General features: G+C 39.1%; 5 protein-coding genes across 26 annotated transcripts in view; 3 read left to right on the forward strand and 2 right to left on the reverse strand.

Moving 5' to 3' along the window:
* Positions 1–16,771: 16,771 nt before the first annotated feature.
* On the reverse strand, positions 16,772–52,555 carry LOC105241517. 20 transcript variants are annotated; one of them, XR_004625800.1, is made up of 9 exons: positions 52,353–52,555; positions 51,841–51,929; positions 49,998–50,113; positions 41,631–41,674; positions 40,578–40,655; positions 31,227–31,328; positions 27,139–27,238; positions 21,472–21,703; positions 16,772–18,266 (listed from the first exon to the last, which is right to left on the reverse strand). XR_004625800.1 is itself a non-coding variant. In XM_034661488.1 (2 exons), exons 1-2 carry the CDS (start codon positions 22,381–22,383, stop codon positions 21,494–21,496), a joined length of 618 nt encoding a protein of 205 aa, XP_034517379.1. In that variant the 5' UTR covers positions 22,384–22,505; the 3' UTR covers positions 20,304–21,493. The 20 variants fall into 20 exon arrangements, 1 of the variants encoding a protein (XP_034517379.1); XR_004625802.1 differs by lacking the exon at positions 16,772–18,266 and adding an exon at positions 48,565–48,605 and having other exon boundaries at positions 20,312–21,703; XR_004625801.1 differs by lacking the exon at positions 16,772–18,266 and adding an exon at positions 46,452–46,622 and having other exon boundaries at positions 20,316–21,703.
* A 28,048-nt stretch (positions 52,556–80,603) lies between these two features.
* FGG (fibrinogen gamma chain) lies at positions 80,604–88,919 on the forward strand. Of its 2 annotated transcripts, XM_002913851.4 has the most exons (10): positions 80,604–80,762; positions 80,864–80,908; positions 81,110–81,293; positions 81,405–81,498; positions 83,148–83,278; positions 83,637–83,770; positions 84,693–84,877; positions 86,371–86,648; positions 88,015–88,184; positions 88,702–88,919. In XM_002913851.4, the coding sequence occupies exons 1-10, from the start codon at positions 80,685–80,687 to the stop codon at positions 88,714–88,716; spliced, it is 1,314 nt and encodes a 437-aa protein (XP_002913897.1). In that variant the 5' UTR covers positions 80,604–80,684; the 3' UTR covers positions 88,717–88,919. The 2 variants fall into 2 exon arrangements, with proteins under 2 accessions (XP_002913897.1, XP_011234120.1); XM_011235818.3 differs by lacking the exon at positions 88,702–88,919 and having other exon boundaries at positions 88,015–88,664.
* Positions 88,920–99,543: 10,624 nt separating this feature from the next.
* FGA (fibrinogen alpha chain) lies at positions 99,544–107,626 on the forward strand. The gene is made up of 6 exons (XM_011235810.3): positions 99,544–99,693; positions 101,794–101,919; positions 102,409–102,592; positions 103,723–103,868; positions 104,466–105,990; positions 106,715–107,626. The coding sequence occupies exons 1-6, from the start codon at positions 99,556–99,558 to the stop codon at positions 107,440–107,442; spliced, it is 2,847 nt and encodes a 948-aa protein (XP_011234112.3). The 5' UTR covers positions 99,544–99,555; the 3' UTR covers positions 107,443–107,626.
* A 10,611-nt stretch (positions 107,627–118,237) lies between these two features.
* Positions 118,238–126,081, reverse strand: FGB (fibrinogen beta chain). Its single transcript, XM_019809049.2, has 9 exons — positions 125,948–126,081; positions 125,694–125,714; positions 122,894–123,085; positions 122,240–122,423; positions 121,082–121,309; positions 120,438–120,551; positions 119,958–120,083; positions 119,474–119,759; positions 118,238–118,874 (listed from the first exon to the last, which is right to left on the reverse strand). Exons 1-9 carry the CDS (start codon positions 126,017–126,019, stop codon positions 118,643–118,645), a joined length of 1,455 nt encoding a protein of 484 aa, XP_019664608.1. The 5' UTR covers positions 126,020–126,081; the 3' UTR covers positions 118,238–118,642.
* Positions 126,082–134,377: 8,296 nt separating this feature from the next.
* Positions 134,378–144,179, forward strand: part of PLRG1 (pleiotropic regulator 1) — a 17,376-nt gene continuing 7,574 nt past the window's right edge. Inside the window, exons 1-9 of one of the 2 annotated variants that reach the window (XM_034661489.1) lie at positions 134,384–134,501; positions 136,224–136,330; positions 136,627–136,698; positions 137,372–137,514; positions 138,194–138,247; positions 139,081–139,174; positions 139,382–139,469; positions 142,152–142,253; positions 143,543–143,635. In XM_034661489.1, the coding sequence (XP_034517380.1) occupies positions 137,385–137,514; positions 138,194–138,247; positions 139,081–139,174; positions 139,382–139,469; positions 142,152–142,253; positions 143,543–143,635 (561 nt within the window). In that variant the 5' untranslated portion in view covers positions 134,384–134,501; positions 136,224–136,330; positions 136,627–136,698; positions 137,372–137,384. Of the gene's footprint in view, positions 134,502–136,223; positions 136,331–136,626; positions 136,699–137,371; positions 137,515–138,193; positions 138,248–139,080; positions 139,175–139,381; positions 139,470–142,151; positions 142,254–143,542; positions 143,636–144,179 lie in introns of both variants that reach the window. The other variant, XM_002913849.4, reaches the window with a different exon arrangement.

Below are 144,179 nucleotides of genomic sequence, written 5' to 3' on the forward strand. Positions count from 1 at the left end.
TCATAGCAGTGGAGCCTGATGTGGGGCTCGATCCCATAACGCCGGGATCACGCCCTGAGCCAAAGGCAGACGCTTAACCGCTGTGCCACCCAGGCGCCCCTGAGCTTTTTCTTGTTTGCATTTCTCTTTGATCCTACCAAGGAGCACTGAGATTTCTTAATCAGAAAGTGTGTTTATATACATGAAAACCAAGCATTACTGGGTCATTAAAAGTTGAATTATTTTTCTAGTGCTACCTATGGATTTCCACCAGTGCGTATCTTCATCCAGTCTCTTTTAAGACCAAGTGAGTACCTAAAAGAAGTCTGGGTGGAACTGGGCACAATTACTAGACATGGACACCAATGAATGGCCTTTGTTGTGATCTAATGTTTAACTTTAATCAAAAATAAGAGGGTCAGAAGGAAATCTAACTACCGAATGTGGACAGACAACAACGTATAAAGAAACCTCACAAAAGTTATCAAAAGGAGGGCGCCTGGGTGGCTCAGTCAGTTAAGTGGCTGCCTTGGGCTCAGGTCATGATCCCAGGGTCCTGGGATCGAGTCCCACATTGGGTTCCCTGCTCCGTGGGGAGTCTGCTTCTCCCTCTCCCCCTCCCCCACACTTGTGCTCCTTTCTCCCCCTCGCAAAAATAAATAAAATCTTTAAAAAAAAAGTTATCAAAAGGAACACAGACATAGAGAAGGCATTGAAAGTGGATGGAATTAACCAAGAGTTGAAACTAGGGACAAAGTATGTTATTATATTTTCTGGCTTGTAATATTAAGTTTATGTGACCAAATATCTTGGAACACTTAGACACCTTTTCCTTAGACATTTTTATAGGGAAATATAATACTCACAGACAAAGATTCAAGGAAGAGACATGTACAGCTCTGACCACTTATCACAAAACCACATCCATGTAATCAACACCCATGTCAAGAAATGGATTGCTGCTGGCACCTGAAAAGACTCCTTCCCACCTCTCCCAATCACTCTACCATCTCCAACAAAGGTAATCAGTATCCCTACTTTGTTGCAAATCATTTTCTTGCTTTTCTTTATAGTTCTTCCACCTAAGCATACATCCCCAAACACTAGTTTATTTTTGCCTGCTTTTTGAACTTGATAAATGGAATTAAAGTACATATTCTCTTGTTTCTGACTTATTTCATTCAACATGATGTTTGTGAGATTTCACATATGTTGTTGAACATTAGCTGTAATTTGCTCAACTACATGTAGTAAATTTTCATTACTGTACAGTATTCCATCGAAATAATATACTACAATGTATTTATCAGTTCTATTCTTAGAGGTCCTAAAAAGCCAAAGAAATTTTCATCTCTTTTTCTAACTACATAGACTCTCATTATGGTGAAGATATGGACTCGCATTTTCATTAAGTTGATTCTTGAAGGGAGAGAAACAAATAAGTTTCTCAAATTCAGTGTGCTTCAGGAAAGGGGTAATCGGAGACGGCTGATTCTGATGGGCTGGCAGAGATGGAAGGTGAAAGGAGAACCAAGAAGGTTACTTCTCCATTTTTTCCAAAGAATAAACACTTGAAGCCATGCTCCAAACCAAATAGCTCTGTCCTCTGTCACTGACAAAGGAGTAAGGAAATCATTGGCTACGTGGGCAGAGGGTGTGTGCTTGGTAGGAAGAGAGAAAGAGCATATGTATGGACACGTGCACGAAAGGGTTTCAGTTCTAGTTGTTATTCCATTGATAATTTGCTGTGCGGTGGTCATGAAGGCAAAAATGCCCTATTAATCATAGACTTTAGTTTGTTACAAAAAGGATTGCTACTTTGCATTGGACTGGAATATTGTTCAGCAAATATTCAGCCCCCTCCACCTCTCCCTGGTAATGAAGTCTATTTTCCTATCTTTGGGCTTGGCCATATGGCATGCTTTGGCCACCAGGAAATCAATGGGTGTGATAGAAATAGCAGCTTTAAATATGCTTGAATGATAGACTCATGCTCTTGTGCTCCAGTGATCTGTCAGAAGAGCATGCCCTGCTTGGCCTCTCCCTTGTGCCCCAGAATTAAAAATGTGGGGCAGACCTGAACCCACACCATGGCCAACCAACTTGCAACTTGGAACAGAGCTGTCCACCCCAGATGAGCCTACATCAGCCCCGCTGAAGTTGACCAGTGCAAGAATAAATGTTTGTAATTGTGAGCCACTGAGTGTGGAGTAGTTTGCTATTATGATGGCAAAAATTGTTTTATAGCTGTCATCAGAGTTATAAGTATAAAGGTCAGACCATTATCACTCCTTAATAGTAATGGACTTGGCTCCATTTACCTCATTCTGCATTTGCTCTATAAAACCAGGGATTCATATTTCAAGACTTTTTTTAGTGCAAATTCTAAATGCCCAGGGGACAATCACCAGATCCCTTTGGAATTTGAAGAAGGGGGCTCGTAGGAGATGGAAATAGATATCCTTAAGGTCAGTGGAAAGGAGCTAGGATCAGTTAGGGATGTTTTGGGCCCCCGCTATACCACTTGGGGAAATGGCAGGAGAGACCACACCTGCATTCACATAGCAGGAAGCTGTCCTGGACTTATACAGAGAGGTGGGAGATGCCCTACTTGGGGGGTGGGGCAGTATTCAAAGAGTTAGGACATGGGTGAGTTATGTTTTTTAATAGCTAACTGTTGAGGTCAACAAAGCTATACCCTAGCACAAGTGTAAGTTTCGAGGTTAAAAACTGCGGATATGTGGGGAAATGGTAAATTTCATATCCTGCTGGTTAGATTGTAAATTGATCTAAACACTTTGGAGAACTTGGCAGTAATTGGAGGTTACTTTAGAAAACAAGTACATATTAAATAAAGTTGAAGATGCTGTATCTTTTTTTTTTTCAAAGATTGCATTTATTTGAGAGAGACAGAGTGAACAAGTGTGAGAGAGAGAGGAGTGGGGGGAGGGGCAAAGGGCGAGGGAGAAGCAGACTTCCCGCTGAGCAGGGAGCCTGACACAGGGCTCACCCCCAGGACTCCAGGATCATGACCCAAGCAAATGCAGATGCCCAACCGACTGAGCCACCCAGACGCCCCGAAGATGCTCATATCTTAACACCCAGTAATTTGGTACTGGATGTGTACCAACGGGTCTCAACGGGACTGCTGCCACACAGGTGAATCTCGTAAATAACACTGAGTAAAGCAAAAGACGTGCAGTTCGTACCATTTAACATAATAATACTGCGTGTGATTTAGGGATCCAAATGTAGCAAAAATATTTTTAAAGTGCATGGGAATCATAAACACCGAATTCAGGAGAGCAGTTATCTCTGGCAGCAAGGGAGGAGACGCAAGTGGAGAGGCATAAAATGGGGCTTACCTGCACCTAAAATGTTTTATTTCTTCAGGTTATAAGGTGGGCATGCAAGGATTCATTATTATTTACATATATTTTAATGTAAATAATAGATATTATTTTATGTCATTTTTATATATATGAAATATTGCAAAATAAAAATTTAAACAGAGGGAGTTTCACAAACTCCTAACACCATGGGGCCATGTTTTGCTCATCTCTGTAAGCTTCGTGCCAAGCGACGTGCCTGGCACAGAGTAGATGGTCAGTTAATGTCTGTTCAATAGTCAGCCAAACATACAAAAGTCCACATGATATTACAGTTTTAATTCTTAGACACAAAGAGAATGTTTCGGTCCGACTTGATCAGGGTATCCAGTAACACAAACTTTTCTTAAATCGTACATTCATTTTACAAGCATCTGTTAAGGGCCTACAATATGGCAGGCACTTTTCCAGCATTGAAAGTATAGCAGTGAACATAAACAAAATTTCCTTCCCTCAAGGGACTTATTTTGAGTGTGTTTGTATTGGGGAGGGTGGTGGCGGGAAGACCCAGAGTAGTATTAATAATGAAGAAAATAATTAAGTAAATTAGAAAGTAGGTAGTAGGGCAGATGAGATCAGTGCCCTTGAGAAAAATGAGGCTGAGAATGGAAGTGTTCAAAGATTTTAGGCAACATTAAACAGGGTAGTCAGTTTCTCTTTGAGAAAGTGACCTTTGAGTTAGGACTTGAAGTGAGGGAGAAAACTGTGAGCAGTTGAGTCAGAGAGAGGAGAAAGTACAAAGACCTTGGGGCAGCCTGGAAAGGAGGCCCGGGCAGCTGCCGCAGACTGAGTAGGAGGGGGTAGGGGCAGGAGGGAGATCAGAGATTGGGCAGAGCCTGCCAGACCATTTTCAGGACTTTGGCTTTTCCCCTAGGTGAGATTAAGGACTTGGAACAAAGGACAAGCCTCATTTGGTTTACATGTTTAAAGGATCACTTTAGTTGGGGAATAGATAATAGTGGGAAGGAGAAACTGGGAGACGGGTCAGGACATTATTGCACTAATTGAGGCCCAAGGTGATGGTGGCTGGAACCATGGTGGCGACAGTGGAAATGATTAGTCAGACTTTTGACATATTTTGAAGACCCAGGCACAGAGCTATTGCTGATGGACTGTCTATGAGGTGTGAGAAAAGGAACAGTCAGGGATGACACAAAGGTTTTTGGCTTGAAGTTGCCACTGACTGAGAAGAGAGGGAGCTGGCTGGCTGGGGGTGGGGAGGGGTTCAGTGTGGGACCTGTCAAGCTTGAGATGTTTAGTAGGCGTCCAGATGGAGTTGTTAAGTAAACTGTTGGTCTGTGAGCTTCAGGGTCAAGAGAGACATACAAGCTGGAGAAATAAATTGGAGAGCCATTAGCATATAGGTGGGCTACAAAGGTTAAAGATAAGATGAGATCATCAGGGGAGTGCTTGTGGCTCAGAAAGAAGGGAGGTCCAAGGACCATGTCTCAAGGCACTGTGGTGTTTAGAAGTCAGGGAGGAAGGGGACGGTCCAGTCCAAGGGGATGGAGTAGCATCAGCCAAGGAGGTAGGAGGCATCCCTGGAAAAGTAACGCCTTGGAAGCTCTGTTAAGGAAGTACGTAAAGGAGGAGAAGGGTGACTAACAGCGTCCAAGCGTCCAATTACGCTCAGGATCCACGTAAGATGATGACAATAACAGAGCTTTGTAGTAACCAAAGTGTTAGGGGAAACCTTGGCAAGGCCATTTCTGGAATGGTGGAGGCTGAAACCCTTCTTGTCGAGGGCTCAGGAGAATGAAGAGGAAGGAATAAACAGAAAGCCAACTCTTTCAAGGCTCTATTCCTGCCTTATCTGACTTTTAAACAGAAAGGGAATCCATGCATTCCTGATTAAACTGACACAAATGGATACTGGAATCCAGTAATCTAAACATATATCTTATCTCAAAAGAGTAGAACTTAAAGCAGCTAGAAAATTCCACTCACGTATGAGAATTTGCTTCATTTTCCACAAACGAAAAAGGACTACCAAGAGACACTGAACTAAGGATTCTGGTAGGGGAAGGACTATCCTAAACGAGGTGGCCGTCTTCCTCTAACTTTGCTATTTGAAGCCAAATTCGTCCTCTTCACTTATCAATAAGTCAGATTTCTCCCAGTGTAAATTAGTGGTTGGAAACAATTAGCTCAGCCTTAAAAGCCATTTATCTCATGAAAACTTTAACCCCATGGACCCAGTCACCTGTCTGACTCATCCAGAATCAGCACAGGTGATTCTCAGACAAGGCCAGCCCACTGCTCAAGAATCACGGAGAGATTTCATAGATCTCAGGAGAGTTAAGGAGCAAGATGGGCCAGGGTGCTAGGCCTCTGACCCTAGACCTGCTGTGCTCTCACCCCCATCCAGGAAACTGTGCGGAGGGGAACAATACGGAAACGAATGGCTCTAGTATATCGTCAGTGAACGGACGCTTCCGGGTGACCTTCAACCCCTGCTGTCAGATCAGGTGCTAAAGAGAAAAAAAAAAATTAAAACAACTTCCTTCTCACAATATAAGGGTTTGCTAACTTACTATAATTGAACCCCAGTGTGGTCCATTATAACACAGAGTTAATTTTCTAATATAGGGTGCTATGGGCTTTTCAGAAAATCCAGGTTAAAACAATATCCAGAATTCATAAGTAGTAAGCAGTAAATGGAGGAATGAGTTGACAATTAAAAATTTCTATGGAACAGAGTCAAGTTATTATTATAACTGAGGAAGCCAAGAGAGATAAGAAGGCAAATAATTTTATCACATTTATTGAATCAGATTGTATTTATTTAATATATTCCTCTAATTTATATATTCAGTTTGTAGAATTAACTATTTTAATAGCTAATAGAAACCTTAACATTGCAGAAAATCCTTTTTTGGTTGTGTTTTTTGTTTTTATTTTTGTGGTTTTTTGATGGGGACATCTTTTCCTTGCTCCCAAAACCAAAATGTAATCAGAGATTGTTAGTCTTCTTAAACAGATTCTTTGAATTTGAGCTATAAAGTAAAAAAAAGGAACTAACTTTTCTTTCTCTATGTTCATATACACCATCTAGTGGATTTATTTTATTACTTAATCAAAAACAGGAATGAGAAGAGTTATATGATCTAATAACTCAAATTATAGACAGTGCATAAAACTCATGGCTTATAAAAACATGGCAAGGAAAGTATTAAAAGTAAACAATTAGGGTTTGGCATGTAAGCACATCCTATCCGTACATTAAGTACACTTTTGAAAGTTATCTGAATCTCCCGCTTTTGATCTGATTGTGAAAGTTAAAGAAGGAATCCAGAAACAACACTGTGGGGAGTAATCAAAAGGTTACGTTACTCTGAAAAAGCAATTAACTAAACTTTCATTTTGAACAAAATTCTTTTATCCAAGCATGCAATATTCAGGTGTATTTCTCGTGATATAAAGAGTACACCAGGGGTGCCTGAGTGGCTCAGCTGGTTAAGTGTCTGCCTCCGACTCAGGTCATGATCCCTGGGTCCTGGGATCCCCGGGTCCTGGGATCGATTCCCGAGTCAGGCTCGCTGCTCAGTGGGGAGTCTGCTTCTCCCTCTCCCTCTGGCCTTTCAACCCCCCTCCCAACCGCTCGTGCTCTCTCTATCTCTAATAAAGAAATAAATCTTTGGAAGAAGAAAAAGGGTACACCAGCATTCAATGTTTATGTGTCTTATAGAAGGGTGAAAAGATATATGTGTTAGCATACTCATTATGGCATATTTATGTACATATGTTTATATGTGCATGTACATGTGCGTATGCATGTGTGTGTGGACCCTAAATGTCCATCAGTGGAGAAGTGATCTAAAATAAAGAATGGTAGGTCTATTCAATAGAGTACTATGTAGTTTTTGGTCAGCTCTAAATGAGTTGAGATGAAAAGTGCTCCAAGGTGGTTAAGGAAATAAAGCAAAATGCAGAAGAACGTGTATATTACTATTTCTGTAAAGAAAAAGAAAAGTAACAGTCTTTGGTCTGGGACAGAGAACTGGGTGGTTGTAGGACAGGAGTGAGAGGAGGTTATTTTTAACTGTATACCCTCTTACTGAATTTGATAATAGATATAGTTTACCCATTCAAGGAGGGAAAAACATTTCTTTCAAAAAGTAATCTTTAAAGAGTCAAAATATAAGATGCCTGAAGAATAAATTCTCAGAAATAAACAGGGAGGTCATAAAGGCTCTGTATAATACTAATCTTGATAAATTTTGCCAAATTGCTCCCCGAAGTCAGTGAATTAATGTATACTCCCACCAGCAATGTACAAGTGCCTATTATCCTAGACTCCTTGGTAACACAACGTATTAGCACCATTGGCGAAGTCTGCCAACCTGGATTATGGCACCTCACCAAGGTTAGCATTTGTCTTGTGATGGTAGCAGATCACTTACTTCACACGTGGAAAAGGACTTGAAGGAGGCAGGAGCCGAGGCAGAGAGACGTGAGAGAGGCGGCAGGGGTGCGGTGATGGAGATGGCGAGGCGGCGCAGAGGCCCAGCGTCCTGTGCAGGTGAAACTGACAGGGTTTGGCCAAGCACCGGATGCGGAGGAGAGAGAGAGAAGTGTCAGGAGTGACCCTGACCCTCTGGTTTTTCAACGACGTGGGAGGAGGGATTTTGGAAGTGACAGGAGAGACTGGGGAAAGCACCAGAACTCATTTTAAGAACAGGTCCTGGGGTTGAGCAGCCTGCGAGTCTGCGCGCAGAATGCCCGGAGGCATTTGGACCTGCAAGTCTGAAGCTCAGAAGGCAGGTCTAGGCTAGAGAGGACAGTCTTTACGTGTATGGGGCTTTACTCCATAAAGTGGGGGAAGGCTTTAAGATCACTCACACTGAATCTCCAGGTGACACTGCTTGACTGAAACATAAAATCTATAATAATGCAACTTCCTTAAGACCGCATTCAAGTGTAGCTGCGTCTAAGAATGCGAAGGATGCGTCTTCCGGGAGAAGGAATATACAATTTTTGAAAAGCGCTTCTTAAAAATAAACCATACCTCCATTTCCATGTTTTTCAATCCTTTTAAAAATAAATCATTTTTTTAAAAAAATAAACGGACTTGTAACGCATTTGGAAAATGCAAAAAAGCATAAACAAAAAACCGCAATCCCATTACTCAGAGATAATTATTGTTAACATTTTGGTCTTCCCTCTCTCCCATACATGAGGCTGTATCTTAGATTTAGGTATACATAGAATTCTAGGCCTAGACTTTAATTTAAACATCATAATGTGAATGTTTATGTACTGGTATCCTTTAAAATATTATTTTATTTCAAAATTATTTTTATAGTATATGTATTTTAAAATTAAAAATATATTTTAAACTATAACATAACAGTCCCCCGTACAGACGGACCTTTCATTACTTAACCACTATCACTGTGTATAATAATTAAAAAGTTTTTTCTGGATTGCACAGAAAAAGATGTCCTTTTCATTTTCATTTCTTTGTTCTGCAGTGAGGTTTCCCATTTCAGCATGCTTATTGGGTATATGTATTAACGTTATTTTTTTTTCATTTTATTAATAGTTTTTGAAATCAGTGATTAAAGCCGGGGGGGGTGTCTTCTCAATAATAGCTAGTTTTCCCTTAAAAGAACAGCAGGTCTTGCATGGGTCATCATTACATGTGCGGCTTACTCACTTTCATTAACCACTTCCTCTAACTTTGAACTTGAAGTTCTGTGAAGAATAGCACCCAAATACCAAAAAGCGTATTGCTACTTGCCTCAAATCAATCTATGGGACAATGAAGCCCTATTAATCTAAGTTAACTTTTATTCTCTTAACAATACCACCTCATGGCTATTTCTCTCTATCAAAATAAAGCAGCCTGTCCTCAATACCTCAACCTAATTAAGAGAGCTTTATTTTCTGATCCTTCCAGCCCCATCCTAATATCTTTGAGCAGAAATATAAAAAGAGATGACCTCATATGTATGAGGCTATGACTAAAGCACTGCTTATGGGACCAAAGGACTGGAAACAACTTAAACGTCCATCATAGGAGACTGTCACATCCATAGGACAGAATACAATGTGGCTGTTAAAAGGAATTGAGGAAATTAGGAGGAACGAAGCTATGATCTATCAGGTTAAAAAGGCAACGTTTAGAATAATATGACTTGCGTGAAAAATGGAAGCACTATGTGTAATACTACTGTTGGCATTTTTTTAAAAAAAATATTATGTATAAATGTTTGTCTTTGAGTAGAGCATAGAAGAATTTATAAGAAAGTGTTGACCTTCTGGAGGGGCACTGGGGTTTGGGAGCTGAGATAGGAAGCTGACTTAATTTTCATTCAACTTTCTGTTATACTGTTTGAGTTTGGTACCATGTGCATGCATTATCTTTTTAAAAGTTAAAAAACACAGAAATGGAATTATTCATCTCAACCTATGGCAACCACACCTTCTGCCTCTTCTTTCCCTCACCTGCTTGCCAGAGATCTGCACAGCCTTCTCTGTGCCTCCGACCTGCACCCCCAACCCTGATTAGATAGCCCTGGTCAGCCTTCACGTTCCTGGATTAATTCTTCACTAATTGATGCTAATGCCTTTCAGAAATGTTACAAGCCTCATGGGAAAGCTTCTGCCTGAACTCTGCACTGCTGATAATCTATTCTGTCCACTAACAAACTATATCATTCTGACTTTTGTTTATCACTCTTGCTTCCTAGTCTTTCCTTTCCGTCACCCCAAGTTTTCCTTGCCTACGGAAAACTGCACAGAAAATTCCAAGTCACTATGATATAAGGTTTGGGACAAACAGTAGCTTAGATGAGATTTTACAAAATAAGGTTGAGACAATTTTAAGGAGAGGAGGGTTGACAGTAGAGGTGCATTTCAGAATTCTGTGAGACCTGTGTGAAGGAACGGTCTGTCTGTGATATCTTTTCATTCCTTGCCCTAACATGTTCTGTTGTAGAAAAGGAAGTGGCAAAAATAAATCTTAAGTGATGAGTTTTCTACATACTACTACTACTGGCATCTCATCAATAAGGTTCATTGGGAGCAGTATCTGTCCTGTTATCGAACGAGAGGAACATGAACCATGGGTTTGTGCACGAAGCAGTAATTTACATTCTCAGGCTTAACCTCCAATCTTGGTTCTGTTGAGTTCAACTACATGTTTTTAATTTTTCTATTTCTTTTAAATCCAGAAGATAAAACTGTCTTTGGAGGGGGTGGTGATATTTCCCTTCGACCAACAGGGGAGAATGTAGGAAACGATTAAGCCAAGGACCTTTCTTAAAGCGTTTTCCAACACACTTATGAGATCAGTCATAATATTTATATATACTCAAGCACTTTGAAATCTCAAGCTGTTTTAACCAGCTGTCATTTTGGTGTCAAACTCCGGTCATTTTAATGTGAAACAAAGGTCAACAGAGGGTTTGTCTTATTCTTTTCCTATTAGCGAAATACTTTATAGTGATTGAACTCTGCTTAAACCCCCAACAGCAAGTTCCTGTTGCATATTCCTGTTATCTAGATCACATGGGATTTTATGATTGTTCACAAATAAAATATATAGAAATGGAGAAAAGTGAAAGTGTCAAATTAATATTTAAAGTATTATCCACAACCCAAAATATAGTCAGTGTGGTTCTTACAAGTTTGGCACTGATTATTAAGAAACACTTATATATGTGTTATGTTGATATCCAACACATACCTAATGCAAATTCAATTCTTTCTCTGTACCTAAAATAAGATGGCATAGTCGCTTTTTCATTGCTCATTTCAGAAACTACACTGTAAAGATCATTCCAAATTTTGCTAAATTGTTGGTCTTTAAAAATAGATTATTTCTTAAGCTTATTCTGTTTATTGTTTAACCCCAAAATAATATAAATAGTTGGCCAATATCTATTCCTGGCTTTTTTTTCCAGACTTTTTACTGTCACCTTAAAAATGTTTTTGCTTATCTGCATCAGGATAATGAATTGTATGGAGCTATTTTATTACAAGGTTTAGCCAACATACTGAAGAGTAGATGCTGAGACTTACACACTGAAATCATGACAAAGGAAGAGAAGTATTTGAAGGTATCCATTGGGTTCCCTGTAAGTGAAGTTTAGCCCTTCTGACTGATACATTCTCCCAATTCGTGTTTTTGCTGTCATTTTCACCTAGTTCATTCATCCATTTCTTGCTCATGTACTGAGCATCTACTATGAGCCAAGCACTGCTCTTGGTGCTGCCATGTTGATTTGAATGGTAACCATAACCTGACCTATGAGAGCTTATTTTTTTAAAAAGAGAGACAGACAGTAAAGACGTGATACATAAATAACATAATTGCAGCTAGTGGCCAGTTTTATGTAACAAGAAGTAAAGTAATAGGCTAGAGGATGGCTAGGGGAGATGCTAGTTCATTTGTGGTGATAAAGACAGGCTTGTCTGGGGGTCTACCATCTAAGCTGATACCTAACTCATCAGAAGATGTCAGGAGAGAGCTTTCCAGGGAAGATGTCAAGCTAGAGCAGCATAAACAAGAGGCCTGGGCTTGTCATGCTCAGCGAGGAGAAAGCAAGCAGTGAATGAGGAGTGAGGTCGTGGGATGGGCAGATCCCACAGGGGAGGCTCTGTGCCTTAGAAGGAGCTTCAGCTCTGCTCTGCTGGCAGTAGGAAGCGCAGGGGCTCTACTACAATGGGAAGATCACACCGGTTCCCATGTAGAGATGAGCTGCAGAGCGTTAGGAAGAATAGTGACAATGGGAAGTTAGAAGGCGTTTGGAACAATCCAAGGAAGACAGGACAGTGATTAAGATTGGAGTTGAGCACAGGATATGGTAAGAAGTCAGCCCTGGAGGGAGCCCTCTTTCGGAAACTTAGTCTAAAGAGGATAAATATTTCCTATGCTTGAGCACTCTCATTAAAAAGGAAACCAGGAGTAGCTAACAAAAAGCAAAGCACCACTTGCTTCTTCCTAAATGTGAAGAATCCGATTTCTCTAAAAGCACGTTACTCATCAACATGATTTAATCACGGAATATTAGAATTGGAAAAGATCACAGTGTAACACAGTCTAATTATCTGTTTTTGCTCCAGCTTGAACAGGCTGGAATCAGGGAAAGCATATAATGGTGGGAATATCAAAAGTGGCCATTAACGCCTCCTGCTGTAATTATAATAAAGATACTAATATACCAAGATAACAAACCATTTTTTAGGTTCACAGAAACATCCAGAATGGACAGGATTTCATTACAAAATATTGTTCCCTTGAGATGTAATTCCGTGGGCAGCCTGGACTCCTAAAATAGCAATGGCCTGACCATAACTACATCTTTCCATCAACTGTGAGTTTTTAGAGGCTCTTTAACTTAAAATGTGATTACCTTTTCAAGATACCACTATTAAACTACTCAAATTTCTAAGACTTTTTTTTTTTTAAGTAGGCTCCACAGCCAGCATGGAGCCCAACACGAGGCTTGAACTCACCATCCTGAGATCAAGACCTGAGCTGAGATCAAGAGTCAGATGCTTAACTGACTGAGCCATGCAGGAGCCCCTCAAACTTCTAAGACTTTCTTAATGAGACCCAAAACAAGGTCCTACATAATAGCTTTAATCATTAGAAAAATACCTGGTGTGTACCAATAAATCTTATATGTGGAAATGCTATCCTGGAACACAGAGCTGAGTAATATTAATACTGAAGTGTGTTTGCACTCACCGCTATGATCTAAAACAGTAAGTTTCTGAATGTTTTACTTTAAAAAGACCTTATAATCTTCATCTCCTGAAGATACTGAAAAAAAAAATGTGTGGAACAGAAGAAATGATTTATTCAACAAATATTTACTGAGTACCAAAAGGGGCCAGACATTGGTCTAGTCACTGAGGATACAGAAATCATCAAAAGAAAAAAAAAGTCCTTGCCTGCATGGAACTTACATTCTAATTATATGTGAAAAGCAATAAAAAAGTAATTAATTTATAATATGTCAGGTAGTAATCGTGCTATGGGGGAGAATAAAACACAGGAAAGGTGATGAGGAGTGTGGGAGAAGCGACGGCTAGTTCATACGTCCGGGGAAAAGCCATTCGGATAAAGAGCATTCCATCCAGGTAGAGGGAACAGCAAGGACAAAGGCCATAGGTAGAAGCATGCTTGGTGTATGGGAGCAATAACAAGAGGCAGGCTGGAGTGGAATAAGAGGTGTGTAGTGGAACGTAGGTCACAGTGATAGGCAGTAGACAGATCAGAGGTGCCTCGTGGGCCACTGTAAAGACTTTGGCTTTTACTTTGAGTAGGGGAGCCTTTGAAGAGTTCCAAGGAGAGGGGCAGCATGATCTGATTGAAGTTGGTTTAAAGGAATTATTCTGGCTGCTGTCTTGATGTTTGTGAGTGGGCGAGTGTATGAGCGTGTCTGTGTGTGCACACATCTGTGCTGGGGGCTGTGGAGGGAGCAGTGAGTGCTGTCAGGGCACAATTGCCAAAGTCCAGGCAAGAGAAGCTGATGGCTTGGACCAGGGTGGATGGCGTGGAATGGGTGAGAAGTGGTTAGATCCTACATACCCTCAAGAGATAGAGTCAATGCAATTGTCTCTAGATCCGATGTGGCTTATGGAAAAGAGGAGTCAGGGCTGACTCCATGAATTTCTGGCCTGAGCAACTAGAAAAATGGAGTTGCCCAACTGGCAGGAGAAGACTGTAAGAGGTTCAAGTTTGGGGAGTGGGTAAGATTCGGACACCTGTTTTATTTGTTTGTTTGTTTGCTTGTTTTAGAGACAGAGAGTACAGAGTCACATGCACGAAGGGTGGGAAGGAGGGGCAGAGGGAGAAGGAGAGAGAGAATCTTAAGCAGGCTCCATGCTCAGTGTGGAACCCTTTGCTGGGCTCAATCTCACGACCCTGAGATCATGACGTGAACCAAAATCAAGGGTTGGGTGCTTAACTGACTGAGCCACCCAGCTGCCCCCGGAGCCTGGTTTTTAATACAGTGGGTCTGAGGTACTAATGAGATAGTCAAGAGGAAATGTTGAGTAGGCAGCTGAATGTATGAATTTAGTAGCTGAAAAGGGAGGTTATGGCTGGAAATATAACTTTCAACAGTATTTAGAACTATAAGATTAAAGATTATTTTGAGTACGGGCTCTTAAAAAAGTTTTCGTGACATAAACCCCTTTTAAAGTCTATTAAAATCTTCAGACTCCTTCCCTGAATAATATTTTAAATGCATAAAATGAAATATCTTTGAAATATTTTTTGGTATATATAAGTCATATAAAGAAAACCAATTATAAGGAAACACAGAATCAAAATACCTTCAAAGTTGCACTATGGTAACAGTATTTTTTATTAAAACACTACACAGTAAGAACTAGCAGTAAGCATAATAACTACAGGAAACTTAAAGAAGTCAGGTGCATCAATATTTCAAGGTACCTGTAACAACTGTAATGAGATGAAAATATCCGTAATTTTTACTAGAGATAAAGTCATAGATACAGCAAATATTATTGTTCATAATTGCAGGAGATGCAAAGTTTCATTTAGAGGTTAGTGAAAATAAAGAAGAAATATTTTCCTTCCAAGGTCATGGACATCAGGTCTATGGACTCCAGGTTAAGAATCTCTGATGTGGGCGCGAATACAGCCAGAGGAAGGGGGTGGGCGAGGAGACTAACCAAGGACTCTCCAGCATGAAGGGGCAGGAAAGAAAGGAGAACCAGCAAAGAACGTGGGGAAAAGAAGACAAAGTGGAAGACGGACCAAGTGATCGACTATAAGAAGGGCTGCTGAGGACGCCTGGGTGGCTCAGTTGGTTAAATGTCTCCCTTCAGCTCAGGTCATGGTCCCAGGGTCCTGGGATCAAGTCCCACATCAGGCTCCCTGCTCAGCGGGGAGCCTGCTTCTCCCTCTGCCCCTTGCCCCCTTTGCTGGTACCCCCTCACTCTCTCTCTCAAATAAAAAAAAATTAAGAAGGAAGAAGTGCCGATGAAGGTTGAATAAGATGAGAGATGAGGACTCACGACCTTGTAAAGAGCGGTTTCTGTTCGGGGGTGGGGACAAAAGCCTGACTACTGTGAACTCGGGTGCCAACAAGAGAAGCTGAAGTTCAACAATTGTGCTAAGGAAGTCTTGCCGTAACACGAATTTTTAAACTACGAACTGGTAAGCAACGGAAGGGGTCAAGGGAGGACTTTTGTTGTTGCTGTGTCTATGGTGGGAGATCCCACATATTTACGGGCTGTGGAAGAGATCCAGGCGATAGGGAGAATTGAAAATGCAAGAGAAAAAGGGACAATTCCCCGCTTACTGTCCTTGCACAGTGAGAGGTGATGGTGAGAGAGGTGGAATCTAGCACCAGGTGCAAGGGTGGTCTTCAGAGGGAGCCTGAATCATTTATGCTTCACTTACAAAGGAGGGAAAACAATTAGTTACATGGGTCTTGATCAAGGTAAGTTTGAGGAAATGATGATGGGAGAATGTGGAAACTCTCCTGTTGCTTCCACTTCCCCAATGAAATATCAAGCGGAACCACTAGCTGAGAGTGAGTGAAGAGGGGTGTGGAGAGAAGGGGAGAAGTAGTGATCCAGCCCTGCAGGGGAGTGAACAGACCGGAGAAACAGTCAGACCTATTGGGCCCACAGGGTGCTGGTCATGAATTAAAATCCAGCCTGTTGGGGTTTGGCTGCTCAAGTGTAGGCACAGTTGGCAGACCGTGTAGGTTCCACCAGAGTGAATACCAGTACGTTCATCACAAAAAGGTCCTGAACAGAAGATGCTGAGATATACCTGCTTCCAAGTAGTTTTATGTCTGTGGTTTTTCTAATTCTAAGTAATTCAGACACTGGAAACTCACTGGTATAGTGGGAGCCCTGCAGGTCAGTGCTTGGGACTGGGGCCCAGGTCAGGGGAGATCGTGCATCTAGGGCTCCTGTGGCTGATGCTGCCAAGGGTGGGTGTGACCAGAGAGGTTTCCTTTCTAATGGGGAAATGCCTGGGCCCAAATGCCTGTGGCCCATCCAAAACCCCACACAAGACAATGCATCCTAGTGGGAACAAACACCATACTTTATATATTTGCGTGATGATGAAAATGCCCGGAAAATGTACTCAAGTCGGAATCGCCCTATTTTATTAACAGATTGAATCAGTGTGAAAATTAAAAAGACACTGTATAAATCAAGGAACTTATTACAGTTTAAATATTTTTTTTAAAGATTTTATTTATTTATTTGACAGAGAGAGAGAGACAGCCAGCGAGAGAGGGAACACAAGCAGGGGGAGTGGGAAGGAAGAAGCAGGCTCCCAGCGGAGGAGCCTGATGTGGGGCTCGATCCCCGAATGCCAGCATCAGGCCCTGAGCCGAAGGCAGACGCTAACGACTGAGCCACCCAGGCGCCCCCAGTTTAAATATTCTTAATCTTATTCCTGCATTTGGCAAACAGCCTCAATGTACGTGCTCCCTTTCATTATCAATTCTTTTATTTACATGTCTGTTTCCATGTTGTTTTAGAATTCCAACTCCTTGATAAGGAGTTATGTTTGTATTATATTTAGGCACGCCCCAGTGTTTCCTAGAGTATTCTTCCTCTAGAGGACATGAGTCACTAGTATTTCCAATTTTACAAAAGGTAAATTGAATTTCTACGTGAGATACCTTCCTCTGAGTTAGATTTTATTAACTAACAGTTCTAATATACCCATAAAACAGCTATCTTATCCACCTGGGCAAATATTAAGTCACATTTACCATTTGAACAATGAAAGGAACCGTTTATAATATATACACAAATACAGACTTTAACTGGTAGTTGAAGAAATGAGGCAGATGCTTTACATCTCTCCCATAATACCCACCTAGAGTCAAAAATGAAGGTTGGAAAGGTTGGTCATTAAACTGGGAAGGAGGAAGGTACCGCTTAAGTATATCAGGAAAACAAAAGCCAATACAAATGTAAGTTTTAGATGTATACACACATTTAAGATACTATACGTTGCCGCGTGCATCCAGAATGACAACCTAGAGAGATTGGAAAAAGCCCTGCCGAAGGCAACAAGATTTCAACATTAAGCCGACTGCTAAAGGGCACTTCAAAATTTGCTAAATTAATTTAAAATTTAGTTTTCAAATACTCTCCTTCAGACTGTTTGGATTGAAAGGCACTTTGGGGCCAAGTGGGAACCAAATATGAACTGAAGCCTCGTTGAGATTAACGTTGAGTCTCTAAGGGGTAAAAGTCGTGCTGCTGTGGTGACGTAGGACGACGCCCCAATTAGCCCGAGACGCAGGCTGAAGTCCTTAGCACGGAGGTGTCTCGTCGTCTCCAGCTTCAAGTTTCGAGGAGTTCGGGATAAAAAAAGCGAGTGTTTGTGAAAAGACACAGGAGACAGAAACTGTGGGAAGATGTTAATTACTGAATGTCCGTGACTGGCAGGAAGGTGCTCATTTTACTACTCCCTCAATTTCCCTACAGATCCGAAGATTTTCAAAACGAGCAATCTCCTACCACGTTACCACGTACTCCACAGGAGACATACCGAAAACATGCAGGTAATGATTTAGAGAGAATGAATAAAAAATTCTTAAAAAGAAAACAAGACGAATTTCATATAAACTCAAGATAAAAGTGATTAAACGGTCCAGTCATTCTATATGCATCGAGTGTACCCTTAGAGCGAGGCATAGCGTTTCCACGGTCCCGTGGTCACATAGGGTAGCCTCTGCGTAGCCACACCTTCCTCTAGTTGTGTGCCCTCTGAATCCATGATCTCGAATCGCAGTCGAACCTCAGGGTTGCTCAGAAATCAATCACTGTCTTTCATCGGTCCCCACTTTCTCTGTCTCCAGAAAAGGGCATTTCCGATTTTCACTACGTCCCGTGTTCCATTGCTCTCTTAGCAGACGAGCTTATTTCCAACTTCAAAAGAAAGCAGAAATCTCAGATGGGAAATGCTTCACCTGCATGCTGCCACACTTACCACATCTGCACTTACTTGTGGTAGATGCCGCCATCTGTCTGGTCTAACTGCCAGTCCCAAGTCCCCTGTCCCTTGACTTCCCCCACCATGAGCATCAGAGAGCTGTCGCAGGCTCCCACACAGTGCTGGCCAATCAGACAGAAGCAGAAGTTGCCTGGAAACTTCTGGTAACACTTCCTGATTAAAGGACTAAGTGTAGGCCACATTACCTCTTCCGCCTTTTCTGGCCTTGATTAGGGCGCGAGAGGAAAAGGCCAAGACGGATGCAGTGGTGTCAGCCTCTTGGTGCTGACATCTTGGACAGTGAAGTCATGCCAGCACTACTTACCTTGAATTTATTGTCACGTGAGAAAAAAGGAACCCCTGGTCGAATGAGACACTACTAGTGGTTGGGTTTCTGCTATTTGAATTGAAAGCATTCCTAACTGACAACGAGCTCGTTCTTCTGCCCCTGTTACAGTTAAAGAGAGACCCCTTATCCAGCACTGTGCATTCCATCTTGTTCCACCTTCCTCAAGGTCTCTCTCTGTTGACTGCACCCCCCTCAGTACCTTCAACCTTTCTCTCTCCACGAGTTGTTCCACATCAACAGTATTTAACACTCAAGTCTCTCCCACATTAAATACTAAAATTAAACTGTCCCCAGCCTCCCATCTTCCTCTAGCGACTGCCTTATGTTTAGCCTTCCTTTCACTAACATTCTTCTTGAAAGAGCTGTCTACACTCACTATCTCCCACATCCTTCTTCCCTATCCATTCCTCAATTCGTGGCATCTGGGTTCGGCCAGCAGCTTGACTGTAAGCGTTTGGGCCAAGGTCACCAACAACATCCTCACTGCAGAATCTAATAGGAATTTTTTCGGTTTTTATCTTCTTTGACCCCCTTGTAGCATTTGACACCGTGACCATTCAATCCTTTCAGAAATACTTTCTTTCCTTGAATTTTTAAAAGTGTTCTGCCCTCGTTTTTCTTGCTTCCTCTGGTGGATCCCTTGTAGGCCTATTCTAAAGGATCCTCATTGGCAAATCCCCTGCACATTGATATGAAATGAGCAGAGACGGATGCCTCCTCAGTCTTTCTCTCCTCAGCAGCCTGGACGTCTTGAAAAGTCCCACAGATTCCCCCAAACCTGCTTCTTGCCCCCACAGTCCTCCTCTGTGAGTGGCTCCACCATCCACCCAGTGTCCAAGCCAGAATGATCCTTCATGTTTTTCTCTCCCTTGTTGCTCAAATCCAGTTAATCATTAAGCCCTGTAAATTCAGTCCTCTAAGGTCCCTGATCTGCCCGTTCTGCTTAGTCCTGCTAATCTTATCCCAGGTTAGGCCTCTCCTGGCATCCGTTCCCAAACCTCTCTCCCCCAGCTGACCCCATCTCGCTCCTGCAGCAAAAGGGAACTTCTTTTAGTTGTTCCCAAACTGCCAACCTCTCTTTCACCTCTGGGCTTTCCTGTCTGCTGTCTGCTCAGACTGGAATTTTTTTTCCCAAGGCTAAGTATTGCTATTAGGAGTCTTGATTCTCAGTTGAAGTGGCCCGGGGCTTGATAGGCGGAGACAGGGCCAAGTACTCCTGCTGTGTGTTTCCACAACATCTTATACCCCTTGCCATCATTGTTTGTGTTCTATTGTGCTCCAGGAGGACACATTTGATCTCTGGCGATCAGTCTCCCCAAACAGATTTCTCAATTAGATTGTAATGCCAGGATTTTGAGTTTATTTACACCAATACGGCAATTCTTTTTAAAGCAGAATTGGCATTCATCAAAGATTGTGGGTTAAATCCCTGGAATATTAAACATCCCTGTTTAGTTTGAAGGGCCATTTACCCTACAATGAAAAAAGGACATAAATGCTGCAGCAAACAGTCATTTTCGCAGTCACTAAAAACATTATTGGGATGGGTATATTCTACTTTTAAAAGCAAGGAGTGATCCTCCGTGATTCCTGAAGTATATAAATTGGTTATTGCCTATTGCAATAGAAATTCTGAGAAAGAAATAAGCACAGTATATATGAACCACTAGCTAAATCTATATGGATTGCCCATGATGAAGAGGGTGCAAAATGCTTTCAAAAGCTGTGACATGACATCGAAGTATAAAATCTAATTAAACAAAATCTAATGAATTTAATTAATTTAATCGACAGAGAAGCAAATGCCAACAGGACTAAAACAATTTAAAAATAAGACCCTTATGCAACAGTGTTACAAGTAAATTCAGAATTAACAATGTGACATTATTGAAACATCCGGATTATTGCCAGGATTTACTGCAATTAGTTTTCTCTACTTAATATGCATGTGCTTCAGATTATAAAACCAAGAAACTCATTTGAATGACGAAGCAAAACATTGAAACTTTTCACACTTTTCCAACAATCTAATTGCCAACAGAATATAATTTAATATGGAAAATTCAATCCAGATAAATTTTAGAGAGAGCTACTGATTCCTTGATTTGAAGGAGAAAATAATTTTTTTCCTGTTATACGAGCTATGACCAGAAAAGATAAGACCAAAGAACCATACTGTCATATTTATTGCTAAAAGCAAAATATATTTCAGTACAATAATGTAGCTTTCCAGGAAAAGGCTGTCTATCTATATATCAACATAGACAACACCCAAGAAAAAAAGATAAAGGCCAAAACTTCAAGAAAAAATATCAATTTTCTCTTTTATCTATGATGTTTTGGTCATTAAGATCATTTGATCTAAAAATATAAATACCAATTGTATTTGGCTTGGGAATATGATTTGGGACAAAATGCCTGGCAAACATTGTTATCAATATAACCCTTCAAGTTCCCTATTCATCTGCTTTAGGATTTCTGCTCTTTCCGTAAAACCATTATATTGTTTACAGCTAGGACTTCATGTGCCTCTGTTTGCTTCTATCTCTTTCATTAAATCTTAAGTTCCCTGAATGCAGGCACTGAGTCATATGTGGTCGTTGTATCTCCTGCTAAACCCCACACAACATTGAGATTCACAAAAATAAACGAAGTTTATTTCATTTGAAATATCTGAAATGAAAACCAATGAATAAATCCCACATCACGTATCGTGGCCCCCTAACTTTTCGAATCTGCGCCAGTCACACTGGGCGCCTGACTGCCTCCCAACAATTCTCTGGCAGCCATACCTGGGGGACGTTCCTTCTCTGGTTAAAGACTCCACTCCTCTGGCCAGAGGAACTGGAACACAAGCCAAGTTTGGCTAGTAACAAAGGCCTCTGGACCTTTGAAGAAACCGATTCTGGGAGAGAGGAGTTCTTTTCCTTTATGATCTCGGAATAGTTTGGCTATGAGCCTTGGAGATGTCAGGGGCTGCTTCTCCAGCTTCCCAGAGAACGTGTGGTCTTCCCAGTCAACCCACTGAAAGCAGACGGAAGAAAGTGAGAGGCCAGATGAGCCCACACCCCTAAACCTCGCGGCATCTTTACTCTTCCCACGATTAGGCTATAAGAGCCAATAAATACCCTTGACTTCCTTGCACTAGCTCATGGAAGGGTTCCATCACTGGAAGCCAGAGTTCTAACTAGAGCAGACACAGATTTGTATTACTATAAAGATTCTGGGAATTTATGGCATCCAAAATCCTCCCATTAAGTATTAGGAAGATGGATTTAGTTAGAGAGGTTAAGTACCTTGCCTGAAGTCTCACAATGAATTTGTAAGGACGCAAGAAACTGTGGCATTCTCCGGGTTGGCTCACTCTCACTCGTTCTGACACCAACATGCCCCAGCATGGCAGCAAGGGTGCAGGCAGGGGGCCTAAGTTCCTGGGAAGCAGAGGCAACTAGCCAGGATTTGGATGAGAAACAAGCAATGAGAAGGGGCCACTGCATGCTCGGAGTCTGTCTCTTTTGGGGATCCCTGTGATACAGCCAAGCAGTTCCTCTGAGACAATGAAGGTAGACTCTGGCATACAGGGTCCTGCCTGCCGGGTACACTCCTGGCTCCCTAGAACCACTGTTTTTCTTTTTAACTGAAGTATAGTTGACATATCCTATTAAATTAGTGTCAAATGTACAACAGTGATTCAACAATGACATACATTAATGAAATGCTTACCATGATAAGTGTATTACAATATTATTGACTATATCCCTTCCCTAGGCTAGACTTTTCATCCCTGTAACTTCCTTATTTTATAACTGTAAATTTGGACCTCTCGATCTCCTTCACCCATTTCCCTCAGCCCCCACCCCTTCCCCTTTGACAACCACCCGTGTGTTCTATTTATAAGTCTGTTTCTCTCTTTTGTTGCTGTTGTTTGTTCATTTATTTGTTTTTTAGATTCCACATATAAGAGAAATCATATGGTATTTGTCTTGCCCTGGCTTATTTCACTTGGCGTAATACTCTCTAGGCCCACCATGTTGTCACCGATGGCAAGAGTCCATTCTTTTTTCATGGCTGAGTAATATTCTCTTGTGTATGTATATTGCATCTTTTTAAACCATGCATCAGTCATTTGGAACCACTGTTTTTTGCTCAATTGTTCTGTTTTCTTTGTTTATTTTTGACCGAGTGAGATCCAAAACTGGTTCTATGGCTCTCCCAAGATTCTGGGAGCTACTAAGAACCTTCGGTAAATCTCTCCACTTCAACAAGCTAGAATTCTGTTGGAAACCAAGAACCTTGACCTAAACTGAATGTGGTACCTGGACATGCAGTGCTGCAGCCTCAGACATGCAGTGGGATTGCCGAAGACGGACTTTGACCATGAAGGCACAGATACTGAAAGCAGAGAGCCAGGAACGCTTCATATGCATGATATTAAATGTTGCCCAACTGTCCCATGCCGTGCCTTCTGAAGTATGCTACGCTATGTGCTACTTTCCATTAGAAGAGTAAAAAAAATAAAATAAAATAAAATGAGCATAGAAGGAGGACATTTATTAGCAGTCCCCAGAATGCCTAAACTCCTTCCCAAATGTAATACCACTCTGACATGGTACCACTATAAAAAATAGTGACTGAAACATGGAGGATTTTATTTTTCTCACAATTGAAGATTAATAAACACTGAAGAGAGAGTTAGTCCATGCAGTTTATACATTCGAAATCGCAATCCCAAATCATCAAATAAGTAAAATGACGAGCAATAAGCTAAGAAGAGAGAGGAAGAGGCCCAAACTATAGAAATATCTCATCGAGATCACTTTGCTCATGTCTATTGCTTTGCAGCTGAAAACATCCTCTCACATATTCTTTCTCCCTGTCCCCTTTCCTTCCTGTCTGTTTCTCCCTCTGTCGTTCTTCTATAACCCTATAACCTTATGGGTTATCTGGGCAGGCAGTAGTCATTGTTCTTCTCGGAGAAGAGAAGAGACTGGCTTTGAAAACTTGTGTAAGTTCAAGTAGCAAGACTCAGCATTAATCGGCAGTGAAGCAGATCTAGGTTTCATGAGGCTCGAAGTTATTACAATTTGCAGAAACTTTTAAAGAAAAATCATAAAAATTAAAAATACAAAATCAGATAGGAAAGTGAATGAGAAAAAAATCACAACCAATTACAAATTTTATAAAGTTGACAAATACCACGAATATCACAGAATCTAGCAAAACAGCATAACATTTTAATTAATAAACTGCCCAACATCCTTCTCCAGTATTTTTTCCTACCTCTCTATGCTGCAAACTCTGCTCGTCTCTTCAAATGCAAATATTTTTTAAAATACACTTTTCTATTGACATAGTAAGATTTTCAGTCATTTCCTCAGCATAGCAGGTTGAAATGTATTCTTTATCATGGGGAGTTTTGAAAAAAGGTTTTAGCTTCACCACTCATTTATCTCATGTAAGCTTAAGCTTGGGAAGAAGTTTCTTCCATACATGAGCTGTAAGATTTCAGGGCATTTCAATTTTCTTGTGCAAGTTCACCTTAAATACTTGACGACAACCTTCCCTCAGTTTGTCATTGATGATTCATTGTAGCAGGGTGACTTTTATCCTATTTTGTGGATGTCAGTATTTGTTGTCACATCATCAAGAAAGTTAAATCTTTTTCCAATGTGTTCATAGAATTTATTACTCTTCATTAATTGGGTTCAATTTATCCTTTTCTATTTGAAATTTATCTCTCTTGATGAATTACTGCTTTTGATGGGGTCTGAAAATGTGTTACAGTTTCCTTCTTGATAGAAAAATATCTATTAATCTCATGTAGAAATACACAAAAAATAATTTTACTTTGGGATGTTACTGTAATTTAATATGTTTCATTGTCAACTATATTCTTGACGGGAGAACTTCTCGTTTTGACAGGGTGACAAGGAGAACGAATTTTACATGCCTAATGAATTTTATGTTTAATAAACTCTTACACATCTAATGATTGGAAGAATTTTCCACATATGGATCGGCTTCTGACTGCACATCTTTCAAACCTGTTTCTCCTCTACTACCCGTATCCTTCTGTTGCTCGGGGCTAAAGATCGTTCATAGGGCAACCAAACTTCTGGCCCCACCCTCAGTATCATGAAATTAGGTGAGCTGGTATGGCTGAGGTAGACATATTCCTGTGGTAGCACGGCCTCCTCCATGTTGTTAGAAGGCTAACAATAACACACAGAGAACAGCCTGGGAGGCACATAAGTATATCTGGAAAAGTCTGGCGAAAGGGTAGTTGAGGTGGAAAGAGATAATAATTGTCTTGCAGATAAAATATCTTACTCTTATCAAATTTACAGAAACACCTGACTAGTGAGCACCATGGTAATGCGTTGGAAGGGGCCCAGATAAGTGAGGGGCCTGGAGGTTAAACTTCATTAGCTTTATGGTGAATACGCCTCTGCTATTTCCATAACGTGTTTCTCGTTTTAATTTATATCCAGCTTTATTGAAATAGAACTGACATATAACATCGTGTAGTTTAAGGCGAGTAGTATGATGATTTGATGTTTGTATATATTGTGTTTACCACAATAAGGTTAGTTAGCACATCTTCCACCTCATGGAATTACCATTTTGCTGTTGTAATGGTAAGTAAAAGCTCTCCTCTCCTAGCAACTTTGGAGTATATAATACAGTATTGTTAGCTATTGTCACCACGTTGTACATCAGATCCCTGGAACTTGTACCATAACCTTAGACCAACATCTCCCCATTTCCCTCTGCACCTCAGCCCCTGACGATCATTGTTCTAGTCTCTATTGTTTTTAGGTTTCACATGTAAGTATTCGTCTTTCTCAATCTGAATTATTTCACTTAGCATAATGCCCTCAAGGTCCATTCATAGTGTTGCAAACGGCAGGATTTCCTTCTTTTTTATTGCTGAATAATACTCCATTGTGTATATATACCACATTTTCTTTATCCATTCATCTGTTGATGGACACTTAAGATTGTTTCCATGTCACAGCTATTGTAAATGCTGCTGCAATGAACACGGGGGTGCAGATATATCTTTGATATAGGGATTTTATTTTGGAATATGTCTTTGTAAGTGGGATTGCTGAATCATAGGGTAGCTCTAGTTTTAATATTTTGAGGATACTCCACACTCTTTTCCAGAGTGGCTGCACCAATTTACATTCCCACCAACAGTGCAAGAGGGTTCCCTTTTCTCTGTATCATTTGTTATCTCATTTTGATAATACCCATTCTAACAAGTGTAAGGTAATATCTCACTGTGGTTTTGATTTGCATTTCCCTGATGTTACTGATGTTGAACACCTTTTCATACCTTTATCAGCCATTTATATGTCATCTTTAGAAAAATATCTGTTAAAGTCCTCTGCCTATTTTTTAATTGGATTGTTTGTTTGTTTTTTCCTATTGAGTTGCAAAAAGTTCCTTATATATTTGGAATATTATCCCCTTACCAGATAGATGGCTTGCAAATATCTTCCCCCATTCCATAGGTTGCCATCTCATTTCGTTGGTCATTTTTTGCTGTGCAGAAGCTTTTTAGTTTAATGTAGTCCCACTGATTGATTCTGGCTTTGTTTTATTAATTTTAAGATACAAGTCTTGCATAGTCAAAATTCAATTCTCCCTCCATTTTTAAACATTGGTAGAGAAAGAGCAAAGAAGTGGAAATAGAAGAGAACTTTTTCCCATGACACTAACATTTCTAGAAAGTTTTATTTCTCTTCTTGGGAACCAAAGGAGGGTTCTTACCTTCTCTCCTTCTACCCACTTCACCTCTCTCAGTCTCAATTTCTCCATCTGCGCAGTGTAGGAATTCAAAGCCTTTCAAATGTTATGGCCCAATGAATGGATGAGTTCATTGGGTTAGCAGAACAGAAGCCTCGAGAGGCCTGTTCCTGTGATCATGGCAGGTCTGTTCCATTTGTGAGGGGAAGGCAAAAGCAATGTAGGAAAGAAATCCTGTGTGCTGGAGGCGGCACAGCACAGCACACCCTGAGACCTGCTCAGAGGGCACTAAGGAAGAAGGGACTGGTCTGGGGAAATGGGATCCTAATGTGGGGGTAATGGGACACAGGATGGGGGTGATGACATGGGCAGAGCAAATCTGAGATAACATTTACCAGGTTGCTCTGTTTGGGACTATTCCCTAAACCATACACGTAATGGGCAAATATATATGGCCATACTTAATGTCAAGACGTTTAAAAATTTTTGATCAACCTGAAATAAATATTATGAGAAAGAGTATGTATACAAAAAATGTTTAAAGGTATTCAAATCCTGAAAGGCAAAAGGGCTATGAATATGGCATGACCCTTGGCACACATTGCCAAGTTCAGAAGGGCCAACTAGTGAATATTATAGTTAATGATAGTGATAATAAAGTAAGGGATTCTTACAGCTATAACTGTAAAAATATGCATATTTACCCATTTTAGTCCCTGCTTGTGCAATTTCTCCTGAAAAAATTTCCACTGCTGCCTTCTGTTTATGATGTACTGAAAGTCAAAAGACTACTTCTCAAGGACCCTATTAACAAAGGGTAGAAATTAACAAATTTATACGTCAAAATATGACATGAGCCTGCATTTGCATACCATGAAAGAAGATATTTTTCTGGACCATATAATTATCTCTGATTTGCATGATCACTATAAAGAGTTTAATATTACAGGTTTTCCCAATTATGCCATGCATGTTCACAAAAATAAATACCTTATAAAGTGATAACACTCTCAGTCCTTCATAAATTAATAATAATAAGTTTTATCTGAGGAATACAACTTGACACATGGTAATGATAGCTTGAAAGAATCACTAAAATTGTATTTGTAAAATCCCTGTGTTTTTTTTTCCATTTTCCCTCTCTGTTATTTAATTGATGCCTACCATTTTCTTCATATGACAGATGAATTTTTCAAAATTTTATTTATTTGAGAGCGAGCAAGCAAAGATACAAGCAGGGGGAGCAGCAGGCAGAGGGAGAGGGAGAAATAGGCTCCCCACTGAGCAGGGAGCCTGATGCGGGACTCGATCCCAGGACCCTAAGATCATGACTGGAGCCAAAGGCAGATGCTTAACCGGCTGAGCCACCCAGATGCCCCATGACAGATGATTTTAAATGATATATATATCATGGCTACAGCTCAATTTCTGTTAAAGAACATCTACACCATATATGACCTATAGCCATTGGATAGCTTATTATAGGATGAGTCAGTTATCCTAGTTTGAAAGAATTAAAGTACATAAGTATGTAAGTAACAATGTCTTAGTTGAGAATTTTAAGGATTTAGCAATCGCCTTCTTTGAAAGGTGTGGTCATTTGGAAGGTCACTAGAAAGGAGTGGAAGTCTAAGGTCTCGATCTGCTTGTTATTCTAAAGACCTGCTTGTCCTTCATTAAGTCAGTTCGTTTCCCCATAACTTAATTTTCCTTTTTAATAAAATGCAGATCATATCAGCTTCTTAACTGCTTCCCAGAGCTCCTATGATGAAACAATATGGCATCAGATGTGAAACATTTCAAGGACAAATACGAGATATAATTATTTTAATGACCAATAATTAAAGCAAACTTCTTTTCCCATTATGTTTACTGTCAATTTCTCAGTCTAAAGCCAACTTAATGAATCTATGTGACAATTTAATTATGTGACTAAATTGAGCTTCATGGAAACACCATGAAAGATAGACACAGCTACTGTTTTCAACCATCCTTTAATGCAAAGCTCTTTCCAACAACAGATAAAAGTTGGCTTTCAGAGGGTAGCCCCACTTGTGGCGAGCAGAGCACCATGTATAGAGGCGTTGAATTACTCTGTTGTACTCCTGAAACACTGGACGTCAACTGTACTCCAATTTAAAAAATGTGATAAAGGGGCGCCTGGGTGGCACAGCGGTTAAGCATCTGCCTTCGGCTCAGGGCGTGATCCCGGCGTTATGGGATCGAGCCCCACATCAGGCTCCACCGCTATGAGCCTGCTTCTTCCTCCCACTCCCCCTGCTTGTGTTCCCTCTCTCGCTGGCTGTCTCTATCTCTGTCAAATAAATAAATAAAATCTTTAAAACCTTTAAATCTTTTAAATCTTTTAAACCCTAGCCACTAATAGAGCACATATTTCTCTGTAGAGTGAAATATCTACACTTGGACACCTGTTTCCTGTTTCTGGGTTTTATCAAGCATCTAAAATTTCTCAAATAATTCTAAATAGCCCTTAAGTTTAAATCTTCACCTTACCCCACACTAGTCTACAAAATAAAACACAGGAGTTCTTGGAATTGGCGGGGAGGGCTTTATAAAATGAAATGAATAACAGACTGCAAAAATTGTGAAACCAAGAATCCTCTAAAAAGTTTGTCAAAATGAAATATTTGGCCAATATCTTGTTGAGCTTTCTATTTTGTATAAAAGAGAAAATTCCTAAATAGAAAAGAGTGTCAATAAAGATTATGACACAGAAAACTGAGCCATTTTATTTTAATATATCTGGGATTATAAATAATAATATTGTTTTTCTCTTTTGAAAATTTAATAAATTATCTTTTTTTATGTTAGTCAAGCCGTCATAATTCAGTTACAAAGGTTGTAGATCTTTCTCAACGGTTCTACACTAAAATGAAACTCTTGCTCCTAGAGGTTAAAAGTTCAGAAGCTAGAACTGGACTATAGGGAGTTCATAATCTGGCCCTGCCCCTCATTGGCTGTTTGCCCATACACAAATTATTCCACCTCTCTGTGTCCAGTTTCCTCACTTACAAAACAGAAATACTAACAGATGTACCTAAAAGGGTTGTGGTGAGGGCTAAATGAAAACCCAAACAGAGAACTCGGAACAGTGCCTGGCACACATGGTAGCGACTTCTTTGATTTTAATCTATTCTAAGAGACTTTATTTTTTAATTGAGTAGTTTATAGCATTTACATCTATTAGTACAACTAACTGATTTAGACTTAACTTGTGAAAACTTGTTTTATCCTTTCTGTTTTAATGTTTGCTTTATTTTCTGATTTTTAGACCAGTCATTCATTCGTTCAACAATATTTACTGAGTAATATGTCTAGATATTGTGACTTAGAGCTATGGCTTTTATTTTATAAGTTTATAAGTTTATAAAATAAACTTATTTTATTTATAAGTTTTCATGGCTTTTATTTTATTTAGCTGCCAAGGAGGCGCTCATCTTTCAGCTTTCCTTGTTCAAACATCACTTAGTAAAGCCTTCCTTAGCTGTTAGAACTAAATTATGGGGGCGCCTGGGTGGCTTAGTCATTAAGCATCTGCCTTCGGCTCAAGGCGTGATCCCAGGGTCCTGGGATAGAGCCCAACATCGGGCTCCTCAAGATGGGAGCCTGCTTCTTCCTCTCCCACTCCCCCTGCCTGTGTTCCCTCTCTCGCTGGCTGTCTCTCTCTCTCTCTCTGTCAAATAGATAAATAAAATCTTTAAAAAAAAAAAAAAGAACTAAATCATGCTCCTGCATTATTCTTTTTCATAATACTCTTTAATATTTCTTCAAAGTATTTTTCAATTCTTTAGTTGTGGGTTATCAGCTTAATGTCTATCCATATACCAAACTCCACGAGAAAAGCTACCTTGTCTGACCTACTCATAACTATATACCCAGAAGTCACTACCATGTAGTAAGGGACTCAAAGGCTGAAAACAGAACTAATTAATTAATTAATAATGTAGGTAGTCTTAAAAATGCAGACTGTAATTATCTTAAATCTTTCATTCATATACACTTTGACTCTCTATGAAGTGATGGGATCACAGGGTATTTTCACTCATTTTCCTGCTTATATATTTTGTACTTTTAAATGTTTTTGATCAACATTGTTGATAAAGAATGAAATCATCTTATATGAGTCTGTCCCTATTAAAGAAAGTGTTAGCACTAGTTTGTCTTTTCATATCTGTCATCAACGCTTAAATATTTTTATTAATAGGGACTTGAATCTTTAACCACATGACATGGTAGGAAACATCACTACTGTAAGTAAGATGTAAATGATTTTGTTCCAGCATCAGAAATTTTATAAAAGTTGTTAAATATTTAAATTTGGCTACAAAAATATGACATTTCTTTATCTGGATATGTTTAAAGAAAAGAGAACTTTCTGGCACGAACTAAGTGCTCTCCAGAGACAAAAACTGTTGGATGTACCATATGATCTGTCGAAGGGGCTATTGCTTTATCACCTGTTACCTTTCCAAACATCATCTCTAGGTTAAGAGAAAAAAATGTGTAGCTTTTCAAGTAGAAGCTAGTATCCATAAAACTCTCCTAATCCTTACTTGTTTATCTGAGCATACAAAACTGTAAAACTGTGGGGGCGGGGCTCGTGTATCGGGAACAGCACCCCCCATTTACCATATAATGTACTGAGTGGATATATAAATACATTAGGGGAAAATGTTAAGTCATCATAACAATGATCCTTGGGAAATAATTTGATCATTAACATGCTTTAAATTTAAACTGGAAAACCCGTCTTTTTGTTTCACGTACAAACCTTTTCAGAATACATTCAGTCTTCCCCTTCCCTTTTCAGTTTCAGACCTCCCATTGCGCAGATGGCAGTTGCTCCGAACTCATCACAGGAACAAGCACGCACCTGCCAACACAAGGTTACGAATATGAACAATGATACTAATCCATCCCAACAATAATATGCCCGAGAATGGATCACATAACAGTTTTTTTTCATTTTTTATTTGAATTCAATTTAGTTAGCATACAGTGTATTATTAGTTTCAGGGGTAGAATTTAGTGATTCATCAGTTGCATTTAACACCCAGAGCTCATCATACAACGTGCCCTCCTTCATGCCCATCATCCACTTACCCTTTCTCCCTACCCACCTCCCTTCCAGCAACCTTCAGTTTGTTTCCTAGAGTTAAGTTGTTTCTCACAGTTTGTCTCCCTTTCTTTTATCTTATTTTATTTTTCCTTCCCTTCCTCTGTGTTCATCTGTTTTGTGTCTTAAATTCCACATATGAATGGAATCATATGGTATTCGTCTCTCTGACTGACTTATTTTGCTTAGCATAATACCCTCTAGTTCCATCCGCATCGTTGCAAATGGCAAGATTTCATTCTTTTTGATGGCTGCGTAATATGCCAGTATATATGAATAAAGAAGAGGTGGTATGGGGCGCCTGGGTGGCTCAGTCATTAAGCGTCTGCCTTTGGCTCAGGGTGTGATCCCAGGGTCCTAGGATTGAGGCCCGCACTGGGCTCCCTGCTCCGTTGGGAGCCTGCTTCTTCCTTTCCCACTCCCACTGCTTGTGTTCCCTCTCTCCCTGGCTGTCTTTCTCTCTCTGTCAAATAAATAAATAAAATCTTTAAAAACAAAACAAAAAACAAAAACAAAAAAAAGAAGAGGTGGTATATATATCCATTCATCTGTCAATGGACATCTTGGCTCTTTCCATATTTTGGCTATTGTGGGCATTGCTTCTATAAACATTGGGGTGCAGGTGCCCCTTAGAATCATTATTTTTGAATCCTTTGGAAAAATACCCAGTAGTGCAATTGCTGTGTTATAGGGAAGTTCTATTTTTTACTTTTTGAGGAACCTCCATACTATTTTCCAGAGTGGCCGGCACCAGTTTGCATTCCCAACAGTGTAAGAGGGTTCCCCTTTCTCCGCATCCTCGCCAACGTCTCTTGTTTCCTGAATTGTTCATTTTAGCCATTCTGACCAGTTGGATCACATAACTATTGATTAGAAACTATTTTGTCTAAGTGTATAAGTAAATGGAGTTATCTTTTCCTAAATGAAATAATGGNGTGTAAGAGGGTTCCCCTTTCTCCGCATCCTCGCCAACGTCTCTTGTTTCCTGAATTGTTCATTTTAGCCATTCTGACCAGTTGGATCACATAACTATTGATTAGAAACTATTTTGTCTAAGTGTATAAGTAAATGGAGTTATCTTTTCCTAAATGAAATAATGACCTTCATAGAGGTAAAGTGAAAGCATTAATAATAAATTGTGTGTGTGGGTATAAGATTATATTTCTAAATTTACAGAAATATTTTTGGGGCTTTAAAGTTTACTTCTAAGTTTCCAATTAGGTTTTTGCTTCTCCATGGCGGAGACTTTGGAAACACTCTACTGGAAACAATCTAAATGTTAAATAAGAATGGAATGGTTAAATAAACTACGATATATGCAGATAATGGAATGCTATAGAGCACTTCTGAAATAATGTAAGAAAGTAAATAAAAGAAGGTGAAAAATAAAATCATTTAATCATGAGGAAATGCTCCTAATGTTATATTTTTTAAAAAGATGCAAAAATAGTATACAATATAATCTAAATATGTGTGTTTATGTTTGCATGTGACTGCCACCCTTTTCTATGCTAGTTTGAATTACATTTCTGTCACTTGCAATTAAAAAAAATGGAACTAGTATACTTATAACTATGTAAACAGTATGCTTTTTAAAACTGTCACTTTATTTAGAGGGGCAGTATCATTTTATAGCTTTCAGAATCTGTTTTAAAGCAATAAGATAAAAAAGCATGTAAGGGGGCGCCTGGGTGGCTCAGTCGTTAAGTGTCTGCCTTCGGCTCATGGCATGATCCCGGCATTCTGGGATCGAGCCCCATGTCGGGCTCCTCTGCTGGGAGCCTGCTTCTTCCTCTCCCACTCCCCCTTCTTGTGTTCCCTCTCTCACTGGCTGTCTCTATCTCTGTCAAATAAATAAATAAAATCTTTTAAAAAAAAAAAAAGCATGTAAGCCTAAATTCTGTTTTCTGTCATGGACCTAGTATATCTAAAAAAGGAACATTATTTTTAATATACAGATATATGTTCTGTGAATTGATACTTCAATACCTACTCNCATGTAAGCCTAAATTCTGTTTTCTGTCATGGACCTAGCATATCTAAAAAAGGAACATTATTTTTAATATACAGATATATGTTCTGTGAATTGATACTTCAATACCTACTCCACAGTCCTTCTCTATGATGCTTGATAATCATGATGCCACCATACGCACCTAGTTTTGGACAAATAATGACTACCCTAAATCTAAGGAATTGCAATATTGTAAGTTTCGGAATTTACACATACCAAGTAGTTTTAACCAATATCAAGAAATCAAAGAGAGTCTGTGGACTTATCTCCCTACCATGTTTCCTGCCTACTTTCTACAGGAAATCATAACTTTATCCCTAACTAAATACCATATCTAATACAGAGGGAACTTTATGTGTTTTCTCCCCAGAACCTGTAAACAGGCAACAAAATAACACAGGAGAAAAGACCTTATATAGTTAACTCTTGAAGAAGACAGGAGTTAGGAGCACTGATCCCCCATGCAGTCAAAAACCCACATGGCTCAGTCGGTTAAGCCTCTGCCTTCGGCTCAGGTCATGATCTCAGGGTCCTGGGATCCAGTCCCACATCGGGTTCCCCTCGGTGGGGAGCCTGCTTCTCCCTTCCCTCTGCAGCTTTCCCTTGCTTGTGTGCTCTCTGGCAAGCAAACAAATAAAATCTCTAAAAAAAAACCACGTAGAACTTTTGACTCCCCCAAAGCCAAACTACCAATAGCCTCCTGCTGACCGAAAGCCTTACCAATAACATACACAGTCAATTAACATATATTGTGTTATCTGTAGAATATATTCTCAAAATAAAGATAAAGAAAATATTAAGAAAATTATAAGAAACAGAACAGCTACCTACAGTATTCATCAAAGTACTGTATTCATCCAAAAAAAAATCCACGTGTGAGTGAACCAGTGCAGTTCAAACCAGTGTTGTTCAAAGGTCAACTGTAAAAGGAAGAAGAAAGAGACCTTTTGCTCCTTGAATCTGCACTGCTCCACATTTACTACCTAAAAATTGGAGAGAAGAACAGGATCACTTATTTTAATACAAAATCTGTTCTTTACTTTTAATAAAAAGCTGCTTTTAAAAATGAACTAAAAAGTTAAAGAAAGGAGAGTATTAGAAATTCCCTTAAAATGAGTAACAACTTACTTTAACTTGCTATCCATTTACACTACATCGCTGACAAGATCACCATTGGCCTTTTAGGCTTCTGAGTGCATCCAGTGAAATGGAGAGATCTTTATTTGCCTCACCAAGTGCCAGGAAAGATGGGCTAATTACAGCTTAATACAGTTCGCATTCTGATCTTATAAATGCACTTGTGTGCTCTTTTACACATATCTATGTCCATTAAGTATAATCTCTCTCTGAACTAAACAACATCTAAAACACTACTCAAGATGAAGAAATTGTGGTCTGAGAATAAAGTGGGTGTTAGTAAGAATTGATTCTCAGCAAGGAGATGCATATCAGCGGATGAGTATTATACATGCCTACATTATTTAGTAAATGTAATAGATGCATAGTTTTTTGCAAACAACAGGAAATTTTCAGAGAAGCAAAAAATGTCAGTTACTATCTTCATGTCACTGAGAGCATTCTGAAAGTTTTATATCTAATCTATGTAACAATATTATGCAACAAATACAAAGAAATAAACTCTTTAAATTCTCAAAACAAAGCTTCTAGAAATCTTACAGCGTTATCACACTTTTCTCTTTAGCATTGATTTGACCGAAAAAAACATCTTGCTCCTGGGAGCATGAATGTGTTACAAGAGAAAGGAACTGGAAGTCTGGGAGACCCAGATTTTCTTCCCCAGTTTAGCTGTGCCTTCTCAGGCAAATTACTCAACCTCTCTGTCTCCCCTTCCTCTTGTGCAAAGTGAGTAAGATAACTACTTGGGCAAGAGAATTGCAAAGATGAAATACCTCTGAGCAGCCTAACTCATATGTTTGCAGTAGTAAACACTGGTTGGTGCTCCATTAATTTCCCTCCTCTTGTCCCAAATGACCATTCAAAAACCCTGTGGTTTTCGAACTGAATTTCTAGCAACAAACTATTCAAAGTGAAAGAAATTATAGCTGATTCATATTCTGAAATCTGAAAAGGGTCTTTAAAAGGCCCTCATATCTAGGATTTGAAGCAATATTATTTCAATAAGTTCAATAAAGTTCTCTTAATATTTGTTATATTTATGACCCAATTAGCTACATCTTTAAACATATATACAAGTACTGCTTTAAAATCAAGATGCTGGGCAAACAAAAATGTGGCTGAACACCTTAATTCAGGCATATAATGTAACAAAACAGCCTGCAATACAATAAAGTCAGCAAAGTAAACACTGGAGAGAGATAGTCAGCCTTGTTGTCTCTGTTAAACATGTCAAAGTACTGCATCTGAAAATATTTGAAAAATCTGCTTATTTTCCATCTGTTATATTTCTCAGAGGATAACTGAAAGTTCATGTGAAAGTTCACTGTAAGTTCAAATATGTCGTATCAGGTCATTTGCAGGGAAAAGGTTCACTGGGAGTTTATTATTATTTTTTTAAAGACTGAAGTGGAAAAAGAATAAATATATTAATTGAAGCTATTTTACACTGCATTATGACCACTACATTTTTAAGCATCATAAATAGAAATTATAAATTTTAAAAGGCCATGTGCGATGCTTAATGGCAATAACAACAAGCATAAGGAAAGTGCCTAAGATAGTATCCTTGGGATTCTTCTTAGAGAAAAGGCTGTAGATCAATTCTCGTTCTACATATTATCTAAAGTACAACAGTGGTTATACTTTACATTGTATTGAATGCTTTGTTTAAACTGTATATTTAAAAACAGTACACAGGGGCGCCTGGGTGGCTCAGTCGGTTAAGCATCTGCCTTTGGCTCAGGTCATGATCTCAGGGTCCTGAGATCAAGCCCCACATCAGGCTCCCTGCTCAGCAGGGAGTCTTCTCCCTCTCCATCTGCCCCCCTCCCCCACTTGTGCTCACCCTCTCTGTCTCTCTTTCAAATAAATAAATAAAATTAAAAACAGTACTCAGAGACAGAAAAAAGAAACATCGAAATAGTAAATAAATACAGTCTTACTGTAGCTGAATAGGGATGATTTTTAATTTGTAATTGCTAAGAATGTTGTTTGAGGTACACCATTTGTGGGCTGCTTATAGCAAAAGCAGGAAGCCAAGAAAAATATGTTTCATTTGGAACAAAATGACTAAATCATTGAAAAATAAATCTAAATTGAATAGACATTAGTCAATATTATCTGAATTGCTGAAGCAAAAATTAAGATTTGCTTTTTGATAAAATCTTCATATTTTAAAAAATGCTTAGAAGAATATAATTTTCAGGGAAAGTAACAGTGAACATATATATATATATATATGTTCAAATATATATATAATTTAGGACATAACTTCTGGATTCGCCAATTTAAAAAATTTTCTCTTTCTAACATACTGGTACATACTAGAGTTCAGCAAAGGATTCTAAATACATTAAGTAAAGGTCCATTCCACTCTTTCCTGTCAAATGCATGTTCTCAGCTTCATAATCTAACTTGCAGTCTGTATTTCGCTCCTCAAATTGAAAAGCATTTTTGTTTTTCTCTAGCATGTCCATATTCTCTTCATGATGTATTGCCAACTGGTTTTAATGGACTGTAGCATTTATTCATAGCATTAAAACATATACACATTAGGGGCACCTGCGTGGCTCAGTCGTTAAGCGTCTGCCTTTGGCTCAGGGCGTGATCCTGGTGTTCTGGGATCGAGCCCTATGTCGGGCTTCTCTGCTGGGAGCCTGCTTCTTCCTCTCTCACTCCCCCTGCTTGTGTTCCCTCTCTCGCTGGTTGTCTCTCTCTCTGTCGGATGAATGAATAAAATTAAAAAATAAATAAATAAATAAAACATATACACATTAGACGTATACATGTATCTAATGAAATTAATTTTTTTAGCTGTTAAAGAAGGAAATGTAGAGCACCTGGGTGGCTCAGTCAGTTAAGCATCTGCCTTGGGCTCAGGTCATGATCCCAGAGTTCTGGGATGGAGTCCAGCATTGGGCTCCCTGCTCTGCGGGGAGTCTGCTTCTCCTGTTCCCTCTGCCCCCCCACAATGCTCCTGTGTGTGTGTGCGTGTGCGCGCACGCACACTCTCTCGCAAATAAATAAATAAAATCTTTAAAAACAAAAAAAAAGAAGGAAAGGAATTCTGAGTAAGATGGAGAGATGAGGAAAAGGTTGAGAAATGACTGTAATGGGGGGGTGGGGCAGATCACTGTCTTCCTTGACCACTTTTGCTTATTATTTGGCACTCTTTAATCACAGCTTTCCATCTTAGAAGTTATTTTCTTCCTCCCACTATCTCCGGATTGGTTGGGTAAGAATTTGAACTATACTCTCTCCACTATCCTCAAATTTCTCCTTGCCTTCCTGAAATTCCCTGATTCTGCTGTGGTGGTCCTCCTCCCACTCCAAGCCACCTTAACCTTTCCCAAGACTTCAACTATCACCTCTCTCAGATTGTCAAGAAAAACTTTGTCTTTCCTTCACATACCCCCAAGCTGTTTTCAACTGCTGCTATGTTCCATACATACAAAAAACTAAATGAAATGCTACTTCTGTCTCCACTACTACCATTATTACTATTATCGTTACCACTACCATCACTGCTACGGCTGCCTCACTACTATTAATACTACCATTATTACTGTGTTCCTGAGTACCATTCACTTATGTGTTTACTATGTGTCAGGCACTGGATTCAGCCCTTACCAACAGCAACCTATTTATAGTAATCTTCACAACCACCCTATGAGTAGGTATTATTATCCTTATTTTATACTCAAAGAACTCAACAAGACTCAGAATTACATCACTGTAACAGAGAGGTGCAACAGATGTTCAGATAAAATCAAAGCATGCTTCTACTCTTGTGTTAACACAATTTATCTTTCATTAGTCTCCAAATATTTGATAAACATCGAAGTGTAAAACAATAAGATAATGCACATTTTATCGAAAAATTACTATATATTTTTGGTACTGTTCTAAGCACTTTATTCACTCCCCTTCTGCAATAATCACTGAGAATAGACATTATCATTTTCCTTACTCCATAGATGGGTGAAATTGAGGAACATAAAGGTTGAGTAACTTGTCCCATCTCCCAGAGCTGGTAAGTGATAGAACCAGGATTCCAGGCAATGTCTCGAGAGTTCATGCTTTTTAATTGCTATTCTGGGCTAAGTGATACATCCGATAAATTTGTACAAATGCAAAGATCCATGCCCTTAAAGAGTTTACAATCTGGTTGAACAGATAAGAGCAAGATGATAAAATCTAGGAGGTCAGATTTCTGGCACATCAACTATCTGTCTTACAGTTGCAAAGCTGTTACACTGGAAACAAGAGGCGAGGAAAGCAACTACAAGGCTTCAGAATTCACATAACCCTCAGAATCCAGGTAAGGTGTTATCACAGCCCTCAAATTTGGATGAGTATAAAATGAAGAAAATAAAGGATATTATGGAGTGAAAACTAACCATACTGGTGATTGATGAGATAAGGGAGAACATGGAAGAGAGCCAAGACCACCTGAGTCTACGTCAGTGGGAAACTGACCACAACACCATCAAAAATGTACAAGTCTTACATAGAGGCCAATGAATTTGAGGTAAGAATAAAATTATAGGTAAAAACAAATCTACCTGGATAAGTCCTCTGCTCCCAAGTAAGGGTAGCCACTGCAAAAGCAGATGATCATTCTGAGAGATAAAATACAGAGGCAGAAGAGCAAAGGGCTGAGGACCCATTTCCCGTTGGTGCTATAACCCTCATGTACTTATGCTTCCTACTCGTCTGGTACCATATGACAGCCAAGGAAGAGGAGAAGGAAGAGTTAGAAAGAAGAGTGTGCAGCACCTGCCTGGCTCTGGACAAGGACCAGAGAAAGAATGGGAGACAAGCCTGGAAAGACCACTGTCTAGATTGAGAGGGGCCTAGAATGTCATCTATAGATTCCTAATTTACACTAGAGGCAAAGGTCTAGGTGTTGTAAGTTTCATACTGGTAAGCTGGCTCACGCTGTAGGAGCTTCCTGGAGTCAGGACCAAGAACCTTCTCCCAACAGTGCCCTGGATGGAATGGGGTCCTGGTGTTTCAAGGTTCCATTACATTTAGTATATTTAGTTCTTAAAGAGAAAGACTCTATTTCTATTTTAGGTACTATATCATTTTCCTAGAGCTGTCATAACGAAGTACCAAAATCTGTGTCTTAAAGCAATAGAAATTTATTATGTCCGTTCTGGAGTTTAGATTTGAAATCAAGGTGTAAACAAGCAGGGCCATGTTCTCTTTGAGCTCTGGGGGAGAATCCTTCCTTTCTTCCCCTAGCTTCTGCTGGTTTGTCAGCAATCTTTGGTGTTCCTTGGTTTGTAGATGCATCACTCCAATCCTGTGTTCATGTGCTATTCTCTCTGTGTGTCTTCATGTTGTCTTCCCTCTCTGCGTGTTTTTCTCTCTGTCCAAATTTCTACTTTTTTTTATAGGAACACCAACCCTATTGGATTAGGCCCACCTTAATGATCTCATTTTGACTTATCTCTGTAGAGACCCTACCTCCAAATGAGGTAACATTCTAAGGTCCTGGAATTTGAACCTATCTTTGTGGGACACAACTCAACTCAAAACAGGTACAAAGGTCAGCTTAATAATAAACTAGAGACCATGAAAATAGGAGTATCAAATATTATATATTATCTTAGGAAAGTATGATTTTTAAGGTGCCAAAAAGAGTTCTCCTGAAACTTAGCTCTGGATCCTAATAAGATAATGATGCCTAGGATATAAAGTTTGTGTTTCACAATACAAAAACAGTACATAATACAAATAAAGAAACAGTATAAATTAAAAAAAAACAATAATGAAATACATAACAAACACATAATAAAATTTCTAAAACATAGATACTATAAGCCATGTTATATAAACTTCCCTACCCGTTTGGCATCAAACACCACTCCATGAATTTTCCATCAATACTCTAAGCACCACATTCAGTGAGCTGGACTGTAAGGCTGTGAAACAAACAAAAATGACAATATGGTAAGCAAAATTTTCAATACCCACCCAATTACAAAATCAAACTTCATTTTTCTTAAGTATTGTCATGAAAGTGGGGAAAAAATTGGTGACTTTATACGGGTGCCACTTTGCTTTTGTTTCAGTAAAGTAAGCCAATGATGCAGAAAGGCTAGCTTGGGATAACAGAAAAAATACTGTCTAAGAATTCAGAATGTAGGCCAAATGATAGACTTGAAGCAAAATGGGGCTAATGCATTAGCCAAGGTAGTTGTGAGAATTGAGTGAGATAAAAATATGTGAAAGCACCATGAAAATTGCCAAGTGCTTCAAAATGTAGGTTATTATCAGGCTTGAAGTGTGACATGAAGTTGTCATTATGTTATTTATAGAATAGGAGAGAAAACATATCGAATATTGCTATCCTATTTGATAAGTTAATGGACTAAAAGTTATCAATAAATCTATTATTAAAACTCAGTCTTCAAAAATCTAGAAGATCTAAAGCTCTTTATAGAGTTAAGAGCTGTAATCAGCACGTGATAATAAAATACTTTGAGTTTTAATTGTTTCACTTGTGTGAACCCAGCTTGTGTGAATACTTAACTCACCCTGGAACTTTGGTAAAGTTATGTAACCCTGTTGTATATCAACTTGCTCATCTCTCAAATGGGGACAACAACCTCTGCCTAATAAATGAATGGTGAGAATAAAAAATAATTTTAAGAAGTGCCTATCACATGGTAGGCATTCAACAAATGATGGTTAATTTGTTTCATAAAATGTCTTGAATCTCTGTCTGAGACATATTTCTTTAGCTTTAAAGCTCTGCAGTATTAAAGAAATGCAATTATGTTCAGTTTAAAATGACCTACCAGACACATATATCTTAATTTCCGAAATGCTTAAGTAAATTTTACTATCATGTAATTAAAGAGTAAAATTATTACTAGTATGATTATTAGGCTTACCTTTCAGGTGCTAATAAATCAAAGCCATTGCTTTTCCAACCAAACTATGAGAAAAAAATCCCACAAAAATTGATTACTTATTTTATAATGCATCCATTATAGGTAGAATCTTCACATAGTATGTGTTCGAGATAAAGTAATTAATTCCCTACTTAATCTAAAGTACAATTCAAGATTACTGCATAGATTCAAATACAAAATTATATGAAGAAACTAACAAAAACCTCTCATAAAAACTTGGAAGTAGAAATTCTGCTCTGGACAAGATGGAATAACCTGGACCCAATTTACACTAGTACCTGAAACAACCAAAAAACCAGGCAAAATATATGAAACAATAGTGTCCAAGACACTAGACATCTGGCAATGAAGAATAGTGATCCCTATGAGATGTAAAACAAATGAGATGAGACTATGACTGAGTTTCCAGACTACACACTGGGAAAGGGAATTTCAGGGGAGCCTGGCAGATTCCCTGAGTTGAGAAGCTGAGAGTCTAGGGAGACCGAGCTGATTAGAGTTCACAGGGCAGGTGAGTACAGAGGGAAAAAGCTGCACAGAGAACTCCAGATCTCTGCATAGGGCCTCTCTTGAGAACTCAGCTGAGAACCAGCCATGCATGGATCTGAAGAGGCTACTTAGTCTGGCAATAGTGACTATTTTCACTAACAGACTGGGAAAACCTCATTATTTGTAAGAAAGTGGGTAGAGTGTTCAGAAAAGACTTGCCTCAATTGTGGGAAATAATTAGTCCTAGACTATTTGTTACTCTGGTCCTGTTTAACAAGTCTGGAAAGCAAGACCAAAAAGAATCACACAATTTCAAAGTAACTTATCACATTCCAAGATAATAAAAATATTTACAGGAATATGAAAATACCCACCAACCCTCAAGGTAAATTTACAATGTCTGACATTCAATCCAAAATTACCAGGCATGCAAAAAATCAGGAGAAGATGACCCATGTTGACAGAAAAATCTATCAATTAAAATACACCTACATCAGATACAGGTGTTAAAATTAGCAAACAAAGACATTAAAACCATTACTATAACTGTATTCCATGTGTTGAAAAACACAAAAAAACAGATCTCAAACCCAAACTCAAAAATGATCCGAATTTGCACTTCTAAAGAGAACTACAAGCCTGAGAAGAATAAAACATTGCTTGTGACATTGGCAGAGTGAACAATGCAGAAGAAAAGTTAACATTAAGACCTTGCAATAGAAACTATCCTAAAGTTTAATAGATTAAGAATTTTAAAAATGAAGACAGCATCAGTGAGCTTCTGGAAAACTAAGTGACATAACATATGTATAATTGGAGTCCCAGTGAAGTGAGAGGGTCATGGAAAGTATTTGAAGAAGTAAAGGCTAAAATATTTTCAAATGTGACAAGACCATAAATTCACAGCTGCAAGAAGATCACAAGCACCAAGCAGAAGAAACATGAAGAAAAGGCACATCATAATACAATTGCTCAAAACCAATGGTAAAGAGAAAATCTTAAAATCTTAAAAGGGGGCCACCTGGGTGGCTCAGGCTGTGAAGTGTCTGCCTTTGGCTTGGGTCATGATCTCAGGGTCCTGGGATCAAGCCTGTGTCAGGCTCCCTGATCAGCAGGGAGTCTGCTTCCCCCTCTCTCTTGGCCCCTCTCCTCCCCCACTTGTATTTGCTCTCTCTCTCTCTCAAAATAAATAAAATCTTAAAAAAAAAAGCAGACAAGAAAACACTTCTTCTGTAAAGATACAAATGTAAGGACGACAGCAGATTTCTCAACAGAAGCAATGGTGAGAAGGCAGTAGAGCAACAACTTTAAAGTACTGAAAGAAAAATAACCTGTCAACCTAGAATTCTATACTCAGGGAAAATACCTTTCAAAAACAATGGTGAAATGAAGGTTTTTTTCCAGACATACAAAAGTGAAAGAATTCACCAACAGCAGACCCACATTATAACACTCTAAATGTTAAAGAAGTCCCTTGGGCAGAAGAAAAATTATACCAGTGGAAACACTATATACACAAAAGATTAAAGAGCTCCAGAAATGTTAACTACATGGGTAAATATACAAGATTTTTTTTCTTAGCATTTAAAGCACTTTAAAAATTAATTTATTATTATAATGCCAATAAAATATGAATAATAAATAATAACATAAAACTAAGTAATAATGATGTATGTTGAGTTTATAACATATATAGAAGTAAAATGTAAAAAAAAAGCACAAAAGAGAAGGGGAGAAATGGAAGCATGTGATTGTAAATTTCTTATGCTGTACTATACTATATGTGAAGTAATATAGTCTCACTTGAAAGTAGACTGCTAAGTTAAACAGATAAAAAAGTGCTAAGGTTACCACTGAGATAAAAAAACAAACAAAAAAAGGAGTTATTTCTAAAAAGCCAACCATTGAGATATAATGGAATCATTAAGAAAAGAAAAACCTTGGGGCGCCTGGGTGGCACAGCGGTTAAGCATCTGCCTTCGGCTCAGGGCGTGATCCCGGCGGTTATGGGATCGAGCCCCACATCAGGCTCCTCTGCTATGAGCCTGCTTCTTCCTCTCCCACTCCCCCTGCTTGTGTTCCCTCTCTCGCTGGCTGTCTCTGTCTCTGTCGAATAAATAAATAAAATCTTAAAAAAAAAAAAAGAAAAGAAAAACCTTAATCTCAAATAAGGCAGAAAAAGAGAAAAAGGGGAACAAAGATTTAGATGAGACAAATAGGAAACAAATAGCAAGATGACAGATTTAAACCTAACTATATCAATAATCATATTAAAGTAAATGGTCTAAATATCCCAATTAAAAGGCAGAGATTGTCAGATTATATAAAAAAAGGAAGACTCAAAAGAAAGTTGGCATGGCCACTTTAGCATCAGATGGTAAATTTCAGAGCAAAGACTACCACCAGGAATTAAAAAGGTCATTTCATAATGATAAAGAAGTCATTTCACCAGAAAGGCATAATAATTGATTATGTAAGTGTAACTGTCATTAACAGACGCTCACTAGAGCACTAATTATGAAGGAGGGGAGGTAACACCTCCTAGGTGCATTCAGAACGGTTGGGATGGGAAGAAGCGGAGTAAATGGTAGAGTATACTTTATAAAAGTTCCCTGCCCCTAAGATTTTTCTGGGGTAGGGGAGAGGAGAAATGGTCTACTGAGGATGCCTAATTTAAAACATAAAAGCTGTTAGGCACAGGATCAGAAAATAAACCCAACTCTGCAAAGTATATTTCACTCTCTTATTGCACGCACAATAAGACATATACATGTATTTAGAAAATTAGTTAAAGTTAAAAAAACACAAGACGGGATTTTTAAGAACCCGAATATTATATATGTTTATAATATTTATAAGCATTTACATATATGTATATGTGTGTGTGCTTGTGTGTGTGTATACCCCATGTTCAATAATTTGATTTTTGGTGTTTTTTTTTTTTAAAGATTTTATTTATTTATTTGACAGAGAGAGAGACACCCAGCGACAGAGGGAACACAAGCGGGGGGAGTGGGAGAGGAAGAAGCAGGCTCCCAGTGGAGAAGCCTGATGTGGGGCTCGATCCCAGAACGCTGGGATCAAGCCCTGAGCCGAAGGCAGATGCTAAAGGACTGAGCCACCCAGGTGCCCCATGATTTTTGGTGTTTTAAAAAGGAAATCACCTGTCAAGCTCTGTGGTTATGAAAGAATAGATAATATTTGGGTTCTTAAATAAAAATCCTGTCTTGTGTTTTTTAATGTAACCCAATTTTTCAAATGTTAAACTAAGCCTAAATATTTTTCCAGTTATAATTCACCAAAAAATTAAGTCAACAGAGGAAAAAAACTTCTCATTAACGCGGCACAATTCAGTAGAAATATATTAGTGCCACCATGTGGCAAACTTCACACTTTATCAAATTTTGTACAAGTGAAGAGGCTACATTTATTGGCTTTAGGTGTCGTTATTTAAAAAAACAATTCAGTTTTTAACCTAAAAAATTCTTCTGAATCCCTTATTATAATAGTACTTCACTGAAAACAATTTTGGTGTCTTTTGTATTTAGGATCCCCAATAACTGCATATGGCAGGTGCTCCATAAATGTTACTCTAATGAGCTGAATGTGATTATGATTTATTAATACTTAAAACTAAAAGAACTTATCTTAAAGAAATAACCAAGAAAATGAAGAAGGTTTAGCTATAAGGATAACCACTGTAGCTTGTTTAACATTGTAAAAAATGGGGGGGGGGCACCTGGGTGGCTCAGTCAGTTAAGCAGCCAAGTCTTGGTTTTGGTTCAGGTCATGATCCCAGGGTTGTGGGATCAAGCCCTGTGTCAGGCTCTGCACTCAGTGCAGAGTCTGCTTGGGACTCTCCCTCCCTCTCCCTCTGCCCCTCACCCCTGCTCTCTCTCTCTCTCAAATAAATAAATAAATCTTTAAAAACTAAAATAGTAAAAAAATAAATAAAAATAAGTAAATTGTAAAAATATTGGAACCAACATATATGCCAATTGTAAGTTGGTTAGCCCATTTGCACCATATACTAGTATAATACACTGCCGTTGAAAATGATATTGTGAAAAACATTTAATGACATCGTTGTTCAAAGTACATTATTTTAAAAATCAGATATTCATAGTATAATCTCATTCTCACTTGTGATATATATGTTAAAGTTTTTATGTTTATAATGCATATTGTTGTGGTTACCACGGGAGGCATGATGGACACCCCGACCCCACCATCTGAATTTGGTTCAGGTGTAGAGATTGATTTTGATGCCACACACACACCAACAGCATATGAAAAAGGTTTATTGCTCACATAATGAGGCTTTCTGGACATGCAGGGAAGGTTCTCAATCAGGTCCAAAAATGGCTTGAGAGAGTGGGGAAAGGAGACTGGCTTGGATTTTACTTCAATTAAGGGGCAGGCCGGCAGTGAGCGTTTCCACATATGGACTGCAGCTTATGTGTTTTGAACTTCTTGCTGGAGCTAAAGAAGGGAGAAATAGGTCTTTCTTATTAGCTTGTCCAAATGCAAGGGAGAATGGTCTCTCTCTCTCTCTCTGTTTTTTTAAAGATTTATTTATTTACTTGAGAAAGAGAAAGAGAGAAGGGGAGTTGGGGGGGGCAGAGGGAGAGAATCACCTGGAGACTGCCACTGATCTCAGGGCCTGATGTGAGGCTCGACCTCACAACCCATGAGATCATGATCTGAGCGGAAACCAAGAGTTACATGCCCAATGGACTGAGCCACCCAGGTGCCCAGAGATTGGTCTCTTTAGAACTTACATTGATCGTGTCATTTCTCTTCTTTTACCTTTCTTTAGTGTTTTTTCATTTGTGGTCAGGTGAAGTATAAAATCCTAACCATAATCTTCAGAGTCCTCCACCCTCTGGCTCCTGCCTACTTCCCCAAGGCCCACCTTTCACCACCCTCCAGCTCTTTCTCTCCATCCCACCATTTGGGACTTCACAGTTCCTATATTCCTTCAGGAATATGACTTCAGAACCTGGAATATGCATTCTAGTTTCTTCTACTTGGAACCTTATATTTTTTCCAGAACACAAATTATATTCACCCTGAACATCTCAACTTTAAATGTCACTTCCTCTGGAGGACCTTTATTGTCCCCTTCAGCACAGGTGAGGGCCCCCAGCTATAAATCTCCTAGGCTCCCTCAATATTCCCTTTCCTAATATTCATCATATCTCAAGTAACATGTTTATTGGGGCCTTCCAGACACTGAATCAAGTGTATCCCCTGCATTCTCTTATTTAATCTTCATAATAACCTATGAGGATGCAAAGAAGAAAAAGCAGATGCTCAGAGATCATGAAACCTCCCAAAGTCACACAAGTGGTAAGAGATAATGATAAATACCGGAAATCTCTTGAGTACCCATAGGGTACAATTTGCACAAAATACTGCAAAACCAAGATTACAAAGGACACTACTTCATGGCTGGAAGAAGAAAAGAGGAAAATAAAGGTCAATTTCAGTAAAAGCTAGGCTGTAAAAGATAAACTGATTTGAAAAGGAAGGGAAGGCGGAGTCTGCTGGGGGGAAGAGGCAAGACCCAAAGGGGACATGGATTTGAGAACCAGTATGAAGGGTTCTGGCTTCAGAAGCAGCCTCTTACGGCAGAGTGCGGACTTGAAACTACAGAGCACAACTTCATTATGGCAAAGTTGTGCCCTCGGTTCATTCTGGATGGTGAGTGGGGCGGGGGGATCCAAGAAGCGTTAAATATGGATAATATGGATCTTCCTTTTGACTATATAACACAATTATCATCATTCTCTCTCCACATGCAGTGGAAGAGGCTGCCCTACCCTTGAGAAGCTTGATTTGACTCGAGAATATATTACAACAAAGAACCTCAATTTCCTAAGAAATTAAATAGAGTTACACGAGGAATTGGCAATTTGACCAGGAAAAGGCTAATCCACCCAATTTTAGAAAAAAATGACTATATAGAAAAATTAATAGAGGCAATATAGTCCCCAAACATGCAGAAGGGTCCTCAAACTGTACTTTTCCAATGACCTGGATTCTAAAAGATTCCAAAGTATTGAGTATAAACCCTGGAGGTTTTAATATAAAGGTGCAGAAGTTATTACACCAACCATTATCAGCTTATCAATCCATTTCATATTGCATCTCTAAATAATTCAGTTAACAACTACAACAAAGTAGTCCACCTTTTTTTTTTTAAATGGAAAATCACAGTTCTACGAAATGGAATTTAAAATTCATTGTGTGCCTTTAGGTACACTAGACCTTATGAAGCTTCAAACAGTAAAGCAATTTATTTATTTAAACTTGCTTTTAATATTTTAAAGTTAACAAATTGGCATCTGAAAAGACATTCTGTAATGGCCAAAGAAAATTAACCGTGTGTTAGTAAGTAAAACAAAGCTGATAAACACACCTAATCAGAATGATGTCAGCACCAAGGTCCAGGGTCTTGCTCTTTGAGAAACAGGATGTGACTGTTACTGTTTTTAAACCAGGTCAGATTAAAGCTTTTGATTATAACCAAAAAACTGCCAATGTATCATTTTGCTCAATGATTCAAATATGCCTCAAGTAATGCCAGGCATAAAAGAATGTGGGTCAGGGGCACCTGGGGGGCTCAGTCAGTTAAGCATCTGCCCTCGGCTCAGATCATGATCCCCTGGTCCTGGGATGGAGCCCTGCATCTGGCTCCTTGCTCAGTGGGGAGTCTGCTTCTCCCTCTCCGTCTATCCCTCCCCCCCCCCAGCTGGTGCTCTGTCTCTTGCACTCCCTCTCTCAAATACATTAATAAATAAAAAAGTAAATAAATAACATTAAAAAAATAACGTGGGTAAAAACACTGTCCTAAATATATCCTTTATTTTTTTTTCCCTTAATCCTCTTTTCCTATATGTCTGTTCATCAAGTATTTGGTCAGCATAACCTCCATTCTGTAATGGTTTATCTGGGCACCCAATTCTAGAATGATGCTCATTTACCTCATGGATGCTACCTCACAATCTTCTGGCATCCAATAATTTTACTACTGGGAGGTTTGCTATCAGTCTAATTGTTGACCTTGCTATGTTGTCTTTTCCCTTACATGCTCTTATGATCTTAGTTTCAGGTTTTTAGACAGTTGCACTGTGATGTTTCTGGTATGGATTTCTTTTTGTTTAATCTGTTTGGGAGTGATCGATTCTCCTTGATTCTATGGATATATATGCTTCCTCACCTTGAAAAAGGCTCTTTGGACATCACTTCTCCCCATTCTTTATCTCCCCCTCTTCCAGAGCTCTAAACCACACAGAATGTTAGACCTTATTATTCTATCCACATATTTCTAACTTCTGACTTTCCATCTCTTTTCCCTGGGCTGCATTCTAGATAATTTTCTCAAATCCATTTTCTAGTTCTTTAACCTTCCATTAATTGTATCTAACCTGCTGTTTCATTGATCCACTGAGTTTTTACTTCAATGATTATGTACTTAATTAATGGAAATTCATTTGGTTTTTATCCAAATCCATCTAGATCTCTGTTTCTTGTTCTTTACTCAGGTTTTTATTCCATCTTTATATCTTTAAACATCTTCAACATGTTTATTCCCTTCTGCATCAAATCATTCCAATTTGTGATTTCCATAGATATTGATAGAGATTTTGAAATTGTGGACTCCTTTTAGGTTGGACGAGGCTTTATCTGTGGAGCAACCTCTTCTAAGGAAACATCTGGGATTTGCACCTGCTTCTGTCAGAGGTCCTGGTGCTACTAGCAACCATGAACTCCTATAAGTAAATTCCCAAATAAACGACTTGGACGGTAGTTTTCCCAAGCCATAGAAGTAGTATACATGGGATCACCAACCTGTGTGAAGGCAGGTCTATGATCACAGATTCTCAGGGGAGACGCTGTTCCCTCATTCCCCCACGATAAACCCCAGGCTGAGACAGATAGGTTTCTTCGTGATATTTCCTTCCTTCCTTAAAAAAAAAAAAAATTAAAGTCTCTGTTTTTGAGAACCAACATGTCCACGTATTTCAGGTACCATTTTATCTACTGGCTCACCACTGTCACTTTGAAGGAGTTCCTATATGTAAAAGGAAGTTAACTGTTGCTCTCAGAAACACCTGCTAGTCTGCTCTCTGCTCAATCCTAATCCTGCCTGATTGCATTTCCACAGCCGCTCTCGATGTCACGTCTCCATGATCCACCCCCCATCCTTCATTAGACTCAGCACGTACTGTGCACCGATGAGGTACAAGGACGCTGTGACCAGGAGCCAGGGACGTGGGTGGAGGGAGCGTGTCTTGTTATGTCTCCTCACTGGGAACCAAGTGCCCCAGGAATGAACGAAGTGCTATGTGAATTCAGGGGAGGTGCAAGAGGAAGAACTTCCACCAGACGTTGGAACATCTGTGGTTAATCAGAGAGAGGAAGGGGGGGGTATGTGTGTTAGGTTAAAATGAACGGCACTGAAAAACAGCCGCAGGCTTTCTACGAAACAAGTGTTTGTTACTCCCAAATCTACCCTCGGCTTTTCCGTCTATCTCACTACGCTTAGTTGTTTTGGTCAGGGTCCTTTTATCGCAAGCCTTCTCAGGACAGGCCCCTGTGGCAGACAGACAGGAGGCATTCGCAGGTAAAAAGTGTGGAAGGAGCCGAGATGCCCTTCAACAGATGGCTGGATTAAGAAGCTGTGGTCCATATATACAATGGAATATTACTCAAGCCATCAGAAAAACGATTACCCAACATTTGCAGCAACATGGACGGGACTGGAGGAGATTATGCTAAGTGAAATAAGTCAAGCAGAGAAAGACAATTATCCTATGGTTTCACTCATTTATGGAACATAAGAAATAGCAGGATGATCAGTAGGAGAAGGAAGGGAAGAATGAAGGGGGGGTAAACAGAAGGGGGAATGAACCATGACAGACTATGGACTCTGGGAGACAAACTGAGGGCTTCAGAGGGGAGGGGAGTGGGGGATTGGGATAGGCTGGTGATGGGTATTAAGGAGGGCACATATTACATGGAACACTGGGTGTTATATGCAAATAATGAATCATGGAACATTGCATCAAAAACTGGGGATGTACTGTATGGTGACTAATATAACATAACAAAAAATTATTATAAAAAAAAATAAAGTAGAATCCTCAGCTCACAGGGCGCTCGTGGGGCAGGGAGAGGCAGACAGAGGATCACAGCACATCTTCCTTCTTAGCTACACTACCATTTCCTGCAGGGCCGGCCCAGCAGTTTACTGACCTGTGCGTCCCCCGCCCACAGCACACACCTGTACCTTGCAGTCGTCAGTAAAGCAACTGAAGCATGAAATCCATGGAATCCTCCAACCTCTAGAACCAACAATCCTTAACTCCCAAGGGTTAAAGTTGAATTCCTTTTTCTGTCCTGCTATTGGTTTAGATATACCAAGGGGACACCATGGTAGCAACGAAGGGTTGTCAGAGAATTTCTGCTTCCTTTACTCTCAGTTCTGGACATTAAAAACTGCAGTGGTTCTTGAGAAAGTCCTTTTGATACTCCTAAGAGTTTCTGCTGTTACTGGGCACTTGGAAGAAAGGCTTTTTAAACGATCAATGCTTTGAAGCCACATGTGTCCAACTACATGCCAAAGGAAGGTAGGATGGAAGGGAGAGAGGGAGGGAGGGATGAATAAAGAACATAAAAGAAAAGCCCTTACCAACACTACACATTCATGCTTTTAATGGTGTCTGGACGCTTCTTCCCACTCTCCATATCTGTGATAGCAGATCCTTGCAGCGTCTCCCTCTATAAACAGTTTGCAAGAAAATATTTTAAACTTTCATTCATGAAGAGCTTACTTTTGATTACACAAACTAAAACAAGAAACACATGTGATATATAAGCAGAATCCTATACATTTCACTATTGGAATAAAGAAATTAATATGCATTGAAAAAGGTTTCTGTTTCAGGCACTTTTCACACAATGTTTCATTTGGTTTTCCAAACAACCCTGTAAAGCAGGTATTATAACTCCCATTGTATAGACAAGGAACCTGAACCAAAGAAAGGCTGAGTGAAACGTGTGGGCTTTTGACCCTAGACAAACCACTTGGCTTCTCCATGCTTCTCTGAGTTTCTTCATCTTTAAAACAGGACACTGACACTATCTATCTCATAGGATTGTTGTAAATACATAATCTCTTCTTGTTCTTGCAAAGTGACTTACCAAATTTGAAAGGTCCTTGAGTAATTTATTTCCAGCAAAGAGTCATGCTTCCCATCAAGTCAAGGTTAAGAATAAAAGTTATCGGGGCGCCTGGGTGGCACAGCGGTTGAGCGTCTGCCTTCGGCTCAGGGCGTGATCCCGGCGTTATGGGATCGAGCCCCACATCAGGCTCCTCTGCTGTGAGCCTGCTTCTTCCTCTCCCACTCCTGCTGCTTGTGTTCCCTCTCTCGCTGGCTGTCTCTATCTCTGTCGAATAAATAAATAAAATCTTTAAAAAAAAAAAAAAAGAATAAAAGTTATCAATAGGGGCGCTGGGGTGGCTCAGTCAATTAAGCATCTGCCTATGGCTCAGGTCATGATCCCGGGCTCCTGGGATCAAGCCCCGCATCGGATTCCCTGCTCAGCAGGAGTCAGTCTGCTTCTCCTCCTGCCTCCCTCCCCACCACTTGTGTTCTCTCTCCTCGCTCACTCTCTCAAATAAATAAATAAAAATCTTTTAAAAAAATAAATAAAAGTTACCAATACATTTCCCTGAAAGACATGAGTTTTGTTTTGTTTTTTGTTTTGTTTTTTCTCCCTGCATGATCATGAAGTTTTGTGCTCAGGAACTCCTGATGCAAGCATGTTTTCCCCAGCTAAGCACCAAAGCAGGAGAGAACACAGTGACAAGGTGATCTCTCTGCCCTCCCAAAAAAGGAGGTCAGGTTAGAGTTGTGGAAAATAGGACAAAGCACCTGAAATTTTGTGAACTCCCATAGCATCAGCTGAAGCTGCTTAGATATGGTTTCTCATAAAAAGAGCATGTAATCGAATTGCAGAGGCTCTAAAGCTGCCTTGGACACTTTCCATTACTCTGAAGCCTGACCATGGCACACAGCGGCGCCAAAGCCAAAAAGCAACTTCGCCAATATGCAGTTTGGTGTTACACTATGGTATATGTAATGTAAAACATATATGTAATATATAACACATAAGAACAGGTTATATATTATGACGAGTATGTTTTACACTGTGTTCATTTATTATTCCAACAGGGAGCAGGCAGGATTAAGGCTCTAAAGGTCCAACTTTGATATTCCCAGGCTGCGACGTGCTCCTCAAGATATTACGGTCTCCATACTTGTTTTCTATAAACAAATTAAACAAATTAAAATCTATTTTAATAAATAATAAAAGCTATTTTATAGCTTTAATTTTTTTAATAAAATTTAATTTTATTTAATTAAAGTTATCTTCCTTTCCATAAGAGAAAAACAGGTCTACAGTGGAATTCTCTTGGATAAGAGTTAGCATGTTTGGGGGCACCTGGGTGGCTCAGTTGGTGAAGCGTCTGCCTTTGGCTCAGGTCATGATCCCAGGGTCCTGGAATTGAGCCCCGCATCAGGCTCCCTGCTCAGTGGGGAGTCTGCTTCTCCCTCTCCCCCTGCCTCTCCACCTCCTTGTGCTCGCTTTCTCTCTCTCTCTCTCTCTCAAATAAATACGTAAAATCTTTAAAAAAAATAAAATAAAAGAGTTAGCATGTTTGTCACCACATGGGGACTGTTAAGGCTGAAGTCTGCCCTGTGCTAATGTTACATCATATTTAAAATATATCAACATGGGGCGCCTGGGTGGCTCAGTCGTTAAGCATCTGCCTTTGGCTCAGGGCATGATCCCGGCGTTTTGGGATCGAGCCCCACATCAGGCTCCTCCACTGGGAGTCTGCCTCTTCCTCTCCCACTCCCCCTGCTTGTGTTCCCTCTCTCACTGGCTGTCTCTCTCTCCATCAAACAAATAAATAAAATATTAAAAAAACAAAAAAATAAAATAAAATATATCAACAGAGAGTTATGGTGGCAAATTCACTCAGAGCAGTTACTTTCTTGTTAGTATAAAAATAAGAACCTCTTCTTTAGAAGAAGGAAACAGACGAATAAAAATACACTGTCTACATGGAAATAAGACAGCCCTGAAAGGTCACCTCCACCTAGCTGTCCCCAGTCATAACTCTGAGCCCTGCCGACAGTACCTTTAGGAGGCCCACGCGAGGGATGGCAAGGGCTCCAGGAAGGTAAAGCTAATTGGCAGATCTGTTCTGTTTACACTTAAACAGTCAATTGATTTTTTGTGTATTCCTGACAGCCAGTATCGATATTACAAATAACCAGGGACCTGCAAAAGTGTTCGTATTTCAAAAGTAGGATCCTACGTCTTTGACATTTCACAGGGAGCTAAACTCAGTATCAAGGAAACAGCGCCAATAAAAAGCACAATGTTTGCCTGAAACATGGAGCTTTTCAAACCCAAAGGCTCATAGAAGAATTTACTGATTTCACTTCCCTTCCTGTTGTGACCCAGAATGTATCACGTGCAGCAAAATCCACCAGCTGTAACCAACAAAATGAGGTTAAGAGTAGAAAGGTAGGTAATGACTTGTACTAAAGAACTTCATGTTTGTAAGCAGCACAGTCTCGGTGTAAACCTCCATGTCCAAAGCAGGGTCCAAAGTCATTTTAAACGTCGCCCTGATTCGTTACTCAACAGATCTTTAATACCACACGCACAAGGTAGTTTATAGACATAAATAGATAACCAAAAAAATAAATACATAAACAGATAACCAATCGAGGCAGCTGACAGAGCAGATCTATACCATAACACGGATCAGAAAGGGATTTCTTGTGCTCAGTCCTAACAGTTATACCAAAATTGAATTAGACCAAATTAAACCATCATAACAGTTTATCACATGATACGAGGGCTTCTTGCTTCGGAACATATCCTGTAAACGTCAATAATGTCCCATTACATCATCTCCAGTGACAACGGCTATTTTCACATGGACGCCAGTCCCCCTGGCTATCTTGTCAAGGGCAGCAGCGCACTCCGGAGGATGGCGCCCCCAGCAGGGCTGACGGTGCGCACGCACCTGCCAGAAGACACGACCCGCCGCCATCTCTCTGATCACGTTTACATCCAATGACCCCATTTTTTTTTTTCCTGTTAGAGGCAAGTACACGAAAGGTGATGGCATCCCCGGACAACAGTTAAGTGGCTGCAGCCACTACCGGTGTTTACGCCCATCAGAGACACAGCTAATAACTGACGTCAACAGAGACTTAACAGTTGGGTCCTAATAAAAATATATGAGGGCCATTCAAGAAAAGATGTTTTAATCTTCAAAATTCTCTGGATTTTCTAAATAATCCTCTAGAGAGGACTGATCTAATCAATGAACTTTCAGTAGCTCTAATTAATTCCATGGTGTCTTATTGAGATACTCCATGCAGAATACTACATAGTGGTGAAAGCTAGAGATTCCAGATTCTAGAATTCTAGAGTAGACAGGACTCTAGTGATCACCTAATCCAGTGAGTTTACCTTTTTAAGATATTCTTTGGGGAATCTGAGAAAACTATGGATCCTCTCTTTAGGGGGAGAAAGTTTTTGCTTATAATTTTAGGGGCATCTCAGATTCCCTAAAACCCATCTTTGGTCACCAAATTAGAACATCTTGACCTAATCCAACCACCTCATTTACTGAAGAAGAAATTAGGGTAGAAAGAGGCTCAATGACTTGTCCAGGGTCCTGCAGCTTATTAATGACAGAGGCAGGATGAAGACCTGCTCTTCCCACTCCTTGCCTGCCGTCATCGGTGGTGTCACACTATTCGTGGATTTGTGTGTGTGGTTCATGACATGGGTCATCAGACAGTACCTGCAAAGCTTTGAATGCTCTGCTAAACCACTCCTATTAACTGGCCAAAGAATGATTATTGAGTGTACACAATTAGACTGTATACCCACTAGTCCTCTTTCTAACCAAGGACAACACTTGTTTTCTGTTTTCACTCTCCTCTACCTATTCAGGGACATCTGACCGTGGCCCCACACTCCTCCCCGACTCCACAACACTTTCTTAAAGTCCTCCCTCCCTGGGCTCTGGTGACACTGCACTATCCAGGTTCTGCCCTTCCCTTCCCCTCACCCCTCCTCCTTTGCCTCCACTACCTCTCCTCTTTCCTTTTCCCTAACTTAACCCGATTGTCCCTCATATCCATTCCCATCCCTTGTATGGACGGAAATCCTTCCCAGTCATAGCTTAAACTATTACTTCTTTTTAAAAATGTTTTTGAAGATTTTATTTATTTATTTGAGAGAAAGTAAGAGAGAGAGCAGGACCTAGAGGGAGGGGCAGAGGGAGAGGGAGAAGCAGACTCCCTGTTGAGCAGGGAGACAGATGCCAGGCTGGGCTGGATCCCAAGACTCTGAGATCAAGACCTGAGCCAAAGGCAGACGCTTAACTGGCTGAGCCGCCCAGGTGACCCCCAACTGTTACTTCTATTGAAGGAAACTCCCTCCCCCAAATCTTTCTCTTTCCACCCTCTCATCTAAGAAGCATTAGCGTCAGGGACCTTGTTTGTCCTGTGATATCTGACTCTATGTCTGCCACACAGCAAGAGCAGTACAAACTTTTGTGGAGTAACTGACGTTTCATGATCCAAAGTGAAAGATAATGTACAAATAACATTTACTACCAATACCTGGGGTTCATAAGTTTTGGTAAGTCTGACACCTTGCTTTCTTTTTGTTTTACATTCGCTGGGTAACTAATTTTTTAAAAGGGGATACAGCTCCTCCTAGTGGATAATAATCATATCTAAAGTACAGATCTGGGACGCGTGGGTGGCTCACTGGGTTAAGCATGGACTCTTGATCTCAGCTCAGGTCTTGATCTCAGGGTCATGAGTTCAAGCCGGCGTTGGGCTCCACACTGGGCGTGGAGCCTACTTAAAAAAAAAAATACAGACCTCCTCTTAATGTATTCTGAAATGCATCAACAATAAAACTAAGTGTGCATAATAACTACATGCAGGCTATTAATCAAAGCTCTTCTTCAGCTTAAAGATCTTAAACAACAACACTTCTAAGGGTCTTAGCCTTTTTAATCGGAGATACATTTTTAATAATTAAAAGAGAGATAGTCAGTGATGTCACTTCAAGTTACCTCAGTATCCAACTGCAAAGGCTTTCTTGGTTAGCCCAATAAATCACAGCACTATGAAAACGAGGCCAGTCTCCTGGGTTTGGTTCAAGTATGGTCAGCAGCTTATATGGTCCACAGCTACAGATCTCATCCTGACTCGAGGAAGATCTTCTAATAGGATGTGTCCTGTGCCACAGAACACCCAGGGTGAGGAGAGCCAACAACCGGAACAATCTTAACTCTCTGACTGGAAATCAACCCAAATACCAGTGGGTTAACAGTGGCTATGTTTTAAAATATTCTTTCATCTAATGACAACTGCCTTCTCTCCTTAGAACCACATCAAAGTGACTAATAAAGCCCTCTCAAATGTTATTTATTTATTTTTAGTGACTATATCAAGCAAATAGTTTTATGTAGTTATAGCTGTAGATATAGAAACATACATGTGGGTCTATATATCCTCTCATTCTTAAAATTTCACATGCCGCTGAATATAGGAAATTAAAATGATTTAATGATACTTTTCAAATTATCTTTTTAGTGAATGTCCTTTATATATGGAGCCATGGCATCTGCATAAAATCAGAAACATAGCCCAGGTCCTAAAAATGTAACAACGAATACGCTATCCACTCTAAGATGTATTTAGTTAACTCAAAGGTAACAGTGCAGACTAATCAATCTTTTAATTATTTGCAAGGTCACATTGAATATTAAAAGCAATATTTATGTTGTCTGGAAAGAATTAATCCCATGTGATTTTGAAAATATAATCCATCAATGGAAAAGTCTAACATTATGTTCCATACAAACTGAACTTTCATTATCCCCAATGTAATAAAAAAAGGATTAAACAAAGCTAATCACTTCTCTTTGTGATCTCTTAGCAGTTGTAAATCCAAAGCTTTATTAAAACCTAAAATTCTCAACACTATCAATGCCCTGGGCATTCATCACTAAAATCCTACACTAATCCTCAGGGAAGCAAATGGTGTCTCCTTTGCTTGAGGAGATTACACAAACAGATGCAGGAAACCAAAAGGGTAGATTGGAGTATGAGTTATCATAGGTGATGAAGTTATTCCAAAGTACCTCATTTGCAGTCAAACTATAGGTTAAAGCACAAATTACATAATAAGTTGTGCTCCTACGGGCTTATATTTTAAATTAATTCTGCCAAGTAAAAGCAGCTATTTACATAAACTAAATACCATAAAGTTGATGACATAGCTCTATTAAGACTTTTACATATTCTCCAACAAGCTAAATAATTTGAATGGTTTTGTCTAAATGGAATTTCTTTTTTTTTTTTAAAGATTTTATTTATTTATCTCACAGAGATAGAGACAGCCAGCGAAAGAGGGAACACAAGCAGGGGGAGTGGGAGAGGAAGAAGCAGGCTCATAGCGGAGGAGCCTTGTGGGGCTCGATCCCATAACACCGGGATCACGCCCTGAGCCGAAGGCAGACGCTTAACCGCTGTGCCACCCAGGCGGCCCCTAAGTGGAATTTCTGTTGGGATATATTCCAGGTTTCAGGCCAATTTCTAGGCCTTAAATATTAAGATAAAAAAAAAAATCTAACCCACTGGAACTAACAAATGTTTCAAAGTTAGGACTAAGATATTTTTCGTGTACTATCTATGACCACGTAATAATGTTAACAAAGGTTTTCATAAGTATAATTGTAGTGCTACATAAGATTCTGTTGGTTGGATCGCTCAGCACTTATGTAACCATTTCATTAGCGTTGGGCATTCAGGCCTTTAGATTTTTGTGTATATTGTAAACGAGGCTACTTTATTCATCTATGTGATCAAAGCTTGCAGAACTAGCGGCATGTCCTTAAGATATTTCTGCCTTAAGTGATAGTAACTAGCCAAGTGACTTACATCTTTTTCTAATGAGAAGACCGAACACTGTAAAGTTTTATACTAAGTCACTTACATAAACATGGTCTTGTGTAATTATCCTTTCAAGTACGGCTACATGGTTATTAAAATGACTACAGACAGTTTTACTTTGGCCGCAGTTCGCAGGCACATAGAGCAAAAACCAAACAATCCAGCTTCTCGCCATACAGTAGCTGAGCAACTAGAAGTAAAGCCCAAGGTATAATTTACTTTTTCAAAAATTTAATATAATTTAATCAAAATTGAAAAATGCATGAGTAACATCTTATTTCCTTTACATTACCCAAATAGCGAATCTAGATACATGCTTATGCATTTTGGGGATATGCCCCGGGAAACCCTTTATGCCTTACTAAGCTTTTTTTGCCATTGTACTTTACATCCAAGCATTGCCATATTGGGGTGGTAATCCATGTATCTAGTCTTGCTAACTGGAGGAAAAGTAAATTATTAAAGGGTAAGAGAAAAAACAAGAAAATCGAAAAATATCTATAGAAGTGGTGAGAGATTTTCCCATTCCCCAGTGCTCTCCAGACATTATTTCCTTCAAATGGAAAGGATTCTTTGTAAAAGAAGTTATATATTGGCAACTCATTAGGTGTAAAATCCTCTTTGCTATTCTAAATTCATAATCAGTTTAGGCGAAAACCACCTCTGCCCCTCACAGCTTTTGGTATGATGTATATATGAGAAGCGGAAGGCAAAGTGTGCTCTTACCAAGACTCTAGGTTTCTTCCTTCCTTCATTCTAACATAATTTACTGTCTTCAAGTTACCCCCTTGTTAAAAATCTCATTCAAAAGCAACGCCCCAAGTACAAAACAAGAGACATAAAAGTCTAAAGAAAAACACTACCATAAAATACTTTGTCTTCCTAAGCAGTGGTATGTTTAAAGGTGTGGGCTTTGTCTTAATGTGGTGTCCCTAGTCTCCAGCACTGTACCCTAAAAGGGCACTTAGCAAAAGTTGGTTGAATTAATGTTTGAATGAACAAGAAACACATTTCAAAACAATTCTTCTTCTAAAAGTTTCTTCCCATCACATCCCTCATTTATCATACCCATGGATTATGTAAGCCTCTAATTTCTTATTAACTGCCATAGAATCCTTTATTCTGTCATGTTGAAATTTCTACAACCTACTGTAAAGATTTTATGTAAAGGCTTTTCACAGGTGGAAACTTTTTCCACTAGGTCAGGGACCTTGGCACAGCAAAGCCTTATGTCAAGATGTCAAATAAATAGAGTTAATTAAGAATTATTTCTTAATTACTGAGATACTCATTTACACTTTCCCCCCCTATAATGCAAAAGAGATGGTTGGATTTTATAACCATAAAAGAGTAAACTCAGACATGATGTAATATATGTACGGAAAACCCATTAAAATAAATGAAGAAACTGATGAAATATAAGGAGTCCTGTAATTAATTCTGTGTGATTTCTCCAGGACACTTGAGCTCAGAAAAGTCACCAGCAACTGCTTTGAGATAAGGAGCAGTACTATCTGTTGAAACGTTGGGCCTTAGTCTCCAATTGAGCCATTCTATAGACCACACACAGGACAGAATCTTTTCATCAGTGATTTCAGAGATAGAAGACAAATCTTACTTTGTGATCTCATGTCAAGACTTTTAGTAGAAGTGTGAAATTCAAACAGGGCACAAGCAGTTGTATTTGAGATCGTGGGAATATTGGGGTAAGGGAGAAAAGGAAGACAAGAACAAATGGATGCCACAAAAATCAGACAAAGCCTGCTTTGTGGCTGATGTATCATTCAAATGACCACCTTAGGCTTCAGGGACAATGTAAAATCCAAGACAGAGATGGAAACTGCATTGCAAATTAGTGTCATGTACTTTTAAATGTTTCCTTGTTTGGATTCTTAAATCATACCTGCCAGTGTTTCAATAGGCCAAGAGCAAATGGAGAGGCTCATGAAATCTGCTTTCCTGAGAAGTCATCTGAACAAGTGTTAGACACTGTAGAAAATTTCCAGAAGGAGCAGAACTGGCTGTCAGCATGTCTTCCCTTAAGTGACGGAACTGCAAGGAGCCCAAAGCCCAAAGAGAAGGTGCAAGGATGACCCTCTCCCAAAGGCTGCAAGGTGTCCTCGCTCAAGTCACCCTCTGTGGGATCAGAGTTTGAACCAACTTTGCCCCCACAAACTGTGAGCCTGAGGGCTATTGAAGAATTAAATGAATGAACTTAATTGTACACTGTGTTAATCAGAACTTTTTTTAAAAAAAAGTAAACAGAGATGAGAAGATAGAAATAATCATCTTAAATTATTTCTCTATAGTTTATATTTACAAAAAAAAGTTCTCATTCCTTGTTGAGAGTCTTGGGTTTAAACAAAGATAAACAACAGGTTGAACTTTGTGTAAGTCTGGAGATAAATAAAGATCAGTAGAATTTATTCTGGGTTCAGGAAATAGATAGCATTCTGTTTCGTATTCTCAAGGCCCAGGACTGTGCTCAATAAATATTTATTGATGAGTAAATGTTTAACTAAAATAGTGCAGGGGCGCCTGGGTAGCACAGGCGTTAAGCGTCTGCCTTCGGCTGAGGGCGTGATCCCGGCATTCTGGAATCGAGCCCCACATCAGGCTCCTCCGCTGGGAGCCTGCTTCTTCGTCCTCCACTCCCCCTGCTTGTGTTCCCTCTCTCACTGGTTGTCTGTCAAATAAATAAATAAAATCTTCAAAAAATAAATAAAATAAAATAAAATAAAATAAAATAAAATAAAATAAAATAAAATAGTGCAAATTCTGTTGATATTACAGAATTCCTGCTGAACACATGTGAGACTAATAGATATTCCCCAAGAGTAAACCTATATGCAACTGATAAACAGCTGATATATTGTGTGTGAGAGGCACTGTGCCGAAGCAAAGATGAATAAAACCTGGTCCTGTGGGTGCTTACAAGGCCGTTATACTTCCCTGGAAAATAAAGACATTTACTGGCCATGGCCAACTTCAGTGAAGAAGCCCTTTCTTCAAATGTCATGTTCCATGGTCAAGCACATTGTTCTCTTCTCCAGGTTTAGGAAAACTCTAACCTTGTTGAGAACTCACACACTGGGATCATCTTCTTACCCCACATGGTGCGCTGAGCTCATCCACTCAGGAACCCAACTGTGGAGGGGTGGGGATCCCGGGGAGGCGGGGCTGCCATGTTAGTGGGGGTGTGGACTAAGGAAAAGCTCAAAAGACTTTCTGGGCCCTTGAAGTCGTTCTGAGCCTGCATGATTACTGAGGAAGGGGTAGCAAACCAGGGAAAGGGTACATCACAACCAAAGCAAGACTGCTTAGGAATTCCCAGGGAGGTTTTGAAGCTGCCTCCATTTGTCTAGCAGTGCCGTAGTCTATAACTTTTAAATCTGAAAAAGAATACAGAACTGGGCCTGGGACTCAGGGTCCCCTCACCTCACAACCTTCTGTGCCCTAGAAGCCTCAAAGCTAACTCAGTCTCAAGAATATGGCCTACACCTTTGGAGTGTCAAGGAAAAATTAACTGAAGATGAAAAAAATAATCAGTATGCTATTGTCTGACTTCCTAGTCTCTTCTAACTGTGGTAGGAGCTGACTTCTTGTCCTCAAACAGTTTGCATTGTACACACCTCCTAAAGCTGGCCTACACTGAATCGCAGGAGACTGAGTTTCCTGAGGATAAGGGCATGTCATATTCCTCTTTGAATCTTACGCTCTGTCCCTGTGCGCTCAACTAAAATAAATGGTACTCATAAGGCAGGGCCACGCTGAAGAAATGACAGCATGATAGCTTCTCACCAGATAATTACTTGGATTAAGAGCGAGTGAGTTAAGCGGTTGAATTTATGCACAGGGTTTTGCGAGAGACTGAGGTAATAAGAATATACGTTGCCTTCTTAGGCCTAGCAGGGCCAAAGGACATGGGAAAATTATGCAGGATGCCAGACGATCACTTCCATTAGAATCTATAGATCTGAGGTATCAATGCCACTAATTACCCATTTTCTGAGTGCATTATGTTACGAACACTGAAATCATGGACTCTGAAAAGTTTATGGCCACACACTGTATACAATATCTTCAGTGATATTAGTGCCATATGTGGCTTTAGAGCTTACAAAACACATTCAGACACAAGTTATCAAAACTGCTTGTTTTTAGCTTCCTCATGGCCAAATACTTTATGTACATTTATATTTTGCCTTATACTCACAATAAACCTTTGAGGTATTTATTATATTTTGTCCGTCCCACAAATGTGGAAAATGGACCTTCTGAGAAGGTCATACTACTCGTGAGTATATAACTAGGATTTGCAACCAAGTTTCTCTAACTATAAAACCAAAGTTCTTTCCAGCATACAAAATGGCCTCATGAAATGATCTTCACTTTAACCCTGTGATCCAAATATTATAAATATCACCCTTCAGACTCATTCATTCAATAAACATGTGTTAATGACCTTCCATGTGATGTTTGTACCTCCAACGAAATTCATATGTTGACTCTTACTGTTCAATGTGGTGGTATTAGGTGGGGTCCCTGCGAGGTGTTTAGGTCATGAATGGGATTAGTACCCTTCTAAAAGAGACCCCACAGAGTTCCCTAGTCCCCTCCAAAAGGTGAGGACACAATAAGAGGTCTATGACCTGGAAGATAGCCTTCACTCAATTCTAATGGCGCCCTGGTCTCAGACTTCCAGCCTCCAGAACTGTGAGAAATAAATCTCTGTGTTTATAAGCCACCCAGTCTGTGGTGTTTTATTATAGCAGCCCAAAGGGGCTAAGACACATGTCAAGCACTGTTCTAGGCACAGGAGACACAGCAGCAATCAAAAGAACCAAAATCTCTGCCCTCTTTGGAGTTTCCATTCTGGAGACAGGATGGGAAGAGGGGGAAAAAAAGCCCCACAAATATCTGTCAGCTGGCAAGAGCTATGGAGAAAGATGAAGCAAGGTAAGGGGTTAGGAAGTACCAGAAAGGATAGGGTCGAACGTGGCTATTGACTGTGGAGTGGTCAAGGGTAGGTGTCTTTGATATGATGATATTTGAGTGAACAGAGGCCTGAAGGAAGTGAAGGAGCCAGCCCATGGGTTGTCTGGGGAAGGAACGTTTCTGATGGAGAGACTAGTAAGTGCAAAGTCCCCAAGACAGGGATGTGCTTGGCATATTGGAGTAACAGCTGGAAGATCAGTGTGCCAGCAGTGCCCGTGGGCAGCCGGTGGGGGGCAAGGAAGAGATGAAGCCAGAAAAGAATCTGAGACTAAGTCACACTTTTAGGTCACTGTAAGGACTTCGGATTTTACTCCGAATGCAATAAGCCATTGGACAGTTTAGTTCCAACAGGACATAACCGACTTGCAGGATTACTCTGGCAGCTGTGAGGAGAATACACCGCAGAAGGGCAAGGGAAAAACCAGGCAGATGAGGTAGGAGGCTATTACTATAGTCCAATTAGAGGGACGGTAGTTTAGACAAGAGTGCAAGTGGAAGACAGGTTTGACTGCAAGGGTTTGGGCCTGAGTGTAGAAAGACGGGGTTGTCATTGGCTGAGATGGACAAGACTGGGGGAGCAACAGGTTTGGGGGTGAAGATCAAGAGCTCAGCTATTAACATGCTATCTCTGAGATGCCTTTTACAGAAGATGTCAAGGCAACTGGATATGGGAATATGGATTTCAGAGGAGGACAAGTCCATGTTGGAGGCTTAAGTGTGGAGTCTGTATCAAGGTATTGATGTTAAATATTATAGCTGAGAGTATCTAAAGAGTGAGTCCAAGAGCAGGCCTGAGGCATTGCAAACCTTAGCTTTTAGAAATAAAGAGGGACAATCAAGGAGACTGAGAAGGAGTGGGCAGGGAGGAAGGAGGAAAACTTCAAGAAAAAAGTATTTTAAGGAGAGAGTGATCCGTTTGGTCGGATACCGCTGACAGGTCCAGGAGGATGAGGGCCTAGACTGACCACTGATTTTAGCACTCACTGGCCAGTGGATGGAGGTTATTAAGTCCAGCTTTCCTGAAGTGAGATAAACAAGGTTTCAAGAGATTAAATAAATTGAACAATCAAGGTCACATAGCCAATTAGCAGCAGAACTAGGCCCAGAACCAAATACTGAACATAGGCCGTCAGAAGTTAGCCATGTTTCTGGAATCCCAGAGCAGGTTCTTGTTCACTAACATAGCACGATCTCATCCTTCCCTCGGTAACTGCGATTCAGGAGGGGGGGCTCTTAAACAACATTAAGACTGTAAACAAAAAGAAATAGACATCAGTGGTAGAATGTGGGGGCATAAGGACAGACAATGGTTTGGTATTTCATGCCAGAGACAATGGCCCTCAAATCAAATGATACAGACTCTGAAACCAGGGCACGCCCAAAATGTCAAAACACATTTTGATGCAAACAACGTTTATATCTCCCCCAAATGAATTCTCTGTTCATTGTATTTCACTAGATCATTTCCATGTAAATAAATAGAAAAATAACCCCAGGCCTGATTACCCTATGTTAAAGTGTATGAATAGTCAGGGTTTGAATAATGGGGATCTGATTCCCCACCCTTTTCTTCACTTGATTTCCACCTTATAAAGGGGTCCAAAAAGGGGGAGAGGGAGAACATATTTTTACTTTTAATAATTGAAACAAATCATCGGGAGTGGGGACAAAGGCACAAGAAAGCCCTAAACCATTGAGGTACAAAAGCCACAGTTTTAACTAAGTCCCACTCCTAACCTCAAATCCATAGCCGCCAACAACCGAGTCTACTGTGTTGCCAACAACTGCGGAAAGACTTTGTAGATTTTCAACCGGAAAAGAAAGCAGGGGAGGGACGAAGAGGCGACAGAAGGCTCGGGCCGCGCCGGGCCCTGAGGGAGGGAACGACTAGAACAGGGTAGGCAGGGAAAGGGAGGCAGGCAGGCACTTTTCGAGGGAGGGGTTGCGCAAAGGCCAGCGCCCTGCCCGCTCTCCGGAGAGGCGAAAGGTCGGTGCCAAGCTAGGAGGCGTGGTGGAGAAAAGCACAGTTAAGCGGCTCTAAACTTTGCGGAGTCCAAGTGTCATCGCTCAGATTGTGGCCCCTACACCTGTGGTCTCCCTCCAGGGTTGCGGTCAACGCCTCGCGCCTCCCTTCCCGCCTTTTTTCCCAAGAACGCCGGGCAGAAAGGAGAGCGGGTGCCCGGGATCAGTAGGAGTGAGCGCTGGGCACAAGCTGCCGCTCGGTTACCTGATGCCGAGGAGTCTCCCCCAAAAGGCGGAGGCGCAGCCCTCCAATCCAGCCCGTCACCCGCGCGGGCTTCCGCCGGGGCGCCGCGTAGCGGGGGTCCTGCTCCCAGCGGGAGAGTCGCCCGTAGCAGGTGCCGCGCCCGGGACCGCAGCAGGCTGCTCCGGGAAGCGGAGAGTCCGAGAACCCGCGCGCGCTCGCGGGGCGGCTCTGCTGGGTGACGGCGCCGCGCGCGCCCCCTGCTGGCCAGGCCGCACTTGCGCGCCGAGCCCGGGGTCTGAGGTCCGCCCTGCCAGCCAACCAGGGCTCCAGCAATTTCAACAAGCCTGGCCACAAAACACGGTTTAACACAATAAAAAATTATTTAAAACAAAACAAAACACGGTTTAGCGTTGCTGGCTCGGCTCCTTTCCTCTGCTTTTGGGGTTTGTGCCAATGATTTTAAGATCTTCCCCGCACTCCCCACTCCCTTCCGAATTCTGAGCTTGAGAAGGAAAATCCAACAAGACAGAGATATGGCAGCCCCCAGCTTTTCTTCTCTTCCAAGGAGCTGGAGAACTGTATCCAGGGCAGCTTTGTCTCTCCAGTCACTCTGTGAAGAACCTGGTTTTCCGATATTTACAAGTACCATCTGAGCAAGGCCTGCTGGGAACACAGATCGGCATGCAAGCTCTTACATAATAAGTATGAGAGGGACGCAAAGGAAGTAGCAGAAGATGTTTATAACCATTTAATTTTCGGTGGACAGAAAGAGGAGCTAGTCTCCTTTCTATACTTAATATTTGAGCCATTTTGTTTCCATTCATGCCCTTATCATTCCTTCAAGTCCCATGGTGCTGGTTCGTCTTCTAGATTGAATTTAACAAAGCAAGAGTTTAAGTTAGGAGTAAAATTTTATAATAAAAGAAAGAAAACAGAGACCAGACCTTTCTTTGTTACTGAATAATTATATTAATATAAAGTTTATGGATCTGAGAAGTTACGTGACTGACAGTAAAATAGTTAACATTTACTGAGTTCTTACTATTTACCAGAAGCTGTTCTAAGAGCTTTATTTTATAACAAAAATGGGTACTTATAAGGTGCTTTTTAATGTTTTCTATTTATTAACACATTAAATAAAACAACCTTATGTGATGGATAATGTTAGTATCCCCATTTTACAGTTGAGACATAGAGAAGGTCACACAGCTAGAAGTAAGCTGTAAAGCTGGAATTTAAACCCAGCTCACCTGGCTCCAGTGTCCATACTCTCAGCGGTTATGGGTTGTGTTTTACTGTCTCTGTTAGAAAAGAATTAACTACGATTCCTTTAATCCTCACAACAAACCCACAGGGGGCCGGCGTGTGTTGGGGGGGTGTCCTGTTATTGTCTCTCTCCATCTTACAGACAAGGAGACTTAGGCCCAGAGTGGCTAAATAGTTTTCCAGGATACCAGAGCTAGTGCGTGGCACAGGTGAGAGGGTGATAGCCTAATCCTTAACTAAACCACAGGAGGGGAGATGCTATTTTCGTACACTCAACCATACAGAGGGAGAAGGAATTACCAAGCAACTTTTATTACCTTCCAATACTGAGCCCCTGGGCTTTAGGCTCAGTCCCTCTGCGTCCTTTTTCAGGACTAACTTGGCTGCAATGTCTCTCCAAGTCGCTCCGCCATTGCTGTATTCCGTTATCGAGGTCAAGAGGATAAGGGTCCTTGACCAGACTCAGAGGAAGACTGTTAGCCATTTTGCCTATTGCCGGAACAACTCTTCCCCAAGGAGGGATAGCATATTTAAAGTACCTACACACTGTAAGCTTTCATCCCTTTTGTGGCCAGCCCTCCAGGATACTTTGGGAAGGGACAACTAGGTGCCTCAGTACGTCCAAGCCCTACGTGGAGGAGGCGCAGAGGAAGGATAATGCCACGACCGTACAAACAACTTGATTTCCTTCAGTTTTTGAAATTCATTTCTTTCTCCCTTTGGAGGCAAGGCCTATCTTGCCTAGTATAGTGAGTCGGAGGGATCTGGGGCTGATCGAGGAAGCAGATAAGACCATGAGGCGGGAGTAACACACAGCAAGCTTTATTCGGGCAACACGTTGACAGGTTTGCACGCGGGAAGTGGGGAAGGGAGTCCAACACAGTATAGGGTCATTTGGATGCTATGACAGCACAGGGCTTCCTCCCAGAACAGTAGGAGGGTAAGGGAACTCCTGGGGAAGAGGATGATGGGAGAGGGGACTTACAGATCTAGGTGAGGCTGCTCAGCAGCCCCCTGGGAGTTTCTGACCTGGGAACTCCGAAGGGCAGCAGCAGAGTAGAGGTCTTCAACAGCTACAAGGTGTATCTTGTCTATGGCTAGAGGATGTTGGATGCAGTTTCTCGGCATATGCAAAGCAGGCCAGTTCTAAATAAGTTTTAAAATATGCTTATTTGAACTGTATTTAAAACAACTGAATATGTTTTTTATTTTGTTTTGAGAGAGAAAGAGAACACACACAGGTGGGGGTGGGGGGAGGGGCAGAGCGAGAGGAAGAGAGAGACTCTTAAGCAAGCTCCACACCAGCACAGAGTCCAATGCAGGGCTCACACTTAGGACCCTGAGATCATGACCTGAGCGAAATTAAGAGTCAGATGCTTAACCAACTGAGCCACCCAGGCGTTCCACTGAATATGTTCTAAATATGAAAATTTGGTTTTGGTGCCCATAGGCTTTTGAGTTAGTGGGTCCCAGCCTGTTCTAAAGAAATCAGCAACCTAGGGGCCAATATTGGGGGCCACCTTTGGCTTCTTTATGTAACATGCTAAAACAAGGATCTTAGGAAGTACAACCAAACACACATCTAGAATCCACAGCTCTGCCGGGCCCAGACTGATAAAAAAGAGGCTCCCAGGCACGTTGCACACCCAAATTCTGAGTTCAGCTTTCTGACCCAAGAGCCCATTGCGGCCTAAGGGTGAAACCGGTTCACCAGCAGGTGGCTCTGTTGCATTATGTATCAGAGAGACTGCCTCTTTCCACATAGAACCTTAAAATACAGCGTATTCCCAAGTTCCTTGTTTTCTGGCCTCTAGCTCTATGTAGGCCCTATGTAAGCCGGGATATCTATAATGACATATGCTGTATTAAACCTATTCACTATTCAATCCAACGTATTTGACCAAGCCCCTCCGGAAATTCAACACAATTAGACTAATTTCACAAGATATGCCAATGAACAAAAGCAATTTACTAGGCAGGCTACCTGCTTCTGACTCCATGGAACATGAAATAAGTAAAATGACTACCCCACTACTCATTCTGTATTATTGGACATATTCTCCAACAGCGAAGATTCTCTCTCTTACATTGTTGATTATTCTCTACCTCGAAAGCACCCTGAGGCCCAGATAAATAGGTGAACTTAAGTGCACGGGATTTCATTCTAGAGATCTGAAAGTCTGGCATGTCTGTAGGATTGGGGCGTGAGACAGGGATGGAGACTTTCTTCAATTCTCTGTTCTGTTAGCCTGAAATTCAGGTCCAACTTCTATCCTCAAGCCCCTTCATTTTCATACCATATTTTCTTCTTGGAAACTCTTCACTGTCTCTCATTGGCTCAACATCAGGTCTCATTCCCAAAGCTCTGTCTCTAGCATTCCGACACCATTACCAATTAGAGGTCTCACTACCGCTCAAACTTAAAATGTTGGAGATTGGACTCATCTCTCCCTGCGAAACCAGTTCCTCCTTCTCATTTTCCTCCATTTACGTTAGTGATCACACCATCTGTCTCATTCCTCGGAGTTATTATCTTTGGTCCTTTCCTCCCCATCTCTTCCTTCCGACTCAACCCTTCCCTGAGTCCTTTCTCATGTATTTTTGTAGTGTTTGAATCTCTCCAAATTGTTTCTTGAACATCAGCTGTGTGCAAGGGCTTCTGGAACATGTAAGGCATGGGACTTGGTGACAGCCTGCTGTTCATTCTTCTGGCAGCATTGAGGTAATTCTCATAAAGCAATATGTAGCCATAAATCGAATTACCAAAAGTCTGATTTTGAACTTAAATAGAAGAAACTCATACCTTTTGGGGTTTTTTAAAATTCTTTTTGCAACAAGAAATGATTCCAGTGGGACTTTGGTAGAAAACATAATAAAGAGGAATTATATGAGCTTTGAAATTGCTGAGCAGAAATCAGACCGCCTTATGTAAAGCAGGTGTGATTATTCCTCAGCACAGCGTGTAAAGCTGGTTCTATGTTCCTGAGCAGAGCAATCAGTTAGGGAAGCTTGTTAATAAAATGCACATTCCCTGGGGTCCACACCTGGATACTCTGTTCAGTAGATCTGGAAAAGGGCTGAGGGATCTGCATTTTTAAATAAAATACAACAGAAATCTGAGGAGCTTTTTAAAGAAATCGTCACGTAGAAGAAAGTCTAAGTACTTAATACAGAAATAAAATATTGTCCTGGCATCATTAAATTGCGTTTTCCATTTCTCTTAAATCAGTCACCTAATTTGTGTCATTTGATCCCGTAATTCTCTCTCAATAGCTGACTGTTTGCTAAAATTCTATCTTTAGAAGTTCATATCTTTGGTTTCTAGTTTTACCTCAGGTTTAAATTTCCATCTTGGTAGAAGTGACACTCCCATCTGGATCAGTCATTCACACCTTACCACATATGTGTTTATCAGAGCCTGTTCTGGGGAGAACAGAAAACAGGTAGGGATTCCTGAAAGGAGAAAGAAGGTACCACAACACACCCAAGGAGGGCAAGATGCTGGGGCCAGGATGGGAGGCACCGATATGATTCCTCAGAGCACACAGAGATGTGGCGTTCTGAGGCGCAATCGCAAATTGTGGTTGAGACGTGGGGTGGAGGGGGGGACCCTAAGACCCAGCAAGAGTTTCTGAAATGTTGGCTATGACCCCTCTTATTGGTGCTAGCTTGGGGCATAGTTGGGTAAGCTGGGCTAAAGTGTGGGAGCAGGACAGACAAGTCTAAAGGAAGGGGCAGATAAAGGTCATTTGGCTTTCTTTATAACATACATGAACCCTACACCTGTGTGTGGTAGACATTTTTCTTAAGTTAGTGCAAATATCTGACAGAGCTCCAAAACACAATGCTTTGTCCATTCCCTTATTTTCCCACCTCCTAGTATTTTATTTAACTTTGTTAAGGTCGTACTGTTGCTCAGCACCCCCCGAGCAGCTTCTAGGCCAGTGGGAGTAGCTCAGAGGCCTTTGCATAGCCTTCTCTCCTTACACCTCATAGATTGCGTCAGGAGAAGCAGTGACCAGTGGAAATTCTTCCAGTGCTGTGGCACTGGCACTTGTCCAACCTGTTTTAATGGACATCATTCCAACTTGGATTGATTTCCAAGTGTTTTATAGTTTTGCTTTTGTTTTCCAAAAATAAAACACATGCGAGGTCTCCTTTGGTCAAAAAGTCACAGAGAATGTGTCTCTTCTGGCCTGATGTCTGTCAAATGAGGTCACAGAAGAACCACTGTGGTTTGTCTGGGGGACAGCTACTGTCCACCAGTGCTATTTCTGATCCAGCCTGTGGTGTCTGGTTTCGTGGCTGCAACTGTGAACACATTTTGCTCTGGGACAGAGGCTTTCAAGCCTGGGGTAATTTGTCGTTCCTTCTCTTGACTAATCTTGATATTCATATGCTTTCCCTCAAACTGCACTTTAACATTATTCACTAAACATGTATTTATTTGTATTTATTGAGGAAGTGCATTGTTTGAAGTCCTGCAGGTTATAGCAGATAAAAATCCTTACCTTCCTGGGGCTTACATAAAATTTATTTTCATTAATTTATTATTACATGACTTAATATTGTTTTTAAAATTTTATGGGATTGCGATACCTTAATCCAATTTAGAAGATCTGGCTGATAAGCTACATTGGGCATATGTTTTGGAGAACCTTAAACACAAGGGCTGAGAGGTTTGTATTTTCTTGGATAGGAAGGTTTTTGTTGAAGAGAATGACATGATCAGAGTTCCCTCACAGTATACCAGACATGACAGTAGGATGTCGGTGGACTTCATCATGTTTCACAGGGTTCCTTTACTTTATTCTCACTCTGTCATTTCCCTGGGCTGGGCAAATCTCTCACAACCCCAAACCAAAAAATGATGGATGTTAGCTTTGAACTACACACCCTGCAGATACCTGGGGGGCCTGCAGGGGGCAATGATGAGCCAGCTACAGGCTTTGCAACTAGCTCCGCCCCAAACCCAGCAAACCGGGCCTTACCACGGACGGCTTCCCAGGCCACCCTGTCCCAACTGGCCCGGGCTCCGCCTCTCTCGTTCCCTTGCCCTTTTTTATTTTTTTTCACAGACTTTGTCACCGCTGGATATTATATAATATATTGCTTATTGCCTCTTTCTCTCCACTAGAGTGAAAACTTCTTGACAGCAGACTGCTTTGTTCATTGCATTGAACAAGGACGGCCTGGCAAATAGTCCATGCCCAATGAACATTTAGTCTGAGCGGCCAGTAGAGGAACATCGCGGGACAGTGTGCGTTAATTCTCTAACCAAATTTTGGGATGCATATTTGATTAAGCTTTACTTTGAGAATTTTCCTAGGATAATTCTATACAATAACTGTGTCAGAGCCAGAGGCAGCTTACCACATCAGGAAGATATGAGGAGTGCGAGGACACGGCCTTCCGTACCCATTAGGAGATGATGCAGTATTCGATATTGATGAAGTGCTACTGGGAAAATTAACCTAAAAAAGCATATTGGGTGAGATCCGGAAGTATTGATATGAGACTATCAGGTAGCTTCCCAACCGAGAGGGATGCATGAGTAAACAATTGGTTTCCGGGATCTCGGTAAATGGAATTTCCTCTGTGTTGTTTATAAAAGATGAAACACAGTGTTCTGAATTTTGACTGATTTTGTTTCTTTATGGATGAGCTTTTCCTAGTTAGCCCTGAAGGCAGGTCATTTTTCAGTAACCTACTGGCACAGTAATTATCAACCAAGAATGTAGTTTACACTCTGGTCTTCCTTGCAAAACATTCAGTAAATATTTGGGCTTTTGCAAATCGTATCTTTGTTTATCAAGGGAAGGTCACTGTTCTACCACTCAAGGTAAAGCATACACAGCAATCTACTTTTAAAGAAGGGTAATGTATGTCACCCTTCATGGATGAAGCCAGGTCCTTCAAAGTGTCAATACAAAGTTAACCCTTTATAGACAGCATATTCTTTATGGGCCTAACTTCGAATTGAAAAGGCTATAGTGCAATCCCATTCAGGTAGTAAACTAACCCCAGTAGTTAGAATTTAAAACAGAGACGCAAGTCTAATCAGTATTTTCTTTACTTTCATTCAAGATTGAAGGTCAGAGCAAACGCGGGCACTAAGCAAGACAAGATGAATCATTTTGTTTCTCTGATAGCATTTCCTAGTCTCCCTACCTCCCCTCCTTCTTTAGGAATATATAATTTTTTTCTCCAAAGATAATTTCTTTGACAAAGTGACCAGAGTTCTCCTCAAACATAGTGCTGTCCCTTTCCCCACAGGCTAGCCTCTCTATTCAGAGTGTTAAAAGGTCCTGTCCCTCTAGAGCATAATTTTGTGAACGTTACTTGGCCCCTTTGTCATTTTTTTTAAACCATACTCACTTGCTTTTGCTATCTTCTGCTGGTCACATTTAGTGGGGAGAATTGTTTCATAGGGTGAGGGATCTCAAATGGTAGATGACGTGAAGATAGAAAGGAACAAACCAGGAACTCAGTAATAGAGACCAGTTTGGCACTTAAATCTAACATTGATTTGTCTCAATTCAGGGCAGTCTCAGAACATTTCTTAAAGTCCAGCAGTACTAAAAATGGCTACTTCTTGACCATCTTTGGCTCTGAATGCAATTCTGTTTGGGATAATTCTTCTTTCTCTCAGTTGCTTAATTTTCTAAAATCTCATCTATAGCACTTTTGAACACCCCTGTCTCTAGGCCAGATGTCCCAATAGATACTTGTGATGTAGCTTGATGAAGTTATGAGGCCCAAAACCCAACCTGTGGCTGCTGCCCAGCCCCCAGTGAGAACTCCATATTGCATGTCCCATGTTGTTTTTCTGACTTAGATTTACATAGTGAAACCAAAAGCACATTGTTCAGAGCCTATCAAGAAAACATTTTCATTTTCACTTTCCTTGGGCTATTTTTATGAACAAAGCAAATACCCTAACTGACAAAGTTGTTTCCCTTAATGGGATATTTTTACGATTTAGTTGGATTGGTTTTCAACATGTCAACAGGTCATTTTCTTTCTGCCTACTTCAAGGAAATCCAATTCTGAGGAGGGAGGCTATAAATTTAGCTTGTACCTAAACATAGTTTATTAATTAGAAAAATAGAAATATCACTATTAGCATTGATTTGAGCTTTCTTGGACCACCTAATGGATGTATCTCCCTTTAATCTACAGAGAAAATTCAATTGATCAATTTTTATTGAACTTAAATCATTGTCAGCATAATCAGCATTGAAAAAAGGCTTCCACCTAAAATCGGACTGAAAATTCAAGCATCATAAGACAATAAAAATCCAGGTTTTTTATGGAAAGACTATAAAAGGTGGTCTAGCCACCTTTGTCTCTAACTCAGAGAAGATAGGCAGATTAGATAGATAAGATAGAAGTAAATATATGTTCATACAACCGTACATGCACAAACTTAGATATATGTGCACACACATTACTTTTTTTAATCCATAAACTTCTCTAGGAACCCATTCCATCAGTGCATAACTTTGATTCTCATGATAACATCTTGTACCTGAATATCACCTTCAGTTAAGAAGAGCTTCATGATTCTATTCAGAGTCATGCTTAAGAGCTCAGGTGTTGCGCTCATGGGTTTGAATTTCTGTTCTGGGACAGTGACCTTCCATAGGCTGCCACAACCTCTCAGAGACCCTCTTTGCTCATTTAGAAGGTACACATAATACTATCTGCCTCCTCGGCTTGTTATGAGGATTAAATGAGAGAATATACAAAATGGCAACAGCTAAACCATAGCATGACATCAAGCATAAAGAAGACGGTCAAAATCTGTGGCTCTTTTTTTTTTTATTCCTGTACATCTATTTCATTTGTCACCAGGTCAAAAAAGTCTTAAATTAACTCTAAATAATCAAATTAAAATGGAGCAAACAATTTTGGAGCAGAGATGAACAAAACAGACAAGGGTTTCACGGAGCAAAATATCAATATATGAAGACCTTTTAACAGTACATGTTGTATTTTCAAATCAGAACACAAACAGTTGGCTGATAGGCAGTTTGGGAGATTACTGGTTCATTAAATGGACCCATTGAGCTTTGAACTAAATGAAATGATAATTTTGACTTAAACACTACATAAGCTATTTTCTCAGAAAACAGATCTAGAAGCAGAAGAAATCTGACTTAACAAATATTCTTCTTTCCTGGAATTCATTAATCATTTATAATTTATCAGAGAAAAAAATGGCCCAAATGTGGGAGAGAACATCTGGTTAAAATTTAACAAACCTAAGAGATACCAGATTGAATGCTGGGCCAATGTAGGCCGCTAAATCACGGTTGGTCATTTTGACCCAAAGAGCATCTTATCTAATAAAATTCTGATTGAGATTGTGGCAAAAAACAAGCCTTTTCTCTAGAAGTATGATTATGCATTTCAGATCCAGTGCAGGTCAGTAAAAGCCAGAAATACAAGTACTATACTTCTCAAGTTGGATATGATACAAGGCACCTGGGTGGTTCAGTCAGTTAAGTGTCTGACTCTTGATTTCAGCTCAGGTCTTGATCTCAGTGTTGTGAGTTCAAGCCCCACATTAGGCTCCACACTGGTGTGGAGCCTTACTTAAAAAAAAAATTGGGTATGATAGAATGTCCAATTTCCTCAATTTAAGTGTCTACCAACCTTGTGCATATGAGAGTATGTGTGTGTGTGTGTGTAAATATAAAATTTAACACGAAGTTATGAATTGTTACCTTAAATTCAACAAAGCAACACTTTATGGTCTTCAGCAAAGAGAACCATAGTAACCACATGCTCTGCCGGAACACACTCCACATGAACACTCTTACTAATAGGAAGTACATCTTCTCACAAGACATGCAGTCCAGTTCCATTCATATTTCATCTTGGAATGGTAGAATTAATTTAGGTGGAATTTCCATCTAAATCAGACAACCAGATGCTTTCTTCTTCGGGGAGTATTACAGAATCAAACTGTGTTTAGTTACAATAGATCATTTATTAAAGAAAACTTTCTATAGCCTGAACAACAAAGCTTGTTTCCCATGAACCAAATCTACCAATAATGGTCCATCTTAGAATTCTATGAAGTGAAGTACTTATTTTTACAAGTTCCAATTTTCACTTGAAAATATTTGGTAATTCACAATCCTTATAAGCATTTACTTAACACTTTCTATAAGTCAAGCAATGTGCTCAGCACATTATTTCATTGAATCCTGCTAACAATCTTAGGAGGTAGGCATTATATTATAAATAAAATTTCTACTTTATCAACAGATACTGAGACTCAGAGAGGTTAAGTGACTCGTATGGAGTGGCATACCTTGTGAGTTGTAGAGATGAGACTTTTTTTTAAAGATTTTATTTATTTATTTCACAGAGAGAGACAGCAAAAAAGGGAACACAAGCAAGGGGAGTGGGAGAGGGAGAAGCAGGCTTCCCGCGGAGCAGGGATCCCGATGGGGGTCTCGATCCCAGGACCATGGGATCATGACCTGAGCCGAAGGCGACACTTAACAACGGCTGAGCCACCCAGGCACCCCTAGAGATGGGACTTAAACCCCGGCAGATGGACTCCAGAACTCTTAACAACTTCCTATGTGTATTCTCCTCAATTGGGCTATATACTCCTTAGAAGGCAATGCTTTTGTCGTCTTTTATACTTAAATTTTTAAGAATCAAGAAATAGTTGCTAATACAACAACTCAATCATTGTGAGTGATTGATAATTGCATGTTTTAATTATATGTCCTTTGGGGAAGTAATATGTGCATAGACTCAAAATTCTAAAGACACAGACTATACAGAAAAAGTGAAGCCTTTTCCCCAACTTTGTCCTTTATCCTTCCACTCCATACCTCTGTAGACTCTAGTGTGTAATCTTGAAATGATATTCGGTGTATATGCTAACATGCATGTGTATATAGTCTATTGTCTTTTGTATATAGTGTTTTGTTTTGTTTGGCTAGGAAGTTTTTTTTATGTAGTCAAAATTCAACGATCTTTTCTGGGGTTTTGTGTCATATTTAATAGACCTTCCATACTCAAGTATTATGAATGATTTCTCTCATATTATTTTTCTAGTATTTTTGTGGTTTCCTTTTTTATATTTAAATATTTATTTAGTCTGGAATTTATTTTTTTTTAAACTTTATTATTTATTTGAGAGAGAGAGCACATGCGGGGTGAGGGGGGAGAAACAGTCTCTCTGCTGAGCAGGGAGCCCGATATGGGGTTCCTGAGCTGAAGGTAGATGCTTAATTGACTAAGCCACCCAGGCGCCCATTAATCTTGGAATTTATTTTTGGCATAAGGAGTTAGGTACGTGTGACAATTTTTTCCCCCAGATAGCTTCCCAATTGTCCTAACACCAGGCCAATGAGATAATTGAATAATTTTAAAGTCTTATTCTCACTCAGCCCAGTTTAATTCAATGTCATCAAATCCTCACTGAGTATTAAATAGTGCGGTACCCATGAAATTAAGTTTACAATCTAATAAGGTGGCCGCAGCATGCATATATACAGCCAAAAATTTCTGTAAGTGCTATGAAAGGGGTAGAGCTGGCCTCCATAATTGGGGGTTCGGTTTTGGAGGGGTAGGAATCATAAAACAGGAACTGCCTTAAGGTTGTGTAGGATTTTGATAGCCAAGGATGCAGGAGTGGGTTTGAAGTCAATCCAGGCAGACAGAATGACATATAACAGGAAGAACACCATGTGAGAGGTAGGACTAGATGGTGGATCCTAAGGGGTTGTTATGCAATTCGGTCTGGCTGGACTATAGGGTACAGGAAACAGAATCAAGAGAGAAAGTGCATCAATAGGAAAGACTTTTCTTATGTTTACATTCACTACGATAGAAGATAGAAAGTCATTACAGATTTTTGAGCAGGTGAATGTCAGGATCTGAACTACATTTACAGGAAGAGGAATCTGTCAACAGTGCGACAAATGGTTTGGAACAGGAAATGACTGGAATGTTGGAAGGGAAGTCAGTTAACAGGCAGTCTACACAAGCAGTGTAGACAAGAAGTAAGAAGGCCTCCTCTAGGGTGTGGCCGTGAAAATAGAAAATAGGAAGAAAGTAGAAGTAACAGTGGGAAAATAGTTTTAATTGCAAGTGTTGACAACTAATTAGATGAATAGATAAGGAGGGTGAGGAAGATGGGCTCGGGGTAAGGGTACGTGATTGGCAATAACTGGTAAGTCAGAGAGGGTAGCTATTAAGAGGGAAAGAAAAGGCAACACATTTGATTTTGTTGTATTCACTTTGTTATGATGATTCTGGATTATTTACCAAGTAGAAACATTTATCTCTGTTTTAAGTCAAAATGAATACTCCTTTGTAAGGATCAAACAGCAAAGTGTTAGTATTTCTTTCAATCCAGGTGTATTTCTCCCATTAATATATTTAATTAAAATTTGCAGTAAGCTTGGTTGCAGAGGAGGAAATGAGGGATAATAAAAAACAGAGGTATTAATAATAGTGGTAATGCACAATTGTAAATTATCAATAGGAGATGAAGATAAACATGTTTTCCCCATATGCAAGGAAACTCTAGGGGCAGAGTGAAAAGGGACAGCCCCTCCTTAATATCTCACTTTGCCCTTTTCCTCCAGCTATGCTTCTAGTCACATAGATGGGGTGTGGAGTTTCCTAGCCCCTATATCCAGAGTTTCCTCTGAGGTAACTAGATGGATCCTCAGGGAAAGCAGAGTAGGCTCCCTTTCCCACTGTGGCAGCTATGGTACCACACCAACTGGTTCTTCCAGGCAAAGGGACGCACGGAGCTTCAACGCTCACTGCAGATGGAGAGCCTGTGAAAGTGGCCAACATACGGGTAAAGGTGGTCAAAAGGCACAAACTTCCAGTTCTAAAACCCTTATGTCCTAGGGACATAATGTACCGCATGGTGACTATAGCTGATAACACTGCACTGCGTATGTGAAAGTTGCTGAGAGAGCAGATCTCCAAAATTCTCAATGCAAGGGGGAAAATGTATTTTGTAACCACGTGTGAATGTTCACTAGACTTATTATGGTGATCATTTTGCAATATTTACAAGTATCGAGTCAGCATGTTGTGCACCTGCAACTACTGTGATGTTATCTATCAATTCCATCTCGATGGGAAAAAAAAAAACAGAAAAAAAAAAAAGAAAGAAAATGGTCAACACAGAGGGGCAAGAATATATTTCCAGGTCATTCATGCATTTCTGGGAATACGGCCCAGTTGGGACCTGCTGCTTCTTTCAGGCAGGCAAAGTCTTCTCCTGCCACAGCCACAGGTTAAAAATAGGTGTGTTACGGGGCGCCTGGGTGGCGTAGTCATTAGGCATCTGCCTTCGGCTCAGGGCGTGATCCCGGCGTGCTGGGATCGAACCCTACATCAGGCTCCTCCACTGGGAGCCTGCTTCTTCCTCTCCCACTCCCCCTGCTTGTGTTCCCTCTCTCGCTGGCTGTCTCTCTCTGTCAAATAAATAAATAAAATCTTAAAAAACAAAATAGGTGTGTTACCTCCTCCCTTGGCCAAGAAAGGACTTGGGCTAAGTTGGATTATGGAACCAGGCTTCATCTTCAGGTTGGGGCGGGTTTGTTCTGGTTGAGGTCAGCCCTCCTATTTGCTCCCAGCCCCATACTGGAAGAGGTTGCAACACACAGCTTCCCAGTGCCCTCCCTCTGCACAGCAAGGGCTAATGCTTCACTAGCCTTCGCAGATGAATGTGTGGTTCAGGGGAGAAAGCTTGAGCTGAGCCAAAAAGGAGGGGCTTACACCCCTGCGCCAAAGCTGGGAACCTGCCTGAGCCTGGGGTGGGAGCCAGGATGAAGAAAAAGACAGACGGGAAAGACCTCCCCGCCTTGCTGGAAAGAAGGCCCCGTGATCAGCTCCAGCCACTGGCGGTGCAGGCCGTCCTTGGAGCTTACATAAAGGGACAAGCGGAACCCCAGAGGCCACAGTGCTGACAGGACAGGGCACCCCGACACCATGACTTGGTCCTTGAACCCCCAGGGTTTAATTCTCTACCTCTATGCTCTTTTACTGCTCCCTTCGACATGCCTGGCAGTAAGTGTGCTGTTTCTAGAACATCGTTGTGCGACACGGAAAGCTGAAAAGTAGGAAAGTATATGATACACTAGTGACCTGTCTGTGTTTTTCTCCTCCAGTACGTTGCTACCAGAGACAACTGCTGCATCTTAGATGAAAGATTTGTAAGTAGTTTTCATGTTTCTCACTGTGCGTGAAGAGGGGAAGGGCAGGGGAAGAGAAGAGATCCTCTCACAACTAGCCTTTGGCATTTTAAACTTTTTTTTTTATTTAATCGTCTAGGTTTTACCTGTTTTTATTGGTAGATTTTAGGCAGCCTTTTTTTTAAATCGTGATTTCTGATCAGTGTATGGTTGTATTCGCAGGGTAGTTATTGCCCGACTACCTGTGGGATTGCAGATTTCCTGTCCACTTACCAAACCGGTGTAGACAATGATCTGCGGACTTTGGAAGACCTCTTCAGACGAATTGAAAACAAAACCGCAGAAGCCAAAGAAGTGATCAAATCCATCCAAGTCACCTATAATCCCAGTGAGCCACCAAAGCCAAGTGAGAAACAACATACGGCTGACTAAGACCATGTTTTGTGAAATTCTCTTGCTGCTGCTTCGGTGGCTGCGTTTACTTACCTCTTCTTATGTCTCTGATCCCATATTACAGACAGGATCGTGAGTGCTACCAAGGATTCCAAGAAAATGATGGAAGAAATTATAAAATACGAGGCATTGGTTGGATCACACGAATCAAATATTCGGTAAGCATTTTTGTTTTCATTTACTCTCCAAGGCAGACTTAGTTTTTATTCAATATTCTGAGCTTCAGTGGAAGTAACCTTTTTATTTTTCCCCACTTACAAAATCCAATTGGCATTATGCCTGACCATCTTGAACACTGTGGAGGTAGGAGTTTTTAGTGCACTGTGACTGCGTTGGGTTATCGTTGGTTTTTAATCATCATATGGGAGAAAGGTGTTCTAGATGTCTTCAAATGCTGTTCTGACCAGAATTACCGAAGTGGTCTCCCCTCACCCATCTTTGACTTACAACATAAATTCAAACTGAGGGGAATTTGGTTGTTGAAAATGAAATTCTTTTAATAAAAATGCCAACAAATCGGTGGTGGGGAATTAGTAAGCAGAGGGAGAGGGAGGATCTTGGCTACAATAGTATATTATATTGAAGGCAGTGCAGAAAAAAAACGTGTTTTAGGATACCAAGCATAACAAACATTGTAAAGCAACGTGTTGATCATGGCACAATGAACCTGGAGTCCTGTATTCTCCTCTCCTCACTTGAAAGTAAAATGCCTCTGTTAACAGCTTCCCAGGGACTCACAGACTTTCTGAGCATAGGGTCTCAGATACAGTTTAGTTTCTTCCTCAATTTTTTTCCCCTCAGTTATTCTCAAAGTAGCATAGGAAATTGAGATAAATGGTGGCTGAAGTGACCCAGGAGGGATCTATCTTCTGTTTGGTATCAGAAGCCATTATTATTTTTGTGGTTATTTTAGCATTATAATTTGCATATTATTGCCCATCATTGAAGTTCAAGGAGGCTATTGTGCAGAAATTTTCTAAGGCTCAGGAGAGAAAGAAGTGGTCACATAGTTTGTCTATCCTTCTTTACTTCAAAGAAAGATACAACGGCCCATGCATAGTAGATAGTTCGCTGTCATTTCTGAGTGTGTACAAGCAACCCGTGAGAAACCACAGAAACAGATTTTTACTTCCCTCAGACTCTTTCCAAAGCTATGTAAATGGAAGCATTAAAGAGAAAGAGAAAGTGCCTGTTTTATTTTATGTAAAATAATGCCCCAGATACTTTCCCCTGTAAGTCACAGATTGAAGTCCATAAATAGGTCCTCAGTAGACCGACAGTGAAAAGGAATAGCTTCAGTCCATGAGAATAACTGAGCAGAACCTTTCCTTCCCTATGAATATTCTGTCCTAAGAAACATCAGGTGGTCTTCCTATTAACCAAGTTCCTCCCTTGGTAGGTTGTTATCTGCTGTCCTTTAGGCAGAATGTTAAAAACCTGGATAACCACGGCACCTGAGTGGCTCAGTTGGTTAAGCAGCCCACTCTTGATCTCTGTTCAGGTCTTGATTGCAGGGTTGTGAATTCAAACCCCATGTTGGGCTCCGTGCTGGGTGTGGAGCCTACTTAAAAAGAAAATCAGGATGACTGCTTAAGATAACATCGTTTATTGACAAGCACTCTGTTAGTTTCTTTCCCAAAAGCTTAGACCTTTAATCCATCTCAATTCAGTAGCATAATTTTATAATTTTTCTAAGAATGAAGTAATTTATCAGGAAGTACTTCTTGAGAACATAAAGTATTTTGTAAAGAAGATACAGAATTACTCCTCTGAAAGGAATACTGTTATCTTATCCCTCTGCTTGTAGATTTTTACAGGAAATATATACTTCAAATAACCAAAAGATCAATAACCTGAAACAGAAGGTAGCCCAGCTTGAAGCAAAGTGTCAGGAACCTTGCAGAGACACAGTACAAATAAACGATATAACTGGGAAAGGTAAGTGAAAGGTTTATTTTGGGATGATTCTTATCACAGCAAATATATAAAGCAAAGGAGAATGTATAGTAATGTATAAGAATAATTTGGAAAGTGTTTATAGGAATATATAGGAATAATTTGGAAAGTGTTTAGCCATTAAGTCTAAAGTGTTCAATTGCTTAGACTTTTCTTGAGTAACTAAAACTAGTTTGAAAGGAATGATGACGTGAGAAGTAAGAAAATGCTTCTTGGGATGTGAGTAGTTTGCAACACTGTGAAGAGCTCAGCGTGAAGGCTGGTACAGTCTAAAGTCTAACTGGATTTCAAACCATAGTAAAACATTCTCCTTCTCCTCCTCCTTCTCCACCTCCTTCAGATTGTCAAGACATTGCCAATAAGGGGGCCAAGGAGAGTGGCCTTTACTTTCTCAAACCTCTGAAAGCTAAGCAGCAGTTCTTGGTCTACTGTGAAATTGATGGATCTGGAAATGGGTGGACAGTGCTGCAGAAGGTATTTCCCCTCCCCATGTGTATGTCAGAAACACTCAGCTAAACTTCCGCCCTATGCCAGAAACTTTTGCAAGCACTTTGTGAACATGAACTCGATTAGTCCTCACAATTGCCCAATTTTCCTATGAGGTACAATCATTACCTCCAGAGAGGAGGAAGCTTAAACACAAGAGGTTCAGCAACTTGCCCAAGGTCACATAATAAGCAACAGACTTAGGATTGGGACCCAGGCCGTCTGGTTCCAGTCTGTGCTTTGACTCTATACTATGTTGGCACTGATGTTATAGATTCATGAGAGCATATAATCACAGTAGAATGACAAAGAACTAGAAGAGACCTCTTGCATCAGGTAGCTCAAGACCTAAGGCTTCCCATCACGAAAAGACAAAGTCCTCCAGAGGTTACAGTTGGGCTATTCCAAGACGAGGGCCCTCTGTTGCCTCTGACAGAGCCAGATACCCAGTGCAGATCCTTTAACCTTCTGTTGATTTTTGATCACTGTTACAACTAATCCTGCAGGGGGCGCTCAGAGAGAGTGAGAGATGGAAGTGCCGTTTGGCATACACAGATGGGGCAATGGGTTGACCATTCCACCATCAGTATAAAAATCAGCAATAGCAAGTTGACGTTCTGAAGTCCTTCCTCTAAACACCTTTTTAAAACTACCACTGATTTAGAATTTTCTATGTACCAGACACTCTTCAGTATTTCTCTTAATTCTCTGGTGCAATCCTGCAACAACACTAAGAAATAGGCATTGTTATTCCAATTTTACTGACGAGGAAACTAAGGCAGCTTGCCCAAGTTCATTTAGTAAATGGTGGAATCATACTATCCAGATTTTCAACAAGATATTTATAGCATCTTCTTTATGTGCACTGATAATCCACTTTCTCCTTTTGTCCATGCAATTGTGTACTTAGAGACTTGATGGCAGTTTGGATTTCAAGAAAAACTGGATTCAATATAAAGAAGGATTTGGACATCTGTCTCCTACTGGAAACACAGAATTTTGGCTGGGAAATGAGAAGATTCATTTGATAAGCACACAGTCGGCCATACCATACGCATTAAGAATAGAGTTGGAGGACTGGAATGGCAGAACCAGGTACTGTTTAGAAAGGACTCCTGTTTTTTGTTGTAGACACTGTCTGGAATGTGAACTTTCCAATTATCGATAGGCCAATAGCAAAGACAGCCTAACAAATGCAAAGAGCACATCCAACCATTTTTCCCAGGAGTCAGTTTGGCTCTTGGGTAGTTCGAAGAGATAGTTCCCATCGAGGATGGAGAGTGTTTGCATGTAATCTACTTACCCTGGAAACATACAGACTAATAGATAGCTAATATTTACTGAGCACTTAATATGTACCAGACATTGAGCATGAAATTTTAACTTAATCTAATCCAAATAACTATTTCATGAGGAAGGTACCATTATTAATCTCATTTTAGAGATTAGCGCTCCCAAGGTCACGTTGCTGGTATATGGTAAAACCTGGATTTGAACTCAGGTAGTTTGACCCTACAACCTCTCCTCCAATGACTATCCTGGTTGAAAAGTGAATCCAGACTTTTCAAATTTCCTGGTGCTTTAATGACAATTCACTCAGTCAATCCATGAGCTACACTAAAATTAAATCAGCTAGTTCCTTTGGTGAGATAAAGACCCCTCTATACTCACAGCAACCTGGGAGGTTTGCGCATAGCATTCCTAGTTAAAATTCAAAAAAAAAATCTAACCATTTTGTTTTGTTTATGAAATAATGAAATATATTATCTCCAAACACATATTTTTAATTTTTTTAATCAGAAAATACCATAGTCAGCAGACTCTCTCCTATGAGAACACCTCCCAATTTCCTAGTACTGGAGATTAGGGAAGAGGCTAAATATTTTCTGAAAATTTCTATTCATACACCAAAGCCCATTATTTCCTGAACTCCATAGAATTCTGACCCTTCATCACAACTTTTTCCCAGCGAAGAATCTCTCTCTGATGCTACAGCTTGTATTTTGTGGGCCACACAGGGACCATTTCTTTCATGTGATGCTCTAGGAAGCCCTCCTTCTTGTCACCATCACACTGCTCTGGGAAAGAAAAATCCCTTTTGGACCTCATCCTTCAAGATGCCACGAGTGGCTAATAGAGCTGTAACTCCTTCAAGTTTTGTGCATTAATGAGTGATTACTCAGTGTCATTTGCTGTGGTTTATGATAACGGTGTGTGTCCAATACTGAACACTTAGATAAAGGTGGAAAATATGAAATTAGATTCATGCACACACCTGGATTTGATATTAGGATCTTAGAGGCAAAAAGCATTAAAATGGCTGATGTTTTTAGTTTTCACTGGGATGCCCTGAAAGCTTCTAGACCGATTTTTCTAGATGCTTCTAGACCGATTCTGGTGTTGATGAGTTCTGAACTGGTTCACACATCCATCACTTCTTGCCAGATTTGCAGAAAATTTGATTCAATGAGCACATTTCAGATCAAGGAAGCAAAGTTAAAAATTCCAAACAATTTTCCTATGGAAAAGGGGATGTTGAGATCCCTAATGAGGGCCAAGATATGATGTCTCTATTCCCTTCTTTACAGTACTGCAGACTATGCCATGTTCAAGGTGGGACCTGAAGCTGATAAATACCGCCTGACATATGCCTACTTTATTGGTGGAGATGCCGGAGATGCTTTTGATGGCTATGATTTTGGCGATGACCCTAGTGATAAATTTTTCACATCCCACAATGGCATGCAGTTCAGTACCTGGGACAACGACAATGATAAGTACGAAGGAAACTGTGCCGAACAGGATGGATCTGGTTGGTGGATGAACAAATGCCATGCTGGCCACCTCAATGGAGTTTATTACAAAGGTATGGCTTTCTTCCTCACGTATATGAATTAGAGTATAGTCTATATTTTTATAAAAGGTAAAAAATAGCTATAAGAAAATGAGAAATAATTAGTAAAGAGATTGGGGGCTTATTATATAGTTCTCCGTTTTAAACCAGAATTCGATAATACTAAACTTATACCTCGAATCAGCTCCTCTATAGGAAATCCACAGCCTTGGGTTATGGTATCTCTCCTAGACTTACCACATGTATGATATGGATGGACTGACATGATCATATGTATGCTTGTGAGCACATTAGCCTGGAGCAGTTTCCCATGAGCTATGTGACAGATATAACCAGTGAGCAGCGAGCAGGTGTCTGAAGGAACGGAGTTAAGAGCAGGGAAGTCATGGTAAGGGCACAGTTCCAGGAGAGCTTGAGAGAAAAGGAGTCCAGCCTGAAAAGTGTAGGCACTTATTTTAGAACGGGGGTTGCAAGCTATAGTTTGCTCTAAGGCTTGAATACTTCCAAACACTGGACTTATGACAAACGATTATTACTACCCAACAATTATGTGTGGGGGGAGCTCTACTGATTCTGAAAGATCCATTAAGATAAGCAATCTGACCTCCTCAGGGTACTGTGCTAGCCAAGAGATGATCCATAATCCTCTTACAAGCTATTTAAATTATTTTACCTTTGGTTTTCACAACATTCTTTTTTTCTTCTTTTTTTAAGAAACCTAACATATCTTTGCACTTACAAGCCATGTAATTAAAAGACACTCTCAGGGAAGGTGTTTGATCCACAGGACTCAGAATAGCAATGTTGATCGCCTGTGGTACACTCCAGTATTGGGCTCAGACAACCCTTTACAAAATTATGTAAGATCTGGTGCCCATGGACAAGGAGAAGGCAAATCAATGAAGTCTTCACTGTATAATGGAGATGTAAAATAACTTTCCAGAACTATTTTCTAAAGTCCTATACATTTCAGTGAAATTGTGTTTTTAGATGACCTGAGGTCATCTGACCAGGAATTGTGACTCCTGCCATTCTAACTTGCTTGTGGGAAAGGTGGTCCATAATAGCTGGTTCCAGGATGGCTAAGCTCAGGAAGAGAGACTGATTGGGGCAATTTGGGGTTCTAGCCCTGTTAGTAAGGAATACATTTAAGTATGGATGTGATCAAGAAGTACAATATAGATATAGAGGTTGATTCATAATAAATGTATTTCAATTGTAAATCAGGATTTTAGGAATCTTTAGGAATTTTTCAGATAGTAGGTAACTATAAATTTGATATAAGGGACAATGTATTTTGTAATAAGCCGTTCTTTACAGACTTTCTGAGGTAAGGAAATTCAAGAGCAATTATATGTACATCTATAATTTATTTTAGGTGGCACTTACTCAAAAACGTCTACTCCTAATGGTTACGATAATGGCATTATTTGGGCCACTTGGCAATCCCGGTGGTATTCCATGAAGAAAACCACCATGAAGATAATCCCATTCAACAGATTAGCCATTGGAGAAGGACAGCAGCACCACCTTGGGGGAGCCAAACAGGTTGGACCAGAACACCATGTCGAAATAGAATATGACTAAATCATTTTACCCTGAGAATTAAACTGTTAATTTCTGTTAGTCCACAAAGTTTCAGAAACTTTTCGAAAGTTTCATTTTCTCTTACTATATTTATTAATTTTAAGTCTTTTATTAAGAGTATTTAGCCTCACATGGAAACTAAAACTCACTTTGGATTATATTCCCAAATTACTGAACTCAGAGGTGTTTAAAATTTGTTATTTAAGAAGATGACATTTTAGCTTATTTCTTAAATATGTAATAATAAAACTGTTGCCGTATTTTGTATTTTAATGATAACATGTCATTTTGTCTTGTGATTTATTTGTTTGTATTATTTCTTAAATATTTTAGTTTATACTAATAAAATCAGAGTAAATGCTAGCATTTCAAATGCCTAAGTACTTTTTCCATGTTTATTGCCCCCAAATCATTCATCTTTAATTCTTCTTCTTAAATGGAAAGAATTACATCTTTTTATTTTTGTTTTTGGTCATAGGCTGGAGACATTTAAAAGACCATTTCAAAAGTGATCTGCTTTTTTTAAAGGACTTTATCTGAACAGAGAAATATAATATTTTTCCTTTGGGACAATGGACTTAACAAAGCTTCACTTCATTTTAAGAGTTAAATGTTGAGAACTCCACTAACAGTTTTATGCTGATGATAATTTATCTATATGCCATTTCAATAAACATTTTGTTTCCTAAAACTAGATACATGGTACCTTTTCTTGATCCTTAAAAACCATCATTTTCCTTCAATTCAGTAATTCCAGTTGGGCAATCATCAGTAGTTGCTGAGTTCTTAGTTTATGCTGAACCTTATACCTGACTCTGAAGGAGTTAACGAAGAAAATGGAAATCATGGCTTTTGTCCTCCAGGGGATATAAGACAAATACAGGAGAATATAGTTTAGGCCTAAGAGACAAAATTTGGTATAAGAACATAAGCACAAGTCATAATCACATAGCCAAGGTTCATGGTACCCAAAGTACAACTGGACCTATAAGGTTGTTTGGGGATTCTCTCAGAAAAACCTTTTAGCTCCAGACCCCTGTAGCCAGACGTGGGCATCCTGAGAGGACTGTACGCAATTCAGAACAGTGAGCTTTAGGAAACAATCCGCTCTGTCTCTCCCTGGTAACTGATGAGGTGAATGGAATAGAACCATAACTTCATTCTGAATACAGGGATATTGAGATTTTAGCAGCCAGGGATAGGAATTGGCAACTTTCTGTAAGGAGCAGCAAAGTCTATGTAAGTTGGCACAAAGTCAAACATGTAAAGAAATTGACTGGTTTCATGAGCAGAGGATCCGGTCATTGTATAGTCCTCAGCTCTGGCTCTGGATTGTCTTCTTTTCCACAATTTTTTCCCTAATTCTCTCACTTCCTTGTTGTCATGAGTCCTGATTTTAATATTTAATACCCTAATAAGGAGTTAAAAGCATTAAATCAACTTCTAGGTATACAACCAAATACCTGTGAGGGTGTGGGATAAGAATGTTTGATTCACTGTAGTACTCATTCATTTATATATGCATGAAGCATTCATTCAACTAACACGTACTGAATGCCTTCATTGGACTAGACACTGTGCTGGATAGTGGCTGTGTTGCCCATAGTAGTACCCTCCTTCCTCCCAAACCTGTTCTAGTCCACCCAGTTCTCAAGTTCCAAAGAACCCTGCAGCTCATCTTCCAGTCTTCCTTATTCTTCCTTCTCCATATCATCAAGCCTTCCAAAGCCAGCTGCTAAATATTTGTTATATCCTTCTCCTTCTCTGTATCCACTGCCATCATTTTTGTTGGGACATACAGCATCTCCTATCAGGATAATGGCAATCATCTCCTTCCTGTCCTCCATGTTGCCTTCAACCTTACTGGCTCCCACTCATCATGCTTCAAACTACTTTAACTCAGAATGCATACAGTCTACCCTTTGTGAATCTTTAAAATCCTCTGGGTGAGCTATTTGGTCATAGATAAGAGTTGTATTAATATTCATAAGTTCTGTTGTGATAAGATCACTTCAGTAATTTATCCCAAGAAACTTATTTTTGAAAAAGAAAACAGCTATGTACAGAAATATAATATAGCCATATGTCTAGTAAGTGAAAAATTTAGAAAATATTTAACAGCGGAAGAACAGAAAAACAAGATGATTTATTGGTACAATGGAATCGAATCCAGTGATTATGTAATGAGTGTAGTATCTCTATATGAACATGGAAGCATTACAAAATAAGTGAAATTTTGAGATGAAAAACAATTTTACAGTGATAATTACGTAAAAAGTATCTATGCATATACATTTTGAATAAAATGCAATCTTGACATGTATACATTCTTTGTACACAATTATTCTCCCCAACTAATCTAATGTAAAATTTAATACTAAACCACAAAATAAATACAAAGAAATCAAAAAATTTCTGATTTTTCCCATGATCACTTGCCCAGTGCTTCTTCTAAAATATCAATTATAACATTTTTTTCAAAAATGTTTGGAGCTCCCTGTTTTTGTGAGGGTCCTGAATATGTATGTGGTCTGCATGTTGGATAATCCAGCACCGATTGCTACAGGGGGGCTGACTGGTAGAGAGGAGCTTCTGACTTTCTCTTTATATACCTCTGTATTATTTGATTTGCTATAATGAGTACATATTAAATTTGAAGTTAATTTTAAAACCCAATGAGATAGAGAAAAACAGATGAGCTACAAAAACCTATTTGTTTAGTTACTAATATTCAGTGGTAAATATCAAAGGGCTACAGTTTAAGAAATAAAGCATGAGAAATACTTCCAGACCCAGTTGGATCATGTCTCCACAAAAAAAAAAAAAAAAAAAGGAAGGATTATCTTGATAAACTTTAAAAAATCTACTTTTAAGTGAAACAGAGTTTGAGTCTTCATAGAGAGATTATTTTTCTTCACAGCTCAAGCCATAGATAACTCACTCAACCCTTTCCCAGATAAACAAGACCTAAGGTCACTGCAGAATAGGAAGGCTAAGCGCAAAGCAGATGTGCATGGTCCCACAGTTTGAAAAACCTATGGAGCGGAGCTTCCAGAGAGGACGGTCCTTGTACAGGGGTACTGACACCATGACTTCAGGTCATGCAACTACAAGGCAGAGTTCTTTAATCAACAGGCTGGAGTAATCATTTACTGAACAAATATCACGATTTTAAAATATACCTCTGAAGGGCTGTAGCTTTTTTTCCAATTCCCTTTATGCTTAGTAGTTATAAAGATTATGTTTCAGATTTGCGGGTGGGTTGAAAGTGAGTGACAAATGAAGAATATAAGTATAGACAACACACTTGAGAACCTTACAAGAGCTAAAATTTTTTGACTCCCTCTAACTAGTATAAACTAACCACGGTATTTGTGGTACATATCTTTAGTTTATTCAGTTGATAAGAGTGAAAAACAAAGTACACACTTAACTCTGGAGAAAATATCTCTCCCTGATGATTTCTTTTCCTTTCTTTAAAGATCTTATTTATTTGAGAGAGAGAGGAGAGAGAGAGAGAGACACAGCACAAGTGGGGGAAGGGGCAGAGGGAAAGGGAGAAGCAGGCTCCCCGCTGAGCAGGAACAACCCCCCCACCCCAACCCCAACACAGGGCTCCATACTAGAACCCTGGGACCTTGACCTGAGCCAAACGCAGATGCTTAACTACCAACTGCCCCCCCAGGCACCCCTCCTTGATGATTTCTTATCATTTTGATGTAGCTACAGAAAAGTAGGGGAAAAGAGTTAAAGATAGTAAGAGGAGATAAAGTAGATGGATAATAATAAGTTGTCTATAAAGAGACAAAGAATATTGAAAAGACTTTGTATATCTCCGTGTGTGTGTGTGTGTGTGTGTGTGTGTGTGTGTGTGTGTGTGTGTGTCTTCCTCAGAGGCAGGGGTTAAGTTAATCATAATCCTGATAACACCATTCTCATTCATCTGTGCTGGGTGCTCTCTTGATTGATTGATTCTCTTTTATTCAAACTTCCTTTTCTTTCTTCTATCTCCTCAACAAACAGTCATTCCAATAGATTTGGTGTGTTTATTTGTATGCATTCTTAGAAATCATGAGTCGATCTGTTGTGTTATGTATTTTTAAGTTATATTAAAGGCATTGTGTTATAAATCAGGTTATCTGACTGGTTCCCAAATTCTTTGTTACTGGTCTGTGTGAAGATAGGTAGAAGAATTGAGGATTAGCCTGTAGAAACTTTTTTTCCTATATTATCTTTGCTCGAATTATATTCACTGTAATGTAATTTTATGTCTTTGGAATCTAATAATAAATATTAGGGCCTACATTTGATACATCCTTACTTTTTTAAAATTTCACTTCTCTAGTAATTATTTTTATTTCATTTTATCATCTATAGGTCTGTAACTGCTTAGAAATTTTATTTATTTATTTTTTTAAAAAGATTTTATTTATTTATTTGACAGAGATAGAGACAGCCAGCGAGAGAGGGAACACCAAGCAGGGGGAGTGGGAGAGGAAGAAGCAGGCTCTCAGCAGAGGAGCCTGATGTGGGGCTCGATCCCAGAACGCTGGGATCACACCCTGAGCCGAAGGCAGACGCTTAACCGCTGTGCCACCCAGGCACCCCTGCCTGGAAATTTTAAAAAACCGGTTCTTTACCACAAATACTTTGAGAAACACTGCTAAGTTCTTCATTGTGGTTATTACTTTTTTCATTCAACACTATGTTAAGATCTATCCACAATTTGAGTATAACTTCCCTTGATTTTTTTTTTAATCCAAGGGTTATAAGTGAATATTATTTTTAAAAAAGAAAGTGAATATTACTTGGTTCCAAAGCTTGTGATTTTTAAAACTATTTTTAATTAAATTTAAATTTATTGCATTATGGTCAGAGAATATAATATTGATATTGGTTCTTTTTTTTTTTATTTTTAAGTAATCTCTACACCCAACATGGGGCTTGAATTTACAACCCCAAGATCAAAAGTTGCAAGCTCTTCCTAATGAGCCAGCCAGGTGCCCCTTGATATTGGTTCTTGAAAGAGAGATTTCACAAGATATTCTGGGACAGAGGAATTATCAGAAAATTAATCGATCCCATAAAAGTGCACGTAAATTATAATCATTCTGCAACAAGATCTATATACCAGAAGACAATTAATATTTTTTCCTTCAGGAAGGAAAACAAAGAAATTAAAGATAAACAGTAATAAACATAAGCTTTGTTCCAAATGGTCCCGTAGCCATGGCCTCTTACAAGTACTGGTAATAGGCTTGACCATTGACTTGTGGAACACTCCTCGGTATCAGGTTTGAAAGACTTTTGGGAAGGCTGGCTGGCACAATTTCAAGTTCTTGCTTATTTCAATTTAATTGGGAAATATCTGAAGGTACAAACGGAGATGAATTCTGGATCATGACATTTAGTCAGATTTACAACTGGGTCAAAAATGTGTTTCCCAAATCCCAAATCCAATATTCTTGGCCCTCACTCCCATTTCCCAGGTCCTCAGCCAGGTTTTCTTTTACTGGCAACTTCAAAAGCACAAAAAGACCTCTGGTAGATGGGAAACCTCCCTAAATAAACCTAAATGCTTACTCCCCCTAAATAAACACAATAGGACAGATTCCACTCTGTGATGAAAGTAGCCTCTTTCAAATCCTCAGGGGCAAATAGTTAAATTGTGACTTTAAAAAATTTGACCTAACTTTAAGAGACCTTGGACTGGCAATGTTTTCCTTCCTAATTTGCTCTCCTTACATCACAAAGCTCTGGTAAGGGTCAAAGAGAACATATGAAATTGCTTCAGAAATAAAAACAAAAATAAATTGGTTTTTTTTGCTGTTAAGATTGGTATTGCTGCATGGGATTTGAATCCAATGTCAGTTAAGTTTGGCAACATAATTTTAAAACTTCTATTTGATTTTTTAATAGTTTTTGTGAATTTTTTTTGCAGAAAAGTTATAAAGATACTACAGAAATTTCCCTCTACCTGTCACCCAGTTTCCTCTCCTGCTAACACCTTATACTACCATGCTTCATTTGTCAAGACCACGAAACACACTCTAATAGTTACTATTCCCTAACCAGCACACTTTATTCCCTTTCACCAGTTTTTACACCAATGTCTTTTTTCTGCTCCAGGATCCTACCCAGGATACAATATTATATTTAGTTGCCACATCTTCTTCCTCAACATTCATAACAGTTTCTTAGTCCGTCCTTGTTTTTCATGACACTGACAGCTGAGAGGCATATCTTCTGGTATACAGGTGAAATATTTGTAAAGAGCCCAACTGGGGTTTCTCTGCTGCTATTCTCAATAATTTTTTGTTTATCTAAGCAAAATTTTACCCAAATGTGTTTTTTAAACTGCCTTGATTTTATTATGGAATGACCCATTTAAAATAGTTTCCAGGGGCACCTGGGTGGCTTAGTCGGTTAAGTGTCTGACTGGGTTTCAGCTCGGGGTCATGAAGTCAAGCCCCAACTCTGGCTCCACGCTCAGCAGGGAGTCTGCTTGAGAGTCTCACTCTGCCCCTCCCTCACTTGCACCAGCTCTCTCTCTCTCAAAAAAAATAAATAAATAAACAAATACTTTTTAAAAAAGTTTCCAATAAGAATCACAAAGAATTAATTTATTTTGATAATTAAATTAACTCATACTTTATATTTATACTTTCTTGCTGCAAAAGTCTAAGTTACTTAAAAATGCTAATTCTCCAGATCTCAATATATCATTATTAAATTAGTACCAACTGATATATCCTGTTTGCTAATCTTTAATAGAACACAGTGAAACCAGCAGAGAAGTGTGCCAACTTTAGTGGACTTAAGTTATATGATGTTAGAATGAATCCATGCTGTTGATATTAACACATCAATTGATTATTCATCTGTAAAATGGTTTTACTTTTCAAAAATAACATTTATTCTTTCATGCATGTTCAAAACAAACAATTTGATAAATTTAGTAAAGCACATAAGAAAAATTAATTTATCTTGAAAATGAATTATTTAATTGATGACACAGTCAAAAAAATGACAAGAAGTAAAGCAGTGGGAAAAACTCAGGGACCTCACTTTCACCCATCTTTCTCCCTCTCCCTCCCCCATCCCTCCTTCCCTCTCTCTTTCTTCCTCCCTCTCTGTTTCTCTCACACATACACACATCACATATACACATACTCAGAACTACTTAGTGGAAACTTGATTAAAAGTGCTGAAACGGGGGCACCTGGCTGGCTCAGTTGGTACAGCGTCTAACTCTTGATCTCAGGGTCTTGAGTTCAAGCCCCATGTTGGGCATGGAGCCTACTTAAAAAAAAGAAGAAGAAGAAGAGAAAGAAAGAAAGAAAAAAAGAAAGAAAGAAAGAAAGAAAGAAAGAAAGAAAGAAAGAAAGAAAGAGAAAGAAAGAAAGAAAGAAAGAAAGAAAGAAAGAAAGAAAGAAAGAAAGAAAGAAAATGCTTAAGCAGAAGGCCATGATAATAATACATTAGGACAAAGAGAAAGAAAAAGAGAGAGAGAGAAAACTATCAATATATTCCTGGAATGTTACAGAATTATTTTAAAATTACTAAAAAATTCTTCCATTAAATGGCTGTTCATTTGGAGATCATTCCATTAAAACAAAGTAGATTTCTTTCCTGCATAAGTAGATAGAGAAATGCAGGGTGGCAGAAGCAAACAAGACCCAGAAAAGCTTTTGTCCCCCTCCTTGGTTTCATAAATCCTTCAGAATCGCTTCTGTATGTTTAAGGAAACCCCATCTTTTCTCTTGAGCTGTAACTTCCAGGGAAACCATCTGGAACCATCAGGGTACTGATGAGTTCTGAAAGTAAAAGTCCCATTAGTTATTCTCACACATATCATCAACAACTCATTCACCTTTCACAGTAAACAGCTTGGCTGAAAACCAACTTTTGCAACACCATTGAAATGTAGGAGACCAGTAGGGAGAATCAGATACACAGAGCTAAGTGGCCTTGCCATTGTTTTCTAGTGAATCCTTTATACATCAGTCTCTGCTGTACAACCTGAGGCAGAGGCCCTGAAAGAGACCAGTAAGTACCAGAACTGCCTAGATTTTCATAATTCAGGCATTCCAAATTTTAGAAATCAAGTTTAGTACCTTCTAACTGTGCATTCAATATTATTTTGATAAAATATGTCCTGTCAAAGCATCCTTATCTTCTTGTTATTAGGACAATAATAAAATTGCAGATTCATATAGATCTATGCTAGAAGACACAGTGAATATTTTCCAGAAACATCTTGCATAATTACAGCTACAGAATTTCTATTCTTTTTACATACATTACATACCATTTCAGTCCTGCCAAATATCACAGCATACCAAATATAGGGAGCCCTGCAGTTAGATAATTTTAATTTGTGGAATATTTTATTAATTTCAAAAAGACAAATGAACGAAATATCTCATTAGAGCTAAAAAAAATTAGGTTATAGTCATCTCTGGGAAAAATACAATATGTTACAGAGGTTTTAGTTTAAGAAACTGGAAATTTTTCAGACTCCCTCCCCCCATTTTTATACTTGTAAAAATATCCTTATTGTCACATGCTTTTAAAAAATGATACACCTTGTATTAGTTGTCACCTGTTCATCTGCATGGCTTCCTGGCTAAACAAAACCTGCTTCTCCATAAGTAATAATACAGCTTGTTCGTGGGGTGGGGGAGCCCAGCCTGGGTGCTCGGTCCTGCAGTTCCAGGCCAAAAGAATGCCCCACAAAAGTGTCTGGTTATGGAATTCTGGCACTGGAGAGATAACATGGCAACTTTCAATTTTGTGGCACTGGAACATTCTAGGAACAATAAAAGCAACCATTTGTGGATCTCCTCCTGTGTATATCCAACAGGTTATATAGGCCATATTGTATAATCCTCACAAGAACCCTGCAAGGTAATTATTGCCATCCCCATTTGACAGAGAAGGAAACTTGCTCAGAGAATTGAGTTCGACTAAATCCATGTACCTTGGCTAGAATCCAGATATCACTCTCTGCAAAGGCCATGATTCCTCCCCCATACTATGTTGCCACTGTGACAGCCTTTCATTCTTCCAACAAACACTTACTAGTATTTACTCTATGCCTGATCTTGTACAAGACAGTGTGCCTTGGCCTCCTGAAGCTTAGTGTAGAGGGACATGAACAAATAACTTCCCAAATGGACATTATTTTGTAATGATAAAATATGAAGAAAACCAAAACTGGGTTCATGGTACGGCTGCTCTGTAGGTACGCTGGTCAAAGAAGGCCTCTGTGAGGAGATACCATCTGAGAAAAGCCTTGGATGTGCACATTCTTGAGGGAACCATGGAACAGCAAGGCTAGAGGCTAAAGGTGGTGCCTTGGAAATGCCTTGATGTGGCACCAGAGCTGAGGCATTCAGGCAAATGAATGTTTTGTGTTCAAACTGTTTTCCATTAACTTACTTTCAATTAGATTATGTTCAACTGAATCCCCGGAAGCCCCCTAGGTTACTCTCTAGAAACATCTTCCATATACGGTGTTCACTTCCCAAGATTCACTTCCTGTGAGCAGACAAAATCACCTGAAGAGGTCAAGCCTCAAGTTTCTATCCATGCCTGGCATTTTGTCAGTTTAGTGACTGCCTATCGAGTATAACTCAACTCTCCATGGAATCACTGCCTTCCAGAGCCTGGCTGGACTCTAGGATTCCCTCTGAGTTTTGCAGGTGCCTCTAGAAATCCAGGAAAGCAACATCAGGAATGGCTTCATCAAAGAAGCTTCCAGAGAACAAGCAATGAAGGAGGGTATGTCTTGTACCCGGGCTTTCAACCATTCATTCATAGCAAGCTTCATATGCCTATGATGCCTACGATGCCTGAGGCAGCAGCAGGTCAACTTTACAACTTTACACTCATGCTTCTTGCTCAGTGAGGGCCCGTGCCTTCCTTTGGGACCACATAAAGAACAATAAAATATGTCAGTACTCAAGTATGTGATCTAGCGAAGGGGATGGACAACACTTCTACCATGAGTAGTACATGGTCTAAAGAAGTATGGAAGAACAAGAGAGGGCTTTTAATTGGAGAGATGGAATCAGGGATGATGGAAAGTGTCTTAGCAAACACTCAATAAATACCAACTATTATCAGAATTGACTTCACACAGGAAGAATTTGAGGCAAGGTAGGTTGGCCAGACAAATTGCAAGGTGCACAGTTAAATATGCATTTCTGACACACAACAAAAATTTTTAGTGTAAGTATGTCCCAAATATTGCATGGGGCATACTTACATTAAAATGTGTTTGTTGTTTATCCCAAATTCGAATTTAACCGGGCGTCCTGTTTTTTGTCTGCTAGATCTGGCCAAGGAAAATTTTCATATGAAGATGAAGAGCAGGGAAAGTAAACTGGCATGTCCAAAGAAAGAAATGGTGTTTTTCATGGCACTTTCTGTTCTCCAATAATAGTTAACACTTACTGAGCACTCACTATGTGGCAATCACCGCGCTGAGGGCTTTACAAGGATTCACTTGTTGATTCTTCATAAAAACATGTCAGTTGTCCAAAAGCACAGCGTTGGGAAATGGGGTACCTGAGATTATGAACCTCAGCTGCTTGGTTCCAGGGGCTGCTGTCTTAACTATTTTGGAGAGAGGAAAAGAATCTGTTCGAGGTAACATATAGAAGGACTTCAGGGTCAGCCTATCACGGTCCTTTTTTTAAAAAGATTTATTTCTTTATTTAAGAGTTTATTTATTTATTTATTTATTTATTTATTTAAGGAAGAGAGAGAGACAGAGACAGAGAGAGAGTGAGCAGGGGTAGGGGGGAGGAGCAGAGGGAGAGGGAGAAGCACACTCTCCACCAAGCCAGGGAGCCAGAGGCAGGGCTCCATCCCAGGACCCTGAGACCACAACTTGAGCGGAAATCTGGAGTCCCATCCTGAAGCTACTGAGCCACCCAGGGGCCCCCACCAAGTTATTTTTTAGAAGTCCGATCATCCAACCATGATTCCTTCCTGAAGTGAAATACCATCTGCCAGTCTCTGTTGGCAGTGGGCTGCTGCTAGCCTGCCTCGGCCCCTCTCCATATCGTCGCACATCCTCAAGCAGACGTCTGTCTTCCTGTGTTCCTTTTGCCCTTCTAAAGTCATCCCGTTCCCGGAATGTGAGATCGTCCTGGAATTGCTGCTGCCCCTGCAACAGCTTATCAAAAGCAAACAAGCTTGGGGGATTGAGCAAGTACTTCTGGGACACCAACCTTCCAGAAGAAGCAAGGGTTGTAAGGCGCTTATTGACTGTCAGAACAGCACAAAGATAATGATTAATCAAACCTCCTTGCGGATTTAAATGGGATGGGCACCAGGCGTGGAGGCAGTCTTCCTCTCTTTCAGCGGGAGCGCTCCTCAAGAGCCAGCTCCCACCCTTAGAAAGATGTTTCCTCTGAAGACCTTTTGCCTCGTCCTGAGTGTGGTGGGCACAGTCTGGGTATGGTCGCCTTTATTTTCTCTTTTTGCTTTCTCTCTGGTGTTTATTCTGCAAGAGTCAGTCTTATCTATGTCCTCACACACTGTGAGCTTTATAAGCTCTAGGCCGCGGAGGCAAGTTCCTAGACGAGCCTGACACCTCAGAAGTAAGAGGGAGACGTAGCTGGACCAAAGTATAGAAATTCACAGGGGAAGCTTCGCTGTCTGTAATTCAGCCTTACAACATCATTTGTGTATTTGTTTTAAGGGAAGAAATCTTTGCCATCTTTGTTCCAATAAAGCCTCAGGATAGTTCATGCTAGTTAATGGAACAAAGCATTCTTCTGCTAAGAATTTTAAAAATCTAATTATTAATTTATTGCTAGTTGTCCATAGGACGCAGAATAGTGGTTTAATGCAGTTTTCCTAAAAGGTTGTTTTTGTGTGGGTTTTTTTGTTTGTTTGTTTGTTTTTGTTTTTAAAGAAAAGCAAATTAGGTGTCTTTAAAACATATAACATAGGATATTTTATTATATATTACATAGTCAGGAAAGATTAATTGAGAAGGCAATACTCCTTTTGGGAAGCAATCTTTTAAAATAATTACTAAATACTGCAATAATTTCTAAAGTTTGACTTCAGAGACCTATAGAAAAGAAGAGGAACTTCATTCAACACTTAGAAACACTTAGATCTTATAAAAATATGACAAATATGTTTAAGAAACTCAGTTACTTCCAGGCTATGAATTATTCCAATTTATTTCTTTCCCTTTACCACTCATAAACCCTACTACCATAGAAAAAAAAAAACTGAAGAGGGTTTCTGACTTAATTTTTTTTCCTCATAGTAAACTAATAAGTAAAAAAATTTTATGGAAAATTAGACTAACATCATTTGCTAACATATATTAGCATATATATTTTGGATAATGCATAAGTTTTCAGTTATCTCTCCCTTATTGGCATAAATATTAAATTTTTGCCTGTTTTTAATATTGTTCCATTTTATTCTGAAGTATGTTTGAATTTGTAATTTTATTTCTTAAAGAGATTGTACTTGTTCCTTTAAATAAACTGTCCTTAATTTCTTGAATAATAATAATAATAATAATAATTACAAGTAGTATTATTAGGGTACTTTTTAAAAAACGAGACAACAAATATTAGCTAATTATAAGAATAAATGATCCAAGGGAGCACCTGGCTGGCTCAGTTGGTAAAGTATGTGACTCTTGATCTCAGGGTTGTGAGTTCGAGCCCCACACTGGGCATAGAGATTACTTAAAAAAGAAGAAGAAGAAGAAGGAGAAACTATCCGAGATGAAAATAGTCTTAGCAAAATCCTTGTAAGTTAGTAGTGTAAAATAAAAATAGCTAAAACTTAAATCCGTCTTGATTTATTAGGATATAAAGTTTTGTTGGAAGAATATTTTTATGTCCTATTTCACTTCACAGGTCATAATAGAAATTTTTTTTAAAAATCTGTATTTCTAATTAGAAGGTGTTCAAAAAAGTTGTCAGTCACGGGCCATTATTTTTGCTTTCAGTCTACTCTTTTGCATTGCGAATAAAAGGAAATTATTACATGAGTGGGTAACCTAAAAAGCATTTCCCAGTCTGATCTGGCCACATTTGTGCCCTTGGTATGTACTTGCTCAAATTATGGACCCATCAGATCAAAGTAGAAACTTGAAGGAGAGAGAAATTAAGCTAAGATAGTGTAAGTTTTTTCCTACTGAAACTGTAAGAGAAGAAACTCTGAATTTTTCAATTACCTTTCTATCTCCACACATTACTGAAAACGAAAAGGTAAATTTTAACTAATTTTGTTGATTCAAATAATTTTCCATATATAATAAATCCTTTAAAACTCCTAGCATTTCGCCTCCAACAGAGTTAAAAACGCGTATACCATATCTCCTTTAATTCGTACAACTCCATGATATAGGTATTAGGGTTTTCAATCAAAATGTCAGAAAGCCGAAGCTTGCAGAGACCCCAAAGCCGGTGCTCTTAATCTCTGTGAGAGCCCTCCCCCTCCTTGGGGTTTGCAGGCATGCCAGTATCTTCTTATCTGCCTAATGTTGTTCTCTTTCGTGTGTTCGAATGAATCCATAAAGACCACAGATGGCAAGGAGGGTGAATTTATAGCCGAAGGAGGAGGTGTGCGTGGCCCAAGAATCGTGGAAAGACAGCAATCTACCTGCAAGGAGACAGACTGGCCCTTCTGCGCCGATGAAGACTGGGTGAGCGGTGGGCAGAGGGGAGAGGGCGTGGGAGAATCCTTCCCTGTGGTGCTAAAATTGTGCACGGGCTGCCCCAGTAGGTCACAGAAAACTTTTCCATTGGGAAATAATCTAATGACTCATGACATGCCAAATTCAAGAAGACAAATGGAAAGCAACCTCACCCTGAGAGCACTATTTAAATTACCTCCTAAAGTCTGGGTCATTAGTGGGATTAATAGTTTGGATTTTAGTTGCAGGCTCAGACAAATCCCAGGAATCTGAGTATTATGGCCTCAAGATTTTGTGGGGCCTAATTTATGGTTAAGTGGATGCTCGTTCCAGAATTTCTCTATGATCTCTGACTAGTCCTCTCAAACTACTCTTAGGTCAATAGGTGATCTGAGGATATTAGGGAAGGGAGGGGCAATGGGGGCTGCAAGGAAACCTTAGAATTGTACTGGACCCAAGATACAGACCCTTAAAATAATTTTTCCTCTTCACTTTCAGAACTACAAATGCCCTTCTGGCTGCAGGATGAAAGGGTTAATGGATGAAGTCAATCAAGATTTTACAAACAGAATAAATAAGCTCAAAAATTCACTATTTGAGTATCAGAAGAACAATAAGGACTCTAATTCATTGACAGGAAATATAATGGAAATTGTGAGAGGGGATTTTGCCACCGCTAACAGTAAGCACTACATATTTGGTACTTTGACTGTATAGCACACAACACCACAACAACGAAGGCCCTAAGTAAATATGCTGTCTCCTTACAGCAGCTTCCAATTTTACTCCAAAGTACTTAAGATAGAAACGTATGCCTTTATGATGCCTTATTTATATGCCTTATTCACCTGAATTTTAAGGAGGGGCTTGCTTTTTATAAAAGTAACATTAAAGAGGTTAGCTTAGAATTGTTTAAAGTCACAGAGTAAGTCAGACTTTTGTATTGAAGACTAGAATCTAAGTGTGTTCTTTTTTTTAAAGAGTATATACTGAAAATAAGGTGAGCATAACTTTTTGAGGAGATATTATTTCTGTCTTACAGAGGAGGGAGGAGACTGAGAGATCAAGAGACTTACCCAAAGACACAAAGCTATCATGTGATGGAGCTGGTAGTTCCATCCACAGACTCCCCCAAGCTGTTTATGTTTTAATTTGAATATAGAGCCATGTTCTTTATTTCTCATAGGACTATGACTAAGTTTCATTAGGACTAGGAAACATCGGATTTGCTCTGGCATGGGAAGCAAGTTTAGCAAGGCCCTAGTTCTTGAAGCCTTGCTTTGACTCTTTACATCTTTAGGAGACACTTAACTAATGTAAAGTCAACAGTACAGCAGTAATGGCAACTGAGTGATCCTGTTGACCTAAAAAAAAAAAAAATCTTAGGAACAATTTCAAAACTACAGGCGGAGGGAAAACTTCTCAGTATGAAAATCCAAGAATATGTTTGTTAACATATTGTTTAACTTTATGTTTAAGTCCCTTAGTTAAGGATATGATGAAATGATTGAAATGTGATCAGATTTAATCTCCTAATTGTACCTTTAAAATTCCAAAGACATTTCTTCTGCATTTATTTGGATTACTAGCTGCTAATAGAGCATCTTAGTTAACAGCTATGGATGACTAAAGGACATGACATTGTCCAAACACCAAATGCCTAATAGATTTGGAACACACAAATAAAATGCCCAGAGAACAAATCGTTATTAAAAGGGAAAGGATATTTATAAACAAATTTCCTACTTTTGGTGGCTATGATAAGCAAATCACTTAGCAGCTCCTTCATTCTCCATACTTTCTTTTTTTCAGATAATGATAATACATATAGCCAAGTGTCAGAAGATCTGAGAAGCAAAATTGAGATCCTGAGGCGCAAAGTCATAGAACAAGTACAGCAAATCCGCCTTCTGCAGAAAAATGTCAGGGATCAGCTGGTAGATATGAAACGACTGGAGGTAAGTACGTGTTTGGCTCTGACACCAGATTTCCTTTTTTTCAAATAGCAGGGAAAAGGAGGGCAGTAGTCATTCACTGAAGACGTACTATACTTAGAGCAAAGTGTTATATCCATTATTCACCTACAAAGTAAGTATTATTTCCCCCACTCTACAGATGAAGAAAAAAAGCTCAATGATATTAAGCAAATTTTCCAAGGATACATAGTTAGTAAATTTCAAAAGCAAATATGAAGTCCCTGCTTGTCTTGTTCCAAAGCTCTGACACCACCATTCCTCGGGATCTTCGATCTCAGTCTCACTAAGGGTCAATTCATCGGTGTTTTCTTTCAGAGGGAACAGCATCTTATTGATATGTTTTAAGACTAAAATGATTCCAGGTAGCTCCTATTGCCTCTCCAGGCTAACCTTACAATATCTCAAGTCTCTTCCACTGAGGGTATGACATAAATGAAAAATAGAATATTGATTGGTAGGTCTCCACCTCAAAGAAATGAATCCAGTTTCCAAAAAATAAATTGACTGCTTAGTACTGAATAGGCATAATCTCTTTATTTATAGCAACTTCTTTTCTTTCTCTTTCTCACCCTCTCTTAGGTGGACATTGATATTAAGATCCGATCTTGCCAAGGGTCATGCAGTAGGGCTTTAGAACGTAGGACAGATCTAAAGTACTATGAAGATCAGCAAAAGCAACTTGAACAAGTCATTGCCAAAGACTTACTTCCACCTAAAGATAGGCAATACTTACCACAGCTGACAATGACCACAGCTCCAAATACACTTCCTGGGGACTTCAAGAGTCAGCTTCAGAAAGCCCCTCCAGGATGGCAGGCACTCCTGGAAATGCAACAGATGAAAATAACGTTAGAGGGGTCTGGTAGAGATGGGAATACCCGAGGAGACACTGTATCTCATGGAACAGGACCAGGGCCTGAAAGCCCCAGGAATCCTGGGAGCTCCACACCCGGAAGTTCTGGCCCTTGGAATCCTGGCAGCTCCGGACCCGGAAGTTCTGGCCCTTGGAACCCTGGGAGCACTGGCACTGGCAGCACTGGCAGTTGGAGCTCTGGGAGCACCAGGCCTGGGAGCACTGAGCCTGGCAGTGAAGGCACTTGGAGCTCTGGGAGCACTGGGACTGGCAGCACCAGCACTTGGAGCTCTGGGAGCACTGGGACTGGCAGCACCGGCACTTGGAGCTCTGGGAGCACCGGGCCTGGGAGCACCAGGCCTGGGAGCACCGAACCTGGCAGTGATGGCACTTGGAGCTCTGGGAGCACTGGGACTGGCAGCACTGGCACTTGGAGCTCTGGGAGCACCGGGACTGGCAGCACCAGCTCTTGGAGCTCTGGGAGCACTGGCACTTGGAGCTCTGGGAGCGCCGGAGCTGGCAGTGCTGGCACTTGGAACCCTGAAAGTTCTGAGTCTGGAAGCTTTAGGCCAGACAGCTTAGGGCATGGGAACAGGCCTACCAACCCAGAGTGGGGCAAATTTGAAGAGGTGTCAGGAAGTGTAACTCCAGGGACAAAGAAAGAGTACCACACAAGCAAACTGGTCACTTCTAAAGGAGATAAAGAACTTCTCATTGGTAATGAGAAGGTCTCCTCTGGAAGCACAACCACCAGTCGTCGTTCATGCTCTAAAACCGTTACTAAGACCATTATAGGGCCTGATGGTCGCAAAGAAGTGACCAAAGAAGTGGTAAACTCCGAAGATGGATCTGACTGTGGTGACTTACCCCATACTTTTGGTGGTAGCCTAGACGATATCCGTTCTAGGCACCCTGATCTAGAGAGTTTCTTTGGCACTGCCTCAACAGGAAACATATTTCCAGGTGGGCTTTCACCCTCGCACAGGGAGTTTGAGAGTAGGACCCACTCTCTGGGCTCAGAATCGGACATATTCACACACTTAAGGGTACCTGAGCTCTCTTCCGGGGGTAAAACTTCAACTCACAGCAAACAATTTTCGAGCAGTAGTACGACTTACAACAGAGGAGACTCCACATTTGAAAGCAAGAGCTATAAAGCGGCAGGTGAGGCCGGAACTGAAGTGGAACATGAAACCCTCAAAGGAGGATATACCACCAAAAGAGGCCATGCTAAAGTTCGCTCTGCCAGAGGTATCCACACTTCTCCTTTGGGGAAGCCTTCCCTGACTCCCTAGACTAAGTTCGCTATCCTTGCAATGCCTCCCCTAGCACCTTGAACTTCTTTCCTAGTCCTCTATTAGACGTTACAGAAATTACACCTTGTGTTTGTTTGTCTTTGGGCACTAGACTGTAAGTTTCATGAGGGCGGGGACTTTATCTCTCATGTTCATCTCTGTATTCCTAAATGCCTAACAGTGCAGGGAACCGTCACTCAATAAATACATGTTAAATGAATGAATGAATCCCTCTGAAACTCGACTTTAAGTTTGTCTAACCAAATTCTTTCACCACTCAAAATATGTGCTCTTGGAATTGTCACCCAATTTATCAATCATATTTTTAGTGTGTGTCTCAGTTGACATTGAGATCAGGTTAAAAACAAGTTATATTAGCACTAAATGATGCTTAGAAATCTTTGCTGGTTACTTGCTGTTATCAGTGCATGCAAGTAAAATTTCAAATCCATTGAGGAAAATGCCCTCTGTAATTTGTAGGTATGAATGTCACTCACTTGCTTTTAAGTCTCATCCCTGTGTAACTGCACCCTTTCCCCATGGAGGGAGGGAAGGAAGGAAGGATGGAAGGAAAGAAGGAAAAGGAAGCCAGTATCTGCCTTCGTTTAATCTGGGCCATGCCTATCTTTGTAAAGTTAAATGAGAATAACTTCTTCCAACCAGCTTAATTTTTTTTTTAGACTGTGATGATGTCCTCCAAACACATCCTTCAGGTGCCCAAAGTGGTATTTTCAATATCAAGCTACCGGGATCCAGTAAGATTTTTTCTGTTTATTGTGATCAAGAGACCAGTTTGGGAGGATGGCTTTTGATCCAGCAAAGAATGGATGGATCACTGAATTTTAACCGGACCTGGCAAGACTACAAGAAAGGTTTCGGCAGCCTGGATGACAAGGGGGAAGGAGAATTCTGGCTAGGCAATGAATACCTCCACTTACTAACCGTGAGGGGCTCTGTCCTTCGGGTTGAGTTAGAGGACTGGGCTGGAAACCAGGCTTATGCAGAATATCACTTGAGGGTAGGCTCTGAGGCGGAAGGCTACACCCTGCAGGTCTCTTCGTATGAGGGCACAGCAGGTGACGCTCTGATTGAGGGTTCCGCAGAGGAAGGAACAGAGTACACTTCTCACGCGGGCATGCAGTTCAGCACCTATGACAGGGATGCAGACCAGTGGGAAGAGAACTGTGCGGAAGTCTACGGAGGAGGCTGGTGGTACAACAGCTGCCAAGCGGCCAATCTCAATGGCATTTACTATCCTGGGGGCTCCTATGATCCAAGGAACAACAGTCCTTATGAGATTGAGAATGGAGTGGTCTGGGTCCCTTTCCGGGGTGCAGATTATTCCCTCAAGGTTGTTCGCATGAAAATCAGGCCCCTGGTGACCCAACAGGACTGGAAGGGACAGTAATCTGTTTTCTTCGTTTAGTGAAGTGGAGGGGAAAAAAATGAGGAAGATAAAGGAGTTAAGAGTCTTTACCATCTACTAAGAAATTCACAGGTGCTATTTTATTATTCTTTGTACTGTATCTAAATGTAACTGAGACATATTACTGCTTTAAAGAATAAAGTGATGTGAGTTTTTTATCTTGAAAGTAGCTCTCTGGGTTTTCAAATTTCTATAAGGCTACACCGGGGAATATTCAGTACATCAGGCAGAAGGAGTCTGATGGATGCCCCTCTCTATAATCCTTCCAGGTGTTGTTTTGAGCACTTCTGTCCCCTCACTGCTCAAAGTCATAGGGCCGTTGTAAATTTGAATGGGTTGCAGCCAATATTTTAAGTTACAAATCACTGAATTGAACAATGGCTGGCCTCCATAGAGGAACTTAACAAATTATGAAATACGTTCATCTCTTCTGTTAACAAGCAAAGCCAGGAAGGCAGGAGAAGCATTCTTTCCTAATAGAAATAGATTCTATTCTTTAAGCTTTCAGTGAAGATCAAAATGCACACTAAATTTTTTCCCAGAGTCCAAAGAATTTCTTTCAAAAACACATGGCATGAAAAAATGCATTTAAAATCCTTTATTTTCAAGTATTTAAAAAATTCTACTACTATATATTGGATTCATAAATTCAATATATTTACATTGGTCAGTATTTTATTTGATGTATGTTGCATCTTTGACCTTGGCTCCTGCCCCCAATTTTCAACTCATATTTCTTGCTAGTGAGAACTACCTGCTATTTACACTTGAAAATGTATTAAGATATCCCAAGCACACTGGGCTCCTGGTACATTGCTCTCATTTGTGTGGTCTTTACCCCAGTTTAACTGCATCCGTTAACCTACAAAGGAAAGAAAGAAGGAAAGAAAGAAGGAAGCAAGCAGGCAGTCTAAGGATAGGGGCCAGAGCTGGGGGAGCAGACAGAAGATGGACACAAAGTCTTCCAAATGAGTCGCATAGGAAGCCCCAGCATTCTTTCATTTCCTTATGTACAATTAAAAATCCCTGATAGGGACACCTGGGTGGCTGAGTTGGTTAAGCGCCTACCTTTGGCTCAGGTCGTGATCCTGGGGTCCTGGGATCGAGGCCCACATCGGGCTCCCTGCTCAGCAGGGAGCCTGCTTCTCTCTCTGCCTCTGCCACTCCCCCTGCATGTGCTCTCACTCTCTCTCTGACAAATTAATAAAATCTTCTTTAAAAAATTTTTTTTAAAAATCCATGATACAAATACACCTCCAAATCTTTGAATAATTGGATAAGAACTTCTTCAGAATTAAAATAAGTTTCATTTATTTCAGACCTGGGAGTTCCCTGTTATCGCTATGCCTGCCTCATTTACACTCATACATACGCCTCCACAGAATTTAAGTTGGGAGTAGGAAGTATTTTATTTTCCAGAGTGTCACACTATTATGGACAGAGTCAGGTCCCCAAATGAAAGTGACTCTGAATGTGAAAGGCCATTCATTTCTCATTTATTTTGAAGGCTTTGAGTTTCTTGGCAAAGAATGGTTAACCTCTTTTCATTTAATAAACAAAAGCCAATATTAACAGGCTCATGGTCATTGGAGATACAGTTTAGTTGCAAGAAAAGACACCAAACATCTCTTTTTTCCATTTTACCTTTAACCTGTTGCTCTATTTCCCTTATTCCTGAAATTAAATAATTAATTTAGCTTCTCGGATTCTCATTCACAATGGAAGCCCACTTTAACTTGATTTTCACTTGGTTATTACCCTCTTGAAAGTTTTCTTTTTAAAGTCAACAAGAACTTCATAGTTCTAAATTAAATGTCCTGCATTGAAGCCTCCTCCTGCTTGACTTCTTCTAAAATCTGCTGCTTTGGTCCCCACCCTAGCTCTTCAATCTGCATTTTTCTTTTGTTTTTGGTAAACCATATTCATTCGTCTCACCTTTCTTGGTCTTTTTAACTGGCAGTTTCTCCTTAAACCACTCCATAAGTATAGGAGTTTCTCATTAAAGTAACATTAGTACTTATTTTAATCAGTTGGGATGAGGTTTGATTCATGTGCCTTACATAAGACAGAAACGTACTTCTTGTTCACAAAAAAGTCTAAGAGGAATATGTCCCCTTCGTGTCTTTGGGAAGCCAGAATCCTAATAAAAGACTTCATCTTCAAATTTACCTCACGTCCTATCAAACACCATGTCCTGTGGCAATCTGGAAGATAGAGGAAAGACAGAAGGGAAATGGAGTATCTTCTCTCTTTTAAGGAACTTTCTGAAATGTTCCATATAGCACTTTTACTTATGTGTCATCAGCCACAGCTTAGTCACATGGACATACCTAGCTTCAGGAGAGGCTGAGACACCTTGACAATGCAAGGTTAATACAAGGCTATCCTAATAAAATTAGGATTCTCTTTTTTTTTTTTTTAAAGGTTCTATTTTTATTTATTCGACAGAGAGAGAGACAGCCAGCGAGAGAGGGAACACAAGCAGGGGGAGTGGGAGAGGAAGAAGCAGGCTCATAGCAGAGGAGCCTGACGTGGGGCTCGATCCCATAACGCCGGGATCACGCCCTGAGCTGAAGGCAGAGGCTTAACCGCTGTGCCATCCAGGCGCCCCAAATTAGGATTCTCTTAATAAGGAGAAGCAGAATACATGTTGAGGTAGGCAATTAGCAGTCTTAACCAGACCATCCTTTCTCACTCTGTAAGTGAGTGTATTTCTTCCTTGGTTGATTTCAGCATCACCATAGCTTCAATGACCATCAGTAGGATGGGGATGGCCTAATCTACAACTTTGGCCCTGATCTTTGTATCCATATTTTCAACTCATACTGAACACATCCCATTAGCTCTTTCTCATTAGCCTAAGATTGAGCTAATTACCTTCTCATCAAAATCTGTTGTATCTTCTGTATTTCTTATCCCAGCCAGAGGCGTCATTAGCCTCCAGTTTCCTAATCTAGAAAATTTGGGTTCCTTCTCAGCTGCTACTTCTTTAATTCTCATGTCCAATCTATCTCTAAACCCTCTTCTGTACTAAAAATGGCCATTCTTGGGACACCAGGTTGGCTCAGCCAGTTAAGCATCTGCCTTTAGCTCAGGTCATGATCCCAGGATCCTGGGATCCAGCCACACATTGGGTTCCCTGCTCAATGGGGAGCCTGCTTCTCCCTCTTCTGCTCCCCCTGCCTGTGCTCTCTCTCTCTCTGTGTCAAATAAATAAAATGTTTTTTTTAAAATAGCCATTCTTACAGCACTTTTATGCTTTTATGATATCTTGAGTTAATCTTCTCTAATTAAGGCTCTTTAACAGTCCCTTAACCTCTCCCTCTACCACCATCCTTTTGCTCATTTATTCTCCACAAAGTTACCTCTTAAAAAATTAAGCAGTCATGTCCTTCTCCTGCTTAAGGCCTAGCTTGATGTTGAATTAATACTTCCTACATTTGCATATAAGATCTTTCACAAAGTGGTCCCTTTCCAACGTCTACAGTCATTTACTGCATTTGTACGGCACTGACTTTTGCACTAGTATCAGAATCCCAGGTCCTTTACTGAGCTTGTGCCTTTGCACATACTGCCTACAAGTACTGCCCCTTCATCCTTGAGCTCCATAGTGTTCCTTCTGTGAACCCTTCCCTAATGCCCGCCGTAGGACATAGAACCAAGAGTTTTTCTCTGGGCCCTCAGAATTCTTGTTTGTATCCCCAACTGTGGATCCCTATCTGTAACATATTTATTTATGTCATTAGGTGTCCTCCAGAGGCCAGAGCTCAGTTACAGTGTTTCCTGCAAAAATGTCTCACCTACCCCAGGATTCTACAGGTAAGTTTTGAAAGTTTCTTCAAATATTTTTTTTCTTTTACATTTCAATATTTAATTAACCTAGAGTTTATTTTGACATGTTATGGAGAAGGTCTACTTTTACTTTCTTGTGGATGGATAACCAGTTATGCTGGGATCAGCTATTAAAGTATTCTTCGCCAGTGGAATCAAAATGCCAATTTTATGGAATAAAAGAAATCTATACATATGCTCTCACCTGTGCTTTCATCACTTTGCTCATCTTTAAAGCATAGCTTTTCAGTGAAAATCTCCCTCTTGCCCTCCACTTTTTTCTCTTTTTTAAGCCAAAAAAAAAATTTCCTTCCAGTTTTTGCTTCTTTTGTTTGTTCTAGGGGCTTTAGAAAAGTCTTAATTTCTAATTAGTTACTTTTTTAGGGGGTTAGGGTGAGTCATCTTTCTTTTCTCTACAACCCTGACCTCATGTGGAATTAGTGAGTCATCTTTTAATTATTAATTTCCAAGTATTTCATTATATAATGCCCTCCTCCCCTTTTTTTTTACTTATTTCATGCTTTTGGAAATGAAGTCTACCTTGTCAAATATTAATATTGTCATCACTCCCAATTTCTTTGTATCTTTGCATGTCACTTTGTTTAGAAGCCTTTCCTGAAATAATAGATTTTATATTAAAACACAATTTTATTTTAAATTTACTTTTTGTTTTGTTGTAGTTTCTCCTTTCTTTAACTCTTTTCCTACGGTTCTTTTACTTTTAAACTGTACTTCTTACTTAATTTAGAAGATGTTCTTATAAGTAATGAACTTTTTAAAAACCACTTTTATTTTATATTTACCTTTAACATTTTTTTGTTTCTTCTTTCCTTAACTTCTGCTGAATTCTTCATGGTGCTTTTCCCCCCTCTAATGCTATTCCCTCGTACTCTGCAAGCTTTGCTTGGGTTAGACATTTGAACATAACCCCTTGTTGAATGAATGAATAGGTAAATGAAGGCATAAAATGGAGATGAACCTGAAAGTTTTGCCATGAAAGCACATGGTTTTTAAATATTTCTGCCAGAGAGGAAAACGCTGAATTTGGGATTTTTGATCGCAAGTAAGGAATGGAATAAATGTCCAACTGCATTTTAATTTGACATCGGGATGGATGGGTCTTCATCATTTAGCCCATAGCTGTCCTTCAGCATGAAATGGTACATGAAAAAAACATGAAGAATCTTAATTAATGGCTCTTTTCTTAACTGAAATTCCTATATTTTATTTCTACCACTTCACACAAGGTCTGGGGCAAAGTGATAACCCAATAAAATGTCTGTGAATTAAGGAATCTAAGTGTTCAGTGAAACTTCAAAGGTCATCCAGTTCAACCTCCTCCTACTAAATGCATAAATCCCTTCTATATCTGTTGATGTCATGTTCAATTTTTATTAAAAGAGATTATTCACATTTTGATTCATGTGTTCTGTTTACATATTTGCTTTTAGTTTTTGGAAACCCTTTGGAATAAAGTATTACATTTCCAGGAAAAATTATTAGAATACTTTTGATCAATGATTCCTAGAGTTTCTTTAATAAAGTTGAAAACATTTTTTAGGTTGATTTTTCTAGTAAGAAAATAGCAGCTTAGGAAGGTTAAATAACGTGATGATAAGGCGCACGTGTTGGGGTGAAGCTCACAACTTCTTATATTCTTACAGGCTCAAGCCCTGTAAGTTCCACACATCATTTATTATGAGTTCTAGATGATGATATTGTAGCTTTAGATAAATGTGAGAGTACAGTTGACCCTTGAACAATGCAGGTTTGGACTGAGCCGCCCACTTATATGCGGATCTTTTACAGTATTGTAAATATATTTTATTTTTATTATGATTTTCTTAGTAATAATTTCTTCAGCTTACGTGATTATATACTTGAGCGTATAACACATGTAACATATCAAATGTGTGCTAATTGACTGTGTTATCAGTAAGGCTTTTGATTAGTGGTAAACTATTAGTAATTAAGTTTTTGGGGAGTAGAAAGTTAAACTTGGGTTTTCTATTCTGTGGGGGGAGGGGTCTGAAATCCTAAACCCCGCATTGTTCAAGAGTCACCTGTATTACACATACCATTTAATTTTAATTATTTTCCCAGTGTTATTGTTGACCTAATTACAGTCTGTCATGGGTTCTCCTTACAACCAATAAAACACATTTCCGAATTAGTTAGCAGACATTAGGGATGTAGCTGGTGAGTCAGAACAAGGCTCACCCAGGGAACTTCAGTAACCTCAAATCATATCTAGAAAAGTCTGAGAGAAAATGATACCATATTAATAGAAGTACATGCAGCATGTGAAAATCATAAACTAAACATTTTTTATACTTGAGCAAAGTAGTATAACATTTGCTATTTGCTGAAATAGCTTGAGAAGTAGCAACATTAGGTTTTGGTAGCCATGAATATCATGAAAGTTGCCTGTAGGTAATAAAATTTGCACTTTGGGGATATCATATTTTATCTATTTGTTCACACGTTTATTAATTCATCTATATCCTCTTTTTAATTGAATTTCAAGTACTTGTAAATCTCATTTATGAAGAAAAATCCTTAATTAATTGGGTATGGGGATGGCAAGGGCCTTAAATATCATGGAAGGGAGTAGTACGGTGGGGAATTTGCACCTGGGGAAGAGATTCAAATTAATTCTTATACAAAAGCTGGACATTATGTCCTCCATTTCCACATAGTATAAGCAGCACTTCAAAACGAGGGAGGCAAGAAAATTTAAGGTAACATTCCAGGTTTGAGCTAAGGAATACTCAGTTACTAAACAATGGTCAGCTTACTCTGCACCTCATCACTGAAGGTGGCTATGTGCTGGTTGCAACATAGCATTCTGAAAAATATTTGCTAAATCCACCTTTGATTCTGTCTACAATAGGTCTATGACCTCAAGGTTAGAGGCCTACATAAGCTCTTACAAAACTGCTTAAAGTATCTCCTTTTGAGAGATAAAGCAAATGTAGCAAACAATTGTTGAATCTAGGTGAAGGACATAGAGGTATTCATTAAACTATTCTGGCAATTTCTCTGTAAGGCTAGAACTTTTCAAAATAAAAACTTGTTAGGTAAATGAATATAATTCAGTCAAAAAACAAACCAAAAAACTTATCGCCTATTGGTCACAGCTTGGTTGGGAAGAGAAAAAGGGTATAGTGGTTAACATTGGTTCCAGTCAAGACTATTTGTATAAGCATATGATTCTTTGAGTCTAATCACTTAGGAAATAAAATTTTTGAATAAATAGAGGGTAATACCATGTTCCTGATCGCTATCCTACACACATAAAGAATGGTTAAGAATTCATACAAAAGTTGATTTGTGCTAATAGAAAAGCAGCAGTAGGGAAAGGACATGAAAAGTAACTCTCAAGAGAAGATAGACAAATGGTCATTAAACATTTTAAGAATCTCTTACTTGCACTAGTAATTAAGATATGAAAATTAAAGCAATTGTCAAAATTATAATTACAACATTCAGCATTAATGAGGGAGAAGAACAATAAAAACAAACACCTGTAGTTCTGTCTGCCAAAGGTAAATTGGTACCATTTTTCTGGAGGGTTACTTGGCAATATATATATTTTAAAAACCTTCAGAACAACAACCCCTTTATTTCCTCCAAATATTCTGCTTCTAAAAATTTATTCTAGAAAAAGTAGATAACAATATATATTACATATAATACAGATTATATACATACAGGAAAGGTTATGTAGAAGGATGCTAACTTCAGTGTTACCTTTATTAGAAAGAGGTCAGAAAAATCTAAATTTTAAGCGACAGGGACTTGCTTAAAAATTAGAGTACTTTCACGTGATAGCAAATTTTATAGTCATTAAAAAGAATATTACAGAAAGTACCATTAAAGAAGAATATTAAGTAACATGGAAACATTTCCATGACACAATGTGAAAAATTCAAGGGCTAACACATATACGGAATCACAAGAAAAGCATAAATGAGGATAGTAGCTGCTTTCCTGTTAGTGTTGAAATGATAAGCGGTTCTACTTTCCTGTATTTCCCAAAATGTCTGCAAATAACGTGTACAACTTTAATCACTTAAAACCACAATTAATGTTGTTAAAAATAAACACCAATTATTCCATTTGCTAGCATAGCTATAATTAGGCACCAACACATTGTGCCTTCAAGCTGAGTTGAGCAACAGTGGAAGCTCAAGCCATATGCCCCAGGAGGGGGAGGGATGCAATTCAGAAATCAATTTCAGCTCAAAGGACAAATGGCAGGTAACGTTCTTAAGTTGTTTCTACACTGAAAAACACTAAAAGTCCAACCTTGAGAATCACTTGAACTCAGAGACAACAGAGTAGTAATAATGGTTCCAGCTTTTGAAGACCATGTTGTTTAAACCCAAATCAAGTTTTAAAACATAGGCGATGGCCACCTATGAAATCATAATCATTTCGAAGACGACCCCTTGCCCTCAATGTTGCCTCTTGCCTAATGGTCTCCATTTGAATAAAAAAAAGGCTCGATGAGAATGATGGGAGTCTCAGGCAAATGCAAATACAGCTTGTATCAGTCATTCTAATATCTAGCCTCTGGTAGTTGGTGAATCAGATCAAGACCCATCCAGGGAACTCCATTAACCTCAAATCGGATCAGAGTCTCTTGGGGACATCTATTTAAAAAACGCAGAATCTGAGGCTTTTCCCATGTAGAGCTTCTGACGTAATAAATCTGGGTTGATACCGGGATATCCGTATTGTAAATAAGCCCTGCAGGTGTAGACGGTCTACGTGCATAATGTCTGGTGTGCAATGGTTAAATAACAATGTCAGCTAAGCTACTGCGGTTGGCAGGGTGTCACATAGCCTACATTTTTGTCCATGGGAAAAATCCGTGTTCAGTTTAAAAGACAATTCCTTAGTCACGTTGGTTAGCTGGTTTCCTTGGTTCCTAAATGCAGAGGAACTGGAAATTTACAACCCAAGTACATATATTCTTTCTAGTTTTTTTACATACTTTGTCTTAATCGTATAATAAAATATATTATGATTCTCATGCCACAGTGTGGGATTAATAGTTTCCAACTGATCTTTTTATTATCTTCACAAAAGTCATGAGTTAATCTTTTTTGAAGCTGTTTTATGTATTCTAATTCAGGGACACTACCTTTATATTATATTCAAAACTGTGATGTTTGAATCCGCAAAATCAGATAGGTAGGATTTCTTACCAAATGATAACTTAAGAAGGCTTACTTCTTTCTAGATAGATTTAGATATTACACACCATCCAATAATGGTCTCTGTGTTTCTGTAACTTGCACATTACCTAAGAATTGACCATCAGATTGACTACTTTAACGTTTTTTGTTGTTGTTCTTGTTATCTGTGGCTTTATTTTAAGCTCATTAGATCTTCTGTGAGTCCCTAAGGGGTTGAGCAAAGGTCTGAGGGATACTGCCGTCGGATTGGGCTTCTGCCATCTTCCCATCTTCGATTTCATGGGCTTTTGCTATACTCAGTCTTTTTTTTTCTTTTTTAAAGATTTTGTTTTATTTTATTTGAGAGAGAGCAAAAGCAAGAGAGATCACAGAGGAAGAGGGAGAAACAGACTCACCGCTGAGCAGAGAGCCTGATGTGGGGCTCCATCCCAGGACCCTGAGATCATGACCTGAGCCAAAGGCAGATGCTTAAACATCTGAGGCACCCAGGCGCCTCTGCTATACTCAGTCTTGCTGCAAAAGTTCTACATTCAAGTATTTTGGGTGTTAAGTTTCTGTGTGGGACTTTATTGGAAAATGGGTTCTATGCAAAAGAAGGGGGGGTGCTATCCAAGATCTTGATAATCACAGGATTTAGTCATCCAATATTTATGAACTTATGAAAATCACATTTTCTGACAGGCTGATAATTCTGGAATCAAAGATGAGTAAGAGCTCATGATTAGTAAAGGAGAAAAGTATGTAAAACAGAGAAATTGCAGTTAAACTGAGGCTTAAAAATGAACAGTAATTTCAGATAGTGTTGGGGGAAAGATGCTATTAACAATGGGAGCATCATATAAAAGGACCTAACGTTCCCCAGGATGGTGGAAAATTCACTGTGACAAGGATGTAGATGTGTAGTGAAGGGGGCAGGAGACGGTGCTGCAACCAAGCAGCAAATCATTCTCACTCCCAGTCAAGGAAATTAGATTTTAGCATTTAGGTAGCAAAAGCTGACATTAAGCAGGAAGGCAACTTGGTCAGAATGTCCTATATTTAGGACTATATATACGATGACAGAGTAACAGAGTATAGGTAAGTGTGAGACAGAACTTATGGCAGGGAAACCAGGTAAAAGTTGAAGTTGGATTTGATGAGGAATTAAGAGAGTGACAGCATTTCTATGATAGAAATGAATAACCTCTGCTTAATGCAAGGGTAAGAGGATGAAGCTTCGAGACAGTAAGTTTCTATGAAAATCAGTGGCAAGGATGCTACATTAGGGAAGGAAAGTCTGGGGGCATAGGGTTGCCCAGGGCAGTTGGAGTGCGATGATGGGAGAACAGAAGGTAAAGGAACTATTGAGTTGATATACTCATTACTTGGGGAGAAGTAGAAAGAACAGAAAACCCACTATTACTTTAGTTCTATTGTTATCATGTGAAAAACAAAGATCTAATTGAGGTCAGTAGGCCTAACTTCCAGGGGCAATAGGCAACTGCTGCTTCCTACCCTACTATTCCTCCCAAAAAACAAATGATGAAGACTGGACCCTCATTGTCCTATTGAGATTTCTGATCCCAAAGTCTAGCTAAATGGCAGAGAAGTGGTTTTCCCATGGTGCAGAGTGAGATTTTGAATTTTCATATGTTCAGTACCAGTTTATTAGCTACTTAAAGTTGTGATTATTCCTCTTTTCTCCCAAGTTCAAAGCCTAACTCATTGGTCATGTAGATTACAAAATAAGAATACATTAATTTATTGTAACAGAGACTGGTTTAATTAATAAATCTTTTCGAAAGTTTTTTTGTGTATGACAGGTCTTACATAAATAAATAGTCTTTAAAGTGGACTTTTGAACAACAAGGACAGAAAATTCCTCTTCCTAATTTGAAGCTTTCCAGAATCAACTGAAACTGAAATTATGAACACTCTCCACAATGATTGTTTCATTAGTTCTCAGTGAGTTAATATAAATGAAGAATACAAAAGAAAGTCATGTGCCATTTTTAATGTCATTTAGCCTAAATACTTTTCCCAAAAAGTCACACTCACAACATTTGATAGTCTTAGAGGGACACAATGTGTGAAAGAATATTCCAATGACATAATTTAAAAAAAATGTGTTACATATAAAGGAATAAAAATTTATGTTTTGGGGGTTATTGCCGTGGGAAGAAGGGTCTGATCTTCATAGACATCTTCTTCATTGAATACCAGGACCCCTTCCAGTTCATCCATACCACTCCATCATCTGTGCCATGCTTTGCCATGTCCCAGCTGTAATGTCCACCCCAGTAGTATCTGCCATTTGGATTGGCTGCGTGACATCTGTTATACCACCATCCACCGCCATCTTCTTTAGAACACTGTTTTCTGGGATCTGTAGTTAACCTGAAAGGAAATGTTTGGGGTTATTAGAACTGCAGTGCTGTCGAGTTAATTATTTGCAAAATACCCACAGAAGGGTGCTGGGCACAGTACTCTTTCACTCTGGTTTTATAAATAAAATGAAACTAAAACGCTAAAGGCCTTCTCTGCCCTAGAGCAAAAAAGAGAGAGAACTAGGCCTGGTGACAAGTTCATCTGCATTTGTTTCTTTAAACTGACATGTCAGCTTTCAGCTCCCTTAGTATTAAAGAACCATGGAAAACGAAATGAAGGCTCCAATACACATAGTAGAATAGACAGACTTTTCTAAATGCTCAGTACTCAGAAGGTAACTGTGCTCTAGTTCCGGTTCTGTCTTTTGTCATTGCATGACCTTGGCTAAGTTACTTTGTCTCTCTGAACTTCATCTGTCAAATGAGGAAAGTAATGAAAACCTTACAGCAGAAATGGTTTAGAGTGACACCTGAAGAGCTTAGTATGGCGGCTAAGGCCCAGGAGGCACCCAGGAAATGATAGTTATAGATAACATGAGCTTCCATTAAGGATCCCAATCACAACATTCATAGTGGCTTTTAAAGCAGGGTTAAAAACATCACACCTACCAGCCATCATTGTCCCTGTCGTATGTGCTGAAGTACATTCCGTTGTGAATGGTCATAGTTTGATTCTCTCCAACCAGTTGAGAAGCTCCTTCTATGAGGGCATTGCCAGCTGTTCCCTTATATTTGCTCACGGAGAGTTGGTATTTGTTGGCCTCATTCTGTACAGTGAATCCTCCATAAAGGGCCTTCACCTTGTCGCCTTTCCAGTCCTCCATTTCAATCAAAAGTTCCGTGGGTCCCATGTTGGTAAGCTGGCTAATTTTATCATTTCCAAGCCAATACTCACCTAAAAATAAATAAATAAAATCTCACCAAAAATGACACCTTTGGAAATTAAAAACTGCCTTCCTTCCCTTATCTTTAGTTTTCACAATATTTTTGTAAACTCTTCTTAACCTCCTAAAAACAGACTCCCACCACTATATTTTTTAAATGGAAATAAAGTTTTCAACAGGATGATTTATTTTGTACTCCCAGTTATTACCTGGTAGGCCACAGTATTTTTTCCCTTCGGCATTGGTTGCAATATTTCCAAATCCTTGTTTATATGGATCCCATTTCCTGCCAAAGTCAACACTACCATCTTGACGGTTCTGAATTACTGTCCATCCTTTGGTTGAAAGAAACAAAAATGGCACATATTAACCAATAACAAATAATCTCTCTTGGGGGAATGTCTGAATTCCTCACCTATTTATTTTATGTCCCCCTATGTTTAGTGCTTCAAAATAGATACAATAAGGAAATAAATATGAAAGGAAAACTTAAAATCTTTGGAGACCTCAAGTGCTTTATCTTACCCCAAATTGTGAATCATAGATATTTTATAACCTTTAAAATATCAGGTTAAGTTCCAAGTCAAATGGCTCATTGCTAGTTATGTTGAAGCTAGGTCTTATTTCTTGGCATTCTATGGTATCAAAATAATTATAGCATAATAGGTGAACAACTATCAAATCCTTACCTCCATTCTCTGTGGTCATGTCACAGTATACTCTGTATGGTGTGATAGAACTGTGAGGCTGAATGAGATACATTTCAGATGTTTCACCTCCATTCCTGATAATTTCCTCACATTCTGCAAACATAAGATAACAAATACTCAGGGAACTACAGCATAACTCCTTGGTCTTTAGTCATCAATTTTATAAGATAACTGATGATGCAGGTTACTGAGGAATGTTTTATTAGACAGTTGAGAATGAATTATAGAAATTGAATCATCCTTTTACTGAAAATCAAACTCAGTTTTGAGTTCTATTTCCCAAGGGGATGAAACAAGCCCTTCTCCACCTTTTATGTCCTAGGATATACATAACCGGCCAGAACACATGGGATGGAGAAACTCCTACGCCCACCCACCTATCCAAGCAAACATGCGCATTAGCCAGGTGGAGCTACCACCATCATTATATTACATCCAATTCATCAAAACCTGGTGAATACATTAGGCTAAGTCAGAACACAGCTTGCTAGGGATATCTTCATGATGTGTTCTTATGTCATTGGGATTGGTTGGGGAAGAGCCACTAAGATTTTTCCAGTTCTCTTATTTTTAGAGAGCATTTGTTCTGGAACCCTCTGGAAATATGTTTATTAACTGGTTACCTTTGCCAGACACCACAGGAATATTGCAACTGACTGTGCATGGGGTGCGGCAGTATTCCATCTGAGCTGAAACATCAGATTCTAATTTTTGTATTTTGCTTCTCAAGTTTTCCAGGATTGAACGGAGCACACGAAGGTTAGTTGGGACATTGTTGTTCACAGTCTCCTCTATATATAATTGGTGCTTTTCCAGCTCAGAGGAGTACTCGTTTACTGCATTTTCATTATCTGCAAAAATGAAATTATGAAGGAATGGTAAGCATTTTCTCCCAACAAAAAAACTACAGGTATTCAACCATACAGTTGTGATTTTAATTTTCTGAGAGTAAGTTAACAGACACAGAGCTACTGTCGTGACATGTAGTTGTACCAGAGAAAATTATTTCGTCCATGACATGTACAAATTAACATGAAGTCTAGCTACTAATTTACCTTAGGTGTAAGCTAAAACTTATGCCTAGTGATAAGTACAGAAAGTTCTTTATTTCTCTGGTGGGGAAAAGAGGAGAAAGCAGTGTTTAGGCCTCCCATCTCAGAAGTTCAACATCATGTGGATACACTTGATTTACTTATTCATCTCACATAAGTACAGTAGAGCCTTGAAATTTACAAGAAGAATGTCATGATGCCTTTGAAAAATGTCCAAATTTGGATAAGCTACTCACTGAGATGCCTATGCCAGGCTTACTCACTAGCTGATTCCTAACCACCCAGCCAATGGCACTTCACAGTCAGATCTCAAGAGTCAAAGATTTGGTAGCACTATCTGCAGCACAATTGAGTACGTCATAGACCATCTTCTTGTATTCAAAACCTGAAGTATTAAATCTATAAATGCTAAGGTTGACTCTGAATATTGTCTTCTGATTCACACATTTCTTATAGAATGAAAATAAGGACATCATGGTGAATTTTTCATAGAAAATGATTCTAGCTGAGAACTGCTAAATAGTGCTTATATGGCAAGAGGCAGGTAAAGGTGGCTAAGTGAGAACCTTAGGGTAGTCAGGCTTATCCTGAAAGCAGTAGGATGCTATTTAGGCAATAATAATAATAATAATCTAGAAATGTTGATCTTCTCAGAATCATGCTTTCCCATGGCAGTTCAAGAAGTTCCAATTTTATAGCAGTACCAAACATAAAACACAGGATATCTACCTATTATTTGTTTCTGCCTGTCTTTCCACATCTCTTTTAGCAGAGTTATATACTGAAAGGTGCTAGAAGAGGACTGGGACACAGACTCCACATTGTTATTTAACTCATCTACGCTTTTTCTGATTGGTCTTTCCTGTTTTACCAAAGTATCTTGCAACTGACATCCTGTAGGACACAACACTCCCTGCAAACAAAGAAAATAGTGAGCATTAGATAAAGGATTCAGATTACAGGTATTTGTGAAAATAGTATATGGTGAAAATTCAATGATATCATTAGCCGATATAAAAACTTGTAATTTGATTTTCTGTATGTAAGTCCAGAAATTCTAGAGTCCTCAACATATTCCTGAGAAGATTAAAATTAGTCCTTACCACAGAATAAATACAACGGGACTATGAAAATTTTACCACCTGAAAAAATGAGGTGGGCAAAATACAAAATAAAGAACATTTTTTACAGTTTTGGGCTCAGACTGAAGAAAACTAGAAAGGAACCTTAACCAAAGGCCCAATAAGTTTCGTAGTTATTTCCAAAATAAAGAAACAAAATAACGATGATGATGTGGGTCAAGGCAACATTAGGAAGCCATGATGAAGATAGGCATTCTCTGCATGAGAGACCCATCAGGACAAGAAACATCAACGTACTCACCAGGTCTGGGTCAGCATGAAGACAGCCCCCAGCATCAGGGGCTTTTCTTTCTACTTTCTTTTGGCCGGCCACTGCTTTGGATGGACGAGCCCGATAGCCACCTCCACTGATGGGAGGTGGGGCAGGTCTCAGGATGGGAACCTCTTCCCTCTTCTTGTCAAGGGGCCGGTGACCACGGGCATCGACAGTGGCCTTCAGGAAACCAGGCAGAAATAAAATGTAAAGTGTTAACAAAGATTTGACATGGAACTATTCCAATACACTCAATTTATAATTTAGGTTATCACATGATTCATGGTTTTCTTAAGGTCCATCAACTGGCTAGTCACTGTTGGTAAATCAATAGGCTGCTTAGGTCTCTTTAGTAACAACAGAAAGAAAAACTGCATGTAAAGCTATTGTCCAGGAGGAGTTTTTAAAAAGCCTGAAAATAAAGCTGCATCAGATCATGAATAGTAATGACCTCAGATTCCTGATACCCATCCACTGAAATACATAAAATAGTAAGGCATTTACACTGTCAGGAGGAATATATACTCTCAAGCCATCCGGATTACTAAATTCCTGTAATCATTGTTCATGATTTTCCCACTTTTAGTTTTTATGAATTGATTAGTTTGCCTAACTCCTATATAACAATATTTAAGAACCAATACAGATTTATTCAAAGTGACATTTACTTGGGATTTATTTGTAATAAGACAATCTTTGACTCAAGTATGTTTGAAGAGGAATAAGGGACTCTGGAGCCAGACTGCTTGGGTTCAAATCTTGACCCTACCACTTACTGGCTACAAAATCTTGGGCAAGTTATGATATATGTGCTCCAGCGTCCTTTTCAAATAGGGATAATAATAGTATCTGCTGTGTAAGACGATTGTAAGGGTTAAACGGCTTTGCATGTGACACCCTCCAGAGAGCACCTGACACATAGTAAGTACTCAGTCTTTCTATTGCAATAACACATAATAGATACTATAGTTCAAAAGACTTCTCTGGGGGCGCCTGGGTGGCACAGGTGTTAAGCGTCTGCCTTTGGCTCAGGGCATGATCCCGGCGTTATGGGATCGAGCCCCACATCAGGCTCCTCCGCTAGGAGCCTGCTTCTTCGTCTCCCACTCCCCCTGCTCGTGTTCCCTCTCTCACTGGCTGTCTATCTCTGTCAAATAAATAAATAAAATCTTTAAAAAAAAAACACAAAAAAACCAAAAAAAAAAACCCAAAAGGCTTCTCCGCTGCTAATTCCAATCTTACTCCTATTTTATATCCACGAAATGATTTCTTAAACCATTCTCTTGAAATTTCCTACATGATTTCTTTATCAAACACCATAATTTTCTCATACCTGAAATAATTCTCAAGGTACGTGATTAAAAGTATTTGCCAACTTAAAAAATAGTACATTAAAAGACAATGAAGTGGAAAACAGGCAATGCAATGTAAAAGTGTTGGCTGGGATTAACCGTATTGGCATGTGGTCTTTGTGGGCAATTACACTTTTGGGGGCTTCATTGCAAGTTAACAAATGACTAGCTGTGAAGCAGAGGCTAAACCCTCTGGCGATTCTGTGAGCCTAGATGTCATGCCATGATCTATTTTGAATTTTACTGTCATCTATTCATTAAGTTATAATGATATTTAACATTTAGCGAGAGTGTGCTTTCAACCCAGGGGCCCCAGATCTGCCTGCTGAGTCAATATAGTATCGGGGTATGTGTGATTGTAATAAAAATAACATGTGAAGAGTTGGGGAAAATGTACATACATCATGTGGTCCTGGTCTGTTCTACCAGGAATTTTATGCAATGTGACTCACCTTTTATTGCAAATGAAATTATAATAGAAGAAAAATATTTTCTTTCTATTTCATAGTGCCGTTACAGAGGTAGCATTGATGGTCTAGCTTTACCAGAGAAAGGGGAATTAAAAATATTTAAAGAAATTCTATGGGTATTTAGGTTCATGAAGATACTTAGTGAGATAACAAAAACTAGAAAATCCATTTGGGAGCCTAAACTAGTAAACTCTCTCTGTAAGGATTAGCTGGTGAGTAGAAATGTAAAAGTTCTTAGCCAAGTATTTACAAAAGTTTACTCTTACACATTCTTTACATTCTTTTTACCTAATGCAATTAACCAGACAACTATCTTTTTATCTGTATGGTTTGATAATTAAAACAACTTAAGTTCCCTTCAAATTTAACATAGAATCTGAACAAATCACTTCCTTTAAGTATTATTGTACATTCTTATTTCTAGTGTGAAGTCCTATGTTATATACAAAAAATCTGATCACGATTCATTTGAGAATAAAATTAAAATCCCTCAAGTATTTATCACCCTAAATGCATTTCTGTATTTTTGTTATCTTCAAACCAAGAGAAATAAATCTGCAAAGATAGTAGTTGAGGAAGAACTGTTCTACAAATGAATAACTTATACTGAACTATGTGTTTCATAACTATTAATAATAACAATAAATACTACTTATGATTTAGATTTTCCTCACTTGAAAAAAAAACAATTCTTTCATTTTCTATCACTGCACTCGGTCTATTCTACTTGTAGATTAGTTAGTTTACAATTTTCATTCATAAGTCACCAGTAATTTCAGGAACTATGTATTACTCTCCTTCACCAATGAGTAATCTACCACAGCTTTTTTCTCCTAAAATACTGATTTTTCATTATTTTATAGTCTGCAAAATTCTCAGATTTGTCCTCATAACTGTAAAAACATATTGCTAGAATTAAATGACAATCACAGTACTCAGGATAACAAGTGAGAAAAGCAATCTTACCACAACTTTGTCTCCTTCATCCTGGGAAGATAAAGGTAAGAAACAAGAAAACAAGAAATCATTATTTTGTTTTTATGTAAGAAATACTATGGAAATACTATGTAGCATTCTTTAAGTAAAATGGGTCCCTGAGATTAACAATTCAATTTCATAATTAAAATCAAGGTTAATTTCATTAAAATATTTATATGATTACATTGTTATATTTTATATTAATAATATTAGTAATAATATAATAAGTTTAAAATAGTCACCAAATCGTCATAATATTGAGCTTGTGACTTAACAATAAAAACACACAATAGTAGCAATAATAGATTCTTCATGGTTTTAAATTTTTGGAAGTTCCAAGAAACCGTCCTTTGCTTGTGGATTTCACTGAGAGATCTTCAATCCTATATATAGCTGAGTCCTTTGTTACGCATCACTTTAGAAATGGTTACCTTCCTTAGTTAATATTTAACGTTTTGGTTCACTTGTTGGCTGAACCATTTTTTCACTTAAGCAACATCTTCCCAGTAAGACTTATTTACTTGTCATACAACTAGTCTCTGTTGGCTGAATTTAGAAACACCACAGTTCTTTATTGGACAATAAGAGGGAAAATTAGGACATTCCTCAAAGAAATGTGTATCCCCTTTCCAGTAAATTAGCATAGAAGTTCACAAGGAATGTGTGAAGAAATAAATATTTTTCATCTAAGCACAAAGATCTGGACCTACTTACGAGGAATCCACTAAAAGTGTGAGTTCACAAAAAGTATAGCACAGATGTTTATGCTTTGAGGCAATCATGTAATTAAGTTTTAAGAGGCCAATACATTAAAAATAATATTATAGCGCCATGCATTTATCCTTTCTTTTAGACGTTAATCACAATAGGAAAATTACAACTCATGCCTTATACTCTGAGAGACATCAAAAGGAAAATGTCAACTTCTCTTTTTGCTCTCACTTCTTCCCACAGTTTGCCCTTTAGTGATATAAGTTAAAGTGTTCAAAAAAATTCCAAACACTGTGAAAATAACTAAGGGAGCACAGATTCCTAGATCAAAATCATTATTGTTGTGATTGGATACATAATTAACATTTTATATTTATATTACATTATATATATTTTACAGTATATTTTATTGTTTATAAAGACAATGTTATTTTACCATTAGTGAAACCTTCATACATCTATTTCAAATAGAGGCTCAGACACTTAATGTGGTCCATTTTCTATCATCATTTCCTGTAAGCCACCAAATCCCCGGCTCTCATCTTTTTATTTATTTGTTGCAATCACGATTAGCAACTCCTACAAGAATCAATGGGGAACTCAAAGTCAACAACACAAATCCCAGAAAGTGTGTTGCTTTATAGCATTTTCTGTGTGTGCATGCGTATGTGTGTGTTTGTGTTTAGTATGGAAAGTAAAACATTCCCATGACATTTAAAAAATAATGTTTTGAAAGATAGCAGGTTATCCAGGTTTAAGTCAGGAGAGCATGTTTTTAATCGAGGTAGAGTTGACATAAAATATTAAATTAGTTTCAGGTGTACGACATAGTGATTCTACAATTACATGTATGTTAGGAAATGTTCACCACGGTAACCACCAGTCACCATACACAGTTATTACAATGTTATCGACTTTTTTCCCTACGCTCTACTTTTCATCCCTGTGACTTAGTTTATAATGCAAATTTGTTGCCTCTTAATCCCTTCACCTATAAATCATGCTTGCAAGCAGGTTCTTGATAATGGTGTGAGACCCACTAAATTATTTTCTTCTCTGGGCACCAGAGATTGCACCCCCAAATTCTTTTAACTCAAATTTGCAGAAGCAAAGTATTGAGTTTAAATTAAGTAAAATACCTCGCTGGATTTTTCCAAATTTGTCTCTCATTAATCAGTACTGAGTAAATATTGTATTTTAAGATTAGCTTAGTTTTAATTTTTCTTAGAAGAATACACACCTGACCATAAAAGCAAATATATGTGTGTATTAATTTAAAAGAGATGCAAGAACATTTCTCTTTGAAATAAAACTGAGAAAAAGCTCGTTTTAATAATCTGGACAGGGTCTTATGTTAATGTCAGATTCTTGCTGATTTGAAAAGACTATCTGATAAGTAGACTAAAACAATTTCTTTTCTTTTAAGGTAACATTATCAGACTTTTCATTTTCAAGCACTGAAACTAGCAATAGAACCATTATTTAATTTTCAGAAGTTTGTTGATGTTCAAGTTCCTTCTGGCATTTAATAGAATCTTGTACAACATTAAAATAAAGATTCCTTTAAAATTCCCACCTTTTTCTACTCTGACTGGCATTCTTCCCATCATCAACAGAAAGGTGGAGGACGGAAACTACTAGAATGTATGTTCCAGAGGAGCAGAGACGTAATGTTCGTTTTACAAATAGCTCTTGAAAACCTCCTTTGTGACAGGTAGTATGCTGGAGGCTGGGGACACATTTGTGAGCAAGATTGACATAGCAAGCGTTCAATAAAAAATTGGAGAATGAATGAGTGAACTAGCTTTCCCTGAAACGTGTCTCAGAAGCCAAGTCCTGATAATCATTTATCGTCCTTAATTCCTGAAACCACTAAGGTCTTTGGTGATGAAATTGAGGCTCCGAGAGGTTAAGCAAACTTCCCAAGGCATTCAGGTAGTAAGTACGGGAACCAGGACTTGACCCAGGACTGTCTGAGCCTGTAGTCCATGCTTTCTGCCCATTATGTCATATTGCCCAACAAAATATAAACATTATAAAGAATTTATCAGTAGCTTTTTTGTGTGTTTGTTGTTGTTGTTATTTTGGCCATCCCATGTCTCGGGGCTATACTGTCTCAGACCAGCTCACTCATTCTTAGCCTTTATTTTCACCCTGATATATGCATGTGGGTGTGGCTATTCTTGTTTGCGTGAACTGCATGACCAACACAGTGATAATAACTATGAGTTTTTAAAATTCCAGTTCTTGTTAGATATTTTTTCCTCCTGAGTTATATACAGCTACACTAACACTCTAAAGTGCCTAATATTACAAAGTAAATTACCATATTTTCAAAGAGAAAAATATATTTGTAGATACTCTGCTTATAAAAATACTTAAATTTTTTAAGATGTTGATGCTATTGGTGGAGGAGGGAGGGAGTACTATTTGTTCAGTTAAATTTTCAGGTCAATAGTGCAGTGTTCTTCCTATTAGCTGATTCCGTTACATAAGTCAAGGGCAGTAAATCAGTGACAGAGAATACAGATAATCTGTCCTGCCCGGCAGCTCTCTGGCATGAGGGGCAGACGTGTGGGCACTGATTGTTAATGCACTTGCTGATACCTTTACAATTCTTCAGACCCAGTCTATAGAACACAAGGCAATCTGTGTTCATCAAATATTTATAGAGCTCTTACTGTGTGGAAGTAGTATGCTGGGGGCCAAGGGTATTTTGGTGAACAATGTAGACAAGTGCCCTCTAATCATGAAGCTTTATGCCTACAGTGAAAGACAGAAAATGAGAACTACTTGTAATAACATGCATTGAGCCTAAGTCAGGGAAAGATGAGGCTTTGGGAATAGTAACTTAGGGACCTAACCTCCTTCAGAGGGAAAAGGGACTTGAAAGGAAAAGGCTTTTGGGCTTGAAACTTGTTGTGTGAATGACTGTGTGGTTTATGTCACACCCTTGGCACGTGGTAAGTATTTTATAAATATCTATGAAACAAGTTTATGAATGAGTGAATGATTAAATGAATAAAATACTGATTCTCTTTGTCTAAATAGCCATAACATTTGAGAAACGATACTAAATCATTGTTAGTCTCTATGTATTTTTCTCGTCTTATCCTGAGCTACAGTTTGAGAACCACTATCCAAGAGGAAATTAATATGCAAAAGCTGGAGGCTAGCTTGGACCAGAGCTTTGATGGGCAAGCCTGAGACCAGTATCGCAATGACAGTTGTAATTGGTTAGCCATTTGCGATGGGAAAGCGTCTTGCAGGGAAGAAGAGAAGGGGCTAGTACTGTCTCTTGTAGAGAGTCTCCCTCTATTGACTTGAAAGATACCAGTTTGCTTTCCTGAAGGAAGCTGGCATAGAGCATGGCAATAGGGGAAAAACCAGCACATTTTCTTCACCCCATGCCAATCATAAGAGCCAGAGAAAAGACAGAGATGCTCTTCTCCTCCTGTCACATTGATACTCAAAACCACAAGGCTATAATGAACACCTGTTAGAGTGCAGCTCCCTTCTCCTGGAATGACCCTTGAAACAGAGGGCTTCAGTGGTCCTGTTAGTATAGTGATACCCTGACTCTCTAGCCACAGATGCTTGAGCTGGTGGTAGATTTCTTCCGTAAGGTAGCCCTATCAGCTTCTCTCCCCCAATCTAATATTGTCAAAGGAAAAAAGCAAAGAATTGGGTTGACTGACCTGATGTCACATTCATAGCAGTATTCCAGAGAGATAGCCTACCAACTTTGGCAGCGGAAGTAATCAAAACCTCTAACCTTGATTATTTGATTATTCTGTCAAATTTGTGAGACACCTGATGTCCTTCTAATAGTACCCATTCCCCTGTTATCTTTTGGTAAGATGGCTTCTGAAGTTTGCTGAACTAATCCAAAGGGAAAATTAAAATCAAATTTTTAGGAATCAGACTATTTTTTAAGCATACATTTCACATTCGATGGAAAAGCTGTGTTTTCAAACAATGCAATAAATCACTAAAGGTTTTTATACTTAAAGTGTATAGTACCAGCAGTAAAATCTGTAGAAAATAAAAACTTTTATTTATTTCGGAGTATTTTAGTAACATTCACTTAAAAAATCTTTCACTAATTAGTAACTATTTCTTGAATTAAAAGTATGTTCCATAAAACATGCTCAGGATTAAATTAATGGCATAGCAGACATTTATAATTCTGACTTTTTCAATCCAAGAATAACTGTCCATTTTCCTTGATGCAAATCTTTTTTGGGAGGTATGCCCCTGAAATATCTTTCTAGGTCTTGCACATTTTCCATTTATTGCTGTTATAAATAAGATGACCTTCCCCATTATATTTTTAACTGTATATATGAAAGCTATTGATTTTTTAAATATTACTTTGTATTTCGCTCTCTTAGTGAGTTCTCTTGTTGTTTCCAGTAGTTTCTCCAGTTGATTTCTTATTTGTTTGTTTGTTTGTTTGCCATTTGCAAATACAGATAACTTTATTATTTCCCATGTTACACATGTATTTCTTTCTGTTGTCTAACTTCATGATTAATATTTTCAGGAAAAAATAAGTGTGGATAATAATAGTGATAGCAAGAATTCTTGTTTTGTGACTAAGAGAAGGTTTTTAAAGTTTATCCATAAACATAATGCTAGTTTTTGATAGTTTATTTTTAAAAGAAAGCTTAAAAATGCCTAAATTATAGCAGGAAAATATTCAAACAATCAAAATGCCTTAATCTTCTTAATTATTGATGTCAAGAAGCTTTTCTGAAAACTAAACCCATTTTTGAAAAAGAATATTTTTTTACAAATAAATTAGTATCTCTTAATTTAATGTCAGAACTATAAACTAGATAAAATGTGGCACTAACTTACCTAAGGATAGTGGAGAATAATTCATTTTCATAAAATTTACAATGATCAGAAAGACAGACTGTCCTCATACAAGCAATTCTCTGCCTTACATACAGGAAAGGGTTAAGATTAAATGAATTGTTGTTGAAATAGTGCATCTTTTCATGAGTGAGCACATAATATACACATACAATGACACACAATGTCTTCCATTACAGATTTGATACCTGAAATCCCACATCAAAATTAAGGTCTCAGTACCTTCCATCCCCACATTTAAGTGTCTAAAATTTAACACCTTACTTATTCAATCATTCAATAAATATTGAAAGTCTACCAGTTGCAAGTTATCCAAATATTGGGTGTGTAATAATGAATATCACCCCATACTCACCCCATATGTCTACTGGAGAACACAGATAATTAAACAAATACTACTATCAAACATGCACTCAGCTGAGAAATCTGGAAATGTCACATTGCTGTATTTTCTGTGTCAGCAAAAACACTGACACATTTTTGCAAAATAGAAACACAAGAAAAGATAAATTATGAGTCATGATCATGTTCAATTTGGCACATGTTTTTGTGACATGGGATGGGACTTCAAAAAGTAGGAGCAAAAACTGTGATAAGCAACACGTCCCTTCTCTCTCTGTCACACATCACACCCCTCGCCAAGATATTTATAATTGACAGTGCAGCTTTATTATGTCCCAGTCCTTTCTCACTGTTTCCTGTGTTCCCAGATGCTTTCCTCTTAACTCTGTTACTAGAAATCACTTGCTAACACTACCTCAGCATTTGGGCCCATTCTTAGCATTGTAATAAACGAAGACCAAACTCCTGGAATAAATGCCCAAGTATTCTTTTTAACTGGTTCTGACCTTAGAAATTAAAAAAGAAATGATAACTTCCACCATTCCTCCCTTTTGAATTAGTGAAGAACTACAAATCTGAAATTCATGGTGAAAAGGACATAATGAGTCCAACAAGTCTAAAGAATATTGTACGTAAAGAGAGTTGTGCCTACAGAGATTATATATTTAACCCTCTAAACTGAAAGAAACAAGAAATAATATCCATCTTTTTATGAGTATAAAAATCAGAAAACATTTTCAATGAAAAATCTGATAAAAAGTTGAAAAAGACACTGAAATCTATACTCATGTGACCTCTTCTCACTTACTTAAGGGCAAACAAAGGACGCAAGTATCTGAAGGAGAATGAAGGCATCTCATATACTGGTGAGCTAAAAATCTAGATTAACTAATAAAGAGAGGTCATTCTTTAAAATTTGTGCTATTGGTTTTACACAGACCTCATATTTACATTAATAAATTATTCACCATAATTTAGGTGGTGAACTCCTCTTATCCTTATGAAGATAAGGGAAAGTCCTTATTAGGGACAATCCTCCTATCATTATAAAGAGCAGCAGTGACCCCTACTGCTCAAATAAGGCAGTCCTGGCAGTCCACCAGGACGGAGATTCTTGACCTTTCCTGGGTCCTAGGTCTTTTTATGAACCAAGAAATCTATGCGTTCTTTTACAAAAAACAAAAAACAAACAAACAAACAAAAACTCAGGCTCTGATATAAATATAAAATTTGCATACAACACAGGTAATTCATAGATCCATGAGCTACATAAGTGGGTCACTGAGCTCTATTTGTCTATCTAAAATTTTAGGTGGATAATTTAATTCTATAAATTCAACAGAGCTTTTTAAAAGAAGCATAATCTAGTGCAATTTACCTCAAATATTACAATGTTTTTATGAGTCTGGGTTTATAAATTTTTCCAGGATGATTAACATGTCAATAGGCCCAACAAGAAAGTTATTATATTGCCATAGGAATATTAGAATATTGCTTACATTTCTATAATTTTATTGCTTTTTAAAATCATATTCTTTTGTATAGTTATTACTATCTATGGGGAAGTTATAATATGATCTAGGTTCTTAAGTATATATTTTTACAACTATGGAATTACTTTGCAAGGCCTACCACGAGCGGCCACTGTTACAGAAAATTAATTTGTAGGCCAAACTCACACTCAAATTCAAAGTTGATTGTACTTTCAAGTAGAAACATGACCTTAATGGTTTTGATTGATTAAAAATCAATGAATTTCTAATGAGATTATCAATTCACATTGCTATACTTTTGATAAGATTTTTTCCCCCTCTCACAGCATATGCTGTATGCTCTGGGGGGGATCAGTGGAATAGATTAAGGAACAAGCAACGCCAGTGAAATGTTTGTCTATCAAGTTTACAGGTGTTCACCTCCATCAATTTTTCTTTTTACATAAAAAAGTAATGGGGCAGGATGGATAGAAAACTGCATTTTACCCGAGTGAAAAACAAGATAAAATACCCAATACTTTGGCACCAGGATGTATATAAATAAAAATGGTTCAAGTCTTCAGTTGTGTCTCTTCCACCAGCTTTGAAAAGCTGTACCCTGGCATTGTTGGCGCCACATTAATTAGCAGACAACTAGGAGATGGCCAAAAATTATGCAATTTTGAAAGATTAAAAAAATATATACGCAGCGTAAAATAAATTTGGGGTTTTGCCATATAATGCTAAAACAAAAATCTTGTAAACTTTCTCAAATTGGAACTATTCCACAATATTCCCTCAACAAGTGTTAACGGGACAGTGTAAGTGGAATTGCTTCTAGGAGCTAAGGCCACAAAGGCGTCAAAATGCTTCCAGACAAGTTTAGCCAAGTAGTGGAAGCAGGCGACATAAATCACATAGATGAGCCCCAAAAAGGTCAGGACCATTGAAGGGTTTGGGGGCTGACCGGGATTCTCTCTCACCAGATCCTCCCTAGAACTGATTCCTTAGATTCGCTGGAGGAAAAAAAGGATTAAGCTTCGGGAAATACAGCGCAAACAACCACATCCCTAAATCAAACTATTTAAGTCTAACAATAAGGCAGAAAACGTTATTTCAAGACTTCTTTGGAGATGTGAAGGAGACCCTTAAGGTACGAGGCGCTGAGACCCTCCTAACTCAGGGCCGAAGCCACACCCCCGAGGAAAAGGCCCGCCCCTCAATCCCAGAAGGCCGCCGGGCGACCAGTACGCGTGCGCGGATTGTGTCACATCCGGCGCGGCGCTCGGTTCCGGAAGGGACTGCACAGTTGTGGCAGCGATTCCTGTGTCCCTGACTAGCGTTTCTTGTCTCCTGGAGCGGCGCGTTGCACGGCACCATCATGGTCGAGGTAAAGTGGCACTTGGGCGCTGAGGGGCCGTTCGCATCTAGAATGGTTTTTTTGGCGGCTGGCGTGGGGGAACGAGAGTGTTTGGAGTTTGGGCAGGGTAGAGGCTACGAAGGGAGGCTGGCCGAGGCCGGGAAGCGTCTTCGTAAGGTTTTCAGGGATAGAGGGAGGCCGGATGGGAGCACTAGTTGGAGGTTACCCCCGGGCGAGAAGCCTGAGAGAATTTCTACAGTTCTTATTTGACCCTGGAGCTCGACAGTGCCCCTGCAGGCAGTGCTTCTGGGCCCCTGGAATTCGCCTTCTGCAGAGTAGTGTCAGTGGTTGTGTGCCCTAAAAGACTGGCAGTCCTCTCTGGTGTTAACTTTGTGCCTTCCTTCAGCTCTTCCCCAGGAAAACCTGCCATTTTGCAGTTATGCATCAGCTGTTCTGTTATCTAAGAAATATCTTGTCCGTCTTATCTAAGAAATATTTCTGGAGGAGATAATGCTAAGTGAAATAAGTCAAGCAGAGAAAGACAATTATCATATGATTTCTCTCATCTATGGAACATAAGAACTAGGAGGATCGGTAGGGGAAGAAAGGGATAAAGAAAAGGGGGGTAATCAGAGGGGGGAATGAAACATGAGAGACTATGGACTGTGAGAGGCAAACTGAGGACTTCAGAGGGGAGGGGGTGGGGGAAGGGGATAGCCTGGTGATGGGTAGTAGGGAGGGCACGTATTGCATGGTGCACTGGGTGTTATACGCAACTAATGAAGCATCAAACTTTACATCGGAATCTGGGGATGTACTGTATGGTGATTAACACAATATAATAAAATAAAATTTAAAAAAAAAAATATTTCTTGATTCTTGTCCGTATCCACTGTCTTCACCTTAATTCAGACCAACATCATCTTTCATTTGGACAAGTGCATTAGCTGGCTCCCTGCTGGTGTAGTTTCCATTTTTGTTACACTCTCCCCCCCCTCCATAAATTGATCTGTTGAGAAATGTAAGTTGATCATGTTTTTTTCCTGCTTAAAATCCTTTATTGGCCTGATGTTATTAGAGCAAAAGTGTAGACTATTGCAATGATCTTTAAAAAAAAAAAAAATACTTAACCTGATCTGGACTTTGCTCTTGGAACCTCATCTCAGCATCACAGTCCACCTTCGTATGGAACATACACAATTCTCTTGTAGCTCCTGCCATCATTGTAGCTACCAAACTCCTGTGTCCATGGCATTTTCTCTCTGCCTGGATTGTTCTTACCTCATTCTGCACAAGGCTAACTCTCTGCTTAACTAACACCTCAGATCTTTCATAACTATCCTAAGTTCTTTGTCTGCCTTAGCCCCTTGCTTGTTTCCTACATAGCACTTATCAAAATGTGTTGCTTCTTTTTGGTTTCTCTTGAGAACTGGGACCATGGTTGCCTTTTCATCATTCTTTTGTTAGCTTCTAGCACAGTACCTGCCAGACACATAGTAGGAGCTCAGTAAATATTTGTTGATAAATGACTAAGCTCAGGCATCACTAGTTGGTATACCTGGGGTTCTTGCTAATGAGGAGTTTCCTCCTCTTCTCTGAACTTGACTCCTATAGCTTGCTACAAATAGCTGTGGTGAGTGGTACAAAGCTTTTTACATATTCAAACACGTGAAGTGTGTAACTAATTTGACTAATTTAGGTTAGATATGTGTAATTTGTAGCTAGATATGTGATTATATTCTTTCTTTCTAGGAGGTACAGAAACATTCTGTGCACACGCTTGTGTTCAGGTCATTGAAGAGAACCCATGACATGTTTGTAGCTGATAATGGAAAACCTGTGCCTTTGGATGAAGAGAGGTAGATATTGTTCCTTTTCAGTTGCTAGAATATTTAAACGTCTAATGTTGGGGGAAGAGAGCAGGGAGAGGGGGACCTTTAAAGTTTAGTGAGTGGTACTAACATAGAATATCTCTTCAGTAATGAATGGTGTTTGGGCATGATTTAAGCGGATTTAACTTTTTTTTGGCCTTGTCTTTCACAGTAAAAAAAAAAAAAAAAACCATTAATTAATTGCATTTATAAATACCCAGTAATTAGGAGAGTCCCTTTTAGGTGTTATATTTTATAATCAATCACTTTGTATGTGCTTTCAGCTTCCCGCTGCTCTCAGAGCCTTGCTGAGCTGAAATTGTACCTGGCCAGTACCTCTACTCCCATCTTTTCTCGTTAGTATGATGAAGATTTTTGAGTGGTGGCATATTTTTGGTTCTACATCTCCAGCTCCAGTCTGGGATTGCATTATGTGCAGTGTTCCTTCTTTGTCCTTTACCCTTCGTTTAAAATCTTCTTAATTCCTAAGACAAGCGTTTATATTGAATTTATAAAGTGAGCTGTTCTTAAAATTAATATAATAAGTGCATTTCTTTTAAAAAATATTGGACTAATTAAGTACTTTGATTAGTTCTAATTAATCTTTTTAGATACATCCAGTAAAGGTTATGATAGAAGCTTTTCTGTATTTTTGTATTTACACATTTGAAGGAAAGCATATTGACTTTGGGGTTTTTAAAAGAGTATGTTCGGTTTTATACATTTTTAAATTAGACCCTTGATAATTTATAATGAAAGGTTTTATATTTATTGGTTAACTAAAATGTTACTTAGACTTGATGCTATGTGGTGGATTGTGAACAAAAGTGTGGAAATGCACTTGGAAATTTCGAGCTTTTTAAAATACTATTTAACCTTAAAGACTTCATAGAGTTTTTTTCTACACGATTAGACAAACCTAAGCTATTTAAGTACTTGTGTTTCTTGGCTATCTATGAATATATTTCCATTGGTGAATATATTTAAAGCACTCAAAGATACATTCTTATGTTCATAATTTTTAAATAGTCACAAACGGAAAATGGCAATCAAGCTGCGTAATGAGTATGGTCCTGTGTTGCATATGCCTACTTCAAAAGAAAATTTTAAAGAGAAATGTCCTCAGAATGCATCAGATTCATATGGTCATAAACAGTATCCTGCCAATCAAGGTGAGTATGCATTATCAGAAACGTCAGGACTTATATTTTAATAATGAAAAATAAAATGTTTTAGTGCCTGTCCCAAAAGGACTGATTAGCACCGTATCCTATTGCACAACTCTACCGGTATTATAACAGAAGTCTTGATTTCCTCATTGGAGTAGTGAGTTGAGATTACTAGTTGGTGGGTTTTTTTCTTATAGGAAATAAAAAAGTGGTAGAATAATAATGGCAGAAATTCTTAGGATATAGAGAAGGTCACAGTGGAGACTAAAGAAAAAATTTCTAACCCATGGAAAGATGATCTATCTATTTTGGCTGTCATTCAGAAACGTGATATTAAGCACTGAAATTGCAGTGAATAAAGATAGTCTAAGATTCCACAGAGAAATCATTTGCTTGGAAGAAAAACCAGAGAGTGGGTTGTTACTTAATAAGATGATCTCTCTACACACCATTACATTTATACAGCTTTCTTGACATCATATTAGTAAGTGGTCAAGGAAATAGTGTGCATGGTCCTCAGAAGTCAAAACAAAAATCAGTATATCTTGGTTCTGAAGTTTGGGTTTAATTGGGAAAATTTGAAAATTCAGTTGGTAATTTAATATTCATTAAAAGAGATAATACTTGTATATATGATTAATTTGCCATTGATGGTAATGATGATTCCTCTTCCTTTTTTAAGGACAAGAAGTTGAATATTTGGTGACAGGTACACATCCATATCCACCAGGACCTGGTAAGTGAGTTACTACATACTGAAAATATCTTAGAAACATTTCCATGAGTGAACCAATAATATGATTGTAATTGCCTATAAAATGCAAGATAAGCTCAGTAGCCAGGCATCCAAGCAGAGCTTTTTAGATGATCGTTAACTAATACTCAGTTCCGTGTGCATTCATTCAGCAAATATTTTTAAGCACCTAGATTTTTTCAGGTGCAGTGCTAGGAATTCAAAGACAGTAAGGCTGCTCCAAGCTAAAACATGCTTATATGGAGGTTTAAAGAGACATGTTATTATCATTAAACTTACAAAAGCGATAGAAGTGTTAGTATAGAAGCAGGTATGATAGAAATGTCTACTAGATGTCTGTGTGTGTAGAGAGTTGGCACATAAATGGAGTGGCTAGTATAATGGGGTGGAGGACAAAAAGCTTAATATATCTAGGTTCTAGTAATTTTAGAAGATAGGATTTACCATGTTGAAAGTACAAATTGGTGCTTGTTTAATAATTTACATTTATTCTTGAAAACATTCTGTTAGTATTTGGGAACTGCTTAATTTTTATATCCTAAGGTAATGTCCCAAGATATTAAAAATTTAACTTTACTATCTTGGATGTGTTAATACCAAGCTGCTTGTGATTAAATCAAATTTGAGTTATGTGGTTTTAAGTTATATTTATTATTAAAAAGTTAGAAATAAAAGACACATAAAACATAAGAGAAATTTTTGTAATATCACCACCTGGAGATAATCACATGTTTTCTTCCAGTATTTTATTTTAAACTCATGTAAATGAAATCAAAGGTAGCTACTAAAAGGAATTGAATTTTTTTTTTAAACAGGGGTTGCTTTGACAGCAGATACTAAGATCCAAAGAATGCCAAGTGAATCAGCCGCACAGTCATTAGCTGTGGCATTACCTTCTTCTCAGACCAGGTATGAAGTATTATGCTTATAATTACAGAGGTTTTGAAAGTATAACTCGTTGTTTGCATTTTTTTCTCATTTTAAGATTTCTTTATAATTAGGTGTTATGTGACATTTTCCTTTGTCATTGCTTACAAAAATTTAAAGAGTCGGTTCTGCACAACACATGACTGGAGACAATTAATTATTTAGAATGTGATATTTCTTTTGCTTCAGGGTTGATGCAAATCGTAGTGCACCTGCTGGAGGTGAATACCGACATCCGGGGGCTTCTGACCGTTCACAGCCTACAGGGATGACTTCAGTAAGTTTCTCTGTGTCAGATCACGCTGCAGGTTTCCAACTTTGGGAACTTGTTGCCTTATTTCCCTTTGTCCCAAGAATCTTAGGTTAAATATTAAATACATGAAAAATTTCCTTGCTTGTCATTAAAGAAAATAGCAGGTGACTGAGCCAGTTAATATTTCATAGCCCTAAAATATAAGTTGCTAGTGATTTTGCATATTTTTTAGAATTTAAAATCTAAATTCTGTGTCTGTTGCATATTGTATCTAATACTTATTTTGATATAGTGTGATGTTACTCTTTATTGTTCACTATTAAAAATAAAAGGAATGCTGTTCTGAAACTTGTATTAGTATGTGTCAGATATGAAAATGTCTTTTTTTAAACTCTAGGTTGGTTTACACAGTTTTCAGTTGAGTGCTATTAGTAATATTCACAGGCCGTACAAGTAGTATCTTATAAATGAACATTTGGAAATATGGGAGTTTGTTTATTTGTAAGTAAATGGCAGCTAATGTTACTGGTGAAAGTAATTATAAAAAGGGTAACTGAAAATATCTAGTTTATTTTATCATGCTGTCACTTGAGTAACTACAGGCCAACTGAATGAATTTGTGGTCTTCCCACCACATTTCTTCTTTTGCCTCCATTCATAGAGCTCTGCCCAGGCTTTCTGTCTCCTAAGGAGGGGGTAATATAAGCTTTTTGGTGGTAGGAACTTATGGACTTCAGTATTTTTTGGGTGGATGGATGGATGCTAACAGTAGATGATACATCAGCTAAAATACCTTTTAAAATATTACTTAAACTTCTCCAAAGGCAAGGGAAACAAAGGCAAAAATGAGCTATTAGGATTTCATTACGATAAAAAGCTTTTCCACAGCAAAAGAAACAGTCGACAAAACCAAAAGACAATCTACAGAATGGGAGAAGATATTAGCAAAAATTCTGTCAGATAAAAGGGCTAGTATCCAAGATCTATAAAGAACTTATCAAACTCAACACCCAAAGAAAAAATAATCCAATCAAGAAATGGGAAGAAGACATGAACAGACATTTCTCCAAAGAAGACATACAAATGGCCAACAGACACATGAAAAAATGCTCAACATCACTAGGCATCAGGGAAATACAAATCAAAACCACAATGAGATACCACTTCACACCAGTCAGACCAGTCAGAATGGCTAAAATTAACAACTCAGGAAACAACAGATGTTGATGAGGATGTGGAGAAAGGGGAACCCTCTTAAGCTGTCGGTGGGAATGCAAGCTGGTGTAGCCACTCTGGAAAACAGTATGGAGGTTCCTCAAAAAGTTGAAAATGGAGCTACCTATGACCAGCAATTTACCTCAATTTACTGGATATTTACCCCAAAGATACAAATGTAGTGATCCAAAGGGACACCTGCACTCCAGTGTTTACAGAAGCAATGTCCACAATAGCCTAACTATGGAAAGAGCCCAGATGTCCATCGACAGATGAATGGATAAAGAAGAGTGATATATATATAATGGAATATTACTCAGCCATCAAAAAAGTTAAATCTTGGGGCGCCTAGGTGGCTCAGTCCTTAAGCGTCTGCCTTCCGCTCAGGGCGTGATCCCGGCAGCTCAGCGCTTATCGCGGCGTTTCAGGATGGAGCCCACATCCCCACATCAGGCTCCTCCACTGGGAGCCTGCTTCTTCCTCTCCCACTCCCCCTGCTCGTGTTCCCTCTCTCGCTGGCTGTCTCTCTCTCTGTCAAATAAATAAATCTTAAAAAAAAATTAAATCTTGCCATTTGCAATGACGTGGATGGAACTAGAGGGTATTATGCTAAGCGAAATAAGCCAGAGAAAGACAGTTACTTAATTTCACTCACGTGTAATTTAAACAAGGGAGAGGAGCATAGAGGAAGGGAGGGAAAAATAAAGCAAAACGCGATCAGAGAGGGAGGCAAACCAAAAGAGACTCTTTATAGGAAACAAACCTAAGGGTTGCTGGAGGGGAGGGGATTGGAGGGGATGGCGTAACTGGGTGATGGGCATTAAGGAGGGTGTGTGATGCAGTGAGCACTGGGTGTTACATAAGACTGATGAGTCACTGAACTCTACCTCTGAAACTAATACTATACGGTAATTAATTTAAATTAAAAAAATTAAATATTAAATATATTTTGGGGATATAAATAGGGTTTTTTTTTTACTATGAAGTCGATAATGTTAAAATGTAACAATGAAAGGCAGTGACATTAATCCACTTACAATTACTCAAATAATAATAGGAGCTTGAGTAGAGCATGTACAGAGTAGTAACACAGTTTGCACAGTAACTGTCTGAAGTAGGCACTGTTATTTCCGTTTTACAAAGCAGTCATAGAGGTTATATAATTTTTACCTAAAGCCAGTCAGCTAGTAATTAGCAGAACAGGGTTTATGAACCCGTGCACAGTGATATGTGCTCTTAACTCTAATGTTCTGCCTCTGAGATTTTTTAATTGATTTTTAAAATTAAAATTAACAAACAGAAAATGTAGTTCTGATTAGAAGTCTTAGTTATGCCAACATTTTCTATTTATACAAATATTTTAACTGTCTTTTCCTCTTCAATTAAAAAAAAAAAACTCAAAATCCCCTTTTCTGAATTTTTCTTTTTTGAATGAACATGAAATGTTAGGTATGATGTCTTTAATGATAATGTAATCTGTTCTATATCTAGGCCGTTATGGAGGCTGGCAATGCCAAGAACTCTGCACTGATGGCTAAAAAAGCCCCTACAATGCCGAAACCGCAGTGGCACCCACCGTGGAAACTCTACAGGGTGAGTGAATCTGTATGTGATTCCACTGCAGGAATGATGATTGTTTTCCACTTTCCGAGAGCCCAGGAATAGCCAAGGAAGGGGGCGCCTGGGTGGCGCAGTCATTAAGCGTCTGCCTTCAGCTTGGGGCATGATCCCAGCGTTCTGGGATCAAGCCCTGCATCAGGCTCCTCCACTGGGAGCCTGCTTCTTCCTCTCCCACTCCCCCTGCTTGTGTTACCTCTCTCGCTGCCTGTCTCTCTCTCTCTCTCAAATAAATAAATAAAATCTTAAAAAAAAAAAAAAAAAAAAAAAAAGGATTTTAAAAAAANAAAAAAAGGAATAGCTAAGGAAGAAAAGGAGTGAATATGAGAACCGATAAAGTGATCTGAGGTGGGAGGGGGGAAGGGTTTTAGACACAATCTTAAAAGACATCTTGGGAGAGAGACTTATTTAAGTAAAAGCCATGCACATATTTCCTGTAAAATACAGAGTAAAATGTTGACAGAAAGCTATTAAAATGTGGAGAACAGATGAAATAAATTTTCTAAGTGTTTGAAGTATTTAATAAGAAGGACAGGAGGAAGAACAACATATAATGGTATTTCTTTGGCTTGTTTATTTTTTCAGTTGTAGTAAATTAAAATGATTCAAAACGTACCAAATCTAAAATGAAATGTATATAGTAGGAAAACCATAGCCACAGATAATTTAATATATATATGTTGAATTTTAGTTCTCTAGTTATACACTAAAATAGACTTTCTTTTGGTGTACAGACCTAATAAATTTTAAGAGGTGTGTTTGGGTAATTTGGTATTTGGGTAATCACTGCCACAATCAGTATACAGAAGTTCTATCAACTCAAAAAACACTCCTGTGCTATTATTTTGTAGTCATACCCTTCTGTGCCCATGGCAACTGTTCATCTGTTTTCCATACTATAGTTGTGTTTTTTTTTAATTTTGTTATGTAATGGAATTACACAGTATGTCCCTTTTGAGACTGACTGCCTTTCTTCAGCTTAATGCCTTTGAGAGTCCTCCAAGTTGTCGCATGTATTAATATATTCCTCTTTATTGCTGAGTGGTATTCCATCGTATAGATATATCGTAGTTTGTGTGTATCTATTTACTGATTGAAGGTAATTTAACATTTATCATTCTAAAGTCTGTCAAATAATTTTATAAACATATTTGAAGATACAAGGAGGGGCTATTCAAACTTGACTTATGTGTCATGAGTTGAAACTGAATAAACTTTAGCATTCGTGTAATGAGTCGGCTTATTCTACCTTCTGTTTTATACAGGTGATCAGTGGGCATCTTGGCTGGGTTCGCTGTATTGCTGTAGAACCTGGAAATCAGTGGTTTGTAACTGGATCTGCTGACAGAACTATAAAGGTAATAGGAAAGAGGAAGAAAAAAAATTTATGATTTCGTATTTGCTACACAAATGTAATCTTTTATTTTCTTAGGTGGGAAATGCTGTTGGAGTTACTCTGATTTCTTAGACCTGAGTATGGAGTAAAATTTATTACTCTTATCAGTTCAGTGTTCCAAATAAAAATGTTTGGAAAGTGGTATTTAAATAACAGGTTTTTCCAAACAGTACATTCTGACTACCTAACACTAATTCCTTGATATCTCCTCTGGTTACAGAATTCAAGCATGCTTATATATAAAAAATGTGGAAAATATAGAAAAGTATGAAAGAACACAGACCCATACATAATCCAACACTGTCAGATAATTTGAACCAGTTTCTTTTTATTATTTATTTCTGTGTCTGTGTGTCATTACATTTCCTTCTGAGCTTTTTTCCTGTGTGTATAAATGTGTATCTTTAAAAAATCATGATGAGGGTGCCTGGGTGGCTGAGTCAATTAAGCGGCTGACTCTTGGTTTCAGCATAGGTCCTGATCTCAGGATTATGAGATTGGGCCCC

This window comes from Ailuropoda melanoleuca, chromosome 5, assembly GCF_002007445.2.
Source record: "Ailuropoda melanoleuca isolate Jingjing chromosome 5, ASM200744v2, whole genome shotgun sequence".
In the NCBI taxonomy this organism is placed as follows: Eukaryota; Metazoa; Chordata; class Mammalia; order Carnivora; family Ursidae; genus Ailuropoda; species Ailuropoda melanoleuca.

Coding starts and splice junctions, on each gene's coding strand:
- LOC105241517 (XM_034661488.1), bottom strand. CDS start 22,383: ATGTCATTGTTGAATCACTGTTGTACATTTGACACTAATTTAATAGGA. Junction 21,704..21,975: donor ATTGTGAGACTTCAGGCAAG/GTACTTAACCTC, acceptor GTCTGCTTTCAG/TGGGTTGACTGGGAAGACCA.
- FGG (XM_011235818.3), top strand. CDS start 80,685: ATGACTTGGTCCTTGAACCCCCAGGGTTTAATTCTCTACCTCTATGCT. Junction 80,909..81,109: donor GCATCTTAGATGAAAGATTT/GTAAGTAGTTTT, acceptor TTGTATTCGCAG/GGTAGTTATTGCCCGACTAC. Junction 83,279..83,636: donor AAACGATATAACTGGGAAAG/GTAAGTGAAAGG, acceptor CACCTCCTTCAG/ATTGTCAAGACATTGCCAAT.
- FGA (XM_011235810.3), top strand. CDS start 99,556: ATGGGATGGGCACCAGGCGTGGAGGCAGTCTTCCTCTCTTTCAGCGGG. Junction 101,920..102,408: donor TCTGCGCCGATGAAGACTGG/GTGAGCGGTGGG, acceptor CTTCACTTTCAG/AACTACAAATGCCCTTCTGG. Junction 102,593..103,722: donor GGATTTTGCCACCGCTAACA/GTAAGCACTACA, acceptor TCTTTTTTTCAG/ATAATGATAATACATATAGC.
- FGB (XM_019809049.2), bottom strand. CDS start 126,019: ATGAAGAATCTATTATTGCTACTATTGTGTGTTTTTATTGTTAAGTCA. Junction 122,424..122,893: donor TTCATGCTGACCCAGACCTG/GTGAGTACGTTG, acceptor CTTTGTTTGCAG/GGAGTGTTGTGTCCTACAGG. Junction 118,875..119,473: donor GACAGGGACAATGATGGCTG/GTAGGTGTGATG, acceptor ATTTCCTTTCAG/GTTAACTACAGATCCCAGAA.